The sequence below is a fragment of the Cupressus sempervirens genome, chromosome 3 (assembly GCF_028749045.1).
Source record: "Cupressus sempervirens isolate cs-2001-9-10 chromosome 3, ASM2874904v1, whole genome shotgun sequence".
NCBI lineage: Eukaryota > Viridiplantae > Streptophyta > Pinopsida > Cupressales > Cupressaceae > Cupressus > Cupressus sempervirens.
The window spans coordinates 986,022,986-986,167,164 of NC_143120.1; the positions used below are offsets into that span (position 1 = coordinate 986,022,986).

Here is a 144,179-nt window from a genome sequence, read left to right on the forward strand (position 1 = left end):
GTGATATAGTTCACATAAAGGTAGTCAAACCCAAGATTGCACGAGTAAAACCTTTGGCATATGAGCTGAATATTGAAGATACAAAAGACATTATTGAGGCACTCATAAATGAGCTTGTGGAACCCAAGGCTATATATTTTGGAACATATGATGAAGATAAGACAAGAATATCACTTCAGATTTAGATTCCTAAAATTTTGAAAAGAGGGAAGGAGAGGCTAGAAAGCATTGGAAAGAAACTTGCCAAATCAAATTCTCATCTTGAGCTCACTAAAGGCAAGGGTGATGATGTAGAAGAGGAAGAAGATGAGGAAGAGGAAGAGGAAAGTGAAGAAGAAGAAGAAGAGGTAGAGGAACCTCCCAAGAAGAAGGTGAAGACTCCATCCAAGCCTCTACTTAGGAGATCTACAAGATCTACTCTTGTGATTATTACCTCCAAGCCAAGAAAACCAAGGAAGAAGCTAAAGCTTCAGGATGAGGATGAAGATGTTGAAGATGAAGATAATAGAAAATTTATATCTTTGAAGAAGGAACCTCCTAATTTTGAGAAACAACTAGAAAGTATAAGGGAAGGAAGGGGTATGGCATGATTTAAATACTTCAAGTATGACTCCAAAAGAAAACTGGAGCAGAAATAGATTGAGGAAGGATAAGTTGTGAAAATGGAAATGTGGAAATATGTCACTTCTAAGATTAAATGGCATGCTCCTAAAAAACTACTGAAGGTTGTTTCACACTATTGGGATAATGTGGAAAAAATAGAGAACGTTAGAGAGAAGGCCCTAAGAAGTCTCACGCCTAATCTCTCTACTAAAGAAATAGAGAAGGAAATACCCAATAATGAAACAAAGAAAACTCCAAGATTCAAAACCTTTCAAGTTATGTCAAATAATATAGAATATGTTGTGCAATCCACAAAAAAATTATGAAAGAACATTTTTGACATCAAGGAAGAAGGAGCTCTTCTCAAGGTTCAGGTAATTAAGGAATCTAATGCTAAAAAGATTGCAGTAGAAGTCATAGCATCACTGCCCTCCATTCCACCTAAGGAAACATTTGAGAAATAATCAGTTGATTTGAACATAGTTCAACTAAGTTTTAAAGTGAAATCTATTTTACCTTCAACAAGTTTTGTCACAAAGGAAATCAAGTAGTAGGCTCCCATAGTTTTGATCAAACTGTATTAGGCTCGCAAAGTCTCGACTGAGTAGCTAGAAGAACTTGGTTAATAAGAAAAAGCTATTGTTCCTTCTTCAACATCCAAGAGAAAGGGAAAAGGGAACATAGTTGATGGCATTGATCTTGATGAGGAGATTTTAATCCCAAATTGGGACCAATTAAATCTATCAGCTAAGGAAATAGATATTTTTGGAGAACTATGGAAGAAAAGAGAAAAACAACGAATGCTAAGAGTTGAAAGAGATAGGAGAAAAGTCTTGGAAGACATCAAATAAATATTTATAGATGCTAGAAAATATCTATCAAACTATCTAGAAAATAAATCTATCCTTATGAAAGCTGAAAGGAAGTTTGAGAACAAAGTGCTAGAAAATGTAGCACACAAGATAGAAATAGATCAAGTATAACTATCTACTTTAATTTTTGCATTAGAAATTTTTGTAAATAATGTTGTATCTTTATTTGTAAAGTTAAGTGATTCCACTAAATTTACCAAGCAAATAAAAAAAAACTGGTCAAAGTTGACATGGATTGTAAAGATAGTGCAAATTATTTGACACTCAATCCTAGCTCCAGTCTTATTCATTTTGCAAAAAATAGATTTTTGACAGATCTTTAGGTAGAACTACTAAGTGAAGAGGCTAGAATAAGGGCAACATTGATTGATATTCAAGGTATGATACTTCCCCACATGGACATTATATAGAAGATAATGGATCATGTAAGGACATTGGTCAAAGACACAAATTTTCCAGTTTCATATAACATGTATGAGTTATCAATAGAGCTTTAGATCAATCGACACATCATGAAGGTGCTATAAGATAACTAGAACAAGACATTATCTATAATTTAGAAGGTACAAAATGATTTTCTTTCTCATTTTTGTATAACCTTATAAATTTTTGGCATTTGTAACAAAAAAAAGGGGGAAGAAGATGTTCAAAGGGGAAAGAAGGTGTACAAAGGGGGAAAGTATATAGAGAAATTAGAATGTACATATTTATACATGTAAAGAGAGATATGTATAGAAAGGATGAAATATGTACAATAGGAAAGATATGTAAAAAGAAGGAAAAATAATAATTTTGAAAAACCAAAAAAGAGAGTTTTCAGTCCAAACCAAGTTACAGAGTTTTCAATGAAACCCATGTTATAGAAAAGAGCATACTCAATGGGGGAGTTTATTTGAAAAAGTTTTTAAAATCTTATGTATGATAAAAATTTTTGCAACTAATGCCAAAGGGTAAGATTGTTCAAGTGGGGTGTTCTTGAACTTAGCCATCATGGTATAGACTGATTCCTCAACCATGTTTTGTTCTTCCCTACTTAACTTACTAAAATCAATGTTCTTCAAGCCAGTTAAATTTGTATTATTTTAAATATTATTACAAATATTCTTTGAATTAGACTTGGTGGCATGACTTACCACTCTAAATTGGCTTGTGTCTTCTAACTTGGTCTTTTCTTCATCAGAGTCAAGTTGAGCAACATATTTTCTTCTTAATTTATTCTTTGCTAAACCTTGTTGTTTTGTTGCCTTCTTCTTTTCTTGCTCCTTAGCCTTTTGAGTTGTATCTCTTGTGCTTGCTCTTATAGTAGGCTTTGCAGGGCTTGGCTGAGCATCCTTCTTTTTCTTTGTATGTGTTGCAAGCTGTGTCCTTGCTTTCCTCTTCTTGGGTTCTAGCTTATTAGTGCTTCCTTGGCTTGTTCCTCCTTGAAACCTTCTTCCTCTTCATCTTCACCCATGTCTTGTGTCAAGACAAGTGGTTCTTCACCTTGTTCTTCTTCTTCTTCATCTTCATTATCTTCCTCTTCTCCTTCTGCAGTTCCTTCTCCAAATTTGGCCTTAGGTTTCTTGACCAAATTATCCTTCTTTTTCAATATAGATGCTATCTTTAGATCCATGTCAATTTTTCATCTCACAAATCATAAGTGCCAAAAAGTTTTGCACTTTTGTCAATTTCCTCTGCATGAAATGTTGTCATTGATGTTGATGCCTCATCAATGTCTATCTCATATCCTAATGGTGTTATCCATCTAATTCTTGGTACTGCTACTTGAATATAAGTATAATCAATATTAACTAAAAAATAGATATCATTGATGTGCTACTCTACTAGGGAAACTAGAATTCTTAGTCTTTTCCTCATGGACTTCTTAAAGTCCTCAAAATAGCTTATCATGATGGTTTTAAAATTGGCTCCCATCTGTTCTATGTACTCATTTATCTATATAGCTATAGACCTATTGGTCTTCCATCCTATCTTACCAAATGAGGGAAATTCATTCTAAACATAGAAAAAGATACATATCAAAATTGAGCCAAACTTACATTGAACACTTTTGGATCTTATTATTGCTCCAAAATTCTCCATAATTTTCTACAGTTGCAATTTTGCTAGCTCATATGTATGATTTTTCTTAAAAAATTTGTAGCCTACATCCACTGCAATGCACAACACACTATTTAGTTAGCTTGACTAATAGAATTTGTGAGATATGACCCTCATAGCAAATTCTAGAAGTGGATCTTTGATTGTATCAATGGTCATGCCCCTTTTGTTCCACTTTGCCTTGGTGTTCTTCTCAATGGCTTCTTTTGAGTCACTTCTTAGGGTCTTTGGCTATTCTATGGTTGGATATCTTTTAACCGTATGTGTGATTCTTTTTGATAACTTAACAGGACCACCTTCCAACCATAGGCATCCATCATGAATTCTACTCAAAACTTTTATAATCCATTTTGTTTTAAAGACCGTGGGGAAATCTAGGGCATGCATTAGTCCATTTCTCTCAACAATGTTGAATTCTTCTTTTAATACCCCATTCTCACATAGTTTTTCATAGGCCTAGTGAATCTCCATGTCACTAGTTGCTCCAACCTTACAATTGTAGCATTTTCTAACATCTTGAACCATTACAAATTTTGGTGGGATAATAGATAAAGTGCCAACAACATTGTTCTTATATGCAAATTGTAGAATTGCCCTAAAATCTGGTTGCTTAACCTCATTTCTAACTAACTAAACCTCAAAATCTTCCTTATCCTTAGGGTTTTTGGAGCTAGAAGCCATTTTGAAACCTAGGGTTTCAACAAACTTTGAAATAGCATAGCTCAGCACTTGAGAAATACCTTAGATCAATGAGGTGATGCTGAATCTTTGCTAGAATCTTCACAAATACTTTGTCTTTTCTTGGAAATCACTTTTTTTCTCTACTTAATCTTTTCTTTGTGTTTGAATGACAAAAAATGATCAAAAATTTGACCTTATACCCTTCAATACATAGTATTTAATGCTTAGTACATATACAACTATATGCTCAGCTCCTTATGTGATTTCTGCTTTACTCAACATCAATGCAAATTCCACTTTAGTCAGTAGCTATAGGAATTACCCTTAGCTTCAATAGAAATTATCTTTACTTGGTAGCAACTATCATTTCTTTTATTCGGTAGCAACTACTCACTTGGCTCCAACTAGTCTTGGCTGACAACTCAACACACACTAGGATTTTACTCGGCTTCAAAAGAAAAAAAATTCACACTCAGCAGTAGGATGAAAACTCAAAGATTTAATCTTGCATCTTTATTCATGCTAATTTGTTCTTTTCAATACTAATTTTTTTTGGAATTGATGTATGATAAAGCTTTTAAGTATCAGTCCCACATACCTTCTTCTTGCTTAGTTCAATGAAGTGTGACCACTTAACCTTTCAAGTGAAGTGATCCCTTCATTTGATGTGGTACTTCAATCTTTATTCTTCCATGTCTTATTCATTTTTCCTTTCTTGAACTCAGAGTTAGGTGCCCTTTTCCTTTTTGGGCAATGTGCTGATATGACCAATCTTCAAACAACTAAAGGATGTAGTTTGACTTAACCATCTGTTGTAGCTTTCACTGAAATGTGTTCTTATTTAGTTCTCTGGAATGTATCCATACTCTTGACAATAATGGCAACTATGCCTTGTATTGTAATCCCAATTATAGGAATTTTCATGGCTTCTTCCCTTGTTTGATGACCATGTGGACTTAGATCTACATTCAAAGGCTTTGTGTCCAAACTTCTAACAATTGTAGCAACATCCTTCAAATCTTGGTGCATGCATGGTCCTTTTTTTGCATTCATGTGCCTGATGACCTTGTTTGTTACACTTGCAACAATGAGTCATGTTCCTTGGCTTGGCATTCTGACTAGCATTCTTGCTCCTACAAACATTAGCTATATGTCCTTTCTTTCCACAATGATGACAAGTAGGTTTAGAGTTCTTACCTTTGTCATTCCTTTGTTTAGTAGTCTTGGATGACTCTCCTTCTTTAGTGCTTGTATAGCCCAATCTTGATGTGTCTTTGCTAGATCTAGGGGATTTTAGTAATTTTTCAAATTACTTGATAGCTTCATTTAGCTTGTTGAAACTTTCAAAAAACTCTTTCTCTCTTTTTAGGTCATTCTTCAGTTGCTCATTCTGCAACTTCAATGTAGTTATCTCAATATCCATGACATTCAACTCATGATGGGCATTCATCATTTGGCTTAGGATATCCAACTGCATGTTTGAGATCCTAGACAACTCTACTATGTTTTCTTCCAATCTATTTTCCAAGATTCTTTTGTTTTCTTCAATCATGGCCTTGTCCTCTATAGCTTTCTTCTTTTGTTTAGTCACCTCACATAGCAATATTGCTTGTGATTCTTGCTCCAACTTGAGATTTTTGATCTCCTCAGCTTGTGCTCTATTCTTGTCCATGAGATCTACAATTGCTACATCAAAATTCATAGGAGTTACCATCTATAAATAACTTTGTGGTGTCAATCTCCTTGTACTGATTGTCATTTTTAGCTATGGAAATCTCTTTTCTTCTCTTTAGTGAAATTCTCAAGGAATCTCTAGCTTCATCTAGTTGCTACAATAAGAGATGTATCTCAATCTCCTAATATTCAATGGTCTTTCCCAACTTGTAGTCCTCCATCTCAAGATCTTTTCTCCAAGTTGTAAGGCTTCTCCTGATGAGAACTTAGCTCTGATACCAATTGTTGGAATTTACAATTGGGAAGTATACTTCTGAGAGGGGGGGTGAATCAGAAGTACTAAAATTTAACCTTTAAAAATTTTAACTTAAATCAATACATGAATGGAAACATATTGAAATAACTTGAAAGTAAAAGCATGCATGAAAAATATTTGACACCATATTTGATTACCCAGAAACCCTCCAAAATGAGAAGGTGAAACTGGGGTGGGGATGACACCCACAATTTTTCACTATTGTAGAAATAAAGTTCACCTATTAAGGACATATTTTTACCATTCTCATGATCTGCCCTGTGTAAGGTCTACCGTGTTAAAGGCTTGCAAAGGATTGTTAGGTGCTACCTTGTTAAAATATTTTAACACCCTATCAAAAGTGTGACTGGCTAAAGGACTTTAGAACACTCACTTGGAATGTCACCCTGTTAACGGATTTATACAAGGGCTATTAAACCAACCTAAGTCAATAGGATTTCATTTTGCTGATACAATTATTAGAAAGTATACTAGAATGTTTGATTTGATACACTTACAATCTTGTATTGCTGATTTTAGATCCGAATTTAGTTCATCTTGATCCTCTCTGATCTAATATAAAAATGTTGTAACCTTGATCCTCTATTCTACTAACTAATTTTTCAATGTTGTCCTTCTTCTAAGTCACCTCAATTATATGTTGATCAATTCACCCCTTTTCACTATTATCGTCACCTTTTTTGCATGCATTCTCTAATGCTTTCTCATACATTCTATGAATTATGGGGATCTGTCTCCCTTTAAAAATATTTCCTAACTTAGGGTTAGGTATGAATCTACAATTGATATTCATCCAAATTTCCCACTCGATTCCTTCCATTTTTCTAATTGGTTGCATGTAGATTACATAGGGATTCCAAATAGATTTGATCTTATCTCTAAGTTTTGAGATCTATCCATGAGTTGGCATGTAAAATAGTTTACATCTTAGTTTGTGAAGGCACAAACTCTTATGTTGATTCTATGTTTCTTGACACTTGCTAATTACTGATGCTTGGCATTTACTAAAATTTTGTCTTTCTTGGCACCTAAACATGCTCGACATCTATTGTTCACTCAGCACATATACTTTCTTGGCACTATGTATTTTCTCGACACCTGAGTGGCTCTACACTTATTGTATTTCTAGCTCGTCACATATTGCAACTCGACACTTGTATATATTATACTCGGCATATGTTTCTAGCTCAGCATGAACTTAGCAAATAGCTTAAGTGTGTTGACACTCAATTGTCAAAACCATTCTGAGATCAACAAAAAATATGTATCATTTCTCAACTTTTTCCTTGTCATTGGTCTTGCATCTTTATCTCCAATGATTTGTGTTGTAGGGTGATGTCCTTGACATACTTTGACAATCTTGGCTATGCTTTGTTTTCCTCATTTGGTCTCTCAATTTTTGAATCACTATGTACATCTCTATTAGGTAGTTCAACATCTCTTTCATGTACACTCATCTTAGAATCAGAATGTGCCTCAACTTCATTATATAACTTAACACCTAAATGTAGCTCAGTTCCTGAATACAACTCAGGATTCATAGTATGTGACTCAACAGTCACTAAAACTTGCTATTGATTTGCAACTTGATTTACAACATCTTCATCAGTAGGCATACCTTAAAAGTATACAAATGATATGTATTCCTCTTGTTCTTTCATAGGTTCAACCTCATGTGCTTCTATATATTTTCAAATTTCACATTTGCACTTTCCAAAACCTTGTTAATGTTAGTATTTAAACACTTATAAGCTTTACTTCTTATGTAATAGCCAAGGAATATACCTTCTTCACTTTTTGCATTTAATTTACCATTTCTAGAATCCTTGAGAATATAACACTTGCTTCTAAAGACCTTAAAATATTTTACATTGGGTGAGTATCCATACCATAGTTTAAAAGGTGTTGATGAGTACCTTTCTTGAATTTCACATGTTTCAAAGTATAGAAAGTTGTACTTACAACTTCTCTTTAGTATATCAAAGTAACATTTTTCTCCATCATGAGTGTCCTAGCACAATCTATTATAGATCTATTCCTCCTTTTAGAAATTCTATTTTATGGAGCGAACCTAGGTTGTCTTTTGATTCCTCTTTCATTACAATACATCTCAAACTCATTTGATGTAAATTCTCCTCCTCTGTCAAATCTCAAACATTTCAGACTTTTACCTGTTTCCTTCTCAACTCTTGCTAAGTACCACTTAAACATTTTCAAAGCATTAAATTTATGTTTGAGAAATATAACTATGATCATCCTAGAATAATGTTCAACAAATAGAATAATGTATCATCATCCTATAATAGTCATCAACAAATAGCATAATGTATTTATCTCCTTTGTAGCTTTGCACATCAATTAGTCCACACAAGTTAGTATGAACAATCTCAAATAATCCTTTAGAGGTATGATTCTTACTCTTAAAACTTGACTTTTTAATTTTTCCTAACTGGCATTGTTTGTAGATTATATTTCTAGGTTTCTTCACTTTAGAAAAACCTCTTACTCTTCTCATGTTACTGATACTAACCCAATTATCAAAATTAACATGACATAACCTCTTATTTCATAGCCACACATTGTCAAATTATACAACTAAATAAGTAGAATCATCCATATCAAGGTAGAATAGATTACATCTAGTTTGATCACCTTTTTCAATTAGTTTTCATCAGTATCATATATTTTAGCAATCTTGTTCTCAAACTCAACCTTATAACCTAAACTATTTAGTTGTGATACACTCAAAAAATTATATTTAAGTCCTTCAACATAATAAACATTGTGACATAAAATATTTTCAATGAGTTTGATAGAACCTTTCTCTTTTATCAGACAAGGTGCATCATTACCAAACCTTACACTATTTCTATTCTTGTATCTCCAGTCATGTGATGTGAACACCCATTGTCAATGATCCCTATATCATTCTTATTCACATAGGATGCTAGTGCAATTACCTCATCCTCATTAGGCTCATCCTTCATTGCAACATACACCACTTCATCGTCATGATCATTAGATCCATCTTTAGTTTCCTCTTTAGCAATGTAGCAATACTTCTTACCTTTGTCTTTGTAATCTTTGTTGTCTTCATCTCTTCTACTTTTGTACTTGTCTCCACCTCTATAATTCTTCTTCTCTAAACATCTAGAAGCAATATGACCAACCTGATTGCAATTAAAACACATGATAGGTAACTTACCTTTGAATTTTCCTTTACCTCTATGAAATCTCCTTGCTAGTAGTGCTTCAAGTTGTTCTACATCCTCCTCATCTATATCACTGTCACTGGAAACAAATTTTACCTTTTTCTTCTTCTTCTCATTAGGTTCCTTCAATGATGGATTAGCTTTGAAAGTAGATTCAATATTGTCAGATTTGAAGTTATGAAAATTGGATAGCTCAAAAGTAGTGAGCCTACCTACTAGACCTTCAAGAGTCAGATTAGAAACTGATATACATCTCAATTCTTGTATTGTAGAAAATCTAATAACATAAATGGGTACCGGTGTTCTCAAAACTTTTCTTAGTATAATCTCATCATCGTCTCTTACTAGTAGCTCGTCTTCTTGCATTAACAACATATTTTATCCTAGAGCAATATTGAGCAAAATTCTCTCACCTTCTTGTGTTCTCATATCATCGAACTTACCTCTAAGAATTTTAGATTTGGCTCTTAGAACATTTGTGTTTCCTCCATAAATGGTGTGAAGAGCATCCCACATTTTATTTGGACTATCACAACCCTTGATATCATTGAACTCAACATAGCTTAGGGCAAAGGCAATCTCCAACATTGTTTGGTTGTGTTCTTTCTTCTTTTTCAAATCTTCAATAGTTAGGGCTCTAGTAGGATTGATATGGTCTGTGATGATGGTAGATTGTACATGATCTCCAATACCTCATAGGTATAGCTTCATCAGAATTTTCCATGTAGGAAAGTTGTCTTTATTAAGCTTGGGTACCTCTCTTTTTGACATCTTGATTTTTGCTTCTAGTAAGTTCAAACTAGTCCTTTTAAACATATGGCTCTAATATCAATTGTTAGAATTCTTTAGAATAACTGAGAGGGTTGAATTAGTTATCCAATTTCTAGATGTACAAATAAAACTTTTCATAGCTTAGTGAACCCATATCCATAAAACATATTCATCATGCATGCATCCATTAGATCATAAAATTACTTAAACTTGTAGGTTACTATCAAATCAACTTTGAAGAAATGTAAGCATGAAACATAAAATATTCAATAACACATTTGACACAATGATTTTACATGGAAACCCAATTTGAAAAAAACCACTAGTAACATGCTACGTATTCTCACTCTTCTGAAGTGATGCCCTATGAAAGGCCAACCCTATTAAAGGTTAAAATGCACACTGTTAAATGTGACCTGGTTAAAGGATTTCAATCACCCTATTAGAAGTGAGCCTTGTTAGAGGATTTTATATCATTCACTTGGAATGTCACCTAGTTAAAAGATTTACAAATTACTATTAGGTCAACCTTAATCAAAAGGATTTACCCTAGACTAGTATATTGATTAGAAAGTAATAATAAGGCTTGATCTGATAACAACATACAACTCACTTTGTAGATTATAGATCTTTGTTTCATTCCTCCATTCTACTTGGTTTCTACACACTTTTGCTCTAAGATTTTGTTCACCCTTCAAGCATCCATACCCTTAAGCTTTATTTCTTTTCTTACCAATAGTAGTCTCTTATCTTCAGTCACTGCATGAAGAAACACCTTAGACTCCTTGTCTTCCTTAGGTTCTCACACATGACAACCTTTGCTTCTAACCAACCATATCTATAAATAGAAAATCAAGATCTTTTATCATTCAATCTCTATTGTCCATTTTAAGGTTAGGTAGGATTCAATGAATCTACCCATCTTTTCATTTTATTCCCATCTAGAAACTTCTCCTTCAATCCTCTTTGAATTCATCACAAAATGGTTTATCTTGTATTTTATGCCACTAGCTCATCAAGCTTATCTTCCACATGGTTCACACAATCCAAAAAATCAAACTTGTTAGCTTAGTTTCATCAAATTCATAATCTTTCTCATAATATTTTCACTCGACATTAATGACATTAACTTGCTTCTAATGCTCGGTACAAACTATGTTGCTTAGCATTCACTATCAAATCACTCAACAGGAACTAAAGTTTACTGATGCTTGGCATTAACTAAACTTTACTTGGCTTACACTGTATCACTCAACATACACTAAAATTTAAATTTTCTTGGGTCCAATTTTTTTTTCCTTGGCTTATACTAACTTTTCTCAGCACCTACTGTGCAAATTTTTAAGTTTGGTAGACTTAATTAGTTTTACTTATTCTTCTGAACTTAATCAGTGTATCCATCCTTTACAACCTTAAGTAGATAATCAATGCACTATAACATCATTGTCTTAACTAGTATTTGTACTCCTTTTCCATATCATAACTCAATATTTCCTTTAGGTGCTATTGTTACCTCACTTGATCAAATCTTCTTCATCAATCAAACAAATGATAGTACTCAAATCATTTAAGCAATTTTCTTACCAACAAGTAGTAGGTTTGGCATTACTAACAAAATAATGATTGAAACACATTCTCATACTTGTATCAATATTTTTTTAACAATAAGATGTTATTGTAGTTAATTAATTCTTATCCATCACCAATATAAGTTGTTTCTAACTGGTCTAGTTGTTTTCTTTATAGTTGGTTGTGAGTAGGATGCAATACATTTGTATATTGCAAAAAATCTTGATTAGATAATGGTATGGGTTCAACAACCTCAATAAAATGGTTGCTCATTAACATAGGATGGTATTGCATCATTGGTTAAAGAAGCTCATCATAATGGAGATCCCAATGTTATGCCAATGGTACTTGATCTAGCATATGGCTTAGGAGATAGAAAGGTACATATAAGATTACTAATCATGACCCATAATTTTAATATCAACTCATAGATCTATGCAAATAATCTTGACATGTTTGAATAATTGCAAATAAAACACCACAAAGCTATGTACTACCTGTATATGAGCAATGTTAGTATGCTAATAGAAACCAAATTTAAATAAAGCTTCTACAAACTAAACAAAATTCATAAACTTTAAGATAGACTAAGATGAGCTCTCAATTGAGAATATGAGCCATAAATGGACTCTCTCAATAAGAAGCTCTCTTGTTGAGTGGCTTTGCCTAAATAGATAGGATGTATGCTCAAGTTTATGCTTCAAAAAAGGCTTCAAATGGAGTTGGAATTTGGGTGTGAGTGTATGGTTTTGATGTAAAATGGCTTCTTAAAATGGCATTATGACTTTACTTCATGGATTGTGTTGTTTTGCAAAGGGGAAGGATCCAATTTATAGGCAAGAGGCTTGAGGGATTGAGGGCTAAGATGCAAGGATGGGAAAAAGCTCATGGAGGGCTCAGATTGCATGAGAAGAGAGCACATGGATTGTGCTTCCTTACAGCCAATCAGGGAGTGACACATATCACAGGGTGAGAGGATGGAGGAAAGGGGAAGGATGAGTCAACAAAGGAGGCTCAAGGGATAAAATCTTCATAAAGACCCTCATAATGGCTTGTAAGAGAAATAAAAAGGCTTGGAAGAGTCATTTATGGCCTAGTGGGCTTCATAAAGTTTTATGGTTGAGATATTTTGATGGAGATGAGAGCAATTTCGACTTGAGCTTGATTAGGAGGGTTTTAAGCTTGCTTAGGCTTGTGCAAATGATTAGAGGATGGATTAGGATGGTTTAGGATTAGCTTAGGGATAGGCAAGTGGATGGCATTTAATGAGGGTGGGTGAAGGAGGAGATATTTGTTAACTTTGGCTTGGGTTAGTAAGTCTTAACCCATGTTTAGGGAATGTGGCAAGGTTAGGAGGGGATTAGGATTAGGTTTAAAGACATCTTCTAGAGCAGTCTAGACTTTGGATGAGGATAAAGACTTTCTAGAATAGTCTAGAGTTTCCTAGGATGAGGATGAAGACTTTCTAGAAGAGTCTAGAACTTCTTAGGATGAGGATAAATTAGATTTTTAGGAAATAAATAAAGTTTTATTTATTTCAAGGGTTTGGGTTGAGGAGATATTTATTAAAACTTTTTTAATAAACATGAGGATTAATATTTAATCTTAATTAAATATTTTGAGTTGGGATTAGGGGTAGGAAATGATGGGATTAGCCTTTAATCAAAATTAAAGAAGGATTAGAAGATTTTGGAAGAGGTTAGTGGTCTTAAGGAAATTGGCCAAGTTTTGGGCAAAAAATAATTTTTTTATTTATTTTGGATTTTTTGGTCAATTTATTAATTAAATAATTAATAAATAAGGAAATAATGTTTAAATAAGATTTAAACATTTTTGGGAGGGATTCCTTAATTAAATATTTTTAATTAAGATAAAGGGATTTAATGGCATAAAAATAAATAAATAAATAAATTAATTAATTAATTAATTAATAAATGATGATGTCATCAAGAATTTTTTAGAAAATAAAAATACTTTATTTTCTAAAGGTTTTTAGGTGTCTATATTTTGCCCCTCTTTGATGTGATGTCGCAAGTGGCATGGCATCAAAGATAAAAAAATAAGATGCCCAAGGCTAGAGCATAAGAGGAGAGAATGGACTGTGAGATGCCCCCTCAAGAAGGCGGCGGGGAGAGAAAGCGAGGCTCGATGGCTTCTTGAAAAGTACAAGAATCTTGGATGAGCAAGGAAAGTTAGATTGGCAAAGAGAAGGGGCTGAATTAGCTCAAACTCTCACTATGGGAGAATGATAAAGGAGAATCAGATGCACAAGAGGAAGCAAGCTTAAGACTTTAGGGAAGGTGGAGGATGAAGGAGCAAAGCGCTATAAAAAGGAATCCAAGATAGGGAGATGGATGAGGGGATTATAAAGCTAATGCAATAGGATTTCAAAGAGTCAGATTGGTGGAAGATGGGTTTCGGAGATCCCTAGGACTAGGATTGTGGATCTCGAAAGATGAGGCTTGGTGGATTGATTTGGATTGATCTAGGGTAGGAGAGACGGATGATGGATATGGATGGGGGATAATGGAGATGAAGGAAAACCATTGAAGCTTTTTGAGCGGGGGATACTTCAAAGAGAAGTACCACCATGTAGTTGAGCACTAGATTTGCTATAGGACTATTGGTTAATTGCCAAGGTTACCAAGAACATCAAGGCCTTTTCACCAACTGTCCAAAGGATTGAAAAACTGACTCAAAACAAACACGCAAGGATTGTCCCATCATCACACATGAATCTTGAAATAATCAGAGTGGAATCAACACTGGGTAACCCACAAGCAGAAAAGAAAATAGGCAAAAGACATGATCAAGACCTTACACTCTAATTGCCCCATTCACAATATACCATGATATGGAAGATTGTGGCAACCTTGAGGAGGGAACAAGGAGATTGCTTGGAAAAGATATTTCAAGACCCAACAGGGAAGAGTCCAAATCAAAAAAAAGCAAAAATTCAAAAGAGAACCATTTGCCAACGAGATGGGTAGGACGAGGTACTAACGGACCAAGATCGGACATGAGGAAACTTGCAAGGACCTATCGGAGAGCACCTAAGCTGGTGGATTTGGATGAGTGATGTGTCTGGCAAGCTGAACTAAGAAAGATAACACTTTGGTGATAGGAAATCTAGCTAAACGATGCATTGGAATAGCTAACCAAGATGTGCGATGGGTGCACGATGCTGATCAAGGACGAACTGACATGAACACTGGATAGATACAATGGTACTAAGCTAAAGAGGATGTACAAGCTGATGGACCAAGATATTTACAAGCGGGCTAATCAAGATATGGTACAAGCTAACGAACCAATGATAGGTATGATATAGATGGATAAAAAGCTCAGGATGAGAGGATAGCGGGATGGCTCAAGTTGGTGCAAGAGGCAGAAGCTAAGGATGAGGTGATAGCAAAAGATATGGATTTGGCAGGATGCATCCAATGATGATGAGAGATTTTGTGAGCAAGGATTATTAGATTTGAGGAAAGCCAACTCCGAGGACGCCAAGATCACCTGCATGCGAAACCTGTCAAAGAGAAGCCATAGAAGGGAAGAGCATGGAGCACGGGCAAAAAAACCCTAAATGGACATGAGAGCCATCATAATGCAAACACAAGAAGAAATGTGTTTACAATAAGAAATGATGTTATGATTTGATGAAAAATATAAAGAGGGAGTCCGAATATAAAGAGCTCCAGGAATCTTCTAGAACACACTGGAAGGTTGTAGAAGATAAGAATGACAACTCAGCACATATCCACAAAAAAGTGGAATATGCTAAAAAAGGAGCAAACTCCCGAGTTGTCAACAACTAACCACTACATGCATTAAATATGAAATATTAAATAAATGCATGACCTAAGTAAGCTTAAGCAATAGAATAAAAAATTAAATATTAATTATTTACTCTAACACCCCCCCTTAAGTGCAACTTAGGGAAATGCCTTAAGCTCACAAAACAAAGATGAAATGCATAATGGGTCCCGGCAACGAGGCCATGTTAGGTACCCATGTACAATGCAAGAAGAAATGCAACCTCTGTAAGCGGGAAAAGAGAGAAAACCACATGAGAAAAACCCTCCCCCAAAAAGAGGTAAGAACCTAGTGAAGAGTTGAAGAAGTCTCCAACTAGGGAAATTGTCCCCTAAAATAGGAACAAAGAGTGATCATGAAGAAGCCGCAAATCTGTCAAACTGCTGATCAAAAGAACCTCCATGGAAGAAGAAGGCACAAACTGAGCATGTCTATATGGTAGATGATCCATCTCACCGAAATGCATAGGTAGCCAGCCACTGCAATCGCCTTGTACATAGGATCAACCACTGAATACATAGTTCACACTATCGAACCATCGACTCAAGGATGCATTAGAACACAGCATAAACCCCCTTAATGCAGATGGGGTGTGATGAGAGGCAACTGAGAAGGTGATCCAAAATCTCCTGCAAACGAACCAAGAACGAGGAGAGAGGAAAAGAAGTACAAACACCGATAAAGACATGATCTAACTGACTCTGCATGGGGCTAATGTCATGGAAGGGACACTCACTTGACAAAGGGAGAATGCCTAAAACAGCAAACAAATAATCCCCCCCATGGTGCTTTATGAAATAGTGCAAGTACACTTGACTCAAAACAACGTTCATGACTCCCAGAATGCAAAAGTGACACTTTATCTCAGTGCGATACAAAAAAAGTGCTTCAAAAAGATAGCTACAATGATCAAAAAGAAAAAAGAGCTGTGACAAAAGAAAGTACAGCCGAAAATAAAGCAAACCATGCCAGAAAAATGATCCTCGGGCCTAAAACAGTCAAAAAATCCACCATAGAGAAAAAATGTCAAAACTATGATAGAAAGATCAAAGGCCAAAAATGAAGAAAAAGGACTACATTTCTGAAAAGATGAGAAAACCAGCTTTCCAAAAAGATAATTTTTTCCAAAAATAGACATGGGACGCAAAAGTTATGCATGTCGGAGTCAAAAATAGGACTTCGGACTTCAACAGAAAAATTGAGCTATAAAAATGTATCAAAACCAAAAAATACCTACACCAATATCTCCATCTCGGAACCAACTTTCTGGCACTTCTTTTGGATCGGAAAAATACCTCCGTATGCAAAAGTTATGGCCAAAAAACCAAAGGTAGGTCTAAAAGCAAATAGGAGAGTGCAAGCAATGTGCTGATGCAGGATGACGCCATGCTGACGTCAGCATACCCTGTGATTGAAATTGACAGCCCATCAGCCGTCACAGCAAAAAGGCCACATGGCACACCACGTGGCAGAACCGATGTGGCAGGGGTGATGTGGCAGGTCCACGTGGCCAGGTGCCACATGGCTCCCAGGCCATGTGTCACCCCCGCAGTGGTTGCAAAAGCTGACGCGGCGCTGACGAAAACGCAGAGCTGTCAGAGCGGAGGCAGGCTGAGCGGAGGCGGTCGGGACGGCTGAGCTACCAGTGGAGGTGGCCGCAGGGCGGCGGACTAGGAGGAGCCGCCGGCGGAGGTCCGCAGTCGGGCGGCGGCCGGGCTGCGGTGGAGCCCGGGCGGCGCTGCTTGCTACGGCCGCTGTGGGTTGCGCGCAAGTGGCGCAGTGGTGGCCCTACGGTGGCGCGGCGGCAGCGCTGCGATATTTAAAAACAAAATCGCAATAAATGCCAATTTTTCGTCCGTACGGCCCCCCGATTTAAAATTTTTTTGCCCCCTAGAGCCCTATCTCCAAATTTGACAAATTTTATATGAATCCTGACTGCAAATGGCCTTCCGAATCTAATGGTGATGTCCGTTTGGGCTGAAAGTGCTCCAAAAATATGTTGATCCCCTGATTTGAAGAAAAATTGCACAAACAAACTAGGGTTTGTGACTCCAAATCACAGCTTCTAAATTTCTTCAACGAAGCTACAGCAGGAAGGCTCTGATACCATGTTAGAGTTGAGGAAAGCCAACTCCGAAGACGCCAAGATCACCTGCATGCGAAACCTGTCAAAGAGAAGCCATAGAAGGGAAGAGCATGGAGCACGGGCAAAAAAACCCTAAACGAACATGAGAGCCATCATAATGCAAACACAAGAAGAAATGTATTTACAATAAGAAATGATGTTATGATTTGATGAAAAATACAAAGAGGGAGCCCGAATATAAAGAGCTCCAGGAATCTTCTAGAACACACTAGAAGGTTGTAGAAGATAAGAATGACAACTCAGCACATATCCACAAAAAAGTGGAATATGCTAAAAAAGGAGCAATCTCCCGAGTTGTCAACAACTAACCACTACATGCATTAAATATGAAATATTAAATAAATGCATGACCTAAGTAAGCTTAAGCAATAGAATAAATAATTAAATATTAATTATTTACTCTAACAAGGATAGCTAGAGGAGCAGGATGAGATGGCTGGATAGGACGGTAGATAGCTAGGATTATGATGGATATAAAGAGATGACATTGGGTTTGCATGAGGATAGCCTAGAGCTAGATATCAATGACAAGGGAGGATGGACAAGACAAGATCTCCAAGGAGTATAGTGCCCCCAATTAGAAGATAACATGCAGAAGGAGGTCTTATGATGGATGTGATAGGATTGAAGCTAGGATGGAAAAAGATGAAGGGGCTAGGGAGATGGATGATAGCTGGGATGGTTGGCTGAAGCTGCAGGAGATAAGTGGATGGTGTGAGATGGAAGATGGAGGGTGGAGGATAGGTGGATAGATTGGAAGATGGAGTTGGATGTCAAGAGATGACCAAAAGCATGAGGGTGATAGGCTAAGCTGGGGATGGCCGAATTACGCATGACACTTGTTTGCCAAGTTTTCATCATGGTACTTGTCCAAGGTGCTTGAATTGCTAAGTTTTCACCAGTGGACGCTTTATTTTTCTTTACTTTTTTTTTGACTTTTTGACTTTGGGCTTAGCTGGAATGATTTTGGCTTTCTTCAGCTATTTTTGGCTCATAGATGTTGGTAGGATGGATGAAAAAGAATTGGATTGAACAAGTGGAATGGCGGGTGGGAGTTTGATAGATAATGGATGCGAAGACATTAGGCTTGTGGGTAAATGGATGAGGAAAATGGAAAGATCATCATTGGCACACACCTTGAGAGGTGATAAAGTAGTGGGAAAGATGGTTTTGAGCGAGGTTGAGGAGAAAATGGAGGAAGAGAAAGATAAGGACTAAAAGTAGAGTTGGAAGATGGAGGATGGGAAATTTAGGATAAGAAGCATATGGACTAAAAGTGGATTGGGGGGATGAAGGATGCTTATATGGGGATTTGGATGAAGGATGGATGGATGAGGCTTTTTGAGTAGCATGAATGGATACCAATTGAGATTTTTATTTGAGATGCATTTCTTTTATGAGCATCTTGGGTATCCACATGATTTTTGACTTTTTTAGCTTGGGCTTTTGTGGCCTCTTGGCTTTTTCTTTGATTGGGATTAAATGTTTCTTGTTTTGAAGATGTATCTTAGAAGGGACATGTTGAGACTTGGATTTTTGTGGATTTTTCAATTTATGCTTTTGTATTTTGGCATCCAATATGCTTTTATTAGCCATGGGATGGGAACAAGAGCATGGAGGAGATGGAGGGATAATTGATGGAGTGATAGGGTTTAAAGGTTGGAAGGGATTCAAGGGTGAGTGCCTTTGATGATCTAGCTAGTGGATTTGAGGGGATGGAAGGATAGATTGGAACATAGGATATGGATGGATATAATTGCCCAAAATGGATGGAGTGAAGGAAGGATATGGGCCCAAAATAGATGGAAACGGTGAAGGTGTAGGTCCCAAAATAGATGGAGGGGATAAAGGATTCATATTAGGTATGTAAGGACCCAAAATGGATGGAAAGGGTGTGAGATTTGGATAAGAGATATATGGACTCAAAATGGAGGGTTGGAGATAAGGAGTAGGATGAGGGCCCAAAATAGATGCGGAATAAGATGGATGGGAACTTTGGGGTGGAGATGGAAGGACTTGGGACCATGCAGGAATAGCGGGGATACCAACATCTAGAAATACATTTTCATTTCTTTTTTCAATATGATGTTCATTATTTGGAACACAAGATGTGAGTCCATTACTAGCTGAAGGAGTTGGAGCTTTAGATATGATAATTAGTTCTTTTTCGATGGATCTATCATCATGGATTATGGGAGATGTATGATCATGAAGCAGAGGAGATGGGAGGATAGGATCTTGAGTTGGGTGGGCTGAGGGAAAGGGATCTTGAGATGGAGTAAGTAAGATGGTAGGATTTAGATATGGAGGGGATGGTAAAAGTGGATCATGTAGGGGAATAAGTGGGATGGCAAGATCTGTTGTTCTATCAAAGGATATTTCAACATGCTTTTGGACAAGATCTTGATAGGAATGGATGGGAGTGGATGCATGAGGTTCATTATATGGGATTTGGATAATGCTTGGAGGAGGAGATGTGGATGGGATTTGGTGCGATTTGATGGGTGGTGGGAATTTGATGCTTGGGCGAAGTGGAAGGATTTTAAGCAACTTGATGGATGGTATGGGGATGATAGCTATGGGAGATGGGGATGATATTATAGATAGGAAAGCTTCATCACTGACCACTTCACATGGTTGGATTAGATGACATGGCTTATCGACTGTTGGAGGTGGCTTTTCTTGTATTTCCTCTAGGAGATTCCTTGGAGACTCGTGTGTCGGAGGTGGAGGTGGTGAATTGATAGGAATAGCTGGTGTGATGAGGGCAGAAGATTGGAAGTTTAGTTGATTTGGTGATGGAGGAGAAGCTGGGATATCAGATGGCATGACTAGATAGTTTGGAATAACTCTTGGATTTTGGGGGATGGTTGGTGGAAGGCCTCTAAGGCTCTCAAGATACCCGTCATAGTCAACAAGATTTTCATCATTATTGGAATAAGAGGTGGCGGGAGCAAGGACAATACCACTGAACACATCATGATAGGTTTGGGATTTCATGTTTTGATGATGAGTCAGATGGGGATGGGGTCTTGCATATGGATGAACAAGGAAGCTCATGGTTGGATTTGGATTAAGCGCAGATTTTGGATTGGCTGATGAAGGATTTCCTAGGGAGAGTCAAAGCTGTATGACAGACCTAAGGAGGATTGGCTGGAGATTTTTGGCTTTCCTGTGGATGGAAGACTTCAAGGGCATGCTGTCAAAAAGTGAGAGTTTTGCTTTTCTATGTGCTGGATTGGTGGAGATTGTGTCAACTTAAGGATAGACTAATGATCCTATGGGCATGACATGAGATTGACCACTCATGGATCCCAACCTTTAGCTCAAGGTGATGAGGGATAACAAGTGACAAAGCTAGATTACCCTAGACAAAGCTCTGTCAAAGGGATAACCTTGGTGAGGCTGATGGATTGATCAGATTGATTGGCTAGCAAATTCTAGCAGAATAACAACAACTCTCTAAAGGCTTGGGTGTGATTTTGGATTTGGTTGCTAGCTGGCTGGGGGGATGATTTGGATGGACTTTGGATTTGGGATTGTTCTAAAGCAAGGAACAAGATAGATTTGGTTGCAGCGGGGGAGCTTGGATGATTTTCTATGAGGTAGTGACTACGCTAAGTATGCCTTGAGCTAGGAGGTTTTTGCTTTTTTGGGATTTTGACCAAAGTTGGAAAACATTCATTCAAAAGCTAAGAACAAACAAGTAGACAAAATTTTGGAGCAAGCACGTCAAACACACCAACATCCTAGGAAGCTTTCTACAAGGATGAATGTATATGAGCAATGTTAGTATGCTAATAGAAACCAAATTTAAATAAAGCTTCTACAAACTAAACAAAATTCATAAACTTCAAGATAGACTAAGATGAGCTCTCAATTGAGGATATGAGCCATAAATGGACTCTCTCAATAAGAATCTCTCTTGTTGAGTGGCTTTGTCTAAATAGATAGGATGTATGCTCAAGCTTATGCTTCAAAAAGGGCTTCAAATAGAGTTGGAATTTGGGTGTGAGTGTATGGTTTTGATGTAACATGGCTTCTTAAAATGGCATTATGACTTTACTTCATGGATTGTGTTATTTTGCAAAGGCAAAGGATCCAATTTATAGGCAAGAGGCTTGAGGGATTGAGGGCTAAGATGCAAGGATGGGAAGAAGCTCATGGAGGGCTCAGATTGCATGAGAGGAGAGCACATGGATTGTGCTTGCTTACAGCCAATCAGGGAGTGACACATGTCACAGGGTGAGAGGATGGAGGAAAGGGGAAGGATGAGTCAACAAAGGAGGCTCAAGGGATAAAATCTTCATAAAGACCCTCATAATGGCTTGTAAGAGCAATAAAAGGGCTTGGAAGAGTCATTTATGGCCTAGTGGGCTTCATAAAGTTTTATGGTTGAGATATTTTGAGGGAGATGAGAGCAATTTCGACTTGGGCTTGATTAGGAGGGTTTTAAGCTTGCTTAGGCTTGTGCAAATGATTAGAAGATGGATTAGGATGGTTTAGGATTAGCTTAGGGATAGGCAAGTGGATGGCATTTAATGAGGGTGGGTGAAGGAGGAGATATTTGTTAACTTTGGCTTAGGTTAGTGAGTCTTAACCCATGTTTAGGGAATGTGACAAGGTAAGGAGGGGATTAGGATTAGGTTTAAAGACATCTTCTAGAAGAGTCTAGACTTTGGATGAGGATAAAGACTTTCTAGAATAGTCTAGAACTTCCTAGGATGAGGATGAAGACTTTCTAGAAGAGTCTAGAACTTCTTAGGATGAGGATGAAGACTTTCTAGAAGAGTCTAGAACTTCTTAGGATGAGGATAATTAGATTTTTAGGAAATAAATAAAGTTTTATTTATTTCAAGGGTTTGGGTTGAGGAGATATTTATTAAAACTTTTTTGATAAACATGAGGATTAATATTTAATCTTAATTAAATATTTTTAGTTGGGATTAGGGGTAGGAAATGATGGGATTAGCCTTTAATCAAAATTAAAGAAGGATTAGAAGATTTTGGAAGAGGTTAGTGGTCTTAAGGAAATTGGCCAAGTTTTGGGTAAAAAATAAATTTTTTATTTATTTTGGGTTTTTTGGTCAATTTATTAATTAAATAATTAATAAATAAGGAAATAATGTTTAAATAAGATTTAAACATTTTTGGGAGGGATTCCTTAATTAAATATTTTTAATTAAGATAAAGGGATTTAATGGCATAAAAATAAATAAATTAATTAATAAATGATGATGTCATCAAGAATTTTTTAGAAAATAAAAATACTTTATTTTCTAAAGGTTTTTAGGTGTCTACATTTTGCCCCTCTTTGATGTGATGCCGCAAGTGGCATGGCATCAAAGATAAGAAAATAAGATGCCCAAGGCTAGAGCAGAAGAGGAGAGAATGGATTGCAAGATGCCCCCTCAAGAAGGCGGTGGGGAGAGAAAGCGAGGCTCGATGGCTTCTTGAAAAGTACAAGAATCTCGGATGAGCGAGGAAACTCAGATTGGCAAAGAGAAGGGGATGAATTAGCTCAAACTCTCACTATGGGAGAATGATAAAGGAGAATCAGATGCATAAGAGGAAGCAAGCTTAAGACCTCAGGGATTGCAAAGGATGAAGGAGCAGAGTGCTATAAAAGAAATCCAGGATGGGGAGATGGATAAGGGGATTAAAAAGATGATGCAATAGGATTTCAAAGAGTCAGATTGGCGGAAGATGGGTTTCGGAGATCCCTAGGACTAGGATTGTGGATCTCGAAAGATGAGGCTTGGTGGATTGATTTGGATTGGTGGATCCCTAAGACTAGGATTGTGGATCCCTAAAGCTAAAGGTGAGGAGTGATTCAAAGAGATACTAATGCATAAGTTGGGGTAGGAGAGACGGATGGTCGATATGGATGGGGGATAATGGAGATGAAGGAAAACCATTGAAGCTTTTTGAGCAGGGGGATACTTCAAAGAGAAATACCACCATGTAGTTGAGCACTAGATTTTCTGTAGGACTGTTGGTTAATTGCCAAGGTTACCAAGAACATCAAGGCCTTTTCACCAACTGTCCAAAGGACTGACAGACTGACTCAAAACAAACACACAAGGATTGCCCCAGCATCACACATGAATCTCGAAAGAATCAGAGTGGAACCGACACTAGATAACCCACAAGCAAAAAAGACTTAATCAAGACCTTACACCTAGATTGCCCCATTCGCAGCATACCATGATATGGAAGATCGTGGTAGCTTTGAGGAGGGAACAAAAGGATTGTTTGAAAAAGACACTTCAAGATCCAAAAGGGAAGATTCCAAATCAAAAGAAAGTGAAAATCCAAAAGAGAACCATTTGCCAAAAAGATGGGTAGGACAAGGTACTAACAGACCAAGATCAGACATGAGGAAAGCTATATCCTGCAAGGACCTATTAGAGAGCACCTAAGCTGGTGGATTTGGATGAGTGATGCGTCTGGCAAGCTGAACTAAGAAAGATAACACTTTGGTGACAGGAGATCTAGCTAAAAAATGCATTTGGAATAGCTAACCAAGGGTTGTGCGATGTGTGCAAGATGTTGATCAAGGACGAACTAACACGAAAGCTAGATATATACAATGGTACTAAGCTAAAGAGGATGTACAACCTGATGGACCAAGATATTTACAAGCGGGGTAATCAAGATAGTTACAAGCAGGCAAAAGCTCAGAATGATAGGATAGCGGGATGGTTCGATGCTGTGCAAGATGCGAAAGCTAAGGATGGGGTGATAGCAGAAGATATGGATTTGGGGAGGATGTATCCCAATGATGATGAGAGATTTTTTGACCAAGGATAGCTAGAGGAGCAGGATGACATGGCTAGATAGGATGGTAGATAGCTAGGATTATGATGGATATAAAGATATGACATTGGGTTTGCATGAGGATAGCCTAGAGCTAGATACCAATGACAAGGGAGGATGGACAAGACAAGATCTCCAAGGAATATAGTGCCCCCAATCAGAAGATAACATGTGGAAGGAAGTCTTATGATGGATGTGATAGGATTGAAGCTAGGATGGAAAAAGCTGAAGGGGCTAAAGAGATGGATGATAGCTGGGATGGTTGGTTGAAGCTGTAGGAGATAAGTGGATGGTGTGAGATGGAAGATGGAGGGTGGAGGATAGGTGGATAGATTGGAAGATGGAGTTGGATGTCAAGAGATGACCAAAAGCATGAGGGTGATAGGCTAAGCTGGGGATGGCGGGATTACGCATGATGCTTGTTTGCCAAGTTTTCATCATGGTACTTGTCCAAGGTGCTTGAATTGCCAAGTTTTCACCAGTGGATGCTTTATTTTTCTTTATTATTTTTTTTGACTTTTTGACTTTGGACTTAGCTAGAATGATTTTGGCTTTCTTCAGCTATTTTTGGCTCATAGATGTTGGTAGGATGGATGAAAAAGGATTGGATTGAACAAGTGGAATGGTGGGTGGGAGTTTAATAGATAATGGATGCGAAGGCATAAGGCTTGTGGGTAAATGGATGAGGAAAATTGGAAAGATCATCATTGGCAGACACCTTGAGAGGTGATAAAGTAGTGGGAAAGATGGTTTTGAGTGAGGTTGAGGAGAAAATGAAGAGAAAGATAAGGACTAAAAGTAGAGTTGGAAGATGGAGGATGGGAAATTTAGGATAAGAAGCATATGGACTAAAAGTGGATTGGGGCGATGAAGGATGCTTATATGGGGATTTGGATGAAGGATGGATGGATGAGGCTTTTTGAGTAGCATGAATGGATGCCAATTGAGATTTTTCTTTGAGATGCATTTCTTTTATGAGCATCTTGGGTATCCACATGATTTTTGACTTTTTTAGCTTGGGCATTTGTGGCCTCTTGACTTTTTCTTTGATTGGGATTAAATGTTTCTTGTTTTGAAGATGTATTTTAAAAGGGACATGTTGAGACTTGGATTTTTGTGGATTTTTGGATTTATGCTTTTGTATTTTGGCATCCAATATGCTTCTATTAGCCATGGGATGGGAACAAGAGCATGGAGGAGATGGAGGGATAATTGATGGAGTGATAGGGTTTAAAGGTTGGAAGGGATTCAAGGGTGAGTGCCTTTGATGATCTAGCCGGTGGATTTGAGGGGATGGAAGGATAGATTGGAACATAGGATATGGATGGATATAATTTCCCAAAATGGATGGAGGGAAGGAAGGATATGGGCCCAAAATAGATGGAAACGGCGAAGGTGTAGGTCCCAAAATAGATGGAGGGGATAAAGGATTCATATTAGGTATGTAAGGACCCAAAATGGATGGAAAGGGTGTGGGATTTAGATAAGGGATATATGGACCCAAAATGGAGGGTTGGAGATAAGGAGTAGGATGAGGGCCCAAAATAGATGTGGAATAAGATGGATGGGAACTTTGGGGTGGAGATGGAAGGACTTGGGACCATGCAGAAATAGTGGGGATACCAACATCTAGAAATACATTTTCATTTCTTTCTTCAATATGATGTTCATTATTTGGAACACAAGATGTGAGTCAATTACTAGCTGAAGGAGTTGGAGCTTTGGATATGATAATTAGTTCTTTTTCAATGGATCTATCATCATGGATTATGGGAGATGTATGATCATGAAGCAGAGGAGATGGGAGGATAGGATCTTGAGTTGGGTGGGCAGAGGGAAAGGGATCTTGAGATGGAGTAAGTAAGATGGTAGGATTTAGATATGGAGGGGATGGTAAAAGTGGATCATGTAGGGGAATAAGTGGGATGGCAAGATCTGTTGTTCTATCGGAGGATATTTCAACATGCTTTTGGACAAGATCTTGATAGGAATGGATGGGAGTGGATGCATGAGGTTCATTATATGGGATTTGGATAATGCTTGGAGGAGGAGATGTGGATGGGATTTGGAGCAATTTGATGGGTGGTGGGAATTTGATGCTTGGGCGAAGTGGAAGGATTTTAAGCAACTTGATGGATGGTATGGGGATGATAGCTATGGGAGATGGGGATGATATTATAGATGGGGAAGCTTCATCACTGACTACTTCACATGGTTGGATTAGATGACATGGCTTATCGACTGTTGGAGGTGGCTTTTCTTGTATTTCCTCTAGGAGATTCCTTAGAGACTCGTGTGTCGGAGGTGGAGGTGGTGAATTGATAGGAATAGCTGGTGTGATGAGGGCGGAAGATTGGAAGTTTAGTTGATTGGGTGATGGAGGAGAAGCTGGGATATCAGATGGCATTACTAGATAGTTTGGAATAACTCTTGGATTTTGGGGGATGGTTGGTGGAAGGCCTCTAAGGCTCTCAAGATACCCGTCATAGTCAACAAGATTTTCATCATTATTGGAATAGGAGGTGGCGGGAGCAAGGACAAGATGACTGAACACATCATGATAGGTTTGGGATTTCATGTTTTGATGATGAGTCAGATGGGGATGGGGTCTTGCATATGGATGAACACGGAAGCTCATGGTTGGATTTGGATTAAGCGCAGATTTTGGATTGGCTGATGAAGGATTTCCTAAGGAGAGTCAAAGCTATATGACAAACCTAAGGAGGATTGGCTGGAGATTTTTGGCTTTCCTGTGGATGGAAGACTTCAAGGGCATGCTGTCAAAAAGTGAGAGTTTTGCTTTTCTATGTGCTGGATTGGTGGAGATTGTGTCAACTTAAGGATAGACTAATGATCCTATGGGCATGACACGAGATTGACCACTTGTGGATCCCAACCTTTAGCTCAAGTTGATGAGGGATAACAAGTGACAAAGCTAGATTACCCTAGACAAAGCTCTGTCAAAGGGATAACCTTGGTGAGGCTGGTGGATTGGTCAGATTGATTGGCTAGCAAATTCTAGCAGAATGACAACAACTCTCTAAAGGCTTGGGTGTGATTTTGGATTTGGTTGCTAGTTGGCTGGGGGGATGATTTGGATGGACTTTGGATTTGGGATTGTTCTAAAGCAAGGAACTAGATAGATTTGGTTGCAATGGGGGAGCTTGGATGATTTTTTGATGAGGCAGTGACTACGCTAAGTATGCCTTGAGCTGGGAGGTTTTTGCTTTTTTGGGATTTTGACCAAAGTTGGAAAACATTCATTCAAAAGCTAAGAACAAACAAGTAGACAAAATTTTGGAGCAAGCACGTCAAACACACCAACATCCTAGGAAGCTTTCTACAAGGATGAATGTATATGAGCAATGTTAGTATGCTAATAGAAACCAAATTTAAATAAAGCTTCTACAAACTAAACAAAATTCATAAAATTCAAGATAGACTAAGATGAGCTCTCAATTGAGGATATGAGCCATAAATGGACTCTCTCAATAATAATCTCTCTTGTTGAGTGGCTTTGTCTAAATAGATAGGATGTATGCTCAAGCTTATGCTTCAAAAAGGGCTTCAAATGGAGTTGGAATTTGGGTGTGAGTGTATGGTTTTGATGTAAAATGGCTTCTTAAAATGGCATTATGACTTTACTTCATGGATTGTGTTATTTTGCAAAGGCAAAGGATCCAATTTATAGGCAAGAGGCTTGAGGGATTGAGGGCTAAGATGCAAGGATGGGAAGAAGCTCATGGAGGGCTCAGATTGCATGAGAGGAGAGCACATGGATTGTGCTTGCTTACAGCCAATTAGGGAGTGACACATGTCACAGGGTGAGAGGATGGAGGAAAGGGGAAGGATGAGTCAACAAAGGAGGCTCAAGGGATAAAATCTTCATAAAGACCCTCATAATGGCTTGTAAGAGCAATAAAGGGGCTTGGAAGAGTCATTTATGGCCTAGTGGGCTTCATAAAGTTTTATGGTTGAGATATTTTGAGGGAGATGAGAGAAATTTCGACTTGGGTTTGATTAGGAGGGTTTTAAGCTTGCTTAGGCTTGTGCAAATGATTAGAGGATGGATTAGGATGGTTTAGGATTAGCTTAGGGATAGGCAAGTGGATGGCATTTAATGAGGGTGGGTGAAGGAGGAGATATTTGTTAACTTTGGCCTGGGTTAGTAAGTCTTAACCCATGTTTAGGGAATGTGACAAGGTTAGGAGGGGATTAGGATTAGGTTTAAAGACATCTTCTAGAACAGTCTAGACTTTGGATGAGGATAAAGACTTTCTAGAATAGTCTAGAACTTCCTAGGATGAGGATGAAGACTTTCTAGAAGAGTCTAGAACTTCTTAGGATGACAATGAAGACTTTCTAGAAGAGTCTAGAACTTCTTAGGATGAGGATAAATTAGATTTTTAGGAAATAAATAAAGTTTTATTTATTTCAAGGGTTTGGGTTGAGGAGATATTTATTAAAACTTTTTTGATAAACATGAGGATTAATATTTAATCTTAATTAAATATTTTGAGTTGGGATTAGGGGTAGGAAATGATGGGATTAGCCTTTAATCAAAATTAAAGAAGGATTAGAAGATTTTGGAAGAGGTTAGTGGTCTTAAGGAAATTGGCCAAGTTTTGGGCAAAAAATAAATTTTTTATTTATTTTGGGTTTTTTGGTCAATTTATTAATTAAATATTTTTAATTAAGATAAAGGGATTTAATGCAAGTTCCAAGATAAGGGGTGTTTGATATCAGGTTTCAATCAAAGGCTTCTAGATTTGATGATCAAAGGATAATCACTACGGATATGTATTCAAATTTCACTTATAATGGAGAAAGCAAAAAATGAACTTCAAAGGTAAAATTCCACCAAGTGGAGCAGTAAAAGTCCAAATTCCCACTGGGGTCTTTCAATGAAAAATGTACATTGCAAACTTTACCAAAGTTTAAATGTGGGTTCAAATTTTCCAAGTTTTGGTATAACTCTATGATTCAAATTCCGTGTTCCAAAATGTGGGTTCAGAATGTAGATTTTGAAACACCATCTCAATTCAAATTTCAGAATACAAATTCAGGTTCAATTCCTTTTTAAGATATGATTATCATTGCAGTTCACAATTTGAGTTTTGCAAGTTCAAGAGTATAGTTTCCAAAACAAGTTTGAATATACAGTTAAAGAGGGAATGATGTTTTTGAAGTGAAAAGTATCTCGCAATGAGTTGTTCCCCAAGATGATATGGTCTCTCTTCTCAATATCAATAATTTAGATAAGCCATATTATACTCATTTGTGAAAATGTCTATGTTCATTATAATCAAGGGCATCAGACACATTATGAAGATGTCGAGCACATCTTTTCGACACAATTTGACATGGAGGCATAATCAAATTCTTGGACTCTAGACATAGGAGATAATGTTAACAATGAAGGTATTCACATCCATCATCAGGTTTTATAATGAGAAAACATAAGGATTAGATTGATAGCCGGAATTAGTAAAATTAATTCTTTTCGTATCTTCACGAATCTTGCTGCCAATAGTAGTAACTCTCAGATTTCATGCATATTGCCATGGAAGTAAAATTGGAAAGGAAGGTATTTTAATGATAATATTCTATTCCAAGTTTTCTTCACTGAGGGCAACAGGATAGATCGTGTAGCATTTTTGGAGACATGGAAATCTCTACCTAATTCCCATGAGATTGTCAAGGACTTATCCAACAGTTTCATAAGCATATAGATGTTACAATCGACAAACTCGCTACATCAAATGGGCTTTTCATAGTAAAGTGCCCACTAGGGTATACCAATCAGGAGGTTCTCTACCTTTCTACAAAACTTCCATGCAATATTCCAATACTAATCAAAATTAATGCTCATATTGGACAACCAGGTGTAAAATTTGCAATCAAGACTCCAAATCTAGAAATGGCTTCCCTTTTCTTTGAAGCTATTGAAGCTTGACAAAGTGTAATCTCTCTGGTCATCTGATGGGATCAACTCACTAGCACAATTTGTAACTCCACCTTATAGAATAATTAGCAAAAGTCATGTTTAAATTCAAAACTCTATGATACCGTAGGGAGTTCCTTAGATGATGTGCAATATGCTATCACATTAATTTAGATTTAAAAATGATATTCAATTTGGGAAAATAATAGGCCTAGGCAAGGTTTCAAGTCCTACAACAAAAGTTCATGCAAAAGTACCTACAACATTCTCTTCTTTAGCAAGGAAATCAATGAAAGGGGTGATTATTTGTACATTTGAGTAGTTTGCAGAGAAGGCCATCAAGGTAATTATTCTTTCTCAAGAGAAAGCATGACACTTTTAGCACAACTATGTAGGTATAGAGCAGATTTTATTAGGTCTTATTGGTGAAGAGACTGGTATTGCAGCAAAAGTCTTAAAGTCCTTGGTAATCAATTTAAAGGAGGTTCATTTAGAGGTTGAGAAATTATTGGTAGAGGCAGTAGGTTTGTTTCTGTGAAGATTCCTTTCACTCCAAGAGCAAAGCATGTGTTAAAATTTGCACTTGAGGAAGCTTGACAACTTGGACACAACTACATAGTTTCTGAGCATTTTCTTTTAGAGATGTTGCGTGAAGGTGAAGGTGTTATAGGTCATGTTCTTGGGAAACTTGGAGCTGACACTAGCAATATTCGTACTCAAGCAATTTGAATGATTGGTGAAAGCTTAGAGGCTGTTAGTGTTGGAGTTGGAGGTGCTAGTAGTAGCAAGACACCAACTATTGAGGAATATGGAAACAATTTGATGAAAATTGCACTAGAAAGGAGATTCTAGCCTGTGAAAGTGCTCGAGCCAACTGTGGATGAGACAATATAGATATTAGTAAGTCTACATGAACCATATGAGATTCATCATTAGCTACATTATTTTGATGAGGCTTTTAAGTATGTCCGTGTGCATTTTCTTTATACACAACTCCCTGAAGATGCTAAAGCGCTTGACAAAGAACTGAGGCAGGTTACAAAAGAGAAGAATGAAGTTGGTCAAGGCCAAGATTTTGAAAGGGCTAGATAGCTATGAGATCATGAAGTCAAATTGAAGGCATAAATTATAGACCATTCCTATTTTGAAAATGAAGAGTTGAGGAATCCCAACAGTACCAATATTCATAAAATTGTCACAAACTTTGGGAATTCCTTTGCATTAAACCCAAAAAGAGTGATACCATTAAAATGGTTAAGGTATTGAAGTTAAAGAAGTGGGATTCGAAAAGATTGACAATAGATTATAATTAATAAATGATTAGAGGCTTGGATTAGAAAGGATCAATTATTTTAGTGAACGAAGGGACACAGTCAAAAACAAAGAAGTTAAATAGGAATTTGATAGAAGTCATAAGGGGCTTCTTTTACAACATACAGTTAGAGAGCTGGAGTAGAGGAGAAGGCATGTTAGTTTATGTATTTCATTTCATTGCATATAGGGGTTATTATTCTGATTTTTGTAATAGATTTGACAAGAAACTATGAGCAAATAAATCTGGGTATTGTATTTGTGTGTTCAAAATAGAGAAAAGTTTCATTCTGAATCAGAGTGTTTAGTTGTTACTTTTCTGATTATATTCAATCAGAGTGTTGGTATATTTAGTCTCGGACACTATCTTGCATTTTGTGTCAAATATCAAATGTGATGTAGATCATAGTGTTTGCATGCCTTCTTATGATAGAAATTGGAATATTTAACTCGCTCTCCATTTTTCATTCCACATTGCATCTGCATTAACAAATTCTTCATATTGCATTACCAATACCGAGGAGTCATAAGATTGTGAATTCTTGGGATTGGCTAGGTTTAGGATCTCAAATCTGCCTAAGCTAGTCTTGCCTAGGATTAGCTTGGTTCTCCTCTTCCATTCTTAGGTTAAGAATGCATCTTGTTAGTTTAGGAATAAAAAAAATTCATTACATATCATTCCATAAGGGAGTTGTACCTTTCAATTTAGAGAAAATCTATCAACCTCATGATAGATTATCCAACTGTTGGCATCTAATTGTTCTTTCAGATTTGGGCATTTGAGAGTTTAATTGACAAAGAACAATCTGTTTACCAACATATTTTTTATTTTCATATCTTCTCTTCACCATCAATGTCAACATTAGTTCTAGTATGTCTCTCATCTTATGGATTGTAGGTATCACCAAATAGGTATTTATCTTATCTATCTTCCTCGAGTGAGGAAAATACAGGAATAGAAGACAAAAATGAGACATCTAATAGGTCTAAAATAAGGAGATCAACTAAAGGTCAAAATATTTGAAGAAATTTTAATAAATGAATGCAATTTTTTTCTTGATGAGGGGGGGTCATGTTCTTATGATAATGAGAGAAAAGGTCATAGGAAGGTTCCCTTAAGGTACACATGTCTTCAAAAAGAATGGGTACCCAAGGGAATATCTCAAGTTAACACTATTTTTTTAGTTAATGAAAGGATATATCACATAGCTCCATCTTCATTACATGGTTTGGGCCTATTTTCCATAGATGGCATAAAGGTTAGTTATAATAAAGTTGTTGAATTGATGGAGTATGTAGGACCTTGTTATAATTACAACAATTGGATGTGGATTGTGTAATATAAAAAAGTATGTGTAAGTATGCATTGTCACCAAATTATATACAATGCAAAGAAAATAATCAAAATAAAAGATTTGCTAATTGAATCTAGTGCACCAGATGAGACATAGGTAAATTGGTCAAATGAAAAGTCAATAAAATATATACTGACTATTTCTATTTTATATATCAAACAATGATAACAATGTGTGTAACATTTCACTGCAGCCTTCAAATCCTATCATAGAACTTGTTTGAGATGCATTTCAGCTTGCAAAAGAGAAAGATCCTTGTATCATCTTTATAGATGAGTTTGATACAATTGGAACCTAACATTTTGACAGGTACTGGGACTTTTAATTTTTATTCTTGTCGGTAAGCCCATAATGGTAAATAGTCTAAATAGTAAAATTGTATTGGCTTTAAAGCTTAAATATTTCAAGGGATTTTATTTTTGTGTATTAGTTTGAAATATTTGAAAATCAATATACTTTATCATTGGTATCACTATTGGTATGCTTATCACCAAGATGTAAACTTTTTTTGACATTAATGAGAGATATGATAGTTCTCCCATGTTACATTGTACTTGCTTGTATCTGTTATAATTATTTTTCTATAGTATGCATTTATTACCTTTACCCATAGGTATTAAACATTTGGAGATATTTCTATTAGCTTCATCTTCATTAGAAATCTTGAAATGTGTAAGAAAAGATGCTTGATGCAGAGCACTCTACTATCGCCTTAAGGAGACCAACTCAACTTGAGGATTCAACAAGAAACTTGGAATCCACTTAGGGGGTTAACCTCACTCAAGAATCTAGTAGAGCACCTAATTTTGTAAGTCACTCCCACAACCATACTACTCAAGTTCGCTTCCTTGTTTCCTTGTTCCAATGCCTTATAGCACAAACTCTATCCTAGGTCACCTAGTGCACCTAAAGCCTCCACCATGCCAAAACTCCAACTAGACTTCATACGTTGATTCAAACACCATAGATCATCTCAACATGGTCTATTTACCATGTTCTAACTTTCCATTCACTCCAATCCACTCAAGTTTCACCATTACTCTTCTTTAGCCTCTAGGCTTGTCTAGTAGTCCTTCACACCCTAATATTAGAAAATATCTTACAAACTCTTTAAACAACCTAGCAAGGTTTTTGTAACATTTTATAATACCCTTTTCAAAGTTACTAAGTTCATCTCAATCCTAGACCTTTATCATTTTACTGGTGACGAGTTCCATCACCCTCCAATTCTTCTCCTAGGCTTAATTAGCCCTCTCCTAACAAAGTAACCCCTATATCCACTTGTTTGCAAGACTCCATGACCCTAAAAAGTCTTAGTAAAGGATCAAACGACACAAATTTTCAACTTATTTTGTCCATACTCATCCTTCTACACTCTTATTGGTTAAAAGTGCCCTCCCACCAATAATTTGAATTCAAATATTTAAACCCACACAACAGTCACCTTCATGTTATATTTTAATTCTCGAGCCTACGATAGAATGCATGGTCTCGATCTTATAATAACCCATATATTGGAGGATCATCAAGGGGATAAAGCAATGATAAGATGCTAGGAGGATCATATTGTTTGAGTGGTCAAGTTGTCATAATGACATAACAGATAGTTGAGAGATCATAACCCAGAAGGAGGTCTTGTCTAATGTTACGATGGTAAGAAATCATAAGATTATAGGTGCCACAAGAATGTATTATGATTCCACTAGGGTAAATGATTGTAGGATCATAGGGTTGACTTCCTAGGTTTCCAATGCTATGAGGGAGAAGGTTGGTCATATGATCTTAGAGTCATAAGGTTGCAAGCATAAATGAGGATGCCTCTTGAGGTCACAACAAAAGATGGTCAAACCACGATTGTAGGATCAGAAGGGTTATTATCATAGTAGTCGATACCATGATGGATTGCAATCGTAAGATCATAAAGGTCAAATCAGCCATGCCTATCATATTACAAGTAAAGAATAATGGTACTACAATCGTAAATGAGGGGTGTTTAGGGCTTCCTTTCTATCATGAGATCATAGGATCTTGTTATTATCAAAGGATCATAAAGAGAATGAAAGTGGACTCAATGCTATGAGGTATTGGCAATTGTAAGATTGTAGAAGTTAGGGTTATAAACAAAAGGTGATAGAAAGTATTTTGACCATAGCTAACACTCATAGGATCATGAGTTCGTTGTTGACCAAAAAAATAGAGTTTTACCTACCAAGATGGACAAAGAGGAACTCTCAACCAATCAGGTAGTAGGAAAGGTACAAAATGATAGTTGAATATGGTCGACCTATTCTTTTCTATCTAATTTGGTAGGTTGATGATAGAGGAAGCAACTCCTTGATGATAGATCCAATCTTTTCAATCTCTTGTAACCACTTTCATCCTACCCTAGGCCCGATAAATTAAAAAAAACACTCCATCACCACTTGTTGATCCATCTACTTAGTTAGAAGATTAATGGTCATCATTCCTGTCCTCTTAGAGTTTTTTTGGTGGATAAGTGATCTTCTCATGTCTAGATTTTCAATATGATTAGATCTTTTCCAATTTTTGTAGTAATTATTCTCTGTAAATTTGAATGCAATGGTTGATTTTTATCTTAGGGTGAAAGCTATCTAAGTTATTCTTACACTATAAAAGTAGCAAATGTTGTACTCTTTCTTAGGGTTAGATATTCTCTATTTCTTTAGTATTTTCTTGACATACTACTATGAAGTCCCTCTTTGCCTCTGAATTATATGATATCCTATCTTATCTCCTTCAGCCACCAATGTGTTGTGAAAGCTTTATCTGCCTCTCTTTGATATATTGTGGACATCTATAATCTACATTTTTGTATATCTTTTGGCCTATGAATGATAAGGAGTGAAGCCTTTTTTCCTCATGTCACTCATTTGGCTATTTTATCTATATGTATTTAATATAATAAAGCAAGATTGAATTTGTATATTTCTAGATTGTCATGATAATGGTATTGTGCATGTATGAGAAGAGATTGGTATGAACACCCTATTTTGGTGCATCACCTCCTTAGAATAGATTAGGTAGTTACTTTCATGTATTCTTTCTCCCTTTCTCTTCAAGACATTTTTAAGTGCATCCTAATAGTAGAGGAAGTTGACCTTCTCCAAAGACTCAATCTCATAGTTCAAGTCCCAAAGCTTGGAGCTTGTTTCCATCTTTCACAAGGTTGTCCTTAGGTAAAAAATTTGGACAAGGGTGCAAGATTTTTTGATAATATTTTTTGGCATACCTAATGGGACCACATATTAAAACATTTAAAGCTTACTGGTGTCAAAGTGAGATTCCATGTTCTTGCTGAGGACATAGTACTGCTTTTAGTATAAATCTTTCAAAAGGCTCATTCATTCAAAGTACCTGGTGACTCCAAACTTTAAGCACAATCTGGTCTTAGACCAAATTTGTTGTGATTCATGCCCAAGGCACATACAAGGGCATCTTCTAGAGGCAATTTCTAATACCAAGAGCTTTATTTTTCTAATCCAACGAGAAAGGCTAGGGTATCTCTATCACCAATTAGGAGTACAACAGTAATACATACCCCTATAAGATCCATCTCCACTCCTCCTATTATTAGATCTTGGCCTAGAATACCATATTCTCATATCATTAGATCACTTTCTTATATGGCTAGAGCTCATGCTTTCACCACTTTTAATGGTAGAGTTACCTTCCTATTAGCCCAAAGGCATGACATACTAGTATTAGCTCTTAAAAGTATACCCGAGTTTATTGGTGAAACCTCCATTTCCCCTATTGAGTATATTCAAGAGGTGTCTAACATCTGCAATATTCATAGCATCACTGAGGGTTATGTACCAGTTAGGCTTTTAGTCTCATCCTTGGAAGGGAAGGCACTACAATGGTATAGAGGTCTGCCTCATAACTCTATTTCAAACTGGGATGGGTTAGGAGCAGCCCTATGCAAGCATTTTGAGGGAAAAAGTGATCACCTATCACTTTTAGAATAGCTAACAACTATCAAGAGAGCACCCCATGAATGTATGACTGATTTCAATTATAGATTTCAGAAGACATGGGATAGAATATCTACTGCAGTGAAGCCCTCTCCCAGTAATGCATTCTTGTATTATCTCAAAGCCTTTAATAGTGATATTTCTACCACTCTATAATCTATGGTAGGGGACACTACCAAATTCTTATAAGGTTAGCATAATGGAAAAAAATATTTTGATACAGGGAGGGAAGTTATCCAACATGCCCAATCATTAGCCTATTGTAGTCCCTATTCATACTTCCCCTACAACTTATCCTCTTGTTCTGGTCTTAATAGCCTCCACATCCTCTAATGGAGTTGATAGGATTAAGGACATGATGTAGACACTGATGCAAAAGGTGGATAGGAGGATGCAAGATCAAGAAAAGAAGATGGAGGACAATAGTGCAATAGTACAAAATATGGGAAACAAATTGGTAACTATGAAGAGGAAACAAGCTCAAAATAATAAGTCTTTCCAACTCTAGCATTAAGGTCCCATTCATGGTAGACCCCCAAACTAGAGTCATGTCCCCTATAATCAAAATAGACCTATCAACCACCCCGAGACTTCAAACACCAACCTAAATAGAGCTTTAGTCCCTCAAAAAAATCTTGCCCAAGATCAAGATTTTTGCCCTTCTTGTAACTACTCCTATGGATATTTCATGTGTTAGAAGGTAGAATCTTACTTGGCTTTAACTGTACCAAAGCAAGAAGTTTCCCAACAACACAATGCTAATCAACCTATTGATAATTTTCAACAAGATGCTTGTTCTTTCATTAACCATCTGGTGGAAGAGAATTGTAATGTAAACCAGGATTCCTATGCTTACAATACTAGGAGCAAGAGAAGAGTCATGGAAGAGGTTACTCCTCCTTTCCCTAATCATACTTCAACATTAAGTGCAATGCCTCATGTACAATAAGTTGCCCAACAAAAAAATGCTAGTTAGCCTGCTAATACTCCTCAACAAAAAAAGTAAAATGAAAGCAAAGGATATGTGAATAACCCTTAAGTTTTTCCATCTCAACCTTCTACATCAAGGGCTTCTACAAAGGTATCTAATGAATATTTTACTATAATAGATCAAATGAGGAAGAAAAATGTGAACATTTCTATGTGGTATGTTGTTGCTACTATACCATCACAAAATAGGTTGTTGAAGTAGGAGTTGAAAAGCATTATACTCAAAGATCAACCACCTAGTATGGAGAATGTCATGAGTTTGGTACAACCATAAAAAGAGGTAGAAAAAATTAAAAAGGTTAGACCTCCTCCATTTTATGTTTCTCTAATTATAGGAGATAAGCTAGTCCACAACTGCATGATTCAGGGGCTAGTAGTTTAGTAATGCCCAAATGTGTTGCTACTATTATAGAAGTGAAATATGAACCCATTGTTAATGATGTATTGTAGTTAGATGGTAGTACTATCAAGACTATGGGAATCCTTATAAATGTTGAAATGGTCTTACATGCATACCCTAGATGTGTTGTAGTTCAAGATATATCAATTACTGAGGTTAAACCACACTTCTCCATTTGTCTTTCTAGAGATTTTATTACCTAAATACATAGTTACATATCCTTTGATTGGTCATATATGTTTATTAGAACTAGATATGGAACCAAAGCCTCAATCAAAGTAGAACCATTAGCCCTCAATAATATTGATCCCTTCACTCCTAATCCCATCAATACAGACTGCACCATTCTAGAGATAGATAAGAATGACATAAAAAATGATCCTGTCACTTCCCTAGCAAAGATACCTGATTTCCTCTTAGATGAGTAGGCTAATGCATATCAATTTGATCCTATATCAGAAACCTTGGAGACTGGCCTAGGCACTTATTGTATATCAAAAAAGGATACTCATGTTCCCAACTTAATGAAATTCAAAGAAAACGTAAGTGGGAGTATGTTTTTTTATGGATCTAGGAATAAAAATGGATCAGGGGCTAGTGTGATGTTGGTTTCTCCTACAATAGAAAGGTACTACTTCTCATTTAGGTTTCAATTTAGTTGTACAAATAATGTGTTTGAATATGAAACATTGATTTAGGGTCTCTTACTTGCTCCAAAAAAAGGAATTCAAGCATCAAGTGTATATGGAGATAGCATACTAGTGGTCAATCAGGTGAAGAATAAAAATATCACTAAGAATAGTTTTCTTAGGTCTTATAAACATAGAGTGTGGGATTTGTTTGAAAATTTCAATGCCTTCAAAATTTAGAGCATCCCTAGGAAAGGAAATAGACATGTTGACAGACTTGTGATAGTGGGTGCATCTTATGATGTCCTAAGGAGCCTTGAATATGAGAAGATGTAGAAGATTAAAGTGGTGTTTAGAATTGTTGTCCTAGATAATAATATCAATTGGAAAGTCTTTGAATTTGATGCTCAAATTATGAGTTTCTTGTAGAATGAAGAAGAGTTCTCAGACAGAAATTAGTCAAGATTGCATGACTAGTATGGTGATCAAATCATCAACCTCAGCTCCAATAAGTTGCCTAAGGGTCTAATACCTCAGAGAGTGTCTTCAATCCTAATGACCAAGAAAGGGATAGAGGCATGAATCTTGTTTCAAAAAAAGATGACCATATGCTAGTTTGATGCAGGAGCATCTTGGGTTGCACTGCTATCCTACATGTTTTCAATTTTTTTACCTTGCTACTGGAACTGTGTTTCTTTGTTTTTTGGGTTCCTGTTGGAGGTTGTCTAACTAATTTCACACAATGAATGAGAGGATTTGCATTTCAATAATTGAAGAGGTCCTAGATAAATTCCTTATATCAAATGCATAAGTCCTAATTCCTCATAAGCTGGGAGATATGGCAATTCTCTTGGAGTATCAATTTTTGGTAGTTTTGTGCAACAGTTTTCTGTGCTTGACTTTCAAAATGGATGCGCACTTATCCTTGGTGTATCAGCCTTTGTGCCTTAAGGGGTTGTAGAGGACCTAAAGTGATACCCTTATTTCAAACTGCAAGTTCTAATTCAATTAGAGCTACAAGATATTTCAATTTTTCTTGGATATGAATTTCTGGACATTCAATTGTTGTTGCAGGCCAACTTGTGGCTCTTCGAGTATTTAATTTTAGTTTTTAGCATTTTGGGCCAACTTGTGGCTTAGAATAGTATAAGTATGGGTCTTGGGTAGATTCTTAATGATAATTGAAGGTAGATAATTGATGGAAATCTGAACTTGACGTTGGATCTTGGATTTGAATGTATTCTGTATCTGGCCATAACCCAAAAGGCCTTACAGTTGGGCATGTATGATGATATTTTCATGAATCAATAAAGAATATTGTTCTCTTTTGTGTCTTCTTCCATTGTGTTAACTCTCACATGTTTATTTGGGTAGTTGAGTGTGCCTATTGGCCTTAGTTACTCCCAACCTCCCTGCATTAGGTGGTATAAGAGCTTGAGGTTCATCCTTGTGGTTATTGGATCATGTAGAACCCTATTTTAGATACTAGTTGTAGGGTTGCATATCTATGGATTTGACCTATAACTTGTAGAGGGTTATGATCTTGTAGGAACCTAATTTGTAAAGATGGTTCGTGGTAGAGGAAATGTTGATAATGTTATATTAGACCAATTGAGACAAATTGTAGCTAGATTAGATGTTGTGGAGACAACCCAAAGGAGAGGAGCACATATTGATGATGTAAGTGATGATTAAGTAGTAGAACCAAACCATAATCCAAAACCTAAAGAAGATCAAGATGAGAAAAGATTGTTGAGAGTATTGTCTAGGAAAAATTCAAAGCCTACTGTAGAAGTTGTTCCTTACGATGGAAAATTGGATACCAATGTTGTGTTAGATTAGATCTCAGATATGGAGAAGTTCTTTGAGTATGAAAACATTTCCAATAATAAGAAGGTGAAGATTACAATTACTAGGTTGAAAAGTCATGCCTCACTATGGTGGGAGTATTTGCAAATTGATAGATAAAGGAGAGGAAAGGAGAAGATAAGAACTTGGTCAAAGATGGTGAAAAAGGTAAAGAACAAATTCCTTCCTGTTGATTACCAAGTTAGCTTGTTGAGAAAGATGCAAAATTTGAAACAAAAGGACATGACTATAAAAGATTATACTAAGGAATTATATAGATTGGACATCAAATCTAGACATGTGGATGATGATGTCGAGAAAATTTCCAGGTACATAAATGGATTGAGATCTAGAATTCAAGATGAAATAAATTTTGTGAAGTTTGAAAGTGTGGAAAAAGCATATCAATATGCCTTGAAAGCTGAGGAGATCTTGACAAAGAAGCATGACCAAAGACAATGAGGTAGAGGTCATAGATTCCAAAGAGGCAAAGGTAGATCTTATGGAGAAAGTGGTAGATCTGATAGTTCTATGCATGATAACGGAAAGTTTGAATGGAAGAATGAAGACAAAGACAAGACCAAGTGCAAAGGTGGTAGTTCATATCGAGAAGGTACTGGATCTTACCAACAGAGAGGTAATTCTTATCCTAGAGGTGGTTTCTGTGGTAATTGTTTTAGATGTGGTAAAAAAGGACATAGATCTTTTGAATGTAGATCTTCTAAAAGTGGGCAAAATAATAGAAATATTGTGATTCAAGGAGGCATTGAGAGTTCACCAAGTGGACTTGAGGTTGGAGAAAATCTGATGGTGAGAAGAACCTTATGTAATAAGCGAAGTGATGAGGAATCTATCCTTAAAAGAAGTCTTTTCAAGACTAGATATAAGATGGATGGAAAATGTTGCAAGGTAATCATTGATAGTGGAAGTTCTACAAATTTGGCATTAGAAGAGTTGGTTACAAAGTTGTAGTTTCAGAGGCTGAAACATCTCAAACCTTATCATGTTTCATGGATCAAAGATGAGCATAAGATATTGGTAAGTGAGCAATGTGAAGTTCAAAATTGGACATTACTTTGATGAAGTTTTGTGTGATATTACACTCATGGATTGTTGTCATATTTTGTTCAGTAGACCTTAGCAATATGATAGATATGGTGTGCATGATGGAAGATTGAATCAATATACTCTTTGGGTAAATAGGAAGAAACAAATATTGTTTCCTTTGATCAAAAGTCCAAATGAGGTCAGTTGTACTATAATAAAATTTTGCATGGTTAATGGAAAGCAATTTTAAAAAGGAAGTAAAGAAGAATCAAGTTTGTTTTGCTATAGTTCCTATAAAACTAAGTGTTGGTAATAATGACTAAGTAGTAGAAGTTGGTAATGACAAAGTGACAGCAAATAATGGTAGCCGAGTACCCAAAAAAATTGCTGTATTGTTGAATGAGTATAAAAATATTATTGTTAAGGATATTCCTGATAGTTTACCACCAGTGAGAAGCACAAATCATTGTATGGATCTAATTCCTAGAGCTAGTTTGCCAAATAAAGCACCATATAGATTGACACCTAAAGAGAATGAAGCAAAGATTACTTTAACGATAAATATTTTCCATGTGGTGATCCTATCTCATGGGTTTATTAGATATGGGGACCAACACTCGTGGTAGTCACCCATTAGTTATCACATGATTGGTCAAAAATATCAGTCCAATCACCAATGCAATATACATGTTGGATACATTTATTTTAAACATTTTTCCATCCTTTGCATGTTGTTTCTTATTGGCCCATGTTCTTTCACCATTACTACAACCAAATAATTTTTCCTTGAGTTGGGCATTGCCTACCATTTTTTTGACATGTGTCGACCACCAACCCCATTTAGCCAACTATTTCCTACTATGGGCTTGTATAGGAAGGTGTGTTTCATGCTACATTTGACATTTCCACTTGTTAATCTTGTATAATTTTCTAACCTAGATTAGACTATAAGATATTATTATTCTACACAATTCACTCTTTTCTAGTTTGGAGACTAGCATTTCTTATTGTTGTCAAAGATTCAAAGTGTTGAGTGCATTGCCGATTGACTCATGGACTTTGGTTTTTGTAAAAGGCATGTGATTTTTTTTTATGTTGATAGTGGTACTACCATACTGGTATAGTAGTTCTAGTTTTTTTTTTAGTTTTACTATCCAGTGTCCACTGGTGACTGGACATCTCATATGCTAAGATAGCCTATAGGTTTGCAAATTATATTGGGTAGAACCGTAGACTAAAGTATCATAGTAGTAGTACCTTTTTTTGGAGAATGAATCATATTATTGTTATTATATGTAGTCTAATTAGTCTACTATCACTATTCATAGTCTTTGAGTCTTTTGTTCAACAACTAATTTGATTTATTTACTGTAGCCTTTTATTAATTTACAATGTCAAACAAGAGGAGTAATAGGGGTTCCAATAGGATCCCTGAAAGTGAAGAGAGGCCACTATTAACAAAATGTAGAACCATAGCAACATATTTTGGTGGTGAAAATGTTGGCAACCTACAAGATTCACAAGTTAGATCTCTAGTGCATATTGAAAAAGGAGATTCATCACAAGTTGGAGACTCAGACCTTATTGAAGAAGTTCAAGTTAGTGAACCTAATATCTTAGTCAAGGAAAAACTTGAACATGATTTTGAGGCACTTCCCCTGAGTGGGGAGTCACAAGCTGATATTATAAAGTTGGATTTGGTCCTAGACCAGTCTGGTGAGAAAACCAAAAGTGATTCCATAAATCATGTTCATGCACAAAAAGGGAAAAGAAAATTGGAATCAAAGAAAGTCAATCTCATTGGGATCTATCCAAAAAGAATTTTCAGTTAGAATGGGTGGAAAAGTACTGGTTCATTGAACCAATGGCCAATCTAATTGATGATGAGCCTTTTATAGAATGCAAATGTAAGATTTGCATAGAGATAATAAAGAAGGAGAAGAGGTTGCAGTTAAAACTTGATACCATAAAAAAGCATGTCAATAAAGTTTACAAAAAGAAAACTATAGATGGAGTTGAAAATTTTTTGCTAACTTGGAAAACAAAGGATAATTGTCTGCATATTAGGAATGCCAAAATATAAGAGTTACACCAACAATCATGAGAGAAGTGTTCTACAGTAAAAGGTTTCATTGAAGATTTCATTAGGAAAGCAATGGAAGTAAAAAATATGGGAAAAGTAGTTCAATTAAGTGTGATCTTTTATATTTTGAGTAGAGGACATCCTATGATAGAATACCCTTCAATAACTACCTTATTGCACTTTTTCAAAGTTTGAAACTATCTGAATAGTCACTACTCAATAAACAACAGGTGGGAATGGGCTAGATGTCTTGCACAAGTTGAAAAAGAAGATATGAAGGAAAAAAATAAAACACTCAAATTTCATTGACTTGTCTCTAGATGAAGTTACAATAATTGATAATACTTCCTAGGTATGTATACATGTTTATACTATAAATGATCTTTTTCATCAACCCTTTCTACTATCTGTTGCTAAATTGAATATTAGTGTGGCAACTAAAAATTTATATGAATTATTAAAGACTACTCTAATTGAATGTGGAGATTTGGATAACATGGAGATTGCTAAAAAGTTGGTGTGTGTTGGAGCAAAGGGAGCTTTGATTATGCAAGGTCATAAAGGCAATCTTTGCAAAAAGATCAAGAATGATTTGGCACCGTATGCTATTTCCATTCATTGCATGGCCCATCGAATGAATCTAGCTTTTGGAATTGTCAGCGATTTTGGTTTTGTAAGTAAAGTGGAATCTCTAATCAAAGAGATTTACCAATACTTTTTGAAAAGTCCAAAATGAGTTTGGGAATTTTAACACTTTGCTCAAAGACTTACTAATGTGAGGAAGCTTCTTAAAGATAATGATACTAGATGGATCTCTTTGGATGGACTAGCACATCGAGTAATCTTTGAATATCCATCATTGCTTGGACTAATTCACTCTATGCGAAACTAATTCACTTGGCTAATTTCAAGTCTAACTAATGTCAAGATATTCTTAACTTTAGCAACTATTCTCTCCATGCTATAGGACATGAGAAATATTATAAAAAAGGTTCAACAAAGAGCTATGTACATTGCAAAATATAATATGCTACGTAAAATGACATGTAATAGCCTAGATACTCTGTATTGATTACTACCATTAGATGAGTCAAAAATTGCAAAGTGGATAGAAATCATAGATTTGAACAATCCTAGGAACTTTTTATATATTGGTGCAAATGATGAGGTATATGCTAGGGTACATGGACATACCAATGCAGTACTATGCCTGCATCAACCTTAACTCCAACCCCAACGAAGCAAGAAGTGAAGTTGAATCAAAACTAGAGAAGGTACTTTCACGCGTTACAAATGAAGACTTCAAGAAGATCAAAGACTCTATGATTGACTTTGTCAAGAGAGTTTGCTACAATATTTCATCAATAATTACATTCAAATTCCCTCCAAAGGAACTATTCAAAGCAATGTCAATTGTTTTTCCACAATATTGGTCTCTAAACTATCCAATTGATTTTTGAAGAAGGGTGATGACTTTGATTCAACATTTTCGCAAACCTAGAGTAATCAATGAAGTAACTATAAATAGAATTTTAGATGAATTTTGACTAAGAGATCAATCATATTCTTTTGCAAACATAATGAGGGGACAATATGATCTTATGGAGAACCCAAATGAAGAGGGAGCAGTAACAAAGCTTTGGAAAAACCTTGGTGAGAGAAATTAGTTGAGAGAGTCAATACCAGAATATTTCAAGCTTATCAATTTATGTTTGACAATAATATTTGTTTCAATGGAGGATGAGAGAGTTTTTAGTACTTTGGGCTTCCTAAAGTCAAAGGTTAGAAATAAATTAGACAAAAAATTTGATAATTATTTGAAGCTCTATAATTCTAGGTATGAGGTAGATAGTTTCCCTTATGATAGGGCTCTGAACATTTGGAGAAACCAATGTCAAAGAAGAGGGATTTCCAACATGTCAAACCCAAGTGGTAAAGGTAGTGGTGGTGGCAATGTTTGATGTCCTAATATTGGAAGCAATGAAGATGATGTTGGATTTGGCATGCATATTGACATTGACAGTGAATTTGAAGAAAAAACAACAAACAATGAAATGTTATATGCAATAAATGAGGGGAATTTTGATGATAGTGATGTTGAGCTAGTCCAGGCAGAGTGGCAACTATAGTAGCTTCTCAACTTCAAGTTCTAACATTTGTGTGAGTCAAGTAGTATTCTAGTAGCTCTGATCTAAGACTCTATCTACTAATTAATTATGTTTGTAGAAGTTAATTTATAGCCTTCATTCACTATCCTTTTATAGATGCTTAAATTTTTTTGAACATGTTGATGTTACAAACTTACATGTTGAGATGTTCATTGAAACTAGTTATTACTTTTAAAATCTACACATGTTGAGATTTTCATTGATTCTAGTTTTAATAAAATAGTACATATTGAACTTGAGATTTTCAATCATTCTAGTTTATAGATATTTTTACTTTTAAATTTTCATTGATTCTAGTTTCTTTAAGAAATTGTAACATAATGCATTTAACAAAATAATCTCTATTTTTAAAAAAAATTATTATTATAATTTATAATTATAAATCAGCCTATAACATAATACATTGAACAATTAAAAACAATTATAATCCTTTGTAAATGACTCAATGTCAAATTGAAATGACCCTGAATTCCCTTTTGCAGATACAAGGGAGCAACAATAGCTATAGGTTGGTTTGTAATTGTAAATATAATCAGATTATTACTACACAATACATTATGTGTGTACAATCACATTACCAATTGTACAATTTTTTCAAGTAGAGTTGGGAAATTTTTTCCATCTACTCTATGTAGTAATAGTCTACCGGTGCCTGGCTATCCAACTATCTGGGGGTGAATCAGTTACCACAAAAACAAATCCATAGATCTATTAGATGTCTGATAAAACTACTTACTATTGTCACTCAGTAAACATATTAAAAAATGTTGTAACTCGGTAGATGCAGTGTATTTTAACTTTAAGAGATCTTAAACATTCACAGTGATTAACATGCATGCATAAAAGAAATAACATGAACACATGAGACACCAAATTTAACATGGAAACCCAATATGAGAAAAACCACGAAGTAACTAGCTACTAAATTTCACTCTTCTAAAGTGAGCCCTGTTAGGAGTCAACCTAGTTAAAGGTTACAAAACACACTATTAGGTGTGACCTTGTTAGAGGATTTAATCACCCTATTAGGAGTGGCCTTGCAAGAGGTCTTTTAGAACAATTCAATATAATTGTCACCTTGTTAGAGGATTTACAAATGGTTGTTAGACCAATTTTATTAAGAGATTTAGGAATCACCACTACAATGGTGAGAAAGTAACAATGAAATGACCTGAATGAGATGCAATTCAATTGTTGATATAGATCTTTGTTTTGCTTCACTAAATCCTTCCTGATCAAATACAACTTTGCTACTCCTTAAGGATATTTTATCATCCTTCAAAGTTCACTCACACTTTCCTTCTTCAAACAATTAGTACACTTGCATACTCGCTCATTACACTTTAGAATCACAACTTAACCTTTCATATATACCATTCATATTATCAAGTGAGCTCATTTACAACTTACAATTACCAATAATCATTACCTCAGTTGGCTAGAATCAATACTTGAAACAATTAAACTTTATTTCACAATTTAACAAAGTCCTTCATTAGTTGACCCTACTTGGTAAACATTGTTCCTGAAAAGATTTCCCATGTTAACCAACAAAGGCTCAGTTAACATAGAAAATCTTGCAAAATCCTTTGGAGATCGAGTGAACTCAGTAAATACTAACTTTCCTTCGTTAACCATGAGAGCTCGGTTAACACTACTTCCTACCACATTTTCCTTTGACTCCTGAGTGAGCTCAGTAGACATTATTTCCATAGTGTAATTTCTAGGAATGCTCAATAGACACAAAAATTTTCTTTGCTAACCAATTGAGCTTGGTAGATATTGACTACCAACTAATATGACATTTGTGTAACATCAAAGACAACACACAATTAGACAATCGTTTCCAACAATCTTCCTCTTTGGCATTGATGGCAACACAACATGTCATAGCACAATGAAATTTGAAAACAAGTCTTTCTCTGATAGAAAATTTTCTCCCTCTTAGATTTTATGCCACAAACTTCTCTAATGCAGTAATCTCCCTCTGTGAAGGAATTACATAGCTTCTTCTCCAAAAAGAAAACTCTCCCACAAACAAATTCAAATGTCAAAAATATATGACAGTAAACTCTCCCTCTTTGACAACACATGCCAAAGAAAACACATACCAAATCAGTAACAATGTACCTTGAGTATTGATTCATATGCAATGTTCTCATGACTATGATGCATCAACTGATAGATCTTTAACTTGGTTCCTATTGATGCATCATTGGATTCTTTGATATATTAATTACACTTGTGTTATCACAAAACATAACAACTAGTTCTTTGATCTCAACTTTCATGCCTTCCAACAATTGTTTAAACAAAACAATATTAGAACAATTCAATGCTGCTGCAACATACTCTATTTCTGCTATAGATTGGGATGTGCAATTTTTCTTTTTACTTGTCCAAGATACCAATCTTTTTTCAAGAAAGAATGCTCCACCACTTGTACTCTTCCTGTCATCAATGTTTTCTACCCAATCAACATCACTAAACACTTTTAGGCCCAGATTTCCTCCAAGTTTATACCACAATCCATAATCTTTAGTGGCTTTCAAGTATCTCAAGATCCTTTTGATTGCCATCATATGATTTTCTCTAAGTTTTGCTAAAAATCTTGCTACTATACCAACTGTAAGAGCAATATTAGACCTTGTATGAACTACATATTGCAATTTCCCAATCATTGATCTATATAATGTCTAATCTACCTCTTTTGAATCATCATCTTTGGTAAGCTTTAGTCCAGTACACATGGGGGTTTCAACTGGTTTTGAATCTTCCATACCAAACTTTTTGAGTATCTCCTTGATATACTTAGACTGAGTGATGTAGATACCATTCTTCCTCTACTGAATTTGAAGATCAACAAAGAACTTAATCTCACCAAACATAGACATTTCAAATCCATTTTTCATTTGCTCTGAAAATTCTTTACATAGATCATCATTCCCTATAAACAAAGTATCATCCACAAATATTTCTACCAAAATAATCTTGTTATCTAGTCCTTCCTTGATGTACAAGATACTACTATCATTAGTTCTCTAAAAACCAATCTGAATAAGGTAGTTATGCAATCTTTCATACCATGCTCTAGGGCCTTGTTTCATACTATACAATGCTTTGTGTAATTTGTAGACCATGTCCTTTTTGTCTAGATCAAAAAAATCTCCAAGTTGCTCAATGTATACTTCTTCATCAAGAATACCATTGAGGAATGTAGATTTAACATCCATCTAATATACCTTAAATCCTTTATGTGCTACATATGCTAGTAAGGTCCTAATACCTTCCAATCTTGCAATAGCAACAAAAGTCTCATCATAATCAATTCCTTCCTCACTAGAGTAGCCTTTACACATCAATCTAGCTTTGTTTCTTGATACCTTACCATCTTCATTCAACTTATTCTTGAATACCCATTGTGTTCCAATCACATTTTTATCTTTAGGCCTCGGTACAAGAGTCCAAATTTTGTTCTTTTCTATTTTCTCTATCTCTTCATTCATAGCCTCAATCTAACTTTCATTTTTCAATGCATCTTTGAGATTTCTAGGTTCAAGATTAGCAAGTAAACAAGTACCTTTTAGCTTACTTCTTGTCAATTACCTTCTAATTTGTCTCCAATAATATGATTTGGTGCATGTTTCCTCCTTACATACTTGGCCAATACAAGTTCCTTGCCTCTTGAACTTCAACTTTGGGTTCTGGCTACTTAGACTCAATAGGCATTGGCTCAATAGCTTCAAAATGTGACTCGGGTCCTTGTAACTCAGTTTATACTTCTTGCAACTCGATGAATAAGGAAGACTCAGGAGTAGAAGTCTCCTAATTGATAGATGTGTCTGGCAATGTATTAGGTTCAATGAAAAAAAATCTCATGTAGTCTTCTGATTCTTTTTTTTTTTTCTTTTTCAATCCTTTCTGCAAACTCATCAACTTTCACATATGCACTTTCTATGATTTTAGGAGTAGACAAATTCAAAAATCTATATGCCTTACTCTTGCAAGAATATCCCAAAAATATACCATCACCTTTCACATCAAAATTTTCTTTTCCAGATTATTTCAAAATGTAATATTTACTTTTAAATACTTTCAGGTAACTTACATTGGTTTTATAGCCATACCATAACTCATAGGGGGTTTTGAATGAGTCCTTCTTCAGTTGTACTTGGTTCAAGGTATCAATTGTAATGTTGATAGCTTCTTTCTAGTATTGATAGCAATGTTCTTTTCAATCATTAGAGTCCTTGCACAATCCATGTTAGATCTATTCCTCCTTTCAGCTATTCCATTCTGCTCAGGAGTTCCAGGGGCTAATACCTATCTTTTAATTCCTCTTTCAATGAAAAGGTTATTGAATTCATTGGAGATAAATTCACCACCTCTATCTGATCTCAAGAATTTCAATCTTTTCCATGTTTCCTTCTCTACTTTTTCCAAATACCATTCTTCTCAAATTCTTCTGACTTTTCTCTTAGATACATAATAGTCATCATTTTAGAGTAGTCATTAACAAAAAGAATGAAGAACTTTTCTCCAATATAGCTCTCAATTCCAATAGGTCCGCACAAATCAGTTGTTGGAAATGATTGAAATGATCATGAATGAAGAATAATAGAACTAGTAAAGAATGTTTTCATTCATTTTTTTGTCATTGATGTCAAACTTGCTACTTGCCGGAATGACAATTGCTTAAGTGATCCAAATACTATCAATTGGTTGATTGTCAAGGAGGTGGAAATCAATAAGATGTAACTAGAGTACCTAGAGAAAGGTTGAAGTTATGATGTTGTAATGAAGTATAAAGATCAACTAAGCCATTGATGAAATAGTGTATTGATGACATACTCTAAGAAGTTGGACACACTAAGACACATCAAAGATGTAAGGTTTAACTAAGTCATTTATAAAACCTAACTAAGTTCATTGGAGAGAGCTGAGCAAGCTAGTTAGAGCCAAAAAAATTCTCAGTTGAAGCTGAGCAAGTTCAACTTTAGTGTGTTTCGAGTGATCTTTAGGTGCCAAGTGAAGATCAAGTGCCGAGTGATCTTCAGGTGCTAAGTGAAGATCAAGTGCCAAGTGACTTCGGGTGTCGAGCATGATACAAGAGCCGAGTGATATTTAGGTGCCGAGTAACATAGAATTGGTCAAGTTCTGAGCATTAGTAAACCAATGATGTTGAGTTGCTACATTATTTGTTAAGTCAAAGATTTTCCAGATCAGTAGCAATAAGTTTGTTACATCAATTTTTTTGAATTAGTTGGATGATAAGGATGATGAGTAGATGTCACAAAATTTTAGATAAACCATGCAAACCAATTCAAGGTGAATGCTAATGGATTTATCATGAAGTTTTTAGAAGAAACAATTAGGAGGGAAAACAATACCATTTTGTTAAGATCAAATTAAAATTTGAGCAAGAAATGAAGAACATAACTTCTATATAAGGAGTTATAGGTCAGAGATCAAGTGCACATGTATGAGAGGGAGTTGGTCATAAGTGTGGTTGAGCGAAGAAGCCAAAAGGAGTAAGAACAGAGCATCAAGGCTCTAAGTTGATCAAGTGACCATAGAGTGCATTGGCATAATGAGTGGAACAACTGAAGGAGACAGATCTTGAAGGATGAAAAAACTATCAGCACTGCAAGGGAGGAAAGCCAAGCAAAGAAAAAAATTGAAGAGTGATCTAAAATTTACAAGGTTAGAGTTGCAATCTGAACCAGGTCAAAACCCTTCTAATACTCTCTTACCATTTTATTAGATATTGAAATCCTACATTGATAGGTTAGCTTAATAGCTAGATGGATAAACCTCAGCAAAAGGATAAAGAGATCCCTAGGAGAAGGATAAAGAGATCCTTAGGAGGAGCATAGAAGATCCTTAGAGAGGGATGAAAGATTCTTTTGAGAAGGTGGCTATAAATCCCATGGACTTGGGTGAGCCTAAGAGCTCTATGTAAATCTTTTAACAAGGTGACATTCCAAGTTGAATTTTCTTAAGTCCTCTAATAGGGCACACTCCTAACAGGGTGTAGAAATCCTTTGATAGGGTCACATTTAACAATGTGTTGTAGCCTTTAACAGGGTAGGCCTTTAATAAGGCAGACCATTAGAAGTGGTTGAAATTAATTGTGCAGTTATTTTGTGGGTATCATCCCCACCCCAGTTTTACCTTCTTATTCCTAGAGGGTTTATGGGTCATCAAAATCCTTAGTGTTATGGTGTGATGCATGTTATCTCTCATGGTTGTTTAATGTTTAATTGCATTCATGATAATTTCAATTATGTGCCATTAAGGATTAGAAGAAAAAGCTGTATTGGACATTATTGGACCTTGAATAACTGATTCACCCCCCTCTCAGTTAATCTAAAGAATTCTAACAATTGGTATCAGAGCCCACTACTGATTTGTTTCAAGGTACTAGTAGTAGAAAGATCAAGATGTCCAAGAGAGAAGTTTCCAAGCTAAACAAAGACAACTTTGCTGCATGGCAAAGTTTGATGAAGCTACACCTCAGATCAATAGTTGACTATGCACTAACTTCAATCACAGTTGATCATGTAGACCCTACAGGACCTCTCACTATAGATGACATGAGCAAGAAGAAGGAGCACAATCAAGTGATGTTAGATATTGCTTTAGCACTAAGCTATGCTAAGTATGATGACATAAAAGAATGTAGTACTACACATCAGATGTGGAAAACATTATCAAGAATCTATGGAGGAGATGAAAATTTCAAGAGACCCAAAAGAGAGAGCCTAAGAGGAAATTTTGATGACATGAAAATAGAAGAAGGAGAGAATGTTGCTCAATATGGTGCAAGGATGAAGGAAGTAGTAAGTTTCATAAGAAGCCTAGTAGGACAGTTAGTAGAAGAAACAATATGTAGCAAATACTTGAGAACTTTGCTTCCTATCTATGCTATAAGAGTATCAGCCATCCAGGAGCTAAGGTGTGTACTAGGCAACACATTTTCATTTGAAGGAATAATTGGAAGATTCATTGCTTTTAAGCTAGCCAACTTTGACAACTACAAGCTAGAAAACTTTGAATCTGAATTCAAAGCCAGGATGACAATAAAAGAGGAGGAGGTGCAAACAAAGAAAAAGAGTGGAAAAGAAAAGTATGTATCTAGTGATAGCAGCACTGATGAAGATGATGTGGACCAATTGGAAGCATTACTAGAAAGAATATTTCACAGAGGAAGAGGCAAATTCAAAGGTAAGCTGCCAATCATTTTTTTCAATTGTAATGAAGTTGGTCACATTGCAGCCAGATGCACACAAAATAAAAATTACAAGGATGGAGGCAACCTCAAGAACAAGAAAGAGGACAACAAGGACTACAGAGGAAAAGGAAAAATATGCTACATTGTTGAAGAAGACTCTGACGAAAATGATGATGAAGTAGTCTATGTGGCTATGAAAGATGAATCAGATGAAGATGAAGCAACTACCCTGGTAACCTACATGAACAAGAATGATAAATGGATCATAGAAAGCGGATGCTCTCATCACATGACTGGAGATAAAAGTAAGTTCATTTCCTTTACTCAATATGAAGGAAATAGTGTTAGATTTGGTAACAATGCACCATGTCAGATCAAAGGGAAAGGTAGTATCAAGCTTACTAAAAATATATCATGTGATAATGCATACTATGTTGAAGGCCTAAATTATAACTTATTAAGTGTCTCATAGTTAGTCAACATAGGATATAAGGTTGAATTTGAAAATAGAGTTGCCAAGATCTATGATTCCCAAGGAAGTCTATTATGAAAAGGTGATCAGACTAGGAGTAATTTGTTCTACCTAGACATGGAAGATGCTTCTTGTCTCATTGTTCAAACTGATGATATATGGTTATGGCACAAGAGGCTATGTCATGTAAATTTTGACAATCTGATAAGCATCAACAAGATGAAGAAAGTCAGAGGTCTACCAAAGTTGAAGAAACCTGATAACACCATGTGCAAACAATGCCAACTAGGGAAGATGACCAAGTCAACTTTCAAAAGCAAGGCTTATACTTCTAATGAAGTATTAGAGCTAGTTCATACTAACTTGTGTGGTCCTATTGAAGTATAAAGCTACAAAGGTGACATATACATAATGCTATTTGTAGATGACTATTTAAGGATGATGACAGTCATGTTCTTGAAACTAAAATCAGATACATTTAAAATGTTCAAATGGTACTTGGCCAAAGTAGAGAAAGAGACTGGGAAGAGCCTAAAATGTCTCAGATCTAATAGAGGAGGTGAATTCACATCAAAAAAAATTGAAGAATTCTACAATGAAAGAGGAATCAAAAGGCAAACATCAGCACCTAGGACTCCACCTCAGAATGGTATAGCAGAGAGAAGGAATAGATTAGTTATTGACTATGCCAGGACCTTGATGATGGAGATAAATGTTGCACTCAAGTACTGGAGAGAAGTTGTAAGTACTGCACTCTACATACTCAATAGAGTTCAAGTCAAGAAAGGTACTAATGCAACACCTTTTGAATTATGGTATGGGCATTCTCCTAATGTAAAACATTTCAAAATATTTGGATGCAAATGCTATATATATAAAGAGTCTGGAAATGGAAATTTTGATGCAAAGAGTGAGGAAGGCACATTTCTTGGTTATTCTACTAGAAGCAAAGCTTATAAGTGCTTGAATGTTAATACTAACAAAGTAGTAGAAAGCACAAATGTGAAATTTGATGAGCTTTTAGAAGTTCAAAGTGTTGAGAACACCAAGAAAGAAAAAGAATACAAGACCTTTGTATACTTTTATGAAGGTATACCTAATAATGGTGAAATTGCAACTCAAAATGACAATCAACAACAAAATCCAGCATCTACCAAGTCATAGACAGCGAATGCCAAACAAAAGACACATTCAAAAGCTGAGCTACAGAATACAAAGAATGTTCATTCAAATTTTGAGAATAGCCAACAAGAAGAAAATGAACATATACCTAATAAAAGTATGCATGAGGATCCAGATTCTGAAAGAGACAACATGTAGACAAGGAAAGAACCAGTATTGGTAAAGTATATAGGAAGAAATCATCCTGCAGATCAAATAATTGGAAACAAAGAGGCAGGACCAATGATAAAGAATAGACTTAGAAGTGAAACATGTCTACTCAGAAAAATGGAACCAAAAATAGTAAGTGAAGCTATAAAAGATGATGACTAGTACAATGCTATGAAAGAAGAAATAGAACAAATTGAGAAGAACAAGACATGGACCTTAGTCTCAAGACCAGTTGATAAGAATGTGATTGGAACCAAGTGGGTGTTCAAAAACAAGTTAAATGAGAATGGTGAAATCACAAGGAACAAGGAAAGACTAGTCTATAAAGGGTATGCACAAGAAGAAGGACTAGACTATGGAGAAACTTTTGCTCCAGTTTCCAGAATGGAAGGAGTAAAGACCTTACTGGCATATGCAGCCTTCAAAGGATTTAAAGTCTATCAAATGGATGTAAAGTCTACATTTATGAATGGTATACTTTAAGAAGAAGTTTAAATAGAAAAACTAGAAGGATTTGTTGATGAAAATAACAAAAACAAGGTATGCAAATTGCATAAGGCCCCTAGAGCTTGGTATGAGAGACTTTACAAGTATCTAGTGCAAATAGGATTTGAAAGAACTGATGATAATAACAACATGTACATCAAATCAAAAGAAGGTAAGGATATCATTGTATTTGAAATATTTGTGGATGATATAGTTTTTGGAGGAAAGGAAGCACTTTGCAAAAGTTTTGCTGACAAAATGAAACATGAGTTTGAGATGTCAATGTTTGGAGAAATCAAGTTCTTTGTAAGATTGCAAGTACATCAACTAAAACATGGTATATTTGTGACACAATCAAAGTAAACCAAAGAGATACTTAAAACATTTAGATTGCAAAACTCCAAACCAGTCAGCACACCAATGGCAATAGGACATAAGCTATCTAAAACTGATGAATCAGCTGAAGTCAATCAAATAATGTACAGATCCATGATTGGAAAACTACAATATGTTGTACATAGCAGACCAGACATAGCATTAGCAATTGGAATTATGGCTAGATTCTCTACTAATCCTAGAGAAAATCATCTCATGGTAGTAAAAAGGATAATAAGGTATCTCAAAGGAACTGATGATTTTGGCCTATATTACAAAAAGAATGAGAAGTTTGAGCTCAATGCATAAATAGACACAAATTGGGGAGGCAACATTGATGACAGGAAAAGAACAAGTGGAGGAGCATCATTCTTAGGTAAAAGGCTAGTTACTTGGACAAGCAAGAAACAAACATGCACATCTCAATCCACTGCAGAAGCAGAATATATGGCAGCAACAGTCAATTGCACGAACATTGTGTGGCTCAAACATCTATTGAAAGGAATGAAAGAAGAGGTAACCAAACCTATGATATTGTATTGTGATAATACAAGTGCTATAAAGATATCCAAGAACTCGGTAATGTATGCAAAAAACAAGCATATTGCAATCAAGTATCACTATGTCAAAGAATTGGTAGAAGACAAACAAGTGAAGATGGAGTACATTCACACAAAGGAACAAACTGTAGATATCTTCACCAAACCATTGCCCAAGGATGCTTATGAATATCTTAGAGGCAAGTTGGGGGGTAATACTCCTAACTCAAGCAGTCTAAAGCAACATAGAAGCTACCCTGCATCAATAGGAACAAATCATTGAAATATCAGAAGAGTGATGTAGAGGATATCAACAGGAACATAAATTCCAGATTAGTCACAAGCATAGTGACAGAGGGAGAAAACATGAGATGCAAAGTTTATATTAAGCATGTTGAAGATGCTACATCTTTGACATTTATGTTAAAGATGGAGATATATGAGAAACTGATCAATACAAAGTATGAGGGAGATATATATGAGAGATTTATATGAAAGAGGGAGATTCAAAAGAGATGAGAATCAACAAGCAGCTATGAAGGATCAGGAATACAAACTAAGGATGCAGTAGTCTAGAGGGAGAAGCAGAACAAAGGATTCAATTTGTATCAGTTTGTATTAGCAAAAGAAGGAGTTATATACCAAGCAGACAACGTATGCAATTTTTGTGGTAACTAATTTGATCAATTGATTAGTTTGGTTTTCCATCAATGCCAAAGAGGGAGATTGTTGGAAATGATTGAAATGATCATGAATGAAGAATAATGGAACTGGTAAAGAATTTTTTCAATAATTATTTTTTCATTGATTTTAAACTTGCTACTTACAAGAATGACAATTGCTTAAGTGATCCAAATACTATCAATTGGTTGATTGTCAAGGAGGTGGCAATCAATAAGATGTAACTAGAATACCTAGAGAAAGGTTGAAGTTATGATGTTGTAATGAAGTATAAGGATCAACTAAACCATTGATAAAATAGTGTATTGATGAAATATTCTAAGAGGTTGGACACACTAAGACACATCAAATATGTAAGGTTTAACTAAGTCATTTTTAAAGCCTAACTAAGTTCATTGGAGAGAGCCGAGCAAGCTAGTTAGAGCCGAATAGATTTTTAGTTGAAGCCGAGCAAGTTCAACTTTAGTGTATGCCGAGTGATCTTCAAGTGCCAAGAAACCTTCAGGTGCTGAGTGAAGATCAAGTGCTGAGTGATCTTCAGGCGCCGAGAAACCTTCAGGTGCCGAGTGAAGATCAAGTGCTGAGTGATCTTCAGGTGCTGAGAAGCCTTTAGATGTTGAGTGAAGATCAAGTGCCGAGTGACTTCAAGTGCTGAGCATGATACAGGAGCCGAGTGATATTTAGGTGCTGAGTAACACATAATTGGTCAAGTGATAAGCATCAATAAACCAATGGTGTCGAGTTGTTACATTATTTGTTACATCAAATTTTGTGAATTAGTTGGATGATAAGGATGATGAGTAGATGTCACAAAATTTTAGGTAAACCATGCAAACCAATTCAAGGCGAATGCTAATGGATTTATCATGAAGTTTCTAGAAGAAATAATTTGGATGAAAAACAATACCATTTTCTCAATATCAAATTAAGATTTGAGCGAGAAATAAAGAACATAACTTCTATATAAGGAGTTACAGGTTAGAGATCAAGTGTGCATGTATGAGAGGGAGTTGGTCATAAGTGTGGTCGAGCGAAGAAGCCAAAAGGAGTAAGAACAGAGCATCAAGGCTCTGAGTTGATCAAGTGACCATAGAGTGCATTAGCATAATGAGTGGAAGAACTCAAGGAGATAGATCTTGAAGGGTGAACAAGATGTCAGCACTGCAAGGGAGGAAAGCCAAGCAAAGAAAAGAACTGAAGAGTGATCTAAAATCTGCAAGGTTAGAGTTGCAATCTGAACCAGGTCAAAACTCGTCTAATACTCTCTTACCATTGTATTAGATATTGAAATCCTACATTGATAGGTTATCTTAATAGCTAGGTGGATAAGCCTTAGGAAAATGATAAAGAGATCCCCAGAAGAAGGATAAAGAGATCCCTAGGAGAAGGATAAAGAGATCCTTAGTAGGAGCATAGGAGATCCTTAGAGAGGGATGAAAGATTCTTTTGAGAAGGTGACTGTAAATCCCATGGACTTGGGTAAGCCTAATAGCTCTATGTAAATCCTTTAATAGGGTGACATTCCAAGTTGAATGTTCTTAAGTCCTCTAACAGGGCACACTCCTAACAGGGTGTAGAAATCCTTTAACAATGTGTTGTAGCCTTTAACAGGGTAGACCATCAGAAGTGGTTGAAATCAATTGCATAGTTATTTTGTGGGTATCATCCCCACCCTAGTTTTACCTTCTTATTCCTAGAGGGTTTCTAGGTCATCAAAATCCTTAGTGTTATGGTGTGATGCATGTTATCTCTCATGGTTCTTTAATGTTTAATTGCATGCATGATAATTTTAGTTATGTGCCATTAAGGATTAGAAGAAAAAGTTGTATTGGACATTATTGGACCTTGAATAACTGATTCACCCCCCTCTCAGTTATTCTAAAGAATTCTAACATCAGTATGCATAGTTTCCAAAATATCTTCAAACTGATAGTTTTTTCTTTTAAAGCTAGTTTTTCCCATCTTACCAATCTAACAATTCTTGCATAGACCAACATCGGGTTTCTTTATACTAGGAATGCCTCTTACTTTCCTGAATTTTCTTATCTTTACCATGTTATCAAAATTCACATGACATAACCTTCTATGCCATAACCAACTTTCTTCAACTTGAGCAATAAAACATGAGCACTCACCAAGATCAAGATAGAATAAGTTACATTTTGTTTGTTTTCCTGATCCAATCAGCTTTCCTTTGTTATCCAATAGTCTTGCCTTTCCATGCACAAATTCCACCTTGAATCCAATATTGATTAGTTGTGCCACAATCAATAGATTATGTTTTAGTCCTTCAACCCAATAGGCATTATCACATACAAGTTCTTTGGTTAATGAGATTCGGCCCTTCCTTTTATGCAACAAGGTTCATTATTTCCAAACCTTACACTACCACCATCATAGTCTTCAAAATGTTCAAACTTTGTTTTTTCACCAATCATATGATGTAAACAACCACTTTTTATGATCCATGTATCATTTTTTCTCACATGAGAGATAAGTGCCATCTTATCTTCTTCATTATTATCAGATTCATCTTTCACAACAATGTAAACAATTTCATCTTCACTATTATTAGAATCTTTAGATTCCTTAGCTATAAAACATATTTCCTTACCTTTGTCCTTAAATGATTTGAAATCTTTCTTTCCATTGCACTTATGAAATTGCTTCTCATCCTTGCTTTGCTTGTTTGGGCACCTGGCTACAATATGACCAATTTCTTCACATGAAAAATAGATTAGGAAAACTTTACCTTTGTATTTTCCTCTACCTCTAAAATATTTCCTTGTAAGTAGAGCTTCAACAACTTCAAGAACACTGTCAAAAATTTCCTCTAATTCTTCTTCACTTTTTGACTGAGAGTCATTTACTTTCTTCCTTTTTTCTTTGAGTGAAAGTTTGGCTTCAAATGCTGATTCAATGTTCTTGGAAGCTGGAACATAATTTTCATAGTTATCTAGCTCAAATGCAATCAATCTTCCTACTATGGCATCCAAAGTTATCTTATGATTTGCTTCACATCTCCTTTCTTGAATTGCAGATACTCTAATTGCATAAATGGGAAGTAATGTTCTAAGAACTTTACTTACAACCGTTTCTTCCTTGATATCTCCTCCAGAAGCTTTGATTGCACTGAAACTTGCTTAGATCCTTTCAACATATTTTTCAATGTTTTTATCCTTTCTCATTCTCATCTGATCAAATTGTCCTCTGAGACTTTCTTCTTTGGCTCTCCTCACATTTTCATCATCTCCATAGATATCTTTTAGCTTGTTCCACATTTCAAAGGTAGTTTTGTAGTCCTTGATATCATCGAATTCTTCATAGCTTAGAGTGAATGCAATGTCTATCATCATGGTGTTATGAGTCTTCTTCTTAGCAATGTCATTAATAGATAGTGTACTAGAAGGAGTTGTATATTCTTCATTAAAGTATTTCAATCCTTTATCTCCAATGGAAGCTAGATAAAGCCTCATGAGACCCTACTATGCTGAAAAGTTATCCCTGTTAAGCCTTGGAATTTCTCTCTTGTAAGACATTATGATCTTTAGCTTAGGTTCTTAAAACCTTTCCTACAAGCACCAAAATATTTGATACCGATTGTTAGAAATATAAATGGAGTAAATGAGAGGGGGGTGAATCAATTACCACAAAAAGAAATCCACAAAAGCCTTAGATGTATGATAAAGCTACTTACTACTATCACTTGGTAAACATACAAAAAATAATTGTAACTTGGTAGATGTAGTGTATGTTAACTTTAACAAATCTTAAACATTCACAGTGATTAACATGCATGCATAAAAGAAATAGCATGAACACACAAGACACCAAATTTAACGTGGAAACCCAATATGGGAAAAACCACCAAATAACTAGCTACTAATTTTCACTCTTCTAAAGTGAGTCTTGTTAGGAGCCAACCTAGTTAAAGGTTACAAAACACACTATTAGGTATGACGTTGTTAGAGGATTTAATCACCCTATTCAGAGTAGCCTTGCAAGAGGTCTTTTAGAACAATTCAATAGGGTTGTCACCTTGTTAGAGGAATTACAAATGGCTGTTAGACCAACTCTGTTAAGAGATCTAGGAATCATTGCTACAATGGTGATAAAGTAACAATGAAATGACCTGAATGAGATGCAATTGAATTGCTAATATAGATCTTTGTTCTACTTCACTAGATCCTCCTGATAAAATACAACTTTGCTCCTCCTCAAGGATATCTAACCATCCTTCAAATTTTTCTCACACTTTCCTTCTTCAAACAATCAGCACACTTGCATACTTGCTCATTAAACTTTAGAATCACAACTTGACCTTTCATATTTACCATTCAAATTATCAAGTCAACTCATTTACAACATACAATTACCAATAATCATTACCTCAGTCAGCTAGAATCAATACTTGAAACAATTGAACTTTATTTCACAAATTAACAAAATCCTTCATTAGCTAACCCTACTCGGTAAACATTGTTCCTGAAAAGATTTTCTGTGTTAACCAACAGAGGCTCAATTAACACATGAATTCTGTAAAATCCTTTGGAGACCAAGTCAACTTGGTAAACACTAACTTTTCTTCGTTAACCATGAGAGCTTGGTTAACACTACTTCTTGCCACATTTTCCTTTAATGCACAAGTGTGCTCGGTAGACATTGTTTCCATAGAGTAATTTCTAGGAATGCTCAGTAAACACAAAAATTTTCTTTGCTGACCAACTAAGCTTGGTAGAGACTGACTACCAACTGATATGCCATTTGTGTAACATCAAAGACAACACACAATTAGACAACTATTTCCAACAATTATAGTATCCTTTGCATGATGGTCTTTGGAAGATGCCTTTCTATTTTGTGCAATTACATTCTCCATATTTTTCTTCATTTTAGACATCTCTTTCTTACTCTTTTTCTATATTTCCTCTAGTTGCCCTTTCCAATTAGTTGCTCTCTTCCTCTCATCCTCCAATTTCTTCTTCAAATCTTGGATTGTATTTGCAATAGTTACCTCTTTTTTCTTCTCATCCTTGAGTTCCCTTTTGAAATCATGGATTTTTTTTGCAGTGGACTCCTCCTTTTTCTTTGCATCATCCAATTCTTTCTTCAAATCATGGAGTGTTTGAGTAGACTCCTCTTTCTTTGTGTTCTCCAATCCCTTCTTCAAATCTAGGATTTTCTTTGTAGCTGACTCTTTTTTCTTTGCATTCTCCAATTCCCTCCTCATATGGTGGATTGTGTTACTTCTTGTAGTAGCACTAGATTCTATTTTCTTCGCAATCTCCAATTCCTTCTTCAAATCAAAGATTGAATTTGCACTTGACTCCTCTCTTTTTTCATATTCTCCAATTGCTTGTTCAAATTGTGAATTGTGTTTGCACTAGACTCCTCTTTTTGTCTTCTCATTCCCCAATTCTTTCTACAAATTATGAATTATCCTTGCCTTAGACTCCTCTTTTTTCTTTTCATTCTCCAATTCAATCTTCAAATTATTATTTTCCTTGACAACAGAGTGGTTAGTTTTCAATTTATTATTGACCTGTGCACTACTTTCTACAAACTTGAACAACTGTGCAGTAGAGGCTTTTTCATGCTGAATTCTTTTTTCGCACTCATCCAATTCTGTAGTCAAATTTTGAACTTTTTCATTCATCTTTTCTTGTTAGATAATTGCCTCTATAGGAGAAGAATTCTTTATCTTATTTTGCAATTCTTTGAACCTATTGTCTACTACTTTCTCCATGGCCTTCACATTATCAAGGTCTACCTGTAACTTTTCTATTTTCTTTGTAAGCCTTTTGTTTTCCATCTCTACTTATAGAAGTGTAGAGTAGAACATTTTGTTGCTTGATATATTGATTTTGTCAATATTTTTCACTTTTGACAAATCCATTTGAAGATTGGTAACTTGTACATCGTTACGATTTATTACATTTTTTGGTGGATTATTATCTCTACCCAGGGGAATAACAGCCATGAAGTTCATCATTTCATTGTTTGGATCATATGTTGGAAATATTCTGTTAGTAAATCTGTGACATTCAACAACTGCATCACTCTTTAAAGTCTTCATAATTTTCCTATTTCTTTTGCTTGTCTATTCAAACTTTGATAGATACTCATTCAAACTAAAATTTGAATTTATTGACATAATTGAGTGTTTAAAAGGTGAGTTATCAGTTGTATTGTTGTATGCTTCTCCAACTCTAGTTAAATTTACTCCACCTACAATTTTATTTTGAGGATTTCCAACATACTGAAGATGGCCCATTCCAACTCTTGGCATTTTAGGACTATTTTGAAAGTTTTGTACAGAAGCTACTAGTGCATACATTAGTGAATTAACTGCTTACTTTCTTACAGTGTAATTGTCATAACTTTTTTCTTTTTTGCACAAGGTTCATCCATGCTAGTGCCAGTGCCAGTGCTAGCGGGATCAACTACAATTGGATTTGAAGATTTAACAAATAATGTGTTGGGATGACCTTCAGAAGCAGAAGTATAATTTTTTTTGCCCTTTCTAGATGAATTATCTTCAATCTCATCAGAGAGTCCAATGATTGGTTTACTTACTCTTTTGGGTGGGTCTGGTATTGAAACTAGAGTCCAAATCCCTTCACCACTTGCACTAATGGGCCCTATACTTGCATAACCCATTTCTGTATCATAGTTTCCCCTCTACCATATGTTTGTTTAGTAGAATCACTCATTTGAAGATTAACAATATGTTTGCCCCTGGTTGACCTGGAATCTTGAATACCTTGAATATCAACATTAGACTTGAGGTCATTTTGTCTTTCAATATCACTATCACTACAACTACCAAAATCATATAGTACAATTGGATGCTCTTTATTCCAATGATCATTGAAAATTTTATCCTCCTCAATTTCCTCAAAACCTATTGATGTCATTGGTTCACCCAAATTTTGCCTCATTTTTCAAAAATTAGTCATCTTGGTTTGACACCACAATTCAGCTGCACATGCCTCTTTAATTTCTTTCAGCATAGACCTCTTAGTAGGTTGATATGCTTTCTTGTAGAAATTTAAGTATGTCAATGGATCTAATTTGTGTGACTCTAATATGTGCAATGTTGTAATTTGGAATGAGAATTCTTGCATTGAAATATTATTCTATGTTCCATGTTTCTCCATCTCTTTCTTAACCTCATTCAATGAATCCTTATTTTTTAACTTTTCTATCAATGGCATCTCTTGATGTTAATATTTTCTTGCAAAGTTCCCATTGGCAATAAGTCTTATTTTTATTATGTTTAGTGGATCATAATTCTAGTGACTGATCAAAGCCAAAAAAAATTACCAATTCATTTGCCACTTTGAAAGCCTTTCTCTAAAATGTGAGGCCTCCAATTGTGAAAGGCAAGGAAGGAAATCTCATTTTCTTTTGTTGTCCAGTGAAAAGTTCATTTGTGCTCTCCATCTATCATACATATTCTATTGCAAAAACTCTTTCTGTAACATGCATTGGAAGTTTACAGGGTTCAACCATTGAACCGTAAAATCGTAAGACAATGTACTCTTCCATGAAGAACCAATCAGCCAATTGAATTTGACTTCTCAGTTGAATGCAATCTTTACAAGACACAAGCAATCTAAACATCGTAGTGCCTGTATTTTTTTTATAAATAGGTGCCAAGAAGAAGTCTACAAAATGGTTGTAGTTTTTATTATTAGCATTCATCCTCATCTTATGTGGCCATTCATATACTGGACTTGGAGTCTCTAATTTCTTCTAAGTTTTCTCATCAAACTTATAGACCTCAATATCAAGCTTGTTGTTCTCTGTCTCAAATATTGGGTGATGCTTTGCTAAAAGAAGATAGTACAAGTAACTTGTGAACCTAAATGTCTTCATCTTGCCTATACTTGTACTTTGTTTAATCATTAGTAATTTTTGTTACATAGATTCAACAATGTGTTGAACAAAATTATATCTTACATCTACCTTTTCAACTAACTGACCTCGACAATGGATATTATAAAATTATTTTAAGAACACTAGCCCCCACTTCCTTGTTATTGTCCAATCCCAGACAAAATGATAACAAAAGAATAGTATTATGAACCCATGGCACAAAAATATCATAATGATAAGGAGGCTTATGGTCTATGTCTAGTGTAACACTAGTAGAGGACTCTAAGTTTATTAAACCCTTAATATATGAATCTTGGAAAACTCTTTCCAATTTTTCGTAAGCATGTGCTAGTTTATCCAAGTCAATGTGCTTGTTAAAGTTTTATGGTTTAAACCCTAGCCCTAGGTCTAATAGAGTGAAAAATTCACTCTTCGTTATGGATAAAATTTCCTCCTAAGTGTTTTGGTTTTCAATTGCCTTTCTATTTTCATCATAATTCTGAGCACATAGCATTACAATTTCAAGGCAAGGGAATACTACAGGTATAGTGAGGTTTGCTAATCTAGTAACCAAAGTAGCTAGTTTATTTGTATGTGCACGAATACTAGTGTTATATTTGTAATAAATTATCCCCTTTTGTGAATCTTTCAACTTATTAAACAATGAATGTCTAATTCTCATGATTCTAAAATCTCCATGGGTAACAAGATCAAAAATATCATAACATTCATCAATGAAACCTAGGGTTTGTAGCACTTGCCTAAGTTCTTTAATATCTTTTTTTCCTTTATGCTTGCACTCGCACGAGAGGTTTTTGAATTTATTTTGTCATGCCTACTACTAGTTATTACACAAAATTCTTCTTCAAGCCCTATTAAAAAAATTGTAAAGTGTAAACCTAAGACAAAACCAAGATTTCTATTGCTGCAAATTGCAATGCATTTTTTTTTTTTTAAAAATTAAACACATGGAATCGAGATTCAATAATTGGTGTTTTCCTCTGATACTCAAGTTTCACACTTTCAGAATTCAGTCTTCAGAACACAAAATGGAATTCTGTTAGTCTTTGAAAAGTTGAAATTTGAAAATCCTATTGTATCGAACTCTTGACTTGTAAAACATTCAACTTCATACTCTAAAAACATAGAAGGTTAATAGTTAAAAGTTAAAACTAAAGTATTAAGTAATTAATGGTTTTAGGTACTTTACTAATTGTATGTACAATGTACGTGTAAATGACATAAAGACTCAATAATGTAGTTCTGTACATAACTATAATAATAATAAATAATAATTTATTACATTAACATACATTTGAATTTTGAAATTTGTTCAATGTTCACTTTAAGTAAATTAATTTAAAAAAATAAAACTTAATTATCAATATCATTTTTGGATTAATTTGTGGAATGCTATCACTATTTTCAAGTCATCTGGAATCATGACACTTGTCAAGGACACGTGTCACGATTTTGGATGTTTCTTGACAATAGCGATGGCGGACCCAAAATTCATCCCAGGTCATTGTTGTTGGCATTGATCTTCCTTTTACTTAACAATTGTGACATTGCCAAGTCAGGATTAAGTAATAATTTTTTTAAAAAACTAAACATAATTATTAATACTATTAACCGAATCCTGACACTTAATTGAGCTTTGCACTGACTGGACACGTGTTATGATTTCGAATGAATCTAGGCACATGGGAAAACATTCCCCAGATCATCCTAAAATTCATCTTGGGTCATCAATCTTTCTTTTAGTCAATAGTCAAGATTTTAGGTAGAATCTTCAAGTACACATGTTGCAATTTTGGGTTAATTTAATTATTTATATAAAATATGATATATATATATATATATAATATAATTTATAATAATAAGAAAAATATTTTATATGCTATGTAATATATTAGTTTGATAAAAGAAATTACAATGATTTATTCTTACGCATAAAAATATGAAACAAATTTAATCACTAGTTAAAGTGTACAATCCAAAATGTATCACAATAGTACTTAGCCCTAAGCCTACCAACAAGTACTAATAATAAATTATAATGACAATAGTTTAATTCAAATAAAATAATTAAAATTTAAAAATATAATTACAAATGTTATATTTTTATTCATATTTATTATTTAGTTTCAAAATTAAAATGTAATATAGTTTTATTATCTATAAATTATTAACATATATTGAAAGTTGTGATAATTGTTTATAAACATAATTATTAATAATATTAACTGAGTTCTGGCACTTAATTGAACTTTGCAATGACCATGTCATGATTCCAAATAATCTAAGCACATGGGAAAATATTTCCCAAATCTGCCCAAAATTCATCTTGAATTATCGATCTTTCTTTTAGTCAAAGATCGAGATTTCGGGCAGAATCTTCGAGTACACATGTCCCAATTTCAGGTAGAAATAAAATTAACTTCAATCATTTAAAATTTGGCTTGAAATAGAGCAGAATGTCACAGTCATTGAAAAAAATAGCATATTAATTAATATAGAGAAAAATATTGAAATAAATATTGTTAAAGAATTATTAATAATAATTATTATTATATTTTTAAGTTTACCATGTCAAAATCATGATGTCAATTTAATTATTTACATTAAATATTTTATACATATAATATTATATATATATATAATTTATAATAATTATTATAATAATTATAATATATTATAAATAAAGGATCATCTTTTCTATTATAGAAATGATTTTCTTTTCTATCATAAAAATTTTATTGTAAAGATGATATGAAAAATTCAACGAAGATATATTAAATTTTATAAAATAAATTGGTGCAAGATATGAAATAATAATGACAATAGTTTAATGTAAATAAAATAATTAAAATTTAAAAATATAATTACAAATGCTATATTTTTATTCATATTTATTATTTAGTTTCTAAATTAAAATGTAATATAGTTTAATTATCTATAAATTATTAACATATATTGAAAATTGTGATAATTGTTTATAAACTATTCTTCATCATTTAAAATATGTCATAATGAAAAAAGTTAGGTGACAAGATAGTTATGAAATAAAAAATTGACATAAATTATCAAAATTTGATTTAACTTTGTAACTTTGTTAAGGTTATAATCTTTAGTTTTCCTTGCAATCCGCTCTTATCGCTCCATTTTTTTTAACCAATCATATTAAAGAAAATTAATTTTAGAGATTACAAATCTTTTAATTGGATAATTTTCAATTGAATAATTTTTTACTATAAATCGTTAATCAAATATATTATATGAAACCATAAAGGGATTGTTGAAACTCTTTTTTTGTTTCTAAGTTCTAACTTTATAACTATTAACAGTTAATTATTTTAAACAAAGTCATAGACTAACATTTCAACAATGCATTGAGAATCAAGATGCTAGAAACAAAGTCATAAACTAACAAGAAGTTGGAACAACTATTTGAGAAGCCAAAACTATTGTTTTCATTGATAATATTTTAAAATGTACAAAACATTGATATTCAAAATAGCTGATTAAATCAGCCTAGTTTTATTATTTTGTAATTTACATTAAAGGGCAAGGCCCAATTCAAAGTAAAAACAGATATCTTAAAAACATTTTTTTGCCCTAGGGCAACACCGCAACAGTTAAGGAAACAGGATTCAGGAAACAAGGAACAAGGAACCAGGGAACAGGGAGGATGGAAGCATCAGCTGGCTGAGGGGCCAAGGGCTTCAAGCTTTCAATCAAAAAGGTCTTCAAGTCCCTCCACGAGGAATTTTTTGGAGAAGATGATGTCATTGAACTCATCCTGCCATGTAAAGTTGATCTTGCTGACGTCATCCATAGAAAATCCTTTTTGAACCATGTGCACTTTTGATGGTGAGTCAATTGTCATTCGTTCATGTTGAGTACGAAAGGATGCTTTTGTATAATGCTCCATATGCCTTACTTTCGGCACTTTTTTGCTACGTCTACAAAAGGGATGCCAATACCCGGCCTCGGTACCTACTCAGCCAATACAAGAATTTTGACATCATCTTCTTAAAATGTTTCCTTAAAACCATTACATAGAAGCATCAAAATGTCTATTTGATTGCCTCTAAGGTCGAGAAGAGACACAAGGAAGCGGGAGGTAATACCTGTGGGCACACAGTACCTCTTATTGTTTCTTAAGAATTCATGGTCGAGGACCATGAATATAGCATGGTGGATAAAAGGACTTTGGGCATCTGGCTTGCAAACCATGGCAAGGACATCATCAAGAATCCTACCCAAAAAGGGCTTTTGCAAAGCCATTGTAGTGCATTTTAGGCAAATTGGCTTATCCATGACTAAGATTCAAGAAATTTTGCAAACCGAATTCAGGTTGAAGAATTTGAGAAATGATAATGAAAGAAGAATTGAAGAGGCTATTTAATGGCAGTTGCATTAAATTCTTTGGCATTCGTGATCTTTCATATCTTATTTTTTCATATTCCTATTAATTTTAAAGTCTGTAAAACACCAAAATGTACTGGCATTAATGTCGGACAGTCGAAAGTGTCTGACATTGAGTAAATTCTAATTAATGGTTTCTGTGCAAAACTTTCCACGTGTCTCCATTCTGGAGAATTTCATGCGACTCTAGGTCTTTTCAAGCGAGTGGCCCCTAAATGCATCTTCTATTGTTGATCTCTAATTAATCAATGATCAATAAAACTATTTTATTTACTATTAACAATATGAAAGTGATGGTAGTTGACTTGGTAATAGTGACACTGACGTAACAATTTTATGACATTATTAATAATATACCTAACATAATACACAAGTTGAAACTTGAAGTGACTACTCAGCAGTTAGTACAGTCACTAGCCAATACACATGCAAATTCACTTTTAGATCAAATAATTTTCAATTTACCACTAAAGATTAGCCAAGACCATTATTATTCATTTTCCTACAAAACAAGTAATTTTTCTCTGACATTATTAATCCATTTTTGGCAAGGAAAAAAATAGCCATCATTTATTTATATGTTAGCAAGAAAAAGTATTAATTTTCCACATTTAAAATGATTTTTGCTAGGGCAAGAAAAAGATACCAACATATAATATTTTATTTCCTTATATCAAACAAAAAAATCACCTTCGACATTAAAAATTTCCTGCCCACAAAATGTTGGATTCACTAGCATTTTAGGCATTTTTTTGGGAGGGGTTTCTTAAAATTATCACTGAAATGAAGAACTTAATAAACAAGTGCATGAGTTGTTGCAGAAAGGTTTGATCAAAGAAAATTTGAGTCCATGTGTTGTACCTATTGTATTAGCACCTAAAAAGAATGGAGAATGGAGAATGTGTATTGATTCCAGAGCTATTAACAAAATCACAATGAAATATAGGTTTCCTATGCCGAGGATGGATGACATAATGGATTGTTTGAGTGGAGCAAAGTATTTTACAAGGATTTATTTGAAGAGTGGCCATCATCATATTAGAATCAGAAAAGGTGATGAATGGAAGACTGCTTTCAAGACAAAAGATGGTTTGTATGAATGGTTGGTTATGCCTTTTGGTTTGACTAATGCACCTAGTACTATCATGAGGTTGATGAATGAAGTTTTGAAAAGATTCTTGGGTAAGTTTGTGATTGTTTATTTGTATGATATTTTGATATTCAGTAAGACTAAGGAAGAACATCTTAATCATATTAGACAAGTATTGTAGAGGTTGAAAGAGGAAAAGTTGTTGATCAATCTGAAAAAGTGTTCTTTTATGCAAGAGGAGATTGTGTATTTGGGATTTGTGATTTTAGCTAATGGATTGAAGATGGATCTTGAAAAGGTTAAAGCAATTTTGGAGTGGCCTACACCTAAGAATGTGGGTGAGGTAAGATCATTTCATGGTTTGGCTAGTTTCTACAGAAAGTCCATAAGAAATTTTAGTTCTATTTGTAATGCTATGACTGAGAGAATGAGGGGAGATAAAAAGGAATTCAAGTGGACACATAGAGATGATAAGATTTTTGAGACTTTGAAAAAAAGGGTTGTTGAATCACTTGTATTGGCTTTATCTGATTTCAACAAAGTATTTCAAGTTGAATGTGATGCAAGTGGTAATGTAATAGGAGTTGTATTAATTCAAGAAGGTAAACCTATTGCTTTCTTTAGTGAGAAGTTGAATCATTCTAAAAAGAAGTATTCTGTGTATGTTCAAGAATTTTATGCTATTGTCCAAGCATTGAAGAAGTGGAGACATTATTTGGTTCCTAAGGAGTTTGTGTTGTATAATGATCATAAAGCTTTTCAATACTTGGGAAGTCAACATAAATTGAATCAGAGACATATGAAGTGGGTTGAATACTTATAGAGTTCCACATTTGTCATTAAGCACAAGAGTGGAGTTACTAGTAGAGTTGTTGATGCATTGAGTAGAAGGCATTCTTTGTTGACTCAAATGAAGGTTGAAGTTCTTGGTTTTGATTAAATAAAAGAGTTGTATGATGCTAATCATAATTTTTCTGAAGCATGGAGAGAGTACAAAGCACCAAATCAAATAGATCACATTAGTAAGTATGATGAGTATTTCATACAAAAAGGTATGTTGTTCAAAGGTATTCAGTTGTGTATCCCTAGAAGTTCTATGAGGTTGAATCTGATTAAGGAAAAGCATAGTGGTGGATTAGCTGGACATTTTGGAATTGATAAGACATTGAGTTTGCTGAAAGAGAAGTATTATTGGCCACAAATGTATAAGGATTTTTAGAAATTTGTAAAGAGTTGTGGAGTTTGTCAAGTTGCAAAAGGAGTGAGTCAAAATATTGGTTTTGTATACACCTATTACTATTCCTGAGAAACCTTGGAGTGACATTAGTATGGATTTTTTTCTTAGATTAGCTAAGATAGTGAAGGGGTATGATTCCATATTTGTTGTAGTGGACATATTTTCTAAGATGTCTCATTTCATACCATGTAAGAAGACATCAGATGCTAGACATGTTGCTAAACTTTTCTTTAAAGAGATTGTGAGATTGCATGGATTACCAAGAAGCATTATTTCTGACAGAGACAGTAAGTTTGTTGGTTATTTTTGGAAGACTTTGTGGAAGAAGATGGGTACTAAATTAAAATTTAGTTCTACATTCCATCCATAGATAGATGGATAGACAAAGGTTCTAAATAGAAGCTTGGGTAATTTTCTAAGATGTTTAGTTGGGAATAAGCCAAATAATTGGGAGATGGTATTAGCACAAGCTAAATTTGCATACAGGGAAGATTCCTTTTGAGATTGTTACTAGAATATGGCTTAGAAGAATATTAGCTTTGAGAGATATTTCTGGTGAAAAAAAGAGAAGTGTTGCAAGAGAAGAATTTGCTGATTTTATGAAATCTTTACATAAGGAAGTGAAGTTGAGGATAGAACAACATAATTAGAAATATAAGGATAATGTTGATCAATCTAGGAGACATCATGATTTTCAAGTTGGTGGTGAGGGGATTTATCATTTGAAGAAAAGAAGATTTCAAGTTGGAACATACAGTAAGCTGATGATGAAGTTTGGACCTTGTAAGATCTTGAAGAAGTTTGACAGTGGAAACACCTATGAAATTGAGTTACTTGATGACATGGATATATCTCCTATATTTAATGTTTCTAACTTATAAAAGTATCATGAGTCAGATGATGAAGTTATTATATCTAGATGACTATCCTAAGAAGTGGATTGAAGAGGTTCAACAGATACTAGATCAGAGGGTTGGTAAGAGCACAAGGGGAAAAGATTATTATGAATATCTGGTGAAGTGGAAGAATAGACCTATGGAAGATGCTTCATGGATTTCTCAATCTGAGTTGGATTAAACTCAGGATGTGACATCTCAATGATTTAAGAGAATCATTTCTTCCAACCCTAGTTGTCTAATGCAGGAGCATCCTAGGTTGCATTGAGATCCTACATGTTTTCAATTTTTTACCTTGCTACTAGAACTGTGTTTTTTTTTATTTTTGAGTTCTTGTTGCAGGTCATGTAACTAATTTTTCACAATGAATGAGAGGATGCATATTTTAGGGATTGAAGAGGGCCTAGATTAATTTATTATATAAAAGGCTCAAGTACTAATTCTTCATAAGTTGGGAGATATGGAAATTCTCCTAGAGTATCAATTTTTTGTAGTTTTGAACAATAGTTTTTGTGCTTAACTTTCAAAATAGATGTGCACTTATCCTTGGTGAATCAGCCTTTGTAACTTTAAGGGGTTGTAAAGGACCTAAATTACTACCTTTAATTTTAAGTGCAAGTTCTAATTAAATTAGAGCTAGGAGATATCATGATTTTTCTTGGATATCAATGTTTGGAGATTTAATTGTTGTTGCAGGCCGACTTGTGACTCTTCAAGCATTTAATTTTAGTTTTTAGCATTTTGGGCCAACTTGTGGCTTAGATTAGTATAATTATCAGTCTTGGGTAGAGTCTTAATGATAATTGATGGAAATATGAACTTGAAGCTAGATCTTGGATTTGAGTGTATTTTGTATCTGGCCATAACCCAAAAGGCCTTACAACTGGGCATGTATGATGATATTTTCATAAATCAATAAAGAATATTGTTCTCTCTCTCACTCTATGGTGTTTTTCTCTTCTTCTTTTTTCTTCCATTATGTTAACTCTTGCATGATGGTTTGGGTAACTAAGTGTGCCTATTTGGCCTTAGTTACTCTCAACCTCCCTAGGTCATAGTTGTAGTTGTTGATGGAACATGCTAAACACAGGGAAGGTATGTTCTAAAACTAACCAAGAAAATTTTATTCATCTATGTCAAGAATTTAATGATGTATTTTCTTGGACATATGATGATTTAAAGGGTTTTGACCCAAACTTGTTTCAACATACCATAGATCTACTTAATAATTTTTAGCCTATTAGGCAAAAGAAGAGACTGGTAAATCCCAAGAATGAGCCATTAATGAGAAATGAGTTATCCAAATTAATTGAGGCCAATATCATTTTCCCTATTAAGCATTCTTATTGGGTGGAAAACCTTGTCCCTGTTAGGAAAAAGACTAGAGAAATTAGACTATGTAGATTTTATGGATCTTAACCAAGCCTCCCTTAAAGATCATCATCCCCTTCCTTTCATGGAATAGATATTGTCCAAATTTAGTGGTTTAGAGAGATTCTCTTTCATGATGGATTCTTGGATTATAATCAGGTGTTAGTCAAAGAGGCTAACAGATATAAGACCGCTTTCACCACCAAATGGGGCACCTATGCCCATAGTAAAATGTCTTTTGGACTAACAAATGTAGGTACCACATTTAAAAATTCGATGGAGATGGCCTTCAAAAACATGATTGAAAGGTTTGTGTTAGTCTACCTTGATTGTATCATAGTGTATTCAAAAGATGTAGCCAAGCGTTTTGGTCATCTCAGACAAGTGTTTATAAGATGTAGAGAGTATGGAGTATCCTTGAATCCAAGAAAGTTTGTCTTTGCTACTAATCATGATAAATTATTAGGACACATTTTATCTAAGATGGTATAACCATTGATCCAAAAATAACAAAGGCAATACTTGTGCTTTCTCTTCCTAGTCACAAGAAAGGTTTGAAAAGTTTTCTTGGTAGAATAAATTTTATGAGGAGATTTATTCCTAAATTAGCTACCATGGCGAAACCTCTTACAGCCATGCTTAAAAATAATATGGTCTTCAAATCAAGTTTTGAAGAGATAAAAGCAGCCATAGCTTCAACCCCTACTCTCATCAATCTAAGTTTTGATAAGGATTTCATTCTTTACACCTTAGGAGGTGAGTCAAGTATTTATTCCATTTTGACTCAATTAAATGATAAGAATGAAGAGTAGCCTATTGCTTTCTTTAGTGAAGGGCTGAAAGAGCATAAGAATAAGTACAACTATATGGAAAAATAGGCCCTTGTAGTTGTAAACAATGGATTTGTGTATTCATGAGACTTTAATGTAGAGTGTAGATAAAATGACAATGAACTAAACTAAACCCAAGAAATCATTGTCAAAATGGAAACTCTATGAACATCCCATATTTCCCTAACTACAACTGCTAAGAATTCTCTCGTACCAACATCTCAATGACAGTTCTAGAATGAGAGTATGCTTAAAATATAGATTTACAAGTATGCATGCAAGATCTATGAATAAATGCAAATATTATGATGATACTAACCCTAGAATGCTATGATATGTGCATACAATGAACTGAACAAGTTCTAAATGACTCCAATGAACCATATAACAATGCTAAATTATGATAATTCAAAATGTGTCTATAGTGAAGATGCCTACAAGTTGGGTCCCTTTTCTCTTGAATTCTCCTCTTATTTATAGGATTTTAGAAGGGGTTGGTGTAAGAATCAGGGTTTCACTTTTGACTGGGGCTAATTGTGGAACTATAAATATCTCACAAGGTACAAAGAGGAAGAGTCCAAAAAACTTAATTTGTGAGGATAAAATGAGGATTTTTCCAATTCTTTTATATGAAAAAGTAGGATTTTCACTTTTGTGAGGATAAATGGATTTACTGATTTAATAAAAGTTCCATTTATTTTCAACTTATTGTCTTTTCCTTTTTCCTTCTTTTATTTCATTTTATGATTTTGAATTTTTTCTCCTCTTTTTAAAGTTGGTTTAATTCTTTTTGATTTGATAAAGGATTTAATTGATTAATGTTCTGATGTAATCCTTTATTTGGCAGTCTACTATTTTCCTTTGATTTGCATCCTCTAATCAAAATTGTGTTGTTTAGTTCTTTGCCAATTCTTGGGTGTCTACAAATGCCCCTCTTTGAGCTAATATGTGAAGCATATTAGTTTGAAGACTATCTTGATTCTCTAATTTTGGGTCAAATTCTAATAACTAAATGTCTGGTCGATGATGTTTGATTAATTTTTAGTTGATATGATACCTAATTGTTGATGATTTGTTGTCTGATTGTCAATGATTTGATATCTGATTGCTGATAGTTGATATTTGATTTGATGTTGTGATGTTTTTCTCTGATATTGTGATGTTTTAAAATCCTTCATTTGGGGTAACTTGATTGAATACCCTGGTTTGATTTAATGTTAAAATTTTGGTTGGAGTAGCCCATTTTTTATATTTAAAAATTTTTGATGCCCCAATATATTGCCCCCTCATAAATGAAATTAGAAAAATGAATGTGCAAAAATAGGAAGATTCCAAATTTATTTCTGACAATGTTGATAATTGATGGGTAGAAATGATCAAGTTGGTTGGAAATAATACCCAATTCAAGAAGATGAGCAAAGAAGTTCTAATGTTGGGTAAATAGGGCTAAAAGGTTAGATAAATGCTCCTAAAGAGGATTAAATGGGTTAAAAGACCTTTTACCCTTGTCATTTTCACACTCCCTTTTTACATTTGGCAATTTGGAGCTCTAAGCTAGCAATGATGGTGGTCCCTTTATGAGAGCATAGATTTGAAAGGGGTCGTAGATATATGAGCATCCAGCTAACTACTATGCCTTGGTAAGTCATCAAGATCCTCTATTTTTAAGATTTTGGAATTTATGCCTGAGTTTTTTGAATTTTGCATGAATTTCTATTGTAAATGTGGTAGTTAGATGTTTTAGCACATTTACCTATTCTTTCAGTGCATTTGAAATCTTGTAGTGCATTTGAACAATATTATAGTGCATTTGCATGATGAATTAGTGCATACAAAACCCTAGCTTAGAAGTGAATTAGTGTGTCTAGTAAAATAGTGGTGCATACATGTGTTTTTATAGCACATGTGAATGTTTTGACACATATGATGTGTATTGTAGGGCATATGAGGCATGTATTAGTGCATTCACTATTTAGGATTTTCCAAGTCCATCGAGTCATGATAATAGATGATGTTGAAGTGCATATGAAGGATGTGTTGGCACTTGTAATTTGAATAGCACTTAGGTGTATTTAAATAGAACATATTGATACTTTGATAGCACCTTCACATTTGATCGTGCATACAATTATGATGATGGCATTTTCAAGGATTAGGATAGTGCATATACCTCTAGTGGTGCATTCAACAGATGTATTAGCACATATGTTGTAGGAAATAGTGCAAATGATTTATGTAGTGCATTTTTTGGGTGAAATGGTGCTAATAATGATCTATAAACTAGGATTTACAAGTTTATAACTTAATCCAAATTACAAATTTAATTCTTGATCCAGGCAGTAATTGTGTGGCTATGTGATTAACGATTGAAATTACAAGAATATTTATATTTAAACACTTAATTAAATAATGTTTTTAATGTATATAAAAGATAAAAATAATGAAAGAAACTTAAATGGATGAGAGAATAAGAAAAAGAATAAAGAGACACAGATAATTTGATACAGAGTTCATCTAGACAAGACTATGTCTCTGGGTCTGCTTCTCAGTCAAGGGACCGCTTTATTAAATCTACTAAGAAAATTTTCTTTCTTACAAATTCCAAGCTCCAAGCCTTCACAATCTCTTTGTCCTTTTACATTTTTTGGTGTAGAATAACACCTTGTAAAATCTCTCCTAAGAATTCAATAATTGCCTCCTATTAATCTCTCACAACAATTTTTTTCCAAGGACTAATTTCCCATAAGAAGTTCTTCACCCAAGTCTAATTGTCTTCTAAAGGAGAGTAACTCCCCTTTTATACATAAAAATTAGTCATATTTGGTCTAAAACCAAATAACCACATAATAACCATTTCCTCATTTTACCATAACGAATTAACAACTATAAAATCATATGAAAACCTCCTTCTGGCTCTTATAAATTATAAACCACATAAAATAAACAAATCCCTTTTGGATGGATAAGTTTAGGATATTGTTTTAATTATTTGTTTATATTCTAAGGAGATTTTTTTTAAATCTCATAATTTTTTTGGAAATAAAGTAAATGTCCACCATTTTATTAAATAAAAAAATGGTGTAGTGGTAAGTAAACTTAGGGGTATAAAAAAGAACTTTCACATCACCATGGAGACTAGATTTATGATGTCATCGAAATTACCTTTTGTCTTGCAAACATCAAGTTGTCTTAACTTTCTCATACGGCCTTTGTTTTCAATGAAACGAACACTGTTGGAAAGCTCTTGATGGGCTCTTTGATTTGAAACTCATTGTTGACCACTTTTGAGATGATCAAATTTCACCTCTTTTTTATATGTCAACCTCTCATTTGCCAATTTACCCCAAACTTTGACCACGTATAACTTTCCACCATGAGCTCCTTTTGACACGATTCAAAATGCATCTAGATCATATCAAGAAGCTCTAGTCATTGGCGTTGATTCCATGAGATTCTAAGACTATGAAAATTGTAGGCCTTCTAGATCCATTTGGATCATTCCTCCCCACTAAGAAGCTTTTGGACCTCCAAAATGTTAGTCCTTAGATAATTTTGACATTTGAGTGTCAACACACTTAATCACTTTTTGTATTGAAGCCAAGTACACTATGTATATTGAGCCATAGTGTGTGCTGAGTTAGATTTCAATAGGTGTTGAGCAGTATATAGGTGCTAAGTGATATACAGGTGCCGAGTCACAATTGATGCCGAGATAGTTAGAATGCTTAATATGCTAAGTGAGCTAGAATCATATATGTACTGAGCAAGACAGAGTGTAATAGGTGTTGAGCAATATAAGATAGTATATGTGTTGAGCACCAGTAGTCCAATATGTGCTGAGTAACACAGAATCATCATATGAGTTTGTGCCCTCACAAACTCAGATGTAAACCATTTTTGGAGCTGACATAGAGAGATTTCGAAAAGGAGAAAGGATAAGGATGAATCATTTACATTCCCTATGTGATCTGCATGCAGCCAATCATAAAAATGGAGAATGCATGCAACCAATGAGAAAAATGCAAGGTATGAGTGAGAATTTGAGATTCAATATAGATCGTAGATCCATACCTAACCTTAAAGTCTTCACAATATTTAAAAAGAGGTCAAAAACTCCATTAGGTATGTGGATGAGAACAGTGTATGAGGAGATTATAGCAAAATTTCTATGTGAAGAAGGAAAGACTTAGAGGAACAAAGTAGCAATTTCATATCTAGTTGATTAGAATAGTACAAGGGACAAGAGACACGATCAGATATTAGATCTCAGAGGATCAAGGTTAGAAGGAGCAGAACAAGTGCTTGAAATTAGAAATTGAAGATTGTATGCAATTAAGTCAAATATTCCTACTACTTTCTTGCCATTGTATTAGAAGTTGAAAATCCTTTTTTGATAGGTTAGCTTAACAGCTAGGTGGGAGAACCTTTGAAGAAGGTGATTGAAAATCCTATGTATTAGGTGGGTTTAATAGCCTATTGTAAATCCTTTAATAGGGTGACACTTCATGTAAAGTGTTTTTTAAATCCTCTAATGAGGTCACTATTGATATAGTGTAATGCCTTTAATAGGGTAGGCCTTTCACAAGGAAAACCATCAGAAGTGGTCAAATAATTATTGTTGCAATAATTTTTGTGGGTATCATCCCCACCATAGTTTTACCTTCTTATTCTTGGAGGGTTTTTGGGTTACCAAAATTGATGTTATGTGTGTCATATGCATGTCTTAACTTTATGTTTATTTGATGTATTTACATGCATGCAATTTACTTTCATTTATATGTTTAAGGGATTGAACAAGGTTAAAAGTGTGGTACTTCTAATTCACCCCCCCTCTTAGAAGTACTCTTCCCATTTTTTAACATTCCAACAATTGGTATCAGAGCATGGTTCTCACAAGAAAAAGCCTAAATACTTAGAGAAAAAGGTCTAAGGATGGTAGTCTTCAAACTTGGGAAGATCATAAACAATCAGGTGATTGATGTGCACCTAGCTCTACACAAAGTAGAAGAAGCCAAAGAAGAGTTGAGAAAATCCTTAAAAAGAAAAAAGGAGATAGCCATAGCTGAAAATGACATATACTACAAGGAGATTGATACCACACAAGTGTTTTCCAATGGAGATTCTAAGGAATTTGACACAACAATAGCAAAACTAATGGAGAAAAATAGGGCACAGGCTAAGGAAATCAGATTACTCAAGCTTGAACAAGAATCACAAGCCATAATGCTTTGTGAAGTGATTGAACAAAAGAAAAGAGCTATTGAAGACCAGGCCATGATAGAAGATGACAAGAGAAATCTCACCAATAGACTGGAGGAGAAGACAATTGAGTTTGAAAAGATCTCAAACATGCAACTAGATACTTTAAGCCAAATGATGAATGCTTATCATGAGCTAAACATGAAGGACATTGAGATCTCCACCTTGAAGATGTAGAATGAACAATTTCAAATTGAACTAAAGAGATACCAGAAAGCTACAACAAACCCAATGAGGCCATCAAGTATTTTGAGCAACTACTAAAATCACCAAGGGCTAGTAATGACACTTTAGGACTTGGCTACACTAGCATTGAACAAGGAGAATCATCCAAGACTACAGAAGAAAGGACCAACAAAGGTAAGAACACTAAACCTACTTGTCATTTTTGTGGTAAAAAGGGACATACCTCTAATGTGTGCAAGAGGAAGAATAGTCATCAATATGATAAATCTACAAATGTAAGCTTTTATCACAAATGCAAAAAGCTAGGACATCAAGCACATGAATGTAGAACCAAAACTATGAGGATATCAAGGTTTGAAGGTGACTTCTACAATTGCCAAAAATATGGACATAAAAAATTTGATTACAGATCAAAGCCTATGTGGACACCTAATTAGCCTACATGGAGAAACAACTGTGCACACCACTACAATTGGGATTACAATACCAGGAAAAGTTGTCACTACTATCAAGAATATGGTCATGTTCCTCAGAATTGCATAAGAACACACTTCAAGGGAAATTATAGCAGGTGGTTAAGCCAAACCACAACCACATGTCAGTAGGTATTACCCAACAAAGGCCAAGGCAACCAAGAAAGAAGTCAACAAAGGAAAAGAGAAGGCTAATGTTGAACAAATAAGAGGACAAATAAACAAGACTTGGAAGAAGAAAGGTGAGTGCAGCACATCAAATAGAGAGATCACTTCACCCAAAGGTCAAGTGATCACACTTCATCCAATTAAGAAAAAGAAAGCTGTATGGGACTTATATGCAAAGTTATATCATACATCAGTCCCAAAGAACAAAGGAGTAATGCAAGGAAGAAATAAACATTAAAAAAATGCAAGAAATTTTTTAAAGAAGCTACCAAGTTAGTCTTATATGCTGAGTGAAGCTCCAATGAATGTCAAGTTTCATATAACTACCGAGCTGATAGTTAAAGCCGAGTGAAGTAGAAGTCTAGTGGAGGTCGAGTGAATGAAATACAATGGGAGCCAAGTCATACTGAATCTTTCAAGTACCAAGTTTTACAACTATAAGCATGAAGCATTTAATGCTAGGTCTTTGACAGGTATAAGGTCAAATTTTGTTCATTTTAATGCCATTCAAATATAGAGTAAAGATAAGAAGAGTGAAGAAGCGATCAAGAAGCAACCTAATAGCCATTTGCATATATCTCAATAGTAATTCAGCATGAAATCAAATGATTCAAAGGTATTTATCAAGTGTTGAGATACGTAGAGTTATAGTTTTTAATATGTTTTAAACCCTACTTTGGAAAAATAGCCTCTAGCTCAAGGAACCCTAAAGCAAAGGTAGATCATGAGATCCAACTAGTTAGCAATGAAGTCAAACAACCCAAATTCAAGCCAATCCTCAAGATTTCTAATAAAAATTACCTGACTGGTGCATTATCTATCATTCCACCCAAGGTTGTCATGTTTCAAGGCATAAGAAAGTGCTACAACTGCAAAGTTGGTGCCATGGGTGATTTAGAAATCTTCAATGCTTATGATAAGTTGTGTGACAATGGAATATTGAAGGACAAGTTCCAAATTGTTAAGAAGAAGGGTCTGACCAAAACCTTAGTTTTCTCCATGGTGTTTAAAATAGAATGGATTCGCATTGTCTTGAGTCAAATTCATGATGGATGTCTATGGCTAGAGATGGGACCTATCAAGATTACCAAGAGGATAGTGCATAGGGTTACTGGTCTCTCAACCCTATATCATCCAAAGACCTTGAGAAGTGACAAAAAGGAGGTTATTGAGAAGAATATTGGTGCAAAATGGAATAATAGGGGAATGACTATTGACACTATGACTGAACCCCTACTTGACTTTACTATGAGGATAATTTCACATAAATTCTATCAATCCAACAAACTGAATAATGTGCCATACATAGCTGTTGATGTGGCTTATAAGTTGGTAAAGAAAGATCATACCTATGATCTAGCAGAGCTCATGTTACAATAAATTAATGAGAAAATAAGAGAAATAAGGAGATCAAAAGGTGCTCAATGCAAATTTGGCTCAATTCTTATGTGCATATTATTTAATGTGATGGAAGAATTCCCTTCAATTAGGAAGGTGAACTAGAATTCTAACAAGTCAACAGTCACACAAATCAATGAGGTCATTGATCAGATGGGAGACAACTTTGAAGCTCAGATGACTAGCTACTTTGAAGATTTTAAGAAGTATATGAAACAAAGAATGAGAATACCAATCTCATTAGTTGACAAGCATGTCAATGACATATGTTTCTTGGTTGACAATGACTACACCTATATCCAAGCAGCAACACCAAGGGTAAGATGGCTAAGGCCATTAGGATATGAACTAGATGTTGATGAACCCTCAACAACAATCACAACATTGCTAGTAGAAGAAATTGACAAAAATGCTCCTCACTTTGGGACATATGATGTTGTCAAGTCCAAAGTTGAGACTAAATTGAAAATAGCTTCTGTCATCAAGAATAAGGATAAAATGGTAAGGAAAATAAAGAAGACATTTGGGGAAAACATTGAAGGTGAAGCAAAAGAAGAAAAAGTAGAAAAAGTTGAAGGAGATGATGAGGAAGAAGAAGAGAAAGGGCAAGGCCTAGTTGAGTTGACCCAAGGCTTAGGGGAAGACAAAGAAGAAGGTGCCAAGGGAGAAGAAGCCAAGGAAGCACCTACACCTGCCGAGCAGAAGAAGAGAAAGGCCAAAACTTAGCCTACAACTCAACCCAAGCCCAAAAACACCACAAAATCAACAGCAACCAAACTAGCTCCAGCTAACCCACCAGCAAGAAGGGCCACTACAAGGGAATCCACTCAAAAGGCCAAAGAGGCATTAAAGGAAAAGAAGAAAGCTACTACACAACCAGCTGAAGAGTCTAAGAAGAGAAGAAGGTATGTGGCTCAGCCAGATACAGATGATAAAGAGAGGAAAAAATCTGAGGACATAAGCCAATTTAAGGAGGTAAGCCATCCTCCTAAATCTACAATTGATAATATTTGTAATAAGATTAAAAATGTAGATTTAAATGATTTAAAATCTCTTAATTTCAATAAGCTCAGTAAGGAAGAGCAAAATAAAATAGAGGAATCTATGTATGCCATGATGACAGAATTTAAAAACACACCTCTAGAGCTTGATAATATTATGCCAAAGAAACTATATGAGATAGTTGAGAATAAGTGGCATTATTGTCTAAAGATAGAGAGGGAGATCAGAGAATCTACTCTAGCTCAAGTGAAGCCTCATATAACAAAGGCTCAAATAACCAAGGCAAACAAGAAACATAGTGGGAAAATTGCACACAAATACATAGCTTTTTGCATCCTTTAAAACAAGATTGAGGATGTTGTAAATAAATCCACATACATATGGAAAACAATATACAAGATTACTGATGATAAAGTAGAAGAAACAATGAGGCAGAAACCAGTGCCAAACAAAAGGTAGAGGAAAAGAAGGAAGAAGAAAAGAAAGAGTAGGAAAAGAAAGGTGAGGAAGAGAAAGGAGAAGAAGAGAATAAGGAAAAAGAAGAGGAGGAATCAGCAAAGGGAGAAGAAACTATGGCAACAACTAACCAACAACAAGAAGAAGAATAGAGTGTTGAAGACACACAATTGCCACCTCCTAGTCCACCTCATGTAACCACTACACCTGTAGAGATAGTAATCATAAAGGATGTTACTGACAAGATAGCTTAGAACATCAATCCACTTACTGCAAACGATCTCTCAAAGATCCTTCATCAATCTACTCTATAGGCATAGTTGTGTACAAGTCTTGTATTGGTGAGCATAGATGAACTACAAAGAGCAATAGCAGCACCACAAAGAGAAAAGGTAAAGCCAACAGAACAACCTTTTACATACACTGCTACTAGAACTAAGATTATGATGCTTCCACCACCACCTCCACCAAGTGCAACAAGTGATAATGATTAGATGTCGAGTGTAGAGAAAAATGAGTTAGATGAAAAAGAGGATGCAGCAAAAGAAAAGGAGTGGGCCACAATTCAAACATTGGTAGAACTACCAAAGACTCGCACTCCTACAAAGACCTTTCAAAAGCCAAGCACTGAAGCCATCCCCTTACAATTTTCAACTCCAAGCTCGAGTTCAACAAGAGTGGCTAGGGTACTTCACTATGGAGACCCTAAATTAGATGAAGACATTGTGATACCCTCCTATGATTCCAACACTATCACAATAGCACAAATGACTAAAATGCAAAATGCATTGGATAGAAGGATGAGGCAGGAGATACTAAGGAAGGAGTTAAAAAACAAGCAAGCACTTCATGATATAAAGGACATCTTTTTGAATGCCTTTAGCTTGCAGTCACTAGATGAAGGAAAGCCAATAATTGAGCAACTACCAGACATAGTTGACCAAGTGACAAATGAAGACTAGGACACCAATGTTAAACCCATGGAATGGTCAGAAAGAAAATTTTAAGGAAATATGAATGAGAAGATATCAAGCAGAATTGCACTTGAATAGTTAGAGCTGGCCAAGAGAATAGATAAGCCAAAATTTTTCTTGAAAACATTTTTTCATTGTATAGGAAACTATGTGATTTCTCCAATTTCACACAAGCAATGAACCAAAGAATAATGAGCTTGAAAAGGAACTTGAAAATCTCTAGCATGCAATTACCTAGAGATCCAGCTCAGAGTGAGAAGCATTTTGCACAATCATTTCACACTTTAAGGGAGTTAGTTATACTAACAGTAGAGGAAGCAAATATTAAGGCTAAATTAATGCAAATCTAGTCCTCCATAACCCCTCATTTAGAAGTACTCCACAAGGAATAAGTTTATGCTGAAATAGTTTTAAAGAAAGATCCAAATATTTATACCTTTGATGGACTTGTACACCTTGCTACAGAGACTACCATCTAGCACAAGTCACTTCACATAGCTTTGGAGAATTGGGATGTAGCTCTGAAAATAATAATGGAGGTAAATAGTAATTTTTTGGCTAAGTATGGTATTACTCGTTAGAACCCTTTGACATAAGTGTCAAAAAGGAGGAGATAATAAGATAGGGGAAGAAATAATAATAAGGAAAAGGGGGAGATATATGTTTTGGGGGAGATACAACACATACAAAATTTTGGCAATCATCTGGAAAGTTGTTCTAATACAAAATGTAGATATTCCATAAGCTCTGATAGATTAGATACAACATACAGGTATAGAATACAGGTACAAGATAGAAGAAAAAGAGTATTAGGCACATTCAACATAGAATTTTGGTTGCAAGAATGACAAGACACAAACAGCTCAGGGGGAGTTAAGTTATTTTAAACAATTTTGAAATTTTGAAGATAAGGTACTCATAAGGATAGATTAGCAATGTCTAGTTAAGTGGCACTCATGTCAAAGGGGGAGATTGTTAGTCCTTAGATAGTTTTTACATTTGAGTGTCAACACTTAATCACTTTTTGTATTGAAGCTGAGTACACTATGTATGTCGAGCCATAGTGTGTGCCGAGTCAAATTTTTAATAGGTGCTGAGTGACTTTAGGTGTCGAGTAGTATATAGGTGCCGAGTGATATATAGGTGTCAAGTCACAGTTGATGTTGAGCTAGTTAGAATGCTTCATATGCCAAGTGAGCTAGAATCATATATGTTCCAAGCAAGATAGAGTGTAATAGGTGTCGAGCAATCCAGGATAGTATATGTGCCAAGCATCAGTAGTCCAGTATGTGCCGAGTAACACAAAATAAGCATATGAGTTTGTGCCCTCACAAACTCAAATTTAAACCATTTTTGGAGCCAACATAGAGAGACTTTTGAAAAGGAAAAAGGATAAGGATGAATCATTTATATTCTCTATGTGATCTACATGCAGCCAATCAGAAAAATGGAGAAGGCATGCAACCAATGAGAAAAATGCAAAGTATGAGTGAGAATTTGAGATTCAATATGGATCATAGATCCATACCTAACCCTAAGTCTTCAAAATCTTTAAAAGGAGATTGAAAACTCCATTGAGGATATTATAGTGAAATTTTACTGTGAAGAAGGAAAGACTTAGAGGAACAGAGTAGCAATTTCATAACCAATTGATCAGAACAATACAAGGGACAAGAGACATGATTAGATATTAGATCTCATAGGATCAAGGTCAGAAGGAGTAGAAAAAGTGCTTGAAATCAGCAATTGAAGATTGTATGCAATCAGGTCAAAAATTCCTAATACTTTCTTACCATTGTATTAGAAGTTGAAAATCCTATTTTGATAGGTTAATTTAATAGCTAGGTAGGAGAACCTTTGAGGAAGGTGATTGAAAATCCTATGTATTAGGTGGGTTTAATAGCCTATTGTAAATCCTTTAACAGGGTGACACTTCATGTAAAGTGTTTTGTAAATTCTCTAACCAGGTCACTATTGATATAGTGTAAAGCCTTGAACAAGGCAAGCCTTTCATAAGGCAGACCATCAGAAGTGGTCAAATAATTATTGTTGCAATCATTATTGTGGGTATCATCCCCATCCTAGTATTACCTTCTTATTCTTGGAGGGTTTTTGGGTTACCAAAACTGATGTTATGTGTGTCATATGCATGTGTTTACTTTATGTTCATTTGATGTATTTACATGCATGCAATTTACTTTCAATTATATGTTTAAGGGATTGAAAAAGGTTAAAAGTGTGGTACTTTTGATTCACCCCCCCCCCCCCCCCCCCTCTCCCCCCTCAAAAGTACTCTTCCCATTTTTGAAAATTCCAACACAAAAAACTATTTTTACATAGATTGGAAGTGAGGGCATGTTCACCTCATTTGTCTAGTATCGCGTGTACAACCTATTGGAATTCTAAATATTTGACTCATCACAAACATAATTTAAAATGATATTGTATTATTGACACAGTTGACCATACATCCACCAAGATTCATTATTTCATCCATCACCCACATAGTACCAAGTAATTGAAAAAAATGTAACAACACTAAATAAACTGATGAAAAAGAAAAAGTATCAACTCTCTAGATCCCTTGCACAGGAACACCATTAGAAAATGAATCATCCAAACCCTCTTTTACCATCACTGGTTGAAAACTAGATTTTACTTGCACCTAATCCTCACTTGTTGTGGTAGACATGAGAGTTAATCTACTGCTTGCATTTACAATCATTTTCAAATTCCCTATATTTACAATCAAGACCCTTCATTCTTCATGCGATGAGCTCTTATAATGTATTCAATTCCATCCTTAAAAAAATGATACTTATTATACTACCTGTAGAAGATAGCTTTTATGTCATATAAGTATAGGCTACCCAACACAATCCTACAGATGTCTAGTGGAACCACATCAAAATAAACCTCATCTATGTACTTAGATGTTATTGCAAATTTTAACTTGCATTGCCTTGTTATTCATAATCCGTTATCATTGCACACCCAACCTAAAGGATAAGGTCTCTTATGTGGTGTAGTTTCCAATCCCAATTGTTTAACAAGTTCCTTCAAAAAAAATTTAACTTGGGATACACTATCTATCAATGTGTCAATTTTAGTGTTCTTAGAAATCACCCTTATATGAAAAAGTTCACACCTTTTACTATCTTCAAGAACATCATGACTTTTGGAAGTAGAACATGAAACATTAGTGGAAGAATCATGACTAATGAAAGATTTACCTTTTAGACACATAACTAATATCTTTGTTTCATCATCAGAATCTGATCCAAGATTCTAAACAATAATTGTAGTCTTTTTCTTTCCTTCTTTATCACTCTTAAACCACTTTGGTTTCAATTTTGGACGTAGTTTCCAACATTTTGAATTTGTATGCCCTTTCTTCTGGCAATGCGAATATGTAGGTTTTTCACCTTCCTCTTTCCTTACTCTAGTTCCTTTCTTACCCTTGTTGCCTTCAGGAAGAACAAATTCCTTCTTTGAATTGAAACTTGTATTTCCTTCACCTACTTCAATATGGGTTGCTTGAACACATACTTCATCAAAGTTAGAAAGACTAAACATCAATATTGCATGTTTCAAATATGAATACATTCCACCTATATACTTTAACAAAGTATCTTGGGTATAAAGAGGAATTCCAAGAGTAAGTTCCTTCTTCCTAAACATGTGTATACTCTTCTACAGATTTCCCTTTACTTTGCTTGAGATTTTTCCAATCCATAATGGCTTGTTGTATATGACCCAAAGGATAAAACTCTTTCTTCAAAGCATGAGTAAATTCATACCAAGATGCAATGATTTTACCATGTGTAGTAAGATCATCTTGGATCTTACTCTGCCACTAGACTAGTGTTGTACCTCCCATTTTAAGAGTAGCTAGCTGAATTTTGGAAGAATCATTCAAAATATTTTGAACCCTACAGTACACCTCAATCTACTTAAGCCAGTTATCTAACTTCTTTGTATCCAATTCACCATTATATATAGGCAAATCAAACTTTACATCAAGCTTTAACAAGGGTGTCTTCACAAATTGTTTCTTTTTAGAAGAAGTAGACAAAGAAGAAGAAGATGAAGAAGATGAAGAAGATGGAGATGAAGGTTTAGGAGGGTCACTACCACCTCCTAATCCTTTGACTTTTTCATCTTTTTCTAAGGATTTAGCTTCTTCCTTCTTATTAGCCTTGTCTACCTTTCTTAATTATCATTCATGTCTCTCTTGGAGAAGAATGTACACCAAAGCCTTCAATTCCAAAAAATCTATTTGGAAGTTTTCTACATCAAACTTGAAAATATTTTGTTTAGGTGCCATGGTTCATGGAAAAGTTCTTCTTTTACCAATCTCTGGATTGAACTCTGCAAGTTCACCTTCTCCTTGTTTCAACTTCAACCTGATTAACATTTCCCACCTATAATTTTTTGCAAAATAGGCTCTAATACCAACTTGATCTGTAAACTAGGATTTACAAGTTTACAACTTAATCCAAATTACAAATTTAATTCTTGATTCAGACAGTAATTGCATGGCTATGTGATTTAACCATTGAAATTACAAGAATATTTATGCTTAAACACTTAATTAAACAATGTGTTTAATGTATATAAAAGAGAACAATAATGAAAGAAACTTAAATAGATGAGAGAATAAAGAGAATAAAGAGACACAAACAATTTGATATGGAGTTCATCTAGATAAGACTACATCTCTAGGTCTGCTTCTCAATCAAGGGACCGCTTTATTAAATCTGTCAAGAAAAATTGCTTTCTTACAAATTTGAAGCTCCAAGCCTTCACAATATCTTTCTCCTTTTACAATTTTTGGTGTAGAATAACACCTTGTAAAATCTCTCCTAAGAATTCAATAATTCCCTCCTATTAATCTCTCACGAAATTTTTTTTTCAAGGACTAATTTCCCACAAGAATTTCTTCTCCCAAGTCTAATTGTCTTCTAAAGGAGAGTAAGTCCCCTTTTATACCTAAAAATTAGTCATATTTGATATAAAACCAAATAATCAAATAATAACCATATCCCCATTTTACCATAACGAATTAACAAATATAAAACCATATGAAAACCTCCTTTTGGCTCTTATAAGTTATAAGCCATGTAAAATAAAATAAATCCCTTTTGGATGGATAAGTTTAGGATATTATTTTAAATATTTGTTTGTTTTTTTTTTTTTTTTTTTTTTTGAGGATATTTTCTTTTAAATCTCATAACTTTTTTTGGGAATAAAGTAAAATTCCATAATTTTATTAAATAAAAAAATGGTGTAGTGGTAAGTAAACCTAGGGGGATAATTTATTTTTTCCACATCAGCATGGTGACTAGATTTATGATGTCATCAAAATTACCTTTTGTGTTGCAAACTTCAAGTTGTCATAACTTTCTCATATGACTTTCGTTTTCAATGAAATGAACACCATTGGAAAGCTCTTGATGGGCTCTTTAATTTGAAACCTATTGTTGACCACTTTCAAGATGATCAAGCTTTACCTTCTTTTTATAAGTCAACCTCTCGTTTGCCAATTTTCCCCAAACTTTACCAATCATAACTTTTCACCATGAGCTCCTTTTGATGCAATTCAAAATGTGTCAAGATCATATCAAGAAGCTCTAGTCATTGGTGTTGATTCCATTGGATTCTAAGACTATGAAAATATTAGACCTTCTAGATCCACCTGGATCAAATAATTAGTTAAATAGCAGAAATAGGATGCGAAGCATTTATTGAGCGAAAGATAACACAAATGGCTAGATTAGGGATTTGTTAGGTAGTATTCTATCATAACAAGCAAATGATAACAATTAGGTGGTCATAAAATGATGTCTTAGGATCAATCTGATGATAGATAGATAGAGAATGATGCCCCAGCTCAAGATATAGAGTAGGGAAAAATAAACATGTCTGGCTTAGGATATAGAAGAAAATTAATAGGTCCAAGATAGAACCATTAGCTGATTAGCTAGATATTAACAATAGATTGATGTATGGATGATCACTTGGGATGAAAACTAATGTCGTCGTTTATTGTTTGATGAAAATAGATACATGGGCAAAATCTCATGGTACGAGGATTATATCCTTGGCCAGTAGAGTCCATAGGTTGATTAACAATAGAAAAGATGCAAGTAATTAATAGATGCAATTTTACCTATTTGCTACAGATGCCCCTGTTCAGAGTGAATAGAGGGCTATTGATAGTTGTGGTTGAGTGATGGCACTTGGACCAAAAAACCTTCCACATGCCCATGGCTGAGATGACCATGACTCCTAAGGATGTATATCGATTATTATGAATCTCAATAATGGGATATCTGGTGACCTATGATTAGACTGTAGATAGTATTGCATTTAGAGATTTGTTTGGGGATGACAGCATTGGTGATGATATTGTGTCATAGTTCTAGATGTTATAGTATGAGCCATTTTTAGTAGTGTTGGCTAGACTAATAGGAGGATTTTTATTACTAGATAGACGAGGGCATGGATGTCTAGTTGGATGGGGTCATTTGATAGAGGACATGATCAATTAGCTACGAATATTTGCATGGGGCAACTGTGTATTGGCCCACTTATATCATGATTTCCATAAGGTAGTATATTTTGGAGCCTCATCACTATTAGTAGGAGTGATATTGTTATAGTTATAGACATGGGAGCATTTACCCATCACTCAGCTGATTTGTGTGTGACAGCGACCATAGGAAATTCCATACATATATACTTATTTAGGTGTTATCATGCAGCCCCATCTGGGCAAGACAGAGTATTGGTGTCAGATTTTAGATGATCTTGATGAGGTTGTGTGGTGGCCATATAGGTTTATAGAGGCATGGGTCAAGGATGATGATGAGATGGTGTATCTCTTTAGTCCATCATATTTTCTTGGTTAGATTCCCTTGTGATAGAGAGATTCTTCTTCAAGTGGGTTATGAGACAATTTGGGTGGCAACAAGGCAAGCCATAGGGATCAACAAATTACACTCAGGTATAGTTAGAGAGGCCAGTATAGGGGTCAATCTTGGAGTATGAGGCCTATTGGGAGGCATTTTTGTAGATGATAGAGACACCATAGGTATGGGTACTAAGGAATGAAGAGGAAAATGCAAGAATGGAGGGTGACTATGCATGATGGTTTAGAGAGTACCCATTCTTGAGATACACAAATCCAACAAAGCCTATTCTTGGCATCAATGAGTAGTCAAGTGGAGGAGAGGATGGGGATGATGAGGGAGGATGTGGGAGAGGTAGGGGTCAGAGTCAAGCCAAGGGCATAGCCGAAGGTAGAGCCAGAGGTTGGGTTACAATACTAGGGAGGTATAGAGGGAGAGGTCGAGTAGTAATGTTACACCAAACAAGGGTTACGCATGGGGCCTAGTGTAGAGGTTGGAAGAGAGAGGGATCCATGGCCAACGTGGGGTGAGGGTTAGGGGAGGGATAAGAAGTGGTGCAGGGTCTAGCCAATGGGCAGGTGAGGTTGGGCATAGTATAATAGAGAAGGTTAGGGCTAGATTACCTGATGATATACAATTTATCTAGCGACAGAGGCTGCAGGTATAGGTACCTACTCTAGATGCATAGGGATTATAGTCATAGGGGCCATAGTTGGTACCACTATAGGAGTAGCTACCACTAGAGAGGCCAGTTGGGTCTTCAAATATAGAGACTTGGATGAGTGCCATAAAGGCATCGATGAGTGAGTTGACAAGCATATTATAGGCTTCTATTGCTGCAATGATACCAAGGCCACCACTGCCACTAAGGATGGACATACCAATCACATTGATGACAATTGCAACTGAGCAAGCTCTATGAGATGAGAGTACCCCGAGTGATCAAAGACCTATAGAGTAGACACAGATAGATGATGTAGATAGTGAGACACAAGGTTGATCTGTGTAGCATTTTGTATTGCCCTTTTAGTGATGTATCATGTGTATCCTTGATGAGCACCTAGTGATGTTCATGTGGATATATTTTGTGAACATTTATGTTCATGTTGATGTGATTATTTTGATATTCTCATTGATATGCTCCTGTTGACATGTGATTCAATCTTCCTTTTTTTTAGAGTTATGAGATGGTTCGAGCTTTTGATATTTGAACTTGTGCACTTTGTCATATTATGGACTTTTGTATGAATGTGATGTTGTGATTTGATTGATATGATGGTTGTAGATGTTGATGCATTATGGATAAGCAATGTAGTAAATATAATAACATGATATATAGATAGTGAATGAATAAATTAAATGACATGTATGAGTGAAATGTGCAAATGAGATGAGTGAATGAAATGGTACATAATGAAATGTAATGAATAGAAATATAGTGAAATTGTATGAATTTAATGAATTATGTGTAAATGAAATCAAATGAGATGTAAGTGAAATGTAATGCAATGTAATGTGATGAACAAAATGTAATATATAAGATGAATATCATTAAATTGAACATAATGAAATTAAAGGAATGATAAATAAAATAGGAGAAAATGGAATGTGAAGACCTATAACAGATGAAATGAAATGGAATGATAAATGAAATGGGAATAATGAAATATATAAATGGGATGCAATAATCATGAAAGTATATGTATAAATGTAAAGTTATGGATGAATCAGAAATGAAAAATGAAATGATAAGTGAAAAATGAGACATGATAAATAAAATGAAATGTGATAAGTCAAATATGATTAAATTAAATGATAATGAGAAATAAATGTGAGTAAATGGGACATGATATGTGATAAATGAAATGAAATGAAATATGATGAACTAAAAATGATAGTGAGAAGTGAAATGAAATGGGAGGAAATACAATGGAATGAAATTCTAAATGGGATGATAAATGAAAAGAAATGTATGGAAGCAAATGAAAATGGGAGAGGCAAAAATATGTGAAGAGATGAATCTCAACATTTGATATCTGAAGGTCACAAATTAAACTTGAAATCCAAGTGAAAATAGATGAAATAGTGAATGCATACAATATATTGAATGGTGTAATGAAAAGTGACCAAAATTGTTTGAGATTTGAAGGTCACACAATGCAATAGATGACGTAGTGGAGAAAAAAGGATGAGGTGAAATAGGAGAGATTAGTGACCATAATTGTTTGAGATTCAAAGGTCACATAGTGATCAAATGAGATGGGATGGGAGGAAAGGAAATGTAATGAAACGAGATAAGTGTAATGAAATGAAATGAAATTGTTTGAGATTTGAAGGTCACACAATGCAAATAGAGGATGTGATGTAATGAGAAATGAGATGGAATGGATATTATGGATAATGAAGTTTGATTCAATGAAACAAAGTCCACAAGGGTTGAGTATGGAAAGCTTATTTTAATGTTGATGTTGTTATTTGGTATGTGATAGATAGTCTTGAGTTGTGTTGCCTAGTTGTTGAATGGTGTTGTTGAGGCTTGTTTGTGTGATCCTGATTAATGTGCCAACCATTTGTTTTAAAGTACCCAAGATGAAAATGCAAACTAAATGAATGCAATGATCTATCACTTTTTGTAAAAAAATATGCAAATTAATTGTCATCATAGAGCATTTATTATAAAGTGACCTAGTACAACCACCACTAGATCAGTTATGGTGATATGAATATTGTATCACATCAAGTAGTACAACCAAACACAAGTTATGTACATGAAAGAATAAGACAACCCTTAAGAACAAAGATTACATCTGTAGCAAATGAAAATAGGCACACAAACATTCACATGTTAGATAGAGAACCTCATCTAAGGTATAATACAAAAGTGGTCAAGGTACACATGGCCTTCCAAACAAGAGGAGGCACTTACAAGTGGATACCAATAATGTACAAAATTAGAGGGTCACTTGCACAAAATAGTGAAAACCAAGGGTAAATAAAAGATCATGGCTTCATCTTGGTACCTATAGTCAAGTACATCATTGAGGTACTAGAAGCTCATAACAGTAGGAAAACCATAATTTGTAGACCAATAGTGCTGACAATTGTGTGCAATAGTGTCAAGTTTGTTCAATTCTTTTTGGAAGCAATTGTTGTACAAGTCTAATAACAAAGCATGGGATGTGTCAGTGGTGATTTAGTGGTAGGATATAGTAGGATACATGTGTCACCATGGATCATGGTGTCTACATGTCAAAGTTGAGTCGTAAGTGTACCTGGTACTAGTGCGATAGGATGTAGAGAGTGGATGCATGGCAAGTCCAGCAAAGTATAAGTCAAGGGGAGTGACAGACATACACAGGTGGATATTATATAGATGAAGTGAAGCATGCAACTGTTGATTTTATTGAGAAGTCTAAGTGTGTAAGGGAAAACATGTCAGGCTCACCAAATTAGTTACTATAGGAGGGTGATGGTAGCCAAGGTGGATGGATGAGGTAAGGATAAAGAGTGAAATACAATAGGTGAATATCTAGGGAACTAGTGTATCATTCTAAAATACAAGTATTAGTCCATGAATGAGGTGAATCAAGTCAAGCAGCACTAATGCCAACACAACCTGAGAGTGTGTTGGCTCCTGATTTAATAATGTTTAAACAACCAAGTATGCAAGGCAAGAATGTGTCTATGGGCAGCTATCTCCAATAATGGACACACTTTACCAGGAACCTGGGCCAACTATAAGGCTATACTCCTTCTACACTTCAGGCTCTGCAAAACCTAGGTGGGTGAACCTATAGATTCTTTATATGGTACCAGTTATCAAAGCATACACTAAATCTAATGTAAAGTAGATAAAAATCCCTAAATATTCTATACTTAACTAGGAATCACAAGCATGAAATAGATAAGAACATAACTCATGAAACTGGCAAGCTAAGTGCGGGTTAACATTGAATAGCTTTCAACATAAAAGGGAAAATTGATTTAATATGTTGATATCAGCAAGACCCAAGTATGAGCAACAGAACTTAAAATGAATTATAACCATACATCTTCTGACCAATGCCTTATCTACTGGGTAATTAAAATGAATTATAACCATACATCTTCTAGAAATCTCAGATATATCTCTACATCAAGATCCCTAATCTATCCTTCACCTTGTGAACTGACATCTGCTATAGAATGAATCTCATACTCATAACATCCTATCATGAAATCTGCAAACCCTATGACAAATATCAAGCAATTACATGGTTCTTTGCTCCACTAGCAAGACATTTTAATCACATACATTCCTAAATGAAATGAAACCTAATCTATGCTCTTTGATCACAAATTAGAAGAAATAATAGATCCATAATCAGGAGACAAGATTTAGACTGAACTTAAAATGTTCGTTGTGCTTTATTTGTTTTCCTTGAAACCAAATACATGAAAGATATACAAAAATTAACTCATAAATCACCTAACAGAATAGAATTATCTATATAAAACATCTAATGTTGTTCAATAAAAGGGAGAAAAGTTGGGTGTGTGGCTTTCACAGCCTGAGTAGAGCTCCAAGAACTGGAAATAGAAAACCAACCAACAACCTGTTTTAGAGAAGAAGAAAGAATATGTATGGAGAAGGCAATTCTCAAATTCAATTTCCAATTGACACTTATCCCTTTGGAAATCCTTCCCAAGAAGATTAAAATCTTCTCTCTACCTTCTCTCTGTAACTGAAAATCAAATCCTTTCATTTGGCTCATAAAATATCTCAAAATGTAATGATGAAAGGATGTAACTGATTCTTGATACTAAAATGAATTCACCGTAAAAGTGAAAATCCAGTTCAATGTAACTTCTAGAATGTAAGAAAACTTCTTAAGGATGATTTTCTTCACATTCAAGTTCCAAAAGGTCTTCAAAACTGCCCTGTAACTGATTCAGATGCTCAAAGATTAAATCTGCTTGTTTTGTTGCCAATACCCAGGATTTCACAAACTGGCCTGTAACTTGAACCAGGAAGCACCTATGCAAAAACAAACTCTAGATCTAGAAAGTTTAGGTTCTCCTAGTTCCAACAGTATATTGGAGTGTCCATTTTGGTTAAAAATTTCTCCTATTATGGCCTTCTGAAGATCGGCCCTGCTATGTGTTTTGAACAATATTTTGCGAAAATTTAAACTATTATATAGTTTAAACTATTATATAGTTTAAACTATTATATAGTTTAAACTATTATATAGTTTAAACTATATAAAGTTTGAAACCTTATTTAAATGAACCTGACATGAGATTTGAGGAAAAACAATAATAAAATATTAAAATTTGAAAAGTCTAAAATTTCTCCTCATTTTCTACCCAGGTCAAACTTCCTTTGACTAGCTTGTGACACGTGTCAACACGAGATTTGTCCACCCTACCATTGTGTAGTGCCACTTGTCACCTTCTCGCTAACTCGCTATGCTTAACTAGTGAGAAACTTTGGTAGGCGAGATAGCAAGGATGTGCCACATGGCACAAACTCGGCTACCCTCACCACCTCGCTATGGCCATTCATTGTGCAGGTCTCATTTGGTGAGTTAGTGACGTTCATCCACGCATCATGTTCTCATTCCTCTATTTGCAATCGGCTTGTATTTGCCAAATTTTTGGATTTCTCGATGACTCGATACTTCGCTAGCCACAGTTTCAAGAAATTTTTGGCCTTTGAATTGCATTTTTTTCTAATCAAAATTTTGTTGGTCGCCATTAACTATCCACCCGATCATTCACGGGCCCACCTCCAGCTAAGGCTTCAAAAGCCTTTGTCTTTGTAGACATCTCACTTGTTGAGTGTTGTTAAATTTAAATTTCTAAAAACCCCCTCGACTCATGGATGTGGGATAAAGTTATTTAACTGTTTCTCTCCTGCATATTACCCTTACCCTGTGACTCTCTTTTTACTAATCGATGACTGCAATTTTGAACTTGGCGTGTTTTGGATTGTTAGCCGGCTCTTCTTCATTTTGTGCGTAGGTCTGATCTAATATGCTGCAGCTTTTTGTGTGGAGTGTTTTGTCATTGACAGCATGGAGATTTGTTTTTAATGCCTCCTACTTCAGCTAATAGGGTGACTCTTCCTTCAAATTTAGATGCTCCATGGGTGAGTCTTATTAGAGAATGCAAATGAAATCGATTTTCTATAGTGTGGGCGGCTCTTTTTCTTGTGGTCCACAGCTCTTCAAAGCGTGGATTCCATCCTTTATAGCAGGTTCTTTCCTATTATGCATTCAAAATCATCTACCACTTCTTCTTTTTAAAGGATGACTCCTTCTGTTTGATCAGTCAACATCTTCTTTGAAGAAATTGAATTGACTCCGACCAAAGTATACTGTATAGATTCTAAATTTCTCATTATGCCAAAATCAAACCCAAATCTAGCTCTTCTTTCTCCAATCTCAACAATATCGACTAGATCATTGTCACCAAAAGCTCCTTCAACTTCTGTGTTTGCAAGAGGTGGATCCTCCCATGTTTGTGGAAGCAATACATTATTCCAATTTATATTATATGGGTTGTAACAAAGCTTTCCCTCTATAGTGTCTTGTTTGATTGGTGTGTATGACTCATCGGTTGCCACTTCCATCTTTGCATTTGACTCTTTTGGTATTAAAACTATATAGTTGAAAATGTCATCCCCTAGTTGCAAGGGAATATCATGCCAAGGTGATGTCCTTTTCCCAGATTTTTCATAGAAAAAGACTCTATACTCAAGCATTTTAGGAGCACCCTCCTCCTTAATCTCAACCTCTGGTCTGTAGAGATTAGTGCAGGTGAAAACCCTTGGAGTGGGAAAGCAAAGCCATCTCTGCTGCTTCAGTGAATGATATCTCAAAGGTCAGATTCGTAGAGTAGCAAAGCCACCTACTCCTGCTCCTCTTCCTCCCACAATAGAGTTGAATGACAATGAACAAATCAGAGATAGAACATCACTCACTGTTGCAGCTCTTAGGACTGCCATTAATCTTAGAAAAATTATTCACTAGAGGCTTCTCCTTTTATAACTTGGTATGCAACTTTTCTTTCAATGAGTAGACATACCTTCTCTATAAATGCAATCTTCCTCTTGTCAAGCTGGGTCAACCATAACATATCTTGCATTGTCATAATAGGGACAATAAATGTTTTGTCCATTGTAACATTGAGTACACTACTCTCACATCTGCAAACATTTCATGAACATTATTGTAACCCGAACCTACTATTCAAGCTTGTGGACTTCTCATTAATATCATGGTAATTACTGAGACCCATGTCTAAAACTCCCCTTTTAATCACAGAGGTTCATCCGTCCACCCTCCATCCAAGCACCTTATGAATCTAACAGGAATAGTTGGGCCCTAAAGTGGGTCCAACTAAAAAAAATTCATTTTCAGACAACTGAATCCTCGAACTGGCCCATTAATCATTTTGAACCAATTAGAATCAAATTTGACCACTGACTGATCGTTAAGAACTCATTTTACCATAGGTCTGCAAATTGTCAAATTTGCATCAGGAGGTTCGTTGACTAGCCTTAAAAATTGACCCAAACCTCTGAAAATTGGCACATTGATTCTTTGTTCTATATACTTTCACCCTGTCAGATATCATCTTATGATGAATTCCTAGTCAAAAGATATTCGCTATCAAAGTTGCCTTCTTAGAATTACCTGCAAGATAAATACGTCAGAAAGCAATAAACTAGGTTCGAAATTGGCTTAGAAAACTGGGCAAATAGGCACTTGAGGTTCTGAAAACTGGGACACTAGTACTTTTCCATGAGGAAAGTATGATTCTACAATTTTCTCTCATGAAAAATCACAAGGTAAGTTTGGCAAGGGCGCAAATTTGACTATCTGGATTTGCAGGACATAGGACAACAGTGAAATATCATTTTTTACGAATGGAATGACCCTGGAAAAGTGTGAAAACGGATTCGTCAAGACTTAAAAATTGACACACTTATAGTATTTTCAAAGTAGAATACAATGGAACAAACCATTTGGTCCTACCATTCACAAGCACAAAAATATGACATCCCAAACAGGGCTCCCGATCAATCTGCACTTCTGGTTACCAATGAAACTTTTAGAAATTGCAAATGGAATCACGTTTGAAAACTGATCAAATGGATTCGTCATATGTTCAAATATGGAACATATAAAGTCTCTAACCCCTAGAATATTATACAAAAGGAATTTTTTCATTTGGGTCAACTAGTCGAAAGTTATAACTTGTCAAATAGGGCTTCCTAGAAATGTGTGCATTATGCATCAACATGACATTGATAATTTACCAACTTTGAGGGATTCAAAACCTAGTCAAACGAACTCAAAATGACTCAAAATATGAAACATAGGTTCTTAGGTATGGACACTAGCTACTCTCAAAGTGGCATGTTGTGAAATATTTCTGGGTGCGAGATATTCAATGGCAAACACAACCTCTTATCGTTGTTTGACACGGGTGAAAATGCAAATTTGAAATGTGCTTGAAATGAGACTTCACGAAATGACTCAGAATGATAAGTTATCATTATGGAACACTTAAATGCACTAAATGGAGGGTGTTAGAAACATTAAACACCTTAGGGGCCTCAAAAGTATAGCCAGGTATGAATGCATTAAAAAGTGTTTATAGGGCTCAATTTTCTCAATGGTACTCAAAATTGACCTTGTGATTTTTAGTCCCAACAGAGTGAAAGGGTTAAAGTGGAAGAAACATCATTGTCATTGTTAATAATTTTGTTGGGGAGCACAGCATAGTAGGTGTTGTAGGTGGTATTGCATGAGGAACTAATGTTGCAAGTAGAGAATAGTGTACCTGGGGTAAAAAAGAGTGTCAAAAGTAGTAACAGAGGTGAGGGGGGTGGACTCACTGGAGAAGTCTATAGGAGAAGCTCAAAGAGTGGCAAAAGATGTCAACATGGGGGAGGTTAAAAGTGTAGTAGGTCACTTAATTAGCCTTCGGATTCTAAGGAAAAAGTCAATGAAAGAGGATGTGGGTGGATTGGGCATGGTCAAACCATGGCCAGAGGCAAAAAGTGGAGCACAAGCGACAACTAAGTTGGAGGATTTATGGAAAATTTTGGCCACAAAGAGACTCTGGGAAAATAATGCAGAGCAAGAAGTTTCATTTTTGTTGGGACTAGTGGAGAAGGCTCATGAAGATGGAGCACAAATAGAAGTGAAGTGGCTCTAGGTAGTGATGAATTTGGAATGGGCTCGAGTGTAGTCGTTGGAAGTGGAACTGGGTGTGGAACAGTCAGAAGTAGAGGGGAATGATGCAGGGATGCAAGCAGATCGATTACAAGCACAGAGGTTGCAAGAATCCCTAAAGATGTTGCAAGTGGGCTTAGAGGGTGTGCAAAATGAGTTGGCATTACTACAATCATAGTCTAAGTCATTTAGGGAAGCAAATGCAAAATTAAACACCTAATCTTTGCAACTGCATGAGCAATTAGCATTGAGTGAGTCAAAGGTGAGACAATTGAAGCAACGGTTGGGTGAGACAAAAGTAGACATGAAGCATTGTTGAATGGAAACTAATCAAATGTAGTAGAAGCTACGAGATGTGGCTCAATGAGTGATCACTATACCAGGAATAAATAAGCTGGTGGAGAATGTATTTTTGGATATGCAACAGACTACAAAAGTACACTAAGAAGCTACCTATTATATGGGACTTTATCATCAAGCATTCCTGAATGTGAATCAATGAGAGACACAATTTTTGGATAGGGAATTTACATAACTATTGAATGCAAAATTATACAATGGTAGATTTTTTATTCCCATGAATACAACATGGGTACGAAGAGGATTAACACCAGGGGCTTCTTCGTTGGGGACTGGGTCTGGAGAAATGCCCTTAATTAGACACCTTGTCCTGCCACCTCCCCAAGGAGACCAAAATAAATGTTCTGCCAGATTTGAGTCAAATGTAATATTGTCATTGTCATCATAATACAATAAAAATTGTGTTTGTTTGTATGGAAAGCAAAAGGATGACTGGTGTTGATGTTAATGTGTCAGGTAAACATTGTTGTTTCTATTTTTGATTTTTTTGAAATATATTTGAATGTTTTCTAAAGTTTTAGGAGTTATATGAATTTTTTTGTTGTTTTTTTGGAATTTCGGATAAATATTTGAATGGTTTTGGAATTTTTATAAATATTTGAATATTTTTGGGATTTTTATAAATATTTGAATATTTTTGGGATTTTTGCAAATATTTAAAAAAATTTCAATCTCCATATAAGTGGGAATAATAAAAAATGTTGAGGGAATATTGACCTTCTTGTATGTGTGGGGAACTAAATGGCAGTGTGGGCTCTCAATGAAAGATGAGCACAAACTTGTGTATTATTGAGAGAGCCATGGCATTCAAGGTGGAAAAGTAGGAAGTGTTGAACCATGAATTTTAAGGCACAGTATCTTTTATAGACAAGATGAAGACCAAAGTTGGGATTTTTCTCTACATGTGTGCTGAGATGGATGCTCATGATGCCTGTGAAAAGCTGTTTGGGCCTACAAGAAGCTTTGATAGCTAAAAGAAACCCAAGAGGGGCCTTGAAAAAGGCACTAAGGGGTCTAAGAAGGATGTCTAGGCTTAAAAAGATGCTTGGGGCCTAAAAAGGCACTTGAGAGCCTGAAAGGACACTTGAGGGCCTTAGAAGTCATGTTGGGGGCCTAGAAAGGAAAAATAGAGCCTTGAAAAAGGCATTTGAGCCTAAAAAGGTGCATGGGAGGCCTAAAACAGTGCTTGAGGGGCCTAAAGAAGGTGAAACAGGGCCTTGAAAAAGGTGCTTGGGCCTAAAAAGGTTCTTTGGGGGCCTAAAAAGGAACTTGAGGGCCCTAAAGAGGCAAAATAAGGTCTTGAAAAAGGTGTTTGGGCCTAAAAAGGTGCTTTGGGGGCTTATAAAGGTACTTTAGGGGCCTAAAAAGGCACTTGAGGAGCCAAAAAAGGCAACAAGATAGCTACAATCTCTCAAACTTACACTTACTTATTCTATGCCCCTTGTTAGTGGATGATGAAAGAGTCTAACAAATATCTGGGTCTTTTGGGATATCACTCATATATTTTTTGAAAGTTGTTGGGGTAATCGTGGGCTCTACAACATAAATAAGACTAATAATTCATTAGAAATTGTTGTTCTTGACCAGAGGAAAGAAAAGGGGACTCTATCAAAGCCTCTTTCACTATTCGCATTAACCTAGATTTTCCAAATCCCAACGAGATGTTTCAAGACATAACTACATTACTTCTTAATGCCTTTGAGGAACTATTTATGGTGTTGCTAGAGGTAATTGAGTCATAAAACATACCATATAGTATTTAAGTATTTTTCAATATAGTGGGCCTCATCATTGATTTCATATAAAATTGATCGAAGTACATAGACCTGTCCCGAAGGAGCAGCAATTATAGACAAACACCAGGTCGACATGAAAGCAATAGATCATCGACTTGAAAAATACAAAAATAATTGATGAAACATTAAATAGCCTATTTGAGTTTGAGGTGGGCCATGTTTGACTGGAATTTTGGGCTATTGTTACTTTTTGGATTCTTTTCAGCTATGTTTGGCAATTATTACCCATTTTGAGTGTTTTTGGTAATTTTTAAATATTTTTGAATATTTTTGAGAATTTTTGTTAATGTTTTAATGCTTTTATCATTTTTGGTATTTTTTAATGTTTCTGACAATTTTTGACAATTTTTGAATGTTTTTGATAATTTTTGATGATTTTTTAATGTTTTTGATAATTTTGATAATTTGCGAACTGGGGGGAGTGGAATGAGGATGTGAGTGAGATTTTTTGGAGTATGGAGATGATCGGGGCAAGTTGTAACACATTAAGAGGCAAAGAGACCAAAAGTGGTTTGTGATTGTTTAAGGTGGCCTTGGAGAGATACATTTGAGGTGATGGAGACAAACAAGTATTTGTGAGACTTCAAATGGATGTTATGAAGGCTAACATGGATATTCGGAACTATTGATTGTGGTAGATGGTTGAGATGTGCATTGATTTTCCTACAATTCATGTTTGTGATATCTTAGAACATAATTGGATTCCATGTTTCCTCTGAATTTCCTACCATCATGTTGTTGTTGTTTTTCTGGTTATCTCCATTGATATGAACTATGTCTGATGCCTAGAAACCACTGAATTATGACCCACAAGTGTTTCTCAATTGGGTATGTGTGAAATTAACTCAACTATGCGATGTATGGTAGCAATATGAAGTGAAAAAACCACAAACAAGCAAAATTTATCTTAGAGATAGTTGTTTATGTCATGCCTTGTTCTCTTTCTGCATTGAACGACTTGTGTTATTTAGGGAAGTCCAAAGGTGTTATCTCTCACTCCTTTTAAACTAAAGGTGCTTTTTTTCTCATTTATTTTGTACCTATTTTGTTTTTTCTATTTTTCATTTTATTTTTTGTATTTTCTAGTGTTTTTTATTTTTTGGTATTTTCAACGATGAGGTGTTTCCTCAAAGCTTTAGACATAAAACCTTTTGAGATGAATGTTGTTGAGCAGCTCTACGAGGTCATTTCCATCACAATCTAAAAGTTTGTAAGTTCCAGTCCCGAAAGATTCTGTGATAATATAAGGACCAATCTAATTGGTCTCCCATTTTCCTTTCTTTTCTCTAGTAGCTTGATTTTTAGGATTTTCTTGAAGGACTAGGTCACCACCCTAAAAAATGCAGGGTTTGACATTTTTGTTGTAATGTCTTGATATCCTATTCTGATACACTTTGAGGTGCTCATGTGTTGTTTTTTGGTGTTCTTCTAATACTTCTAGCTACTTTTAATGGGCCATTATGTAGTCTTCATTGGATAGGACATCACGAAGAGTAACTCTCAAGGATGGGATCTCAACCTCTAGAGGAAGAATGGTTTCACAACCATAAACTAAGGAGAAAGATGTAGCACCTTTAGGCATACTAACACTCATCCTATAGGCCCAGAGGGTGTGGTTTAGTTATAAATGCCAATCTCTACCAATGTCATTAATGGTTCTTTTAAGAATATTGATAATAGTCTTGTTTGTGGCCTCTACTTGGCCATTTCCTTGGGGATAATAGATTAATGAGGAATGGTGTGTAATGTGAAATTTCTCACATAATTTGTCAATTATTTGATTTTTAAAATACAAGGCGTTGTTTGTGAGAAGGGCATGAGGTATGCCAAACTGACAAATGATATGGTTTAGAATGAAGGAAGAGATTTGTTTTCCTGTAGAGTTAGCAAGTGGCACCACTTCAACCCTCTTGGTGAAATATTTTGTTACGATGATTATCCATTTATGTCTGTTAGAGGAAGGTAGGTGGATGGCTTCAATCAAATCAAAGCCCCATTGATAAAAGGGCCATGGTGTGGCCAAAGGGTTAAGCTCTTGGGCTAGTGCATGAACAAGGTTACCATGGATTTGACACTTTTTGCAAGTTTTAACATAGTCGATAGAATCCTTTTCCATAGTTGGCCAAAAATAGACCATCCTAAGAATCTTCTTTTCTAGCATAAACCTATTGGAGTGTGACCTAAAAATTCTTGCATGTTCTTCTTGTAGAGTGACTCTCAACTCATTCTTTTGAAGACATCTACACAAAGTACCGTCAAGACCTTTTGTATACAACATATCATCCACCAAAGTGTAGCACAAGGTCTATCGAATGAAGTTACATCTTTGAATTTGTGAGAGATCAAAGGGATTGGAATTATCGTAGAGATAGGTGATGATGGATTTATAATAGAGGGGATCAAGTTGAGTAAATATGGGTTGAACCACCTCTTCTACTAAGAACTCAAATTGCTCGTGTTGCACAAGTAACTAAAACAAGGAGGCCAAGGTGGTCATGGAATCTACTACTCTATTCTTATCTCTAAGAGTTTGTTCAAAAGTAATATGAACAAAAAATGTTGTAAGTGTGTCAACCATTTGTTTGTAAGGTAATAACTTTTCATCCTTGATCTGATACATGTCAGTGACCTAATTGATGATCAATTGAGAATCTCCATAAACTTCTAGCACTGTTAATTTCCATTCTAAGGCTATTTTGAGGCCTAAGACCAAGGCTTCATATTTTTCCATGTTATTTTTGCAAGGAAAAGTAGTTTGTAGGACTTGGGGATGGTAATGCCTAGAGGCATAATGAACAAAATACTATCACCTGGACCATGGTGTGTATAGGAAGCATCAAAATAGAACTTCCAAGTGACCAAATTTATTTGAAGAATGTACATATCTCAAAAACCAGCTAAGATAGGGTTCAAGCTCTCTATGGGTACATCTACCAATTGGTCAGTTATGGCATGTCCTTTTATTGTTTTCCTATTGACATACTCAATATCAAACTCACTTAGGATCATTATCCACTTGGCTAATCTACCTGTTAACATTGTCTTGTTGAGAAGATACTTGAGGGGATCAATCTTGGAGATGAGTTTAACCCTATGTTTCAAAAGATAATGGCATAGCTTTTGGGAAGCAAAAACTACAACTAAACAAGCCTTTTCAATAAAGGTGTAATTGAGCTCATAGTTGACCAAGGTGCGACTGATGTAATAAATGGCCCTTTCTTTTCCTTGGTCATTTTCTTGTGCTAAGAGGGATCCAATTGATTTATCTATCAGGGAAATATATAGCAGTTTTTGTGATACAGGAGGTACCAACATAGGTGGATTCATTAAGTAGTTTTTGAGTAAATCAAAGGCTAGCTGACACTTTTCATCCCATTTAAAAACTATGTCCTTATGGAGGAGATGGGTGAAAGGCACACACGTTTCTACTAAGTGAGAGATGAAGTGATAAACATATTGAAGTACTCTTTGAAGAGAATGTAACTGACTCTGGTTCTTTAGAGGTTGCATGTTGACTATAGCATGTACCTTTTTGGAATCAACCTCAATTCCTTTGGTTGAGACAATGTATTTGAGAAGCTTGCTAGATTTTATGCCAAAAGTGCATTTTTTAGGATTTAGCCTAACTTTGAATGCTTATAGGTGGATAAATATCATATTCAAGATGGGGTGATGTTCTTCTTGGGTATGAGATTTGGCAAGGATATCAACATAATCTTCCACAAAAATGTGCATCATGTCATGAAAGATAGTGGTCATGGCCCGCTGATAGGTGGCCCCTGCATTCTTTAAACCAAAAGGCATTACATTCCAACAAAATGTGCCCTAGGCATAGGTAAAAAAAAATTTATCTTGGTCCTCTAGTGCTATCCTAATCTGATTATATCCTAAAAATCCATCCATGAATGAGAACATGGAATTATCCGTTGTTAGATCTAAAATTGTGTTGATGTTGGGAAGGGGGAAATCATCTTTAGGAAATGCTTTATTTACATCCCAAAAATCAATACAGATGTGTATGCTACCATCTTTCTTTGATATAAGAATAATGTTTGATATCCATGATGCATACACTAAGGGTCAGATGAAGTTGGTGTTAAGCAATTTCTTTAATTCTATTTTGACTAATAGGGCTATGTTGGGGTGCATTTTCCTGAGCTTTTTCTTAACCAGCTTGGCCTCTAGAGAAATGTTGAGGTGATGAAGGATTAGATTTGGGTCTAACCCTTGCATATCTACCTAAGACCATTCAAAGTTTATTTATCTCTTTTTGAAGAAGTGAATGAATGTGCTTCTTTCTTCTATGTTTAAAGATTATGCCAAATAGATGATCCTCGGTTCCTACTCTATTCCAATGTTGATTTTTTCTATTAGTTCAATTAGGATAGATGATCTTTCCTCTGAGTGCTTCATTAAGGTACCGATCATCTCATCTATGGGTGCCATAGTTGAGTTTTCACCTTAATTTGGATACATCATTTCATTTCTTTTTTTATTTTTTTCTCAAGATAAGCTACATCCTAGTGGTGATCATTGTATATGAGCAATGATAGTATGCTAATAGAAACCAAATTTAAATAAAGCTTCTACAAACTAAACAAAATTCATAAACTTCAAGATAGACTAAGATGAGCTCTCAATTGAGAATATGAGCCATTAATGGACTCTCTCAATAAGAAGCTCTCTTGTTGAGTGGCTTTGTCTAAATAGATAGGATGTATGCTCAAGCTTATGCTTCAAAAAGGGCTTCAAATGGAGTTGGAATTTGGGTGTGAGTGTATGGTTTTGATGTAAAATGGATTCTTAAAATGGCATTATGACTTTACTTCATGGATTGTGTTATTTTGCAAAGGGGAAGGATCCAATTTATAGGCAAGAGGCTTGAGGGATTGAGGGCTAAGATGCAAGGATGCGAAAAAGCTCATGGAGGGCTCAGATTGCATGAGAGGAGAGCACATGGAATGTGCTTCCTTACAGCCAATCAGGGAGTGACACATGTCACAGGGTGAGAGGATGGAGGAAAGGGGAAGGATGAGTCAACAAAGGAGGCTCGATGGGATAAAATCTTCATAAAGACCCTCATAATGGCTTGTAAGAGCAATAAAAGGGCTTGGAAGGGTCATTTATGGCCTAGTGGGCTTCATAAAGTTTTATGGTTGAGATATTTTGAGGGAGATGAGAGAAATTTCGACTTGGACTTGATTAGGAAGGTTTTAAGCTTTCTTAGGCTTGTGCAAATGATTAGAGGATGGATTAGGATGGTTTAGGATTAGCTTAGGGATAGGCAAGTGGATGGCATTTAATGAGGGTGGGTGAAGGAGGAGATATTTGTTAACTATGGCTTGGGTTAGTAAGTCTTAACCCATTTTTAGGGAATGTGACAAGGTTAGGAGGGGATTAGAATTAGGCTTAAAGACATCTTCTAGAAGAGTCTAGACTTTGGATGAGGATAAAGACTTTCTAGAATAGTCTAGAACTTCCTAGGATGAGGATGAAGACTTTCTAGAAGAGTCTAGAACTTCTTAGGATGAGGATAAATTAGATTTTTAGGAAATAAATAAAGTTTTATTTATTTCAAGGGTTTCAGTTGAGGAGATATTTATTAAAACTTTTTTAATAAACATGAGGATTAATATTTAATCTTAATTAAATATTTTGAGTTGGGATTAGGCGTAGGAAATGATGGGATTAGCCTTTAATCAAAATTAAAGAAGGATTAGAAGATTTTGGAAGAGGTTAGTGGTCTTAAGGAAATTGGCCAAGTTTTGGGCAAAAAATAATTTTTTTATTTATTTTGGGTTTTTTGGTCAATTTATTAATTAAATAATTAATAAATAAGGAAATAATATTTAAATAAGATTTAAACATTTTTGGGAGGGATTCCTTAATTAAATATTTTTAATTAAGATAAAGGGATTTAATGGCATAAAAATTAATTAATTAGTTAAATAATTAATTAATTAATAAATGATGATGTCATCAAAAAAATTTCAAAAAATAAAAATACTTTATTTTCTAAAGGTCTTTAGGTGTCTACAGTCATTAGGGCTTTGACTTGCTCGACCTATTCTCATATAACTAAGATGGTTGATATTAGACCCATCTGTGTGCATTTCTCCTATTCTTTGTAGACAAGATGGTTCAACCACATTCAAGTAGATGAAGACATCCTGGTCAATGTGAAAATTAGGAATATGGTGATGATCGGTTGTATCCTAACTGATGAGCTCAGGATGGACTAAGGAGAGTGATTCATAATATGAATAGGGTTCAGCAGGGTTTAAAGACATGACCTCATTAGATGGTTCATACATTGTATTGGTTAGGTCTATAATATGTGCTTCCTCTAAAGTATCAGGAAAAGTAGAGCTAGCAAGTGGTTCATAATAGTCATCTTTGACTTTTTCTGGAAAGAAGTCAGGATATAGAGTTTGAAACTAAAACCCTTCAATAGGTTCATCATCCTCATATGATGTTATGTGACATGTCTATATTGTATCAACCTCTAAGTTTTTTTGACATGTGCTAGCTCTTGGTGAAATAAATTTTGTACAATAGCTTGATCTTTGTGCAATGGAACTATTAGATGCGAGGATGTGAACAAAATCACATTCTTTGTCATGAATAGACTCTTCAAATAATGATTCAAATTCTCACTTGGAAAAATAATCATCATCATCTTCATTATTAGAGGTGTTCATGAATGTCCTTTAGTAGGATGTAGATCTAAGATCGATAGATTTGTATTCTTGTTGTTAGCTATTGTTTGGTCATTGGCATCTTTTCCTTTAGGTACCCATACTAGGGTAGAAGAGAAAGAATCATCGTGTTTGGAATGGGACTTGGAATTGTTTTGTGCATTATCTTATTCATTGTATCCCACCCCTATTTTGGATTTGTTAGACCTGAACTATGCTACTAAAGGTTCAACAATTTCTTTCCCTTTCCCTAAAGGGCCATCACCCATATATCCCATCTTTTTCATTAAGTCAAAACCTTTTCCATATAGGTGAGGTGAAATGTCAATATTTTGTTCACTAATTTCTTCTATAGAGCTTGAAGGTACACCACTTGCTTTGACCAAATGTGCATGGTAAGGCCTAATGGTGGATGATGGTTTGTTGTGAGATCTTGGAGATAGTGGGGAATCAAATAATGAGATTGAATATTCACCTACCCCTTTGTGTTGCAGCTTGCACTTCCTATCAAACTCTTTCATTAGCCTATCAATTTCTTCATAATTTGACTATTTGGGGTCTTTGGATAATGATGGTGAAGGGAGGGAAGAACTTGAACAACCAACTTTCTCTTTACCCTTAGTTGATGTAGATAAGTGGTCGTTATCTTGGATGGTGGAACATGAAGTATCTATTGATGTGGACCTATTGATGTCATCTGTCAGGATACTAGTTTCGTCCCTGTTATAAGGAACAAGGTAATTACAATATTGGGTAAGTTTTTGATCCCCAGGTATGGTCACCTCTTGATCCATGTATGAAATTTGAGACATTGATGGTAAATGGAAGGAACAGCTTACATGTCCTGGATCCATGGCCTTCCTAATAGGATATTGTAAGTTAATGTTAAGTCCAAGGCTTGACAAACAATTTATTTTACAATTGGGCCTACCCTAATTGATAGAATAACCATGCCTTTTTGGAGGATCTCTCCTCATCATCATAAGCCTTAATGGTGATTTTCTTCTTTGGATCAACATAATCCTTCGTATATCCTAGGGATTTTACCAAATTCAATGTGCAAATATTTAGATCTGCCCCACCATCAATCAAGGCTCTCTTGACACTATTTCTATGGATTAAAGACTTCAATTTGCAAAGGATAATTTTGTAGATGGATGAAAGACATGTCATCTTGGGCTGAAAAGGATATGCAATGAGGGACAACTAGGTTACTTACCATATTTTGAAGTCTACTAAAATCAAGGTCATTTGGCACTAAGGCTTTGGGGAGGATCTCTTTATGCTCGGGGGAAATTTGTAACAACTTACAAATAGAGATATGAGTGGGATTCTTGAGTAACTAGTTAACCAAGATGTATTTGGGTAAGGTGGAACTCATATTTGCATGACTAAAACTTGTCATATACCCTAGTAGAATTAATTTAGAGGCTTGACCTTGGGTAATAGCATTTGATGATTGTTTCTTTTTTTTATCTTTAATAATTATGAAATTCATGGCATCATCAAATCCAAAGATCATGTTGATGGTATTATCATAATCATGAGTATTATTAATCTTATCATGAGAAGGTACATTCTAATCCACTCTAGAGGATTCACCCTTTTTTGGACTCATGAAAGGGTTCTTTAAAGTCACTTGGTCTTCATTATTCTTGGTCTTCATTATTCCTAAGGTTATTCACTTTGAAAGTGCCATCGTTGATTAATTTTTGTATAGCCCCCTTATGGGAAAAAAATTGTTCGTTAAATGCCCCCTCTTCTAGTGGTAGGTACAAAAATTATTGTCACTCCACCACTACAGTTTAACTTGTGGTTCATAACATTTGGCCTCAGGTTGTACAATGAGTTCATCGATTAAGAGTGTTTGCAAAGCTCTCTCGTAAGACACCCCAATTGGTGTATACTACTTGGTTATGTTAGAAGATTAATATCCTCTCAAAGGAGGAGACTGATTATAAGCAACTTTTTGATTAGATGTCAAGAGAGTTGGCATGTTACATCAGTAAAATGGACGAGCATTACCTTGTCTAGGTGTGTTTGGTTTGGTATTTACATTGATGTTATTGACGATAGGATATTCCTAGTTTGGATGGGTTTGGGTTTGTGGTTTGACATGGTTAGCTTCAACCACTCCATCATTGAAGGTGCTTTTGTTATTATTTCTCCACCATGACTTTTTTTTATCAGTGGACTGATCAGATAAATTATGAGTCTATGAGGAGTTTTTTGAGAAACCCTTACCATCTTTGGATAATTTGATGATATCATTGTTTATTAGGGTCTCTTCTACTTTGGAAAGATTCTCTAAGGTAGTCTTAAAGTCTTTAGGCCCTTAGAGTTGGAGCCAATAGTTCATGGGTTTTCAGAGACTATTGATGAAGATGCCGGTCTTCTCTTTGTATAGAATGTCTCTATGGTATTTGGAAAATGTGTCTCTCCAACTTTGCAAGAAGACTTTGAATGATTCTCTGGGAAGCTTTTTTGTGTTACACAAATCAATCATCATAACTTCTCTTTCAATATTATAAGATTACTAAGCGATGAAAACATAAGCCAATTGATCAAAGGACTTAATGTTAGAGGGCAGCTTGGAGAACCACTCCATGGCTTTCCCTTTGAATTTTCTAGGAAATAGACACATTAGATACATTGTGTTGTGAATGAACTCCATACTTAGAGTATAAAAATTGTCTAAGATGATCTTGGAGATCCGATGTACCAAAATATTTGTCATATTTTGGTATCTACACATTCTCCAAAAATGGTGTAAAGGTGATGTTTTTATCGAATGGAAGAGGACAAAACTTTTCAAGGTTAAATTTTGTAGGTTGAATTTTGCTCACTTCATCCTTTCCATTTATAATTGTAGCTCTTGTATTTTTTTTCTAACAACATCTAAAGGTGACTTCTCTTTATCTCATTTAAGGTTGGTTACATCAAAGTTGGATGGCAGTTTCACACCTTATTGTGCTAATGCTAGGATGTAATGTTCTTTATATTTTTCAAGTATCTTGTCCATGATATTGACAAGCTTAGGATTTTGCTGAAAATTCTCAATTTTGGTTTTGATGCTCTTTTTGTCCCATGCATTGGATGAACCCATTTTGGCAAAAGGTTCTAAATTTTTTTTGAACAAGGGTGACTTGTGGGTAATCATGTTTGATGAGAAATTCATTGGTGTGATAGGTTTGATGATTTTGATGGCTATTCTAGCACTCATCCCTATGGGTGATCATTTTGGTTTCGTGGCTAAACTGGTTATATGTACTGGCATGAGATGTGAATAGGATGCCTCTAACTCATGAATTTTCACAATATGAGGGTTTTTGTTGACTATGGTTCATTTGGAGTAACAAGCTAAGTTTAAAAGGTGTTTGGGGCTATTGATAATAGCAAGGTCACTTTCACGAAGTCAGGTAGGGAACAAATATGTGTCTCTGGATGCTTCTGGCTTGATATGCGAAGTGAAGCAATGATGACTATTGGATTAAGAATCTCTAAATGGAACTTGTAACTTTTCTTGTTTCAAAAATGGTTACGATCAATTTCAAAATCTCTCAATTTTGGAAAATGTCAAGAAGGAAAAAAGGGTATCCGAATCCATTGTATGTTTTCCAGTGTCATGTATGCAAATAGCCTATGTTTTAGGTTTTTTTTCTCAAATGCACTACAAGATTAATCAAATGCGCTATTCCAATTGATGTATGCACTATTTCATTGTTCACCAAACATTGTTCTGCAAGGAAAATGCGTTATTTAAATGTTCAAATGTGTTTTTTATGTATCAATTGTGATGTAATGCAAAGCAAATGCACTATTTAAATGTTCAAAAGCATTGTTCTATAGTTAGATGTGCTGTAACAAAATTCAAATGCATCATAGAATGGGCCAAATGCATTGTTTTAAGCAGTAAATGTGCTATTTCAAGGTCTTCAGTAGCATTCTTGTTCTAAGCTTGATTTTCATATCAATTTATAGTTATGTCTTTTTGGAAGGACTATAATCCAAACTAAAGTTTATTATTAAGTTTTAAAACATGTCCAAGCATAACAATAGTAGAAATCAAAATAAAATTTGAAATTGCATGCACCTAGAAAATGGAAGAAAGGGCTTCCTAACAAGGTTGTCTAAAGTTGGTGACTAGTGGGTTTTAGTTTTTAACCAACAATATTCAGATTTACCTCTCTTGTGACTAAGAGCTTCCCACCAATGCTAAGGAGGTTTGGTTCAATCCCTTCAGAGACTACTAGAGGAATGCTATATTCTGAACATGGGTTGCTTGCATTCAATTGGGAATGCAAGATTGGAAGGCATTCCCTTTCACCGGCCCTACTAAGGCAACTCGAGGCACAACCTTTCTATGGCTAAGTAAACCTACCTAGTAGAAGGCAGGAAAATGGAAATAAAAAATAGGTTTGGGAATTTGATCACTCTAGAAGAGTGAGAGCATATCCCTACTATCTTGACCTCCCAAACACAATAGACACATTTTCTCAATTACAAGTCCTTTAACTACAGAAGACAAGGGGATCCTAATCAAGCTATGTGTGGGTTCTTTGCTCATTTGATTGTAACTAATCTTTATAGAAGGTTGAGCATTCTAATCAACTGAAAAGAGTTGAGAGCATAGGCCTACTCCCATTTAGGTCAGCAAGATCAAACATTTTTGTTAAACTAGGTTTTTGAACTTAGAAATGTCACACTTTGGATAAAAAGGGGCAACATCCACTTACCTAATTTGATGCTAGAAAAAGCTAGGTGCATTTCTAAGGGTCTTCATTCTTGTCTTGCATTGGCAATGACTTGGGAGTTCTTGTTAGCTTGGAAGAGACCTATAAGAAACTAATAATCAGATCTATAGGAAAATTTTATCAATTTATAACTTTGATCAAATGCGCTACAAGAATAAGAATTTGCATTATAGAATTTATTAGATGTGCTATTTAAACTAGTAAATGTGCTACAGAAAGTGTCAAATGCACTATAGAAAAATTTTAATGCACTACAAAATGCTTTAAAAATGCTACAAAATCTTTTAAGTGCGCTACAAAAATATTTAAACGTGTTCAAAGACTATTTGGAAGTGTCAAAAAAGAGTTCAGAAGGGCAATAGCATTAAAAAAAACTTGTAGATCTAGCCTTCGTGAACTCAAGAATGTCTTTGAGAGCTTGTTGTTGCTGCTATGAAGCTTCCAAAATGTTGTATAATCTATAATCGATTAGATCTGCACCAAAAACTAGAGAAAAATACATAACTAAAAGAAAAAGAAAAGATTAGTAAGAAAATTTGAAGAACAAAGAGGCTTTAACATCAAGCCCCATGATGGGTGTCAATTTATACACAATGGATTTGTGTATTCATGAGACTTTAATGCAGAGTGTAGCTAAATGACAACGAACTAAACTAAACTCAAGAAATCATTATCAAAATGGAAACTCTATAAACATCCCATGTTTCCCTAACTACGACTGCTAAGAATGCTCTCAGACTGGCATCTCAATGACAGTTCTAGAATGGAAGTATGCTTAAAATGTAGATCTACAAGTATGTGTGCAAGATATATGAATAAATGTAGATATTATGATGATACTAACCCTAGAATGCTATGATATATGCATATAATGAACTAAACAAGTGCTAAATGACTCCAATGAACCATATAACAATGCTAAAATGAGACTAAAATGACATAAACTTGCTAGAATAACAATGCTAAAAGATGTTAATTCAAAGTGTGCCTATAGTGGAGATGCCTAAAATTTGGGTCCATTTGCTCTTGAATTCTCCTCTGATTTATAGGATTTTAGAAGGGGTTGGGGCAAGAATCAAGATTTCACTTTTGACTGGGGGTAATTGTGAAACTATAAATATCTCACAAGGTACCAAGAGAAAGAGTCCAACAAACTTAATTTGTGAGGATAAAATGAGGATTTTTCCAATTATTTTAAATGAAAAGGAGGATTTTCACTTTTGTGAGGATAAATGAATTTATTGATTTAATAAAAGTTCCATTTATTTTCAACTTCTTGTCTTTTCCTTTTTCCTTTTTTTATTTCATTTTATGATTTTGACTTGTTTTTATTCTCTTTTTAAAGTTGGTTTAATTCCTTTTGATTTGATAGATGATTTAATCAATTATTTTTTTGATGTAATCCTTGATTTGACAATATGTTTTTTTCCTCTGATTTGCATCCTTTGATCAAAATTGTGTTGTTCGGTTCTTTGCCAATTTTTGGGTGTCTACAGTGGTCATAAGAGCTTTGAAGATATTCAAACACCTTTTGTCTCATAAAAAAATTCATTTTCTAGTGTCACATGTGAGTGTGAAAGATTTCCTATTTAGCAAAGATATTAGTGAGAAAAGGGCAAGTTGGATCACTAAGGTGATGGAGTATGATGTGGACATCCAGATTACCAAACTAGTAAGAGGGAAAGGGATGTACAAACAGATGATCTCATCTCATGAACCTGATGAGGAAGGTGTCTTGATGTTGGCAGAACAATAAGAGGTGAGGAATGATAATCTAAGGAGTTTGATGGATTACATGAAGACCTTCACTTGTTTGATGGATGACATGAAGACCTTCTTAGTTGGGAATGGGTATCCTCAAGGGTTGGATAAAGCTAAAAGGGCACAATTTAGATTGCAATCAATCCCCTATGCTATAATTGATGGTGTTATTTTTAGAAATGATTTCAATGGAGCTTTGTTAAGATGTATTTGTCTAGATCAATCAAAAAGAATGATTAAAGAGCTTCATAATGGTTTGATGGTGGCCACTTTTCAGCAAGAACCACTGTAATGAAGATCATAAGCCAATTAGTATTGGTCATCCTTGTTCCATTACTACCATAGACATTTAAGGAAGTGTGAAAAGTGTGATTTCTTCTTAGGTAAACAAAGACTTGTTGTCCTTCCACTTCATCCCATCTAGGTTGATCAGCCCTTTGATCAATGGAGATTAGATTTCATAGGTCCCACTAATCCATCTTCTATTTTTGGTCACAAGTGGATTTTGGCTGCAACAAATTACTTTACAAGGTGGACAAAGGTAGCAGCCTTGAAGGATTCTATAGAAGCTTTAGTTATAGAATTTGTTAATGGAATTATTACAAGGTTTGGTGCTCCCTCCACCATAATATCAGATAATTCCAAGTCATTTATAGGAGCTCAGATATGTGCATGGGCAGTAGATCATGGTATTCACTTGAGCACATCTTCTAATTACTATCCTCAAGGTAATGGTTTGACCGAGTCATCCAATAAGGATTTGATCAAAATCATCAAGAGGATTGTTGAGGATAATCAACGGTGTTGGCAGAAAAAATTGAAGATAGTCCGGTGAGCTGACAGAATAATGCCTAAGAGCATTATTATAAATTCTCCATTCTTGTTAGTATATGGCAGGGAAGCTAGACTTCCTATTTTATTAGAGTTTCCATCCCTAGAGCTAGCTCATTAGTTAGAACTAATTGAAAATGATGTTATGTCCATAAGAATGGAAGATTTGATGGAGCTAGTGGAGAAAATAAATTAGGCTACACAAACCTTAGAAATATATTAGCAACAGATGAAGAGGAGCTTTGATAAGAAGTCTAAGATCATAAATTTCAAGGTGATCTTGTTCTCAAATGGTATGCAGACAGAGAAAAATTAGGGAGACACTCAAAAATTGATGCCTTATGGAGTGGTCCCTATGTAATCATTAGTTGTAAATAGGCCAATGCTTTCCAGTTAAGTAAACTTAATAGTGAAATTCTTCCTATTCTAGTAGATGGAATATATCTCAAGCCATATTTCTAAGAAAAAGATGAGGTTTACTAGACATAGTTGGAGTAGTTTCTTTCCATTTTTCCTTGTTTTCCAAGAAGTATCAAGCCTATGTTTTGTTGTAAAGATTTTTGGTTCCAATTTTGCAGAGTTACAAAGGTAGAACGACATATTTAATGGATTAGAATGCGGCAAAGGTGATTAATCTAATGATTTTTTGTGGTTTTAGAGACTTCATAGACCAATGGATCCTTCAATGGTCACTACTCATATGCCAAGCAAGCTTACATCCCCCTCAAGGCACCAAAAATGTGGGCCAAAAGTGCCTTCCCACCAAAAAATTGAATTCAAATATTTAAGCCCACCCAATGGTCACCTTTATGTTATATTTTAATTCCCAAGGCCATAATAGAACACATGTTCATGATCATACAATAGCCCATATATTGAAAGATCATTGAGTGAATCAAGCAATGATAAGATGTTACGAGGCTCCTATTGGTTGAGTGGTTAGGTTGTCATGATATCGCAAATAGTTGAGAGATCATAAACTAGATGGAGGTCTTGTCGAATGTTATGATTGTAAGCAATCATAAGATCTTAGGTGTCAGAAGAATGTGTTCCAACACCACAAGGGTCAATGATCATAGGATTGTGGGGTTGACTTCCTAGGTTGTCAATGCTACGAGGGGGAAGGTTAGTCATATGATCTTAGAGTCATAAGGTCGTAAGCACAAATGAGGATGCCTCCTAAGGTCATGACAAAAGATGGTCAAATCGCAATCGTAGGATGGCAAGGGTTATTACCAAAGCTCTCAATATCACGATGAACTATGATCGTAAAATTTTAAAGGTCAAATAAACCACACCTGTAACATCTCAAGGAAAGAATAATGGTACCAAAACCTTATGCAAAGGGTGTTAATGGTCATCTTTCTATCATTAGATTGTAGGATCTTGTTGTTGTTAAAGGATCATAAAGAGAATGAAGGATGGACTCAATGATATGAGGTATTGGTGATCATAATATTGTAGAAGTCAAGGTTATAAAAAAAGGTGATATAAAGGATTTTGACCACAGTTGATGCTCATAGGATCATGAGTTCAGTGTTGACCAAAATATATAAAGAGTTTCACCAACCAAGCTTAACAAAGAGGAACTCCCAACCAATTAGGTAGTAGGAAAGGTATAGAGTGATAATTGAACATGGTTGACCTATGCTTTTCTATTTGATTTGGTAGGTTGATGATAGAGGCAATAGATCCTTGATGATAGATCTAATCTCTTCAATCTCCTATAACCACTTTCATTGTTCCCTAGGCTTGATAAATTAGAAAGAACACTCCATCACCACCTGTTGATCCATCTACTTAGTCAAAAGATTAATGGTCATCATTCATGTCCTCTCAGAGTTTGTTTGGTGGAGAAGTGATCTTCTCATGTTTGGGTTTGCACTGTGATCAGATCTTTTATAATTTTTTTAGTAATTATTCTCTATAAATTTAAATGTAGTGGTTGAGTTTTATCTTAGGGTGAAATCTATATAAGTTATGCTTACACTACAAAAGAAAATGTTGTACTCTTTCTTAGGGTTAGATCTTCTATGCTTTTCTAGCATTGCCCTAACATACTACTATAAATTCTCTCTTTACCTCTAAATTATATGACATCCTATCTTATCTCCTTTAGCCACCAATATATTGTGCAAGCTTTTTCTACCTCTCTTTGATGTATTGTGGATATCTATCATCTACATTTTTGTATCTCTTTTGGCATATGAATGATAAGAAGTGAATCCTTTTTGCCTCCTATCACTCATTTGGTTGTTTGATCTATATGTAGTTAATAGATTAAAACAAGTCTGGATCCTTATATTTTTGGATTTTCATGATAATGGTATTGTGCATGTATGGCAGAGATTGGTCTAAACATCCTATTTTGGTGCATCACCTCCTTGGAATAGATTAGGTAGTTACTTTCATGTATTCTTTCTCTCTTTTCTCTTCAAGAATAGTTTAAGTACATCTTGATAGTAGAGGAAGTTGGCCTTCTCTAGAGACTCAACCTCATAGTTCAAGTCCCATAGCTTGGAGGTTGTTTGCATGTTTCACAAGGTTTTCCTTAGGTAAAACTCTAGAAAAGGGTGCAAGCTTTTGTGACAAAAACTCCCATTTAATCAACAAGAAACTAAGGTTTTTAGAGAAATCACTCTTCCCTATAACTCACAACCACACTACAGGTTCTAACACCTTCCCCTACATTCAAAACCATACATAATACATATAATGTGTCTAAGGCATCTCCCACAAAACCATATTTAACACATAGGTGGAAGTGCCCTTACATATTAAGGGGTTTCAACCTTAACCACTGAATGTGCCTATAATGTCAATCACTATACCTGAATACTAGTCTAGTTCCTACATCCTAATAGAACTATAAACAATGAAATAATTACATAAAATTGTAAAGAAATCACAAGGCACTATTTTTATATCATTACGCAATCAAAATCGCATTTGTTCAATCATTTGAAATTACTAGTTTTTTCAACTATACCCATGGACAGTATACTCTAGAATTGTAGAGAAAATAGATTTTATTCATCAAAACTATTAAAAACTGTATCCCTTTCATATCCACAATAATCTCTCCCTTTCTCTTCTCATGAATCCCCCCTATAACAACCCTTCTTTTCTCAATAACTTGATACCACCTTCAACCAACTTCTCTAACTGTCCCTAAATAGTTTTAACTAACTGTTAATAACATAAACAATTAATTTTTTGTGAAGTTGACAACAAAAGTTGTCAACTCAACAACACAACATCCAAACCCAATATAAAGACTTCTAAAAGGTTTAATGACAACCTTTAAAACCAAATTAATCCTATAACCCTTACTACTAACCCCATCCAAGCCCTTGTTTGGCTTATATTACCAATATAGACAATTTCTAAATTATTGTACTCTTAGTGCTTTCAACATTATTTAAAGGTTTTAAAGGCCCTATTACATCATTATAGAACCTTATAGTTCATCTTCCCAATCCTCTAACCTAGGATTAATCCTTAATCCATTCCTAGTGACCCCTAGGTACCTTTTACGCTTAACAATGCCTTTAAGGCTTACAATCAAGATTGGATTACAATAGGATCAATACATGATCCAAATAGCATTCCTTGTCCATGATTGGTCTTATTAAAAGTTTGAATGACCTTTGAAGGTCATTTTTCTTCCACTCCTCCCAAGGATCCATCAACAACCCTAGTGCACTCCATGGCTCCTACCTATGACCTTGGTGCTCCTGCATCAATGTTGTTTTATCACTTTCATTGCACACATTATCATCCTTAGTAGCTACATGCATAATTATAGAATCATCTTGAAGCTCTATAGTATATTCCTTTTTCTCCAAGACAATCTCTTCAATATTTTTGCATTAATCTCCTCCATATTCAAGAAAGCTTTCATCTTATCACATTGTGTGATTACATTGCTGACCATCTCATAATTAGCTATATAAATATATTGTCCTTGCTTCAAAAAGATAACAACATAGATAAAAGGAACTAGGAAATAAAATCATATTAATAAAAATTATTAGGACCATAATGATTTCCACATATGAAAATATATTTTCTTAATGATCCTTATTGAATTAGCTATGAGACTTTTGAAAGTTTGAGGAATGAGATCATAGTCCAAATCAATCTCGAGAAAAAATTTTATGGCCCTAGACATCAACTTTAAAATCTTTATCATCTTACCATAAGAAGTGGTTTTGGGATCACCTAAACCATGAAAAGTACTAGTGATCAATTGGAGAGTCTCCCTCTTTATGTCATCTTTGTAGGGTACTTGAAGAGTTAGGATCCTCATAAGTTCACTAAGGCAAGTTGTGACTACAAGTCTCACATCTCCATTGGCATGCCTTGTCATCTAGAACTAGACTATGCAACCAAAGGCTTCCTTTATTGCACACTTCAATATCTAAAAATTTGATTGTTGTAATTTTTGTCCAACGCATTTCTATTTCCTCCAAATTGCTAATAAGGACATCCTCAAACTGATTTTGGAAACTAAAGTTGCTACCCCAAAGCATAAAGCATGCCACAAACTCTTACAACATTCAATGGAAGCTTAGAATCAATACTTTTGAATGACTTTTTGAATTGTCTCCCAAATGACTCTTTTCCTCGTTGGCCATCATCTAAAGAATAGCAGACTAGCACTGGAAAAAACTCACACGGTGGTGGGTTTACAAGCTCTGGTACTTTTTTAATAACCTATCATATTTCACTACACAAAATTTTCAACTCTGTTGCACTCTAAGAAATTTTCATGTTTTACTACCCAAATGTTTTCATCTCTTATGCACTCTAAGGATTTTTCTTTTCAAATAGTTTGTTGATTATAGGACCTTTGTTATTTTTTTATGGCAGGACCAAGTTTAAATGGTATTGCATCAAAAGTCTCCTCCAATATTCATGCGAAATAACATCATAACAATTAAAACCAATAATTGAGTTTTTGAAACATACAGATCAAAGATGTTCAATAGTATCAGATGTTTAGCAAACTACTTGTTTTGAGAATACATAAATGGAGTAGTTTCATTTTGACCTCAATGGAGATAATACAATACTTCAACCATATGCTAGTTGAATTTTTAAATAAATATTAACTCACACATTAAGAATAACACCAAGATCTTTCCCTTACTAAAGGGATCTATGATTAATATCTTCCTCGATTTTAATCTTTAGTAAAACCAATGCCTTAGGAAAAGTTTCCTCGCATCCAATGAATTTTGACACACCAATTCTAGGGATCAAGATTTTGTCCAAGAAATTTAACAACCATTGATGCTTTCTAGAAGAAAGGTGTTGTGCCCAAGCAAGAAGAAAGGAAAAGAATATCTATAATAAGGAATAGAGTTAACAACTTCTTTCTGTCTTGGTACACCTATAGCAACAAGGTCTAGCATCAAGTAAATTCTTCAATGATTCCTACATTCCTTTTTTTACTTAATTTCCTTCCTATCACTCATCCACATAATTTACCAACTTTAATTTCCTCCCTTGTGACCATTAATCAAATTTTTAATGCACAAAGAGCAACATGAAACCTCACATCTAGTGAGCAGGGACAAAGATTTTCTTAATCAATCTTCACCTTTCTAATTTGAAAGGACATGGTAAGCACTAAGTCTGAAGGTTACATGTATCTAATAAGAGAAGACATTAATTTCCTTAATAAAGTTTCATATTTCCAAGCATGCCTAGCAATGAGTCTAGAAGCTTCATGTTTGAAATAGATGTTGGCAATAAATCCACACTAAGGAGTAAAACTTTCACTCGAGATAAAGAAACATACACCAAAATCATTGTGAGCATATATAACTTGATGAAATTAATTTCTCAAAAAATTCATTCAAATACCTTCAATATTCATGAGGTCTTAGGTTCCCAAGGTATACCAGATGCCCTAACCCAATTTTTGAGGGTTTTTTAGGGTTTGGCAACAATCTAGACCTTTCAGAAGAAAATATCATGTTTCTCCCTCCCTAGAGACCTTCAACACTTCTCCTTGCACCCATTTATCATTCACTATATTCTTTCTCCATCCATGACACCCATTCCATTCAAAATGATTCACCCTTGCAAGAAATTCTCTTCCTTGCCTTGTTTCAATTTCTAGCTGAGAACAACCTAGTCTTGCCTACAGCTTCCAAGGAAAAGGTTTGGTCATGTGCTTCCTACTCCATCCTTCCTATAATACAAATTAAAATATATATACTATCATTTCTCAAGGTTTTAGATAATTCCAATGATGGACAATGTTGATAGATACCATTTTGTAATGTCTACCCCAATACTGGCTAGCAAACAAGTAGATTACAAAAAAAATTATTGTAATCATAGATAGATTGCTAGGACCTTCAAAAAAAATTAAAAATAAAGTAATAAATATTCAGAAACCAATTATAAATACCAAAATACCAAATGTATCACATTGCTATCAAATCCATTCCATTTACTCAAAACTATCAGCACTTTTCATGAATTCATTTGCATCTGTACTCCCAAAAACTTCCAACCTCTACAATGGTGACTTGGAGGACTTTAAGAACTCATTCTCAAAATAACTAAACCAAATCCTACTCATTGGTAACCTCCTCCTTCCTTCTAACCACTTTTACAACTTCTTGGACAAGAAAATTGGAAATTTGCAAAATTTGTCAATGTGCATTTTTTGCAAAATTGACAATTTTTGCATTTTTACACTTTAGACTTTATGAAGCTAAACATCATGACTCTAAATCAACCATGGAAGTTAGTTAGACCATTTTTAGGCCATTTCCATTCCTAACTACCTACCTACACTTAACTAGCCCTCTAAGACAACTTTTAGCACTTTTGAACCTAATTGACAACATTTTGCTAATGCAACATTTTGACACCAAGTTGCCTATAATACATTACATTATTTATTTAAATACATAAGGAGCCCCATAATAGTGACCTCATTACTTTTAAATCTTTCCAAGACTCTTATTTTCTTTCTAACCACCTATCCTTGGTGATCTTGCACCACTCAGTTAATTGTCGAAACCTTCTTGTGATTACCTCACTCTTGAAGACTAGATAGAGTTTTTTGCCATTAGGAAACAGTTAAAGTGAAGGTTTAGCAAATTGCTGGGCATTTTCCAAAGAATAAATATAGGGAAGAGAGAGAATCCCAAGGTAGATATCCTATTCCATTGTATATGTCTTTTGATTCCTCAAAAAGAGGTAGTAGCAATTTAATTCTTCTTACTAAAGTTAAGCAATCCTTCTTCTAGGTTTTCTTGCAATGATTAATCTGAACTATTTCACTTACCAATTTTATTAACGATTGGAATTGATGATGAGGATGAAGTGGTAGAATTGGTGGTGACATAGAACTATGGCTATCTTGGTCTTGGAGCATGTTCTCATTGAAGTTGTGATTTGTAAATGTTGATGTCGCATTTGTTGATGAAGAAGAAGAATGAGAGGAACCTTACATTTTAGGTTCATCAATTGTCTTCCAAAAAGATACTCATTTTTATTGATTTGTTCATATTCCAAAATGTTCCAACTCTTTGCAAACCTTTACCTCTTTCATATGATAATATTGCTAAAGTGCATGATTTATATAGAACTTAGAAAACCTTACCACTTAGTATCAGGCTCAAATCAAATGTATTAAGCATATTTGTGTAATGATATGGGAAGTCAAGTTTATGGCTGAATAGCTCACCTAGATAGTCAACATTATGAGCATAGTTATAATATTTTCAAATTCTAATTGACTTAACAATATTGGGATAATATTTTGGTATATAATGTATGACATTACATTCGATTTGATTGTTAGGAACAAATACAATCCAACTTTTCCTATTGTCCAAAAATTTATAGACATTAATCTACTTACATTTACTATTCTTCTTAATGTTATGGTAACTTATACATGCTTAACAAGCTTCATGAATCCAAGGGTTAATCATTTGGTTGACCTAACTATTCCATTCACATGATTCTTAAAGAAGGATATGCACTTCAAATGGGGAGGTGAACGCTAGGGGGATTTTGATTCCATAAAGAAAAACTTGCTAATCCTTCCATGTTGATGCACACTATGTAAGATAGACCCTTTATGTTTTTAGTATTTCATAATGCTTCAAAAAATTTATTATCTTAGTATCATGACAAGGGAAAAGAAAGTTTATTATTATATTAGTCATGTTCTTGTTGGGTATAACTCTCATAACTCTTTCATGGAAAGACAATGTCTCACTATAGTTTTCACAACACAGAAGTTGAGGCACCACCTTCAACATACAAAAACTTGAGTCCTCACTAAGAACAATTTACTTATGATTTATTTTCCAGAGCTGATATTTGAGGGAGATTAATAAAGTGGGTGATGTGTCTTTTTAGGTTCAAACTCAAGTTTGTAACATAGAAGTCATTCAAGGGATTACCGATTAATTAAAGAAGCTCCCTAACCTAAAACATTTCCCACAATCAATTTGTTTTTCATTCAAAAATTTCTCACAATCAATCATGACCCTATTTAAGATATGTATTTCAATGGATGAAGGTGTCAAACTAGTTGATCAAAATTTTGACCAAAGCATTGACTAGGATGTTGTTGTGGGTTTGGCATCATGGTCAAGCAAGGGGTCACCATTAGTCAAACTTTTAGCCAAAGCATTGACCAGGATGTTGTCATGGGTTTGGCATCTTAGTCGATGCTTTGGTCAAAACTTCTAGTTGATTAAGGGTTAGCATTGGTCAAACTTTCAATCAAGCTTTGGTTGAACTTTTGGCCAAAACATCAACCACGATGTCGATGCTTAGGTCAAAAGTTTGATTGGTATTCTCACAAACAAGGGAGATCATTTTCAACCAAATTATATATCAAAATTTTGACGTTGACAAGGATTGGTAAAAGTTTTGATGAGGAAAATAGAAAAAAAAAAAATTGTAGATAATTCAACCAAAATGAGTAGAAAATTTAGCCAATTTTCATTGAAAAATGAGGCCAATTCTACTAGTGATAATTCCTCCATCACAATTGTTCAACTCAAAAAAAAATTGTATCACAAGTCATATAACCATTGTCTATGATCCAATAGGATTTCTTCTTTTTAACTTGTGACACTAATGCCTTTTCATCTCTAACTTCTTTCTTTTCAAGACTTTATTCTTTAATTGCAACAAATCTCAGCTCATCACTTTCAATATAACTTTTACTCAAGAATCTTTCCATGCTAGCTTCTAGATAAATATATATGTTTAAGTTGTGATTGTCCTAGTAGACATGCATGCAAAATTAACAATATCATATTTCCACAATCCATTTGTAATGAAAGTTCATTTTGGATTTGATTATGTGTTTTCCAGCATCATTGTTTCAAATCACTCTCTATAATCCATCATCAGTCAGATGAGAGAGTGCAGGATGCATGCAAAATGTCAAATCATATGCAAGGCATGTGAACTATTTTATAAAATTCTTGAAAAACACTGATAGTAACTAATATGCTTCTTCATTAATATGCCTAATACAATAAGTGAACTTGATAACTATACACAGCAAGTTATATGCTAAAAGGAAATCATTTAGGAGATACAAAATATGGGGATAGTGGGACAATCCCTATCAAACACATGCTCTAGAGTATGAAGTTGCATAGATTGAAGTATTTGGTAAAATGTTTTTTTTTCAAAATCATATTTATAGAGGTCGGAAATTGATTCATTAGAGTCCCTCATCTGGCATGGCTTTGGCTAAGGCTGAGTTGGAGTATCCAAAGGGACACATATCAAGAAGTGTTGTGGGTGGAGATTACATAATGACAGAATCTAGAACAAGGCTGGTTCATACTGCTCTAGGCCATAGCCAAGAAGATTTTTTGACTAGCATGAAATATAAGCTTCTAGTATTGTCTCCTGTAGATGATAATGGCAAGTTTACTAAAGAAACTAAGCAATTTTCTGTTTTGGATGTCTTGGGTGATGGAAATGTGGTAATTTTCAAGAGCTTAGATGAACACTTCATTGACAATATCATCCACAAAACCCTTGTCTTTGCATGGCCATCTTGGATTTACCAAACGATAAATTGTGAGCTTCTCATTTGGGAGGTCTTAAGTTCAAGTCTACTTGAGCTTAATACATAATCTCAACAAATTTCAACAAGAAATAATAGCATCATACTCAAAGAGTCCTCTTATGTTCTTGTATTGAATGAACTGGACCCTATGTGCTTGTAATTAAGTTGTTTTCACTATCAAGAACCATGAAGAGAAATGTAGGTGTGTAGATTAAGGATTCACCATTGTTTTGAGATAGTTCCAGTCATCAACTAAGGACTGCCCAAGAAATCTCACAGTATTAAGTTGACAAAGGATGTGACATGGAATGGCTTAAGACCAATTCCATTCTTTTATGACTAACATGTTGCAAATATCTGAAAATGCATATTGGAGAACACATTAGGGCATTGGGAGGAATATGCATAGTTTTCCCTATCTAAGTTGGTTGAAAATACATCTTGTTTTGCAAAATAAAATAAATGAATGATCAATCATATTAAGCCTACTAAACAAGTGACATGGAATGACTTAAGCCTGATTCCATTCTTGCATTAGTTTTAAGTTATTCCAAATGACTGCAAAAGCATATGGAGGAACATATTAGAGCATTGTCAAGAATATGCATAAATTCTTTTAGGGTAGGAATACTATTTTTCTAGAAACAAGCCCAATAAATCTAATTGGTCTAGTAGAGAATCTATAAAAAGTGAGGTTTAAATTCACTACTATGATAATTTTAGAAACAATGGGATATGTCTCTATCATAAATGGGACAATGCCAATCAAAACTTCTTTAAATAATAATCCAATTTAGTATATGGAGGTTTATACAACCTAGAGCAGTCAGGAAATCTATTCTAAAAAATAACGCAAAAATATTCAGCTTTTAGATTCTCTTCAATTTGAGTATTCATTGGCAATTTGGAAATTCCACTAGAGATAATTAAAGATAGTAATTAGAATTTTAAACAAATATAGTTACTCACCAAGTACTCCAGGTCCTCCATGGTCAGATTAATAGATGAAAATGTGGTCATTGGGGCCACTATCCACCACTTTACCAAGGAGGAGATCTTTCATGCACTCTAATGCCCACTCTCTAGAAAGGGTCCCAAAGAACTCAACAAGGGCCTAAAAAGTTTTGGAATTAGTAAGGGAATTGATAGTTTCTATTCAATTTCAAGAGCACGGGATGTTTCACAGACCTATAGCTTAATAGTGTGGGTGTTGACAATGGCACGTTTGATATCAGGCAACTCTGTATAGTTCTATAACCAAACTTACAATATTAGTGATGCATAAATATTTCCTAAGAAACCATTTGACATAAGGAAAAATGGAGTAAACCTAAAAAATATTTCCACAAAAATTCATATAGACAATATTTCATATAAAATATTCAATCTATATTAAAGCTCAAGTGTACACCCAATGAGTCACCTATTTGAAGTGCGCACATATATAAACCAGCTTTCTCACACAACTATGTTATATAAGGATGGCCATAGTGACTGAAAAATCCATTTGCCAAGATAGCATTAGCAACATTAAGGAAAGTGACCAAATTACTCTCAAGAACCTGCAAGGAAAATAAAATTAATAAAGACAAAACCACAATAATTTCTACAATCAACAATGTATAAATAGTTACATTTTTAGTCTTTCTAGACTTTGCAGATTAGTGTATGTTTACACTAGGTTTAAAAGCTAGTTGATTCATGATCATATTAACAACTTGCCTTAGTTTGAAGATGTGCATGTTCTAAAAAATTAGGCTTCAAAACATCCAACAAAAATGATGTTGCTTCACAAATCATATTACACTAAATATAGGTTTAAATTGGAAAAAAAAGTATAGTAAGTTACAAAGAAGTTTCCTTATGGTCTCCATAGTCTACCAAACCTTTTAAAGATTTTTTATCCATCTTGTAAGATACTATCTATTGGATACAATTGTTCAATTGTGTGTTGTCATTGATGTCACACAAATGTCATATCAGTCATCAAATAGAGTCTACCGAGCTCAGAAGGTCAGCAAGGCAAAGGATAGTGTCTACCGAGCTCAGAAGGTACCGAGCTCAGAAGGTCAACAAGGCAAAGTACAGTGTCTATCAAGCTCAAAAGGTCAGCAAGGCAAAGGATAGAGTCTATCAAGCTCAAAAGGTCAGCAAGGAAAAAGGACAAAATCTACCGAGCCCCGGAGGTTAGTGAAGAAAACTTGCAGTATCTATCAAGTAAATAGTTCTTACCGAGCTCACTCAGTCATCAAAGGAAATGTGACAAAAATAGTTCTTATCGAGCTCACTCGGTCATCAAAGGAAATGTGGCAGAAGCAATTCTTACCGAGCTCTCATGAAGGAATTCAGTTCTTACCGAGTAAACTTGGCAGCCAAAGGATTTTACAGAAATTGCAATGTTAATTGAGTCAAGAAGGTTAACTTAGGAAATTTCTAGAAGCAGTATTTATCGAGCAGGGTCGGCCAGTAAAGGATTTCATTTTTTTATGAAATAACATTTATTTGTTTGGATTAATATTTGTAGCCAACTGATGTATGGTTTATTGGTAAATGTAACATGTAAATGGGCTGACTTGACAATCTGAATGGTATAATTAAGAGGTCAAGTTGTGAATTCTAAGTGTGGAGTGGAAGTATTTGTAGAATTAATGTGATATGAACACTGATTATTGTGGAAGAAAATTTGAAGGATGATCAAAGATCATTGAGGAGCAGCAAAGCTATACTTGATCAAAGAGGATCTAATAATGTTGAACAGAGACCTGTAGTCAGCAAATTCAGTTGCATCTTGTTTAGGTCAATTCATTGTTGCTTTCTAACCATTGTAGCAGTGATTTCAAATCTCTTAACAGAGTTGGTTTAATAGCCATTTTGTAAATCCTCTAACAAGGTGACAATTCAATTGAATTGTTCTAAAGACCTCTAGTGAGGGCACTCCTAATAGGGTGATTAAATCCTCTAATAGGGTCACACCTAATAGTGTGTATTGTAACCTTTAACAGGGTTGGCTTCTAATAGGGCTCACTTCAAAAGAGTGCAAAATTGGTGACTAGTTACTTGGTGGTTTTTCCCATATTGGGTTTCCATGTTAAATCTGGTGTCTCTTGTGTTCATCTTGTTTTCAATTGCATGCATGTTTGCTTGAAGATAAGTAACAGTTTAATTTACCAAGTTATAGCATTTTTTTTGTTATGTTTACCAAGTATGAGCAGTAACTATATCTTTAAGACATCTAAGGGATCTGTGGATTAATTTTTTTGAGAAACTGATTCACGCCCCCCCCCCCCCCCCCCTCTCAGTTACTCTACCTTTAATTCCAACAATTAGTATCAGAGCTTTTGGTGCTTACAGGAAAATATTTCAAGGATATAAGCTAAAGATCAGGATGTCTTACAAAAGGGAAATTCCAAGACTTAATAGGGACAACTTCTCAGTATGGCAAGGATTGATGAGGCTTGATCTAGCTTCTATTGGTGATACAGGGCTAAAGTACTTCAATGAAAAATATGAAGAACCTTCTGGTACATTATCTGTCAATGATATTGCTAAAAAGAATACTCACAACAACATGATGATAGATATAGCATCTACTATAAGTTATGAAGAATTTGATGACGTCAAGGATTGAAAAATTGCCTTTGAAATGTGAAACAAGCTGAAAGAGATCTATGGAAGAGATGATAATGTGAGAAGAGCCAAAGCAGAAAGTTTGAGAGGACAATTTGATCAAATGAGGATGAGAGAGGATGAAAACATTGAAAAGTATGTTGAAAGAGTTAAAGCATGTGTTAGTGCAATCAAAGTATCTAGAAGAGATATCAATGATGAGACAGTTATAAGTAAAGTTCTTAGAACTCTACTTCCCATTAATGCAATCAAAGTCTCTACAATTCAAGAAAGAAGATGTGAGGAAAATCATAAAATAAATTTGGAGGCCATAGTTGGAAGATTGATTGCATTTGAGCGAGACAACTATGATAATTATGTTCCACCTATCAAGAACATTGAATCAGCATTTGAAGCCAATCTTTCACTCAAAGAAAAAGGGAAAAAAATGAAGGATCCATAATTAGATAGTGATGAAGAATTAGAACAAAGTTTAGATAGTGATCTTGAGGTGGTTGAAGCTCTACTAGAAAGAAAATATTCAAGAGGAAAAGGGAAATACAAAGGTAAGGTTCCTCTAATCTTCTTTTCTTGTGAAGAAATTAGACATATTGCAGCTACGTGCCCAAATAAGCAGAACAAAGATGAGAAGAAAGGTCACAAGTACAATGGCAAGAAAGACTTCAAATCATTCAAGGATAAAGGTAAGAAAACATGTTTTATGTCTAAAGATTCTAATAATTTTGATGACGAAGAAGAAGATGAAATTGTCTACATTGCTGTGAAAGACAAATCTAATAATGATGAAGAAATGGCACTGATTTCTCATGAGCAGAAATGATACATGGATCATAGATAATGGTTGTTCTCATCACATGACTAGTGATAAAACTAAGTTTGAATACTTTGAAGACTATGATGGTGGCAGTGTAAGATTTGGTAACAATGAACCTTGTTGTATAAGAGGAAAAGGAAGAATCTCACTAACTAAGGAACTTGTATGTGATAATGCATATTGGGTAGAAGGACTAAAGCATAATTTGTTGAGTGTGGTACAACTACTCAATAATGGACTCAAAGTAGAATTTATGCATGAAAAAGTAAGATTGTTGGATGGCAAAGGAAAGCTGATTGAATCAGGTACTCAAACAAAAGGTAACTTATTTTATCTTGAACTTGGTGAATGTTCATGTTTCATTGCTCAAATTAAAGAAAGTTGGTTATGGCATAAGAGGTTATGTCATGTAAACTTTGACAACTTGATAAAGATCAGAAAATTTAGGAAAGTAAGAGGTATTCCTAACATAAAGAAACCTGAGGTTGGTCTATGCAAGAATTGTCAAATGGGTAAAATGGGAAAGACTGGTTTTAAAAGCAAGAACTATGAGACTGAAGAAGTTCTAGAAATTGTGCATACTAATTTGTGTAGACCTATTGGTATTGAAAGTTATACTGGTGAAAAAATCTTCATTCTATTTGTTGATGATTATTCAAGAATGATGACTGTCATGTACCTAAGAGAGAAATCAGAAGCATTTGAAAAGTTCAAATGGCATTTGGCTAGAGTAGAAAAGGAAACAAGAAAAAGATTGAAATGCTTAAGGTCTGACAGAGGTGGTGAATTCATTTCACATGAGTTTAATAACTTTTGCATTGAAAGGGGAATCAAAAGATAGGTTTCAGCACCTGGAACTCCTGAGCAAAATGGAATGGAAGAAAGAAGGAACGGATCTATCATGGATTGTGCAAGAATCTTAATGATTAAGAAAGGCATTGCTATCAAATACTAGAAGGAAGCTATCAGCATTGCAGTTCATACCTTGAACTGAGTACAGCTGAAAAAGGACTCATTCAAAACACCATATGAGTTGTGGTATGGCTACAAACCCAATGTAAGTTATCTAAAAGTATTTGGAAGCAAATGTTACATTTTGAAGGAATCTAGAAAAGGTAAATTTGATGTAAAAAGTGATGAAGAAATATTTTTGGGATATTCTTGCAAAAGAAAAGCATATATATGTTTGAACTTATCTACTCACAAAGTCATAGAAAGTACACATGTGAAAGTTGATGAGTTTGCAGAAAGAACAGAAGAAGAACGCAAAAAGGAACCTGAAGACTACAAAATATTTGTTTACATGGAACCTGATACAATGCCAAGTATACCTATTAATCAGGAATCCTCAACTCCAGAGTCTTCATTAACCGAGTCACAAGAAGTTCAAACCGAGTCAGTACCTACCGAGCTGCAAGAACCCGAGTTGCAAACAAAAGCTACTAAGTTAGCATCTACTGAGCCCGAGCAACTAGAATCAGAACCAAAAGTTGAGACGCAGAAGGATAACAATACAAGTCATTCAAAAGGCAAGGAGCCTGTGTTAGCCAAGTATGTCAAAAAGCATCATGCACTAGATCAAATCATTGGAGATAAATCAGAAGGAACAATGACAAGAAGTAAGTTGAAAGGCACTTGTTTACTTGCTGATTTTGAACCTAGAAATGTCAAGGATGCACTAGACAATGAAAGTTGGATTGAAGCTATGAATGAAGAGATAAAACAGATAGAGAAAAACAAAACATGGACTCTTGTAACTAGACCCAAAGACAAAAATGTGATTGGAACAAAGTGGGTATTCAGAAAAAAAACTAAATGAAGATGGTAAGGTATCAAAGAAAAAAGCTAGACTGGTATGCAAAGGATACTCTCAAGAAGAAGGTGTAGACTATGGAGAAACTTTTGCTCCTATTGCAAGATTGGAAGGTGTCAAAACCTTACTTGCATATGTTGCATTCAAAGGATTCAAAGTTTATCAGATGGATGTCAAGTCAGCATTTCTCAATGGCATATTGGATGAAGAGGTTTACATTGAATAGCCTGAAGGTTTTGTTGATCCAGACAAGAAGGACATGGTCTACAAATTGCATAAAGCATTATATGGTCTGAAACAAGCCCCTAGAGTATGGTATGAAAGATTGCATAACTATCTTATTCATATTGGTTTTCAAAGAACTAATGACAACAGTAGTTTGTATATAAAGGAAGGAACAGATAATAAGATTGTTTTGGCAGAAATATTTGTAGATGATACTTTGTTCATAGGAAATGATGATCTTTGCAAAGAATTTTTAGAACAAATGAATAAGGAATTTGAAATGTCAATGTTTGGTGAAATCAAATTCTTTGTTGGTCTTCAAATTCAACAGAATAAGAATGACATCTACATCACTCAATCTAAATACATCAAGGAGATACTGAAAAAGTTTGGTATGGAAGACTACAAACCAGTTGGGACTCCTATGTGTACTGGATTAAAACTTACCAAGGATGATAAATCAAAGGAAGTAGATCAGACATTATATAGATCTAGGATTGGAAAGTTGCAATATGTAGTGCACACAAGACCAGACATTGCCCTTGCAGTGGGAATTGTAGCAAATTCTTAGCAAAACCAAAAGAAAATCATATGATGGCAATCAAAAGGATCATGAGATACTTAAAAGGAACTGAAGAATATGGATTATGGTATAAACTTGGAGGAAATCTAGATTTAAAGGTGTTTACTGATGTAGATTGGGAAGGAAATATTGATGATAGAAAGAGCACAAGTGGAGGAGCTTTCTTTCTTGGAAAAAGGTTGGTTTCTTGGACAAGCAAAAAGTAGAATTGTACATCTCAATCCACAGCAGAGGCTGAATATGTTGCAACAGCAGTAAATTGTTCAAACATTGTGTGGTTCAAACAATTATTAGAAAGTATTAAGCAAGAAATCAAAGAACATGTTGTTATGTTTTGTGTTAACACAAGTGCAATTAACATCTCCAAGAATCTAGTGATGCATTCAAAAACCAAGCATATTTCCATAAAGTATCGCTTTGTTAGAGAATTGGTGCAAGAAAAGGAAATAAGCTTGGAATATGTCCATACAAAGGAACAAATTGCTAACATATTCACAAAGCCTTTATGTAAGGATACATTCTTGTATCTAAGAGGTAAGTTAGGGGTCATTCCCCTATCTGAAGCTCACTAAAATACAGTTCTAGTGATGCATCAACAAAAATAGAATTGAAGATCTATCAGTTGATGCAGAAAACCAATGAAGACATTGCATATGAATCAGTACATCAGGTACAATGCTATTCAGTTGTTTTGAGTTGTCTTTGGCATGTGTTGTCAAAGAGGAAGAATATATTGTCATATCTTTCTGAAATTTGCAAAATAATAAGAGTTTGTGTAAAAGGGAGAGATTATTATGAAAGAGGGAGTTTGTTGTATTTGAAGAAGAAAGTGAAGTATTCTGTCAGTAAAAGATTTGTTTTCAAATTTCATTCTGCTATGACATGTTGTGTTGTCATCAATTCCAAAGAGGGAGATTGTTGGATACAATTGTTCAATTTTGTGTTGTCTCTAATGTCACACAAATGTCATATTAGTCATCAAATAGAGTCTATCGAGCTCAAAAGGTTAGCAAGGAAAAGGACAGTATCTACCGAGCTTAGAAGGTTAGCAAGGCAAAGGACAGTGTCTACTGAGCTCAGAAGGACAGTAAGGCAAAGGATAGAGTCTACCGAGCTCAAAAGGTTAGCAAGGCAAAAGGACAAAATCTACCGAGCCCAGGAGGTTATTGAAGAAAACTTGCAATATCTACCGAGTAAACAGTTCTTACCAAGGTCACTCGATCATCAAAAGAAATGTGGCAGAAACAATTCTTACCGAGCTCACTCGGTCATCAAAGGAAATGTGGGAGAAGTAGTTATTATCGAGCTCTCATAAAGGAATTTAGTTCTTACTGAGTAAACTTGGTAGCCAAAGGATTTTACAAAAATTGCAATGTTAACCGAGTCAAGAAGGGTAACTTAGGAAATTTTTGGAAGCAGTATTTATCGAGCAGGGTCGGCCAGTAAAGGATTTCATTGTTTTATGAAATAACATTTATTTGTTTAGAGTAATATTTGTAGCCAATTGATGTATGGTTTAGTGGTAAATGTAACATGTAAATGGATTGACTTGACAATCTAAATAGTATAATTAAGAGGTCAAGTTGCGAATTCTAAGTGTGGAGTGGAAGTATTTGTGGAATTAATGTGATATGAACACTGATTATTGTGGAAGCGAATTTGAAGGATGATCAGAGATCATTGAGGAGCAACAAAGCTATACTTGATCAAAGAGGATCTAATCATGTTGAATAGAGACCTGTAGTTAGCAAATTTAGTTGCATCTTGTTCAGGTCAATTCATTATTGCTTTCTAACCATTGTAGCAGTGATTTAAAATCTCTTAACAAAGTGGGTTTAACAGCCATTTTGTAAATCCTCTAACAAGGTGATAGTTCAGTTGAATTGTTCTAAAGACCTCTAGCAAGGCCACTCCTAACAGGTTGATTAAACCATCTAATAGGGTCACACCTAACACTTTGTATTGTAACCTTTAATAGGGTTGGCTCCTAATAGGGCTCACTTTAGAAGAGTGAAAAATTGGTGACTAGTTACTTGGTGATTTTTCCCATATTGGGTTTCCACGTTAAATCTAGTGTCTCTTGTGTTCATCTTGTTTTCAATTGCATGCATGTTTGCTTGAAGATAAGTAACAGTTTAATTTACCGAGTTACAAAAAAAAAATTGTTATCTTTACCAAGTATCAGCAGTAACTAGATCTTTAAGACATCTAAGGGATCTGTGGATTAATTTTTGTGAGTAACTGATTCACCCCCCCACCCCCTCTCAGTTACTCTACCTTTAATTCCAACAACTATCACCCCAACTAACACCTTTCAAGGCTAACACTGAATGAAACACTCCATTGAATTTTCTCAAGCTATGTGTGCTTTTTAGTAGCAGACAGCTAGAATGGTATATCAAACATTCTGATACTAGAATTATTGGAGAATGGTATTTATCTAATAGACAACTAGCTATAAGGCAAGTAATTAGCAAAAAAGTAAGGAATTAAGCCTTAAGTATGTATTGTTAATTAGTAACTATTTCTAAATTTAATGAGATTTATATGTGCAGTGATGTAAGATTAACCACTAGGAATCGGCATTCTCCTAGTAAGGAACGTTACAAGTTGCCATTCGCAAGTGCAATCCAAACCATAATTGGGAATTTTAGAGATAATTAAGGTCCTAGCTAGGGAACTTGCATATAACTTGGGAGAGATTAAGGTTTTAGAAATCAGATATGGCTATGCATGTTCAATTATAAAAAGTTCATTTCTTGAAATTCATTTCATAACACGATTGCACATGCAAGTCTATTTCTTAGGATTAAAATTGTATATTCCAGTGCATAGCATAAGATACGTTTATTCTAAAAGGAAAAAGAAAACACGCCTTATGATTTGATCAAACTTCTGAATCCCATTCACCCCTTCAAGTGCAGAGATTAGCATGTTCAAAGGAAAAAAATCCTTATATAAATTCACCAAAAAAACATACAAGAAGGAAATTCAACAAAGACATTACAGAAAACCTAAATTATTGATCTATTTCACAAAATTAATGCATCAAATTAAGTAAATAGGACATGAAACAATTAAACCAAGCATCCAAAGCTACCTGTGTACCTCCCCATCTCTTGTCATAGCAAGACAGTGACTGTCTCCACATGCTATTTGCTTGATCTTGAGTCCATATAATAACTTGATTGAATGTGGAATAAATAAATCAGTGGAGTTTCCATGTCCAAGTCTTCCAAAATATCCCCTAAAGACAAGGTACAAAATCAAAATATTTATCCAAACCACTACTTGATTCTTGATTGCATGCACTATTAGTTGGTACAAAAATTGTTTACTTCTCAACTAAAAAACTAAAATACCCAACTGTTATTTACTATTCCCTGGCAAAAGATCTCAGAAGTTAAAAGACATGCAATTATAGTAGATACCTACAAGAAATAAAATTCAAAAAAAAAGATAGTAACATGAATACTCACAACTCTTTTCGATGTAATAAAAGTCCATAGAAATGAATGGAAGAGAAAAACTTAAAGTGAGTATAGGCTTAACTCTCCATTCACTAAATATCAAACTTTGAAAAATGTTGCAACAATTGTAAAATAGACTACAAACGAGTTGACATATTGATGATTAGGTAATGAGGCATCTTCTTCCATGCCTCTTTCAAAGACAGATTATTCATCCACAAATTAAAAACTCTAAGTCAACAATTGGAAAATTAAGGCCAATGGACATTATAATTTTGAGTAGGGGATAAATTTATCAAATAATGTTACAATTAATTCATAGGTCAAATTCAATCTGGTTGAAGGCACTCATGACTTGATTTAAACTTATTTGTCATATTCTACTAATTACATTTTCAGTCAAAAGCCTTACCAACCTCAACTGTAAACAACTAAATTTTCAATGGGTGAATTTTACCAAATAATGATACAATTAATTCATATATCATGTGTTTAGCCTGGCTGAAGACTCTCATGACTTGATTCAAATGTATTTAGCATATTCTAGCAACTATGTTTCCGGTCTAAAGCCTTACCAACTCCAACTATAAACCACCAGCCTGGTATCTGAATATGCTATTGTATGATCAGCAGCACAAATTATAGATGTTATTTCACAACCATCAAGATCACTTATTATTTTTAGCTTATGGAAATCCTCTGCATCCCCATGGCCTAACTGTCCATCTTCTCCATGACCCCAAGAGCATACAACATTTCCAGTTGCATCTCCATAAAATGAAATAGCATAGTAAGAGCAGCATTCCACATGAAAATCTAACATAAGAAAGACATTGAATCTAATTAAAGTACAAGGTTCATCAGGGAAGCTCTTGGCAATTTACACAAAATGTGGTACAAAAGAAAAAGTAACCATTACTCAATATCCCATAGCTCTGAAGATTATATATCCCAGATAATATACCAAGGAGCATTTCAATTGGGGCATCATTTAAAGTAAATAATCAAGTGAAGAATCATTAGGAAAAAAAACTTAGAAGATTGGTGTCCTACTAAATGAATGAGATGGCCAGAACTAAATTTCCAGTGTACAATCTCTTCAAAAATACAATGCCCTCCAGAAAGAATTGAGGCTACCAAATTGAATGAATTTCCATACTAATCAAGACAAGACTTTTAAATGATAAATGTTGTTACAACCAGTAGAAAATTAAAAATTCAATTCACAAGTAAAGTTAATCATCATTTTAAGTGTTCAATATCAAAGCATTCAGCTTTACATCTATCTAGATTCTATAGTAATAGTTCAACATTTCTAATTGTTAACAATTATTTTCTTATCTCAAGCATCAAAATAGAATGATTCAAAACTATTTTCATTGCAATCCTCAAAAGAATAATCATTCATCAAAAATGTAGAGAAAATATCTAAAGAATCACATAAAGTACGCCAAAAGGCTATACAAGGTTTCACATACGCTGAAAAGAACTAAATATGACATAGTTTCTCTTAAATAAGTAACTTGTATAGTAAATTGAAAGAAGCTATGAGAAAACACCTAACCAAACCGTTCAAATTATTTTCCAATGCAATTTCTATGGAAAACATTAAACATTATTTCATGAGATCAATAAAAAAATGTCAAATAAATTTGAGGTATAGAACATGATCAACAAACCAAAGGATTGACAAGGACATGTTGATGTAATAATTTACACTAAGATCTTTTATTTATGCTTATCCAAATAAGTTTTACAATAGGCAACTAAAATACATATGTGCTTCCTTAATTGAAAGCATCAGGTATCACCATAGCTACTTCAAGTGCACCGCTCGCCTTTGTTGTCAAGTTAGCACTTTCCCTACATTGTTACACCTCTTATTTTCATTAACTCATCTCCTCTTGGGCACCAATCACAATGAAAAATTTGTGAAAGAGGCTATATAATTGTGCGTTCTTAATACTTATTGACAATTAGCAATGAGAGAACCAATTTCTAAGTTTGTATATATAAATAGAAAATTGATAAATAGCTTGATTACCAAAACCCTAAGTAAAGGTTTTAGGTTTTTATTAAAGAAATTCTAAAATCCTACATGATGTCCAAGTCAATTTGACTATCAAGCTAATCCATTTTTCTAATTCCCTGGGGATTTATCAATCTGAGCATTCGATCTTTTTGTAATGTCTTCGATTTAGCAGGTTCCAAGTGCTTGGCAATGTCAATTTACCATGGCAACTATCATGAGCTAACATTTAGATTTGAGGGTCCTAGTTGTGTGAACATACTATTTGTAGTAATTCAGGTGAGCACGGTTTTCATTTTTGGCAGTGCAGTTGTAGCATCCAGAGTCTAGACTCCATCAATATTTTACTAAGCTTCAATAATGAGTTGCTTAATGGAAGTTAGTTATACAGTCTATATTAATAAATAACTTTATAATTCTCTTGTTCTAATTTGATAGTGTAATGAAGAAGCCTTGTTAGTGAAAAGTGTCTCCAAGCGTCTAGTGTGAGGATGAAGCCTTGGCTTTTAAAATTGTTATAAAATGCATTCTTGAGGCAAACTAAACCATCTCTTATTTTGCTTATGTTTTCAAGAAATTGAAATGTTGAAGGGTTTCAACGTGGGGTTTGGAGAAATTAGAAATTCCTCATTTTTTATTTGCACTTTGAGTTGGTCCAATTTCCAATGAATTATGCATTTGTTGGTTTGCATTTTTCATTCTGAAATCAGAGGTCATTTGTTGTGATTCGATTACCTTATGCAATTTGGAGTTGTGGGATGGCTATCTTGGTGTTTGAATTCTCTGCAAGAAATTGATGTTATTTGGGAAATTCTTTGAACATGACTAGTTTTCTATAGTAGTGTTTCAAAATGCTACACCCGCTACCATTTACATGTTATGGCATTGCTAATACTGAGGGTTGTGGTTTAATTCTAGAGGTCATAATACAGATTTTCTAAGGAGCATTGACATGGGTTTACACATTCAGGCTTGCATGGCCACATGTGCAAATCTACATTTACTATGTGGTACAAGTCATCATACTCTTATTGAAAGGTTGCACCTTTTCATGAAACACATTAATTTCAAGTAAGACACCAGTAGTCTTTCAAGCTTGACCTGCTAAAGTCATCTCCTGAAGGATGAGTTGCTAGAAAACCACCTATGGTCTTTAAAGATGTATTGTGGAATGGATTGGTATTATGCTATTAGGGAGTACATTATGTGAATTTCCTGAGGCTTGGTCGGGTCCTCTACATGATTCTTCTACCCAAGCCACCCAATCAGTTAATCTAAGCATTGATGCATGATATATAATATCATTTCATCAAGTCCAAAATTTCTCTGAACATTCAAAAATAGTGGAATTTCAAAAATTGAAACATAAACTGAGCATAATCTATCTCTCTAAAGATTTAGAAATGACTGAATTGAAGAAATTGTAATATGCAACATCATTGTTGTCGACACTTACCAAATTTTTGGCCCCTGGAAGGTTTCCTCTTTTAGCAAGATTCACAGCAAGCTCAAGGTTGTTGAGCTAGAGAAATGCAACACATACATCACTTAATATATGGAGAGCACTAAATTGAAGGCTAGCTTCAGTCAAAATAGATTAAAAAACCACGTGTTCGCTAACAAAAGGCACAATTGTAGCTTCATTAACAGTTGCAAGAAAAAATTGCCCCTCTAATTGATAGCAAAGAACCCACAAACTATTGTTGCTTTAGATGTTAAAAATATTGGATTTGGACTGATCCTATTCCTATAAACTATTGTTGTTATTTCCAAATCATAAACAAATAGAAGTCCCAGCTTTGTAACTACATATATTAGACTATACTTGTGTGATATCTGTTAATATCAAAGAATTGCATTAGGAGACCAATATCTCAAATAGTCCCTACAGCATGGTCATTAGAAAATCATTTTACTTGCATGGATACTAGAAAATCATCAGCAAAATCTAGTGGAAAAAATAGATCCACCTATTTCTTTGCGAACCCTGGCTTCCCTGATTACATTAAAAAAAACTCAAAATTAAAACTCATATATTCACTTTCCACTCTATTTACCAATGTCATACATAACAACAAAATATGAGTCCACTTTTGCTCAAACTACAATAGCATTAATTTCATACCTCGTGGATATTCCAAAGAGTACCTGCCAAAAATTTTGGTGAACCCAGTGAGCCTAATGCTCCATTCCAAGTTGTATACACAAAAATGAACTTAGCAAAAATCATGTCAAAGCCAACCACTATCATGGGAAGAGATTTTAGGATTCATATTAGATAATCTTGTTGGAAAATGGGGTCATATTTGAATCAAAGGTTAAGTGGTGGAGTTCTTGTATTTGTATTTAATAAAAACTAAGGTATATAGGACTAGGAATGACAAAACCAATCTTTGTTTGAAGCCTTCAAAGCATTTTGCCTAATTTTCCATATTTGGCCTAATTCAGGGCTACTATCCCTAAAGCCTTAATTTGACCCAAGTTTTCTAAGAGCCCTAGAAAGGGTGTAAGACCTTAGAGAAGTGGAGTCCACTTGGAGAGATAGAGGTCAGCATTGGGTAAAGGTTGGTAACCTTGCTTGTCATCTTGCAGAGGGTTGGGTGCTACTAAGCACTTAAGAAGATTTTGGTGGATTAAGGCTATAGACTCTGCATCAGTTGAGGCGAGATATGAGCACATATTTTGGGCAGCTCACAAGTTACACTACCTCAACTTGGTGATGCAAGCAATTGGCATCCAAATAAAGTGGGTGAAAGAAATAGTGTGCATAATTCAAGAACATCATTCTTTTCTTTGGAGTGCTATGATTTTAGGATATGCAGATGATGAATTGATCAAGCTTTAGACCCTTCCAAATAAAAGTGGCAAAAAAGATGACTTACTGGGATGAGAAGATGAGAGGTAGATGGATTTGTGTTTTGCGATTCCTTGGTATGTTAGTTTGAGCTTCACTTGGTTTCAAGAATACTATAATATTCTCCACTTAACAAGGCCAACCATGTGAAGGTGGAAATTCATCTGGCCTCACCCCCCTCCCCCTAACATCAATCTAAATTCCCCATTAACATCTAATTACATACTTCATTCATTTCATTCATCCATTTATGAACTATAATATTCAATCAATACAATCACATAACATTCATTAATATGATATAAAATTCATTAATACACAATAGTAATCAAGACTTTATATTATATTATCAGAAGATCTTACAAAAAAAATTCCCTATTCAATTGCAGGCATCAGAAGAAAAAGAACAAGGCAAAGAAAACCACGGTATAGCCTAGGACTGGAGTCATGTATACATTACAAATTCCCTTTATAAGGGTCTTTAAGCAGGCATACCTCCTTTTATACAAGGAGAGAATTTCTAATAGAAGAACCTCCAAAAACAAATACAAGGTTGGATCAAAATCTGTCTTAGCCAGATTCCCTTCCCAACATATTGGGGATTACAAATAACAATGGCTAAGAGGGTTACAAATATTAATGTTGGAGGAAATTGGAGTGACAAAATTTTGAGGAGATCTCTAATCTAGTTAAAGAAATGGTGGACATTGGAGGTAAATGTTGCAATCCTTGAATAACCTACAATAAAAAAAAACAATATTCCATGGCAATGAAAAGAAGAGGGGTAAGGGGTTAATAGGTCTTACTCCCCTAAAAAAAATATCCAACAAGTCAACGGTTCTCAAAATAGTAATCCATAAAACTATTTAGCACCAAAGGAGAGCGTATGAATGATTCAGATCTACATATGTATACATATATAGGTATATATATACTTATGGGAGATAGTTTGTATATATATATATATATATATATATATATATATATATATATATATATATATATATATATATATATATATATATATATATATAGACATACATACATATATACATATATGGAAATATACATTTAAACATATATATCTACATATATACAATTGTATATATATATATATATATATATATATATAATTGTATATATGTAGATATATATACATATATAAATCTCTACACACACACACACACACACACACACACACACACACATATATGCTAAG

At 34.8% G+C, this 144,179-nt stretch overlaps 1 pseudogene; it reads right to left on the minus strand.

Annotated features, from left to right (window-relative positions):
* Positions 1-17,253: 17,253 nt before the first annotated feature.
* Positions 17,254-99,025, minus strand: LOC149570060 (soluble inorganic pyrophosphatase 6, chloroplastic pseudogene; annotated as a pseudogene).
* Positions 99,026-144,179: the final 45,154 nt, after the last annotated feature.